Source organism: Eptesicus fuscus, chromosome 11 (genome assembly GCF_027574615.1).
Source record: "Eptesicus fuscus isolate TK198812 chromosome 11, DD_ASM_mEF_20220401, whole genome shotgun sequence".
Classification (NCBI taxonomy): Eukaryota; Metazoa; Chordata; class Mammalia; order Chiroptera; family Vespertilionidae; genus Eptesicus; species Eptesicus fuscus.
The window spans coordinates 69,734,857-69,879,035 of record NC_072483.1 but is presented as its reverse complement, the minus strand read 5'-3'; the positions used below and the strand labels follow the sequence as shown (position 1 = coordinate 69,879,035).

Here is a 144,179-nt window from a genome sequence, read left to right as displayed (position 1 = left end):
AGGTCTCAGCTGAAAGTTTACTTCTTGGAGAATCCTAACTCCCCAATCTAAATCAAGTCTCCTTATAATACTCTTTTGTGGCATTTCATTCTTTCCCTTCATAGCATTTAACATAACTTATAATTATGTACTCATTTGTAGAACTATTTGCTTTCCCACCAGCCTGGCATTCCTGAGAGCAGTCTAATATCTATTTGACAATAGTTGTTTACCCAGCTCCTAGCACAGTGCCTGGAACATAGCACACATGTGTTATTGCTAACTCCTGAAAGAATAAATGAAGGAAAGACTCATTTATCAATCAACCTCTCTAACAATTTCTACTCTCTCTCTCTCCCAACAGGTAGCAAAGAGACTAATTAATTGCTTAAATAATACTATTACAAATCATTTAGTAACCATAGTGGATTTTCAATACATTGAGAGGGTCGAAAGTGACCATGTTTATAAAATAACTTTATCATCAATTATTCTTTTCTGCTAATTTGGAGTTCCAATAAGAAGACAGGCTCATTTTTCCTTTTCTTGCTATTGCCTACCACAGATCCATACACATACTGGGTGCACAATCAAACTTTGTTGAGTGAATGGAAATCTAGTTTCTTAAAGCAATTACACTTTCTAAAGAATATTTTAATACATATGTCAACAAAATAGAAGTCATATAGAGAAGGTGAGGCAGGGAAAATATATCTAAACAAAACATAGTTTGCTAATTATTTTTCCTTAAGAATCACCAAAGAACACATATCTCCAGCTGTTAAATGCCACTATTAGGGGAAATAGAAAGGACATTGAGAAGATGACTGGTTTTAGAGACAGGAGACCTGGGGTTACAGATGGCTGGGTTAATTTCACACAGCTCCCCAAACTTTGTTGTCCTCACTATAAATTGAGGCCACTGAAGTTGATTCTTTGGGTCCATTATTTAACTGTTGGGAAGCTTTGTGAAATCAATGACTTAGTTCAGGGTTCTTAAAATATGAGATTAAAATATTCTGACCAAGAATTGGCTTTCCTTTTAAAAAAAGGTTAAAGATAAGCATCATTACATGTATGGATGGGAAATCTACCATTGTCCATAAGAAGTTTATGCTTTTGCTCTTCAATAGAAAAAAAGAACCCTACAGAGAAAGATTTGTCATTATTTTGCAGATCTGTATATATAGAACTTGTCATTGAGGGAAACTGATACAGCAGGTTAATTTATAATTCAGACATCAGTCCTATCACATACAACATAAAAGGACTCAACTATATGATAACAACAACATATAGAAGACACTGGACTGTTTGTGAAATTTGCTGTCTGACTGGCTCTGCTTATAGAACTAATTAAAGTAAGTGGTTCAAAAAAATTAAGTGAGGTCTTAAATTTTAATTTGTGCAAATGCAAATAGAAACCATGAAATTAATCCATTCTGTAATGGGCGGTGCCCAAATCTCTAAAATTTTAAGTAATATATGACCAATATTTCTTGAAATTATACAAACACAACAACAAATTAATGACAATGTTCTGTTTACTGACTAGTTTTGAAAATATTTCATGCCTTAAGCTTAAAGTAATAATTATAGACTTAAGATATAATCTCTCCTACAAAGAAAGGTGACATATTTGTTCTGGTTCTAAAAACACCCCATGTGCAGTCAAGCCAAACAGGAGAGTGCTGGTTTGGGATTTCAAAAATTCAGATGTGCTGTGATCAAATCATGTCCACTTGAGAGTACCATATATAATGATTGCCTCCAGCCATCACATGGCCATCAGCTTTGTCTCCCAACTCCAATATTTTATAGAGGATTCCAAAAGGGCACCGTTCTGTAAAGAAACAATGTGCCTACTGGCCAAGGATTGGGATCAGGCCCCTGGAAAGGCAGTTCCGGTTCCCCACCTGACATACTGCATCGCCATGGGAGTTTGCTTAATCTCACAGTATCTCAGTGTTCTAATGGCTAAAGTGACTACAATAATAACCATTTTCTTCTCTCTGGGACACGGTGAAGAGAGTTTTACACTTTCATGGGAAGATTTCTTATTAACCCAATTGAGGCATCTTCTGAGTTTGGTCATATCTTTTCTAAAATTATAAACATGTGGTCCACTTATCAGCTAATAATAATCAGAGCTTATTAATAATATCAAATCTCTAACATGTCAAGCAATAAACCAAGTGCTTTTAAAGACATTATCTGATTTAATCCTCACACCCCTGTAGTCTCGTTACTACTCACTCTTTACATGTGAAGAATCTAAGTGACTTTCCCAAGACCATACAACTAATCTCAGTATAAATTGAATTTGAACCCAGGTCTCTCTACAGTACTCAAATTATAGAGTTAGTTTTACTATATCAGAATCATTAAGAGTTTCCAATAAAATGAGAATGTAATTTACAAAGAACTTCCATAAAATTCTGAAAGATTAAAATTACTGGGTTATCTATCATGCTTAACTACATGAAATTAATGATTAATAAAGTCAGAAGTATATTTGGTATATGTGGTTAAATCCATATATTCAGTCTTTAAAAAGTACCCCCAAAAGAATGATTAAGATCATTAAATGTCAGTTCAATCAAGTAGATTAGATATTAAGAAAGTCAAACTGTTGATGCTTTTCAGTTTTAATTTTGCAAATCAAAACCACAACCAGCCCTAGCTGGTTTGGCTCAGTGGATAGAGCGTCAGCCTGAGGATTGAAGGGTCCCAGGTTCAATTTTGGTCAAGGGCACATGCCTAGGTTGTGGGCTTGATCCCCAGTAGGGGACATGCAGGAGGCAGCCAATCAATGATTCTCTCTCATCATTGATGTTTTTATCTCTCTTTCCCTCTCCCTTCCTCTCTAAAACCAATAAAGATATATTTTTAAAAAACACACACACAACCAGTTGAACTTTCTATTTTCTCCTGAGTTCTATGTGTGTAGAATACACTCACAATCAGGGGTCAGATCTTCCTATTTTCAAAGGTAGTAATGTGTTGGGGTGGCATGGGGTAGGGAGGAGGTCTGAAGACTATTTTCAGCATTTCAAAGAGTCTAACTAATACCCACTATGTCTTCCAAATAAAACAGAACAGGCTCACTAAATACTCACATTCCTAAGCTATTGGCCAGAATTACTTCAGCTCAATGCAGTAATACTAATGACCTCATCCTGATGAGGAAGACTGATTGGGAGTTGCATGTGTCTTTGGTTAATAAAACATTTTCAAAAAATATAAGAATTACCTAATGTCATCATATATAATAAAAGGCTAATATGCAAATCAACCAAATGGCTGAATGACCAGTCACTATGATGCACACTGACCACCAGGGAGCAGATGCTCAATGCAGGAGCTGCCCCCTAGAGGTCAGTGCGCTCCCACAGGGGGAGCATCGCTCAGCCAGAAGCCAGGCTCAGAGCTGGTGAGCGCAGCTGCGGTGGTGGGAGCCTCTTCCACCTCCGTGGCAGTGCTAATGATGTCTGACTGATGGCTTAGACCCACTCCATCAGTCAGACATCCCCCGAGGGCTCCTGGACTGCGAGAGGGTGCAGACTGGGCTGAGGGACCTACCTGAGTGCACAAATTTTGTGCATCGGGCCTCTAGTAAAGGTTTATGTACCAGCTTATTGCAGCATTGTGGTTATGGTACCAAGAGGTGGGAGAAGAAACTGGATGCTCAATAATAATGGAATAACTAAATAAATTATAGCTTATCCATGTAATAGAATTCTATGAAACTAGAAAAAGGGCAAGCACCATTTCAAGATATGTTATAAAATAAAGCATGAAAGTCACAGAAAAACATGTATTACATAGATACCATGCACCTTATACTCTTGTCTAGGTTCAGAAAATGTGGACAGAGACTATATATATATATATATATATTTATATTCTCAATGTACCTTCTAAGTACATTAATAGAAAAGGAAATGGGGAGAGGTTGTCTGAACTGGTAACAGCAGTTACTGCCAGGAAGAAAAAGAGGGCAGATGGGAACATATAGACACAGTTTTTCACATTCTAAACTTTTATATGGTTTGAATTTGGACAATGAGTATGAATTGCGTTGTGATTCTTTAATTCCTTAATAAATGCAGGGGTTTTTCTGTTTTTTTGTTTGGCAAACCTTTCAAGCATGCACTCCATGTGGAAATAAAAATGGGGTCCATGGAGGTGAAAACTGGGTGACCAGTCAGCACAGATGTCCCCTTCCAGAGCATACACTCACACATCCAGTCTACCTGGGAGTGATAGGATCTTGAAACATTTACAAAGACAAGTCTGTTTCTCATAGCCAGAAACCTATGCCACGCAATGGCTCTTCTCTGCAACCTTGAAAATACTGCAGGCTGGTAGCTGAGAGTGTAAACAAATTGAAGACCAACATGAAGACCCTTCAGGAATGCTGGCACCTTCCTGAGACTTGGAAGTAGCCCTGCTTCTAATTAGACACAGGTGTGCCTGAAAGAGAAGCTGCCGTGTAAGTCTACCCTGTGCGAAGCCAAATCAGCTATTCCCACTAAAGGAAACAAGAACCACAGCCTGATCCATCAGCTGTGGCACCAGTGGCTTGCTGTCTGCCCAGCTCAAGTCTCTGGCACAACAGCTCAGCCCATAATGTGTGACTTGGTATATGCCAGGAGTACCCAAAAGGCTCTGCTAGGTGTTGACAATATCTACCTAAACAGTAAGACATGGGCTTCACAAGGCCTTGTAAAAATGCATGTCTTAGGATGTTCCAGTGAGACTATTTCAGAGTGAGTTCAAAGTCAATGGCATGCTCAGTATTGGGAGAGAAGAGAGAGGCTTAGCGGGGGGCTCCTGCTCCCCTCTCTCTCACATTCAATCCAAGTCTTTTATTAGAAGTTTCTTAGTTTTCATTGGAATGGCCCAACTATTCATGCATTTTTGTGCTATTCCAGCCTAGATTTTGCCAGAAACTAGACAAGTATGAGTCTATGCCCATGTTAAGGAATTCAGTCGGAGGAGCACCCCTCAACAAACAAAAGACATGGAAGCTGTGCGGAGAGGACCATCTGAGTAAGGAGGAAAGAAGTATAAGCAGAAGAATTCACTGCACAAGGTTTACTGAGCCCCACCTCTCCCTGCTGTGGTGAGGATGCTAAAGAACAGGGTATGCGGGGCCTCTGCTCGCCCTCTGATAAAGCAGGGATATGGGGCCAGAAGAGGTGGGTGTTACAGGGAGCAGTGTGTATAGCAATTAAAGCAGCCAAACCTGCCGAGATCCGCACAGCATGTGTGGTCAGAGGAAAAGGAGACCCGGCATGCGGGGGGGAGGGGGGGGGGCGCTCTTCTGAGTGAAAGGAAGACAGCTGAGAAACAAACGCTGAGAGAAACAAATGATAAAGGAGTGCTGAGCATCTTAAAAGGCATAAACAAAAACACATGCCAGGTCCTTATTGGTTCTCAGATAGTGGAGTCTGATGAATATCTTTTGTGTGTTTTTTTGAAATTATGCATTTATTTTTTATATATTTTTTCTTTATTGATTAAGGTATTACATATGTGCCCGTATCCCCCCACAGGCCAAAACTGCAACCACAAGCCCCACAGAGCTGTATTGAGCACCTGAATGGTGGCTCCTCCAAACTGGGATGCACTGTAATCATTGAAAGGTGATTGCAAAGACTTCATAGAAAGAAAAGAATAAAATGCAGTTCGTGAATAATTTTTATGTTGATTGCTTGTTGAAGTGATAATATTTTCAATATATAAGGTTAAATAAAATATTATTTAAGTTAATTTTATTTGTTTCTCTATATTTTAATGTGGCTACTAGAAAACTTTAAATTACCTATGTGGCTTACACCTATTTCTATTGAGTACCGTTGGCCTAAACTTTTGCCTGGCCAATATGTATTAACTACATACAAATATATAGTCATTCTTTGGGCCCATCATTTATACTTGCTAAGTCTCTTTTTATTTTTACTCTTTGACATGGCAATAAACATATCTATCCCACAGGATTTTTTTTTAGAAGACTAAATGAGATAGTGCTGCATAAGGTCTAAAATATTACCTACAGACATGTCATTGTATTTAAAGTATCTTGAATGCTTGAAGAATGATAAGTGCAGTATAATTGGATAATCCCCTAATTAATGAGAATGACCTAAAATCAGAGCATGTTATCATTTAAAACAACTACTGTGAAAAAAGGAAAGGACTAATGCTCTGAACCTCCATTCATTATCAACTTTACACAGTCAAAAAGCAGTCTTCAGCTGAAAATCAAGGGTTTGTCAAAATGGTGATGATAATTAGATTTCTATGACAGCTCAGTGAAAACATGGATGCCTAATTCCTTTGCATTTTATACTTCAGCTTTGGTAGGGTGTTTCCTCTTTGGGTAACTAACCATTCGATTTGGTAAAGTACATTTTACAATGCCTTCAAACTGAAAAGTAAGGTAAGACAATGAATGAAAAAAAAATCAACTTAATTCAGGAAGAAGCAAATCAACTTAGGAAAATAACAGCCACTTTGATCTAGGTTTCCTTGAATGTCTGTCAGTAATAATCATATCCTCAACTCTCACTAATAAAATTGAAATGAACAACTTAGGGGGAAAAGCAGAACCAAAATATTCCAAGTTTTCTTTTTTATCACAGAACAAATGATTCAAATATAAGTGTTTAAGGGAAATAAAAATTTACCTAATTTGGCCCAGCTGGGTGTAGATCAATGGTTGAGCATCAACCCAACAACCAAGAAGTCACTGGGTCCATTCTCATGGATCAGGGCACATGCTCAGGTTGTGGGCTCAATTCCCAGTATGGGACATGGGTTTTGGGCTCAATCCCCAGTAGGAGGTGTGTAGGAGGCAGCCAATCAATGATTCTCTCTCATCATTGATGTTTCTGTCTCCCTCTCCATCTCCCTTCCTCTCTGAAATCAATAAAAATATATTTTTTTAATTTTTACATAATTTGCAACCCAATGAATATCATATAAAGTTAAGGATAAGGTGAACAGTGATCTAATTTCATGCTCCCAATTTAATCAAACAGAACTCATTCTTAACCATTGACATATCCAACTTCTTTAAAAGGTGCCTTTGAATAGAAAGTCTGGGTTTTGCTGTAGACAATTAAGTCTTTGTTCTTTATTCTCTCTTGGTTACTATGTCATACTTTAAAGCAGGGGTTCTCCACTGGGGGAGAAGGGTAATTTTGCTCCCCAGGGACATCTGGCAATGTATGGGGACATTTTGATCACCATGTAGACTGAGGGTGCTACTGGCATCTAGTGGGTAGAGGCCAGGTATATTTCTGAACAACAGAAATATACCTTCTACAAGCACAGGACAGCCCCCAATCACAAAGAATTATCCAGCCCAAAAGGTCAACTGGTGCCACTGTTGAGCAATCCCATATTAAAAGAATAGGTGCCTATAAAATGGTTCCTAAATGTTTTTGTTTTTTAATCCTCACCTGAGGATAGTTTTCCATTGATTTTAGAGAGAGTAGAAAAGAGGGAAAGACAGAGAGAAACATCAATGTGAGAAAAACACATCGATTGGTTGCCTCTTTGGCCGGGAGGAGCTTGCAACTGAGTTATGTGCCCTTAACTGGAATCAAATCTGGGACCCTTTGGTCCACAGGCCGACACTCTATCCACTGAGCCAAACTGTATAGGGGTCCTAAATGTTTTTAAATGTGCTTTTGCTGCATATAAGAAAAGATCAAATGAAGTTGGGCACATCTTTGATGGCCTCAGGCAATCAACAATGCATGATTACAGAGCTAAGGAAGCAACAAATAAGTTAACTCATTATAACTCACTAGAGGCTGGTTACACGACATTCGTGCACTGGGGGGGGGTGGGGGGGGAGGATCCCTCAGCCCAGCCTGCACCCTCTCTCAGTCCAGGACCCCTCAGGGGATGTCCACCTGCCGGCTTAGGCCCGCTCCCCGCAGGTGGCAGGCAGACATCCCTCCGGAGGATGGCTAGAGGCTCCCACTACCACAGCTGCACTAGCCAGCTGTGAGCCCAGCTTCTGGCTGAGCGGCGCTCCCCCATGGAAGCACACAGACCACCAGGGGGCAACTCCTGCATTGAGCATTTGCCCCCTGGTGTTCAGTGCGTGTCATAGTGACCAGTCATTCAGCTGCTGGGTCTATTTGAATATTACCCTTTTATTATATAGGATTATAGAAAAACTTAGGGATAACCATTAATCTAGAAGAATTGATCAAGGAAAAGAACAATACAGACAAAATGCTTAATGTAACTGAGGCAATGTTTACAAGGATGAAAGACTTTCCTTGACACACTTTATTCAATATTAACTCATTGAGTCTTTAGTATCCAAGAGGCTGTACCAGAGACGTTGGAGTTGTAAAAGTAAAAAATTCCATTGTTACCATCAGCAAATTCACTGTAGACTGAAGGTAAGGTAGACCTTGAAGAAATATCTCTGTAATTAAAGAAAACCTGGGAGGCATTGCACCATAGAAAATAAGTATCCTGGCTTTGGAATCATCAAAGAACAAACCAGGATTTGAATCAAGACTTGCCCTGGGGAGAGCCTCTTAATCCCTCAGATTTCTCATCTATAAAATGGGGACAATAGCACCCACTCGGTGGGGTGATTGTGAGGATTATGTGTGGTTATATATGCAAATTGCCTAGCATGGTGCCTTAGCCACGGTGGTTACTCAATACATGCCAGTGCCTTGCTTCTTAATCCCCCAATTAGTGTTTTCATCTTAACTATACCTAAGTAATCATGGCTAATTGAGATGAAAGGGGAGGTTTCTTCAGGTGTTATGGAAATGTTGACTTGTTTAGTTTAGTTTAGTTTTTAGTTTAGTTTAGAAAAAGCTAACTCAAAACAAAAACAAAGATCCTTATCTCCAAAAAAAAACTATTATAAAACAAAGAAGTAATAGAGCAATCTGGAAATTTGGTTATAGCCATACTGATGACAAATCTCAGAAGATTTAGAAGTCTGTTAATGATAGAGCATTCCCAGTTGAAAGGGACACTAGTCATGAACACAGTATAATTTATGTTATTTCAATAAAACAAGACATGACCTGGACTTTGAGAAAGAACTTGATACCTACATCTGAGTGGAAACCATGAACTGGTTGCAGATGTTCTCAGATAAAAATTTACTTGGAAAAATCTTTTAGGATCTCTATGACAGTTCCTGGATGTTCAAAGAGTTTGAATTATAGACTTAGCTAAAAACTAGTAAATATGTATTTTTTTTGTATTGGACACTTCTTAAAACTTTCCATAGAAACCCTTAATTTCTTTGGTTCTGTCATCAATAACATATTTCTGTGGCTCTCAGTATTTTTCAAGTATTTTTATATCCATATTTTAATCTTTTATTTGTCACCATGCTATAAGATAAATAAGGCATTAATATTAATTGATATTTCCCTTTTGGTGGTGCAGACATGGGGACTTTGAGGTTAAGTGATTTGGGCGGGCGGGAGGGGGTGCTTAACCACAAATTGGTGAGAAAATTGGCTCTAGCACCCTGACTCTCTCTTCAACCTTCTTTCCATATAATAACTCTTTCTTGTCACTTGCATAATTCAATTTAACAATATTCTTGAGAATCTGGTCAACAAAGATAAGTCATTCACATTTAGCCTGAAAGATCTATAATCCCAGCATGTACATAATTATAATGTGAGGTGACATAATAACATAAGAAAAGTGCAAAAAATATGTTCTGTGTATTGAAAGGAGGAAAAGATCATATCAGGTAGGCAGGAAAGTCAGGAGGTAGCATTACAAGTGGGCACTGATGTATAAGAGGATTTTTACAGAAGAGGCAGAAAAGGGGGACAGGAAAGGTAAAGAGCAGAACACTTGAAATATTTTCAGGGATCAGAGAAGGCAAATTTGGCTGGAGCACAGGGTACTACATATGACATACCCAGGAAAAGCGGAAGGTGAACTTGGAAAGTTAGGTTGATGCCCGTTTGAATTTCTGTGATACCCTTAGCTGTCCTGCCTCTACAGGCTAGTCTATAAACTCCTAAAGAATAAAAATGACCTCTTAATCATCTTTAAATCTCAGTGACAAGATACCTCTAAAAATCACACACTAAACACTCCATAAAGGTTTTCAGAATGAATGAGTAAATATGAGTGAACTAATTAATGAATCAATGAGCTAAAGAGGTGACGATGGAAAGAAAGGGCATAAATAGACAATAATGTGGAAGTATTTGGTTTGGATTGGCTCAATGGGAAGTAGTGGAGAATGAAGCACAGAGATGACTTGGAGTCTTTCCTTCAGGGTAACTGGGAGGACAGTATCAAAAACAGGAAGTTAGGACACAGCAATTATTTAAGTTAAGAGATGATGATGGTGGATAGAATATCAGCAGGGTGTTCCATAAAGTTAGTTGAGAAGCCCCACCTGCATTTCCACAATTTTGTCCAAATGGAATCTGGATTGGCAGAAATCCTGCAGGGCATATTGCAAGTTATCTCAATGAAGGAATAGTATGGTTGTCTAAAAATTATACTTTGATATAAGTGGAGGTTTTAAAAATCATGGTAATTAATTACCTGTGACATTAATGGAACCTTGGGAAGAACAGTGGATATCAGATTTCTGACTCAGGAAATCCATATAATTCATCTTTGTGCAATCCCAACACTTGAAGAGTTCAGAGATGAGCAGAGGTAACCACTGTACAAATAGCATGGCTTAACAAAGTAATTGTTATTTTTTTTAAAGCATAATTACACAGCAATGAGCACAACACCTCAGACATGCTCGAGATGTTTTCCCATGATGAATGAATGAATGAATGAATGAATGAGTATATGAGTGAATGAACACAGGTTGGCTCAGCAGAGAACTGCTTTCTATTTTGTGCATCTGCATTTGATATATTCCATACCAACCAGGGTTCTTAAAAGTATTTCTAGACAATTGAGATGGATATATGAGAAGTGTTGACTCATTTCCAGGTATTTTGAGGCATTTCACTTTACCATGACAGACCTGGGCAGCCTTCTTCTCCTGTCAAGGAACTGGGTACAGCACACAGAGCAAATAAGCCCCACAATACACACACATACACCAAGTGGTTCAAGCCCAAGGTTGCTTAGTGTAAAACAGAACCAAAAGCAGAAGCCATGGTAGCCCTCATGGGGGAGTGACCAAGCAGAGGGGAAAAGAGCAAGGCTGGAGGACCCATCACAATTGCTAATGGGCTTCCCAACCATGTGGGTAGTTCCAAGAGGTACACCAAAATGCACTAAAAAAAGACAGACAGAATAAGCCTTAATAGAGGAAATTTCTTATAGGCAGATATACAGAATTTCTTTCTGAAAAATAACACCTGCAACTTTATGCAAAAGTGTGTTTCTTTAATTTGTTTTCTTTTATATAAACACTAGAGGCCTGGTGCATGAAATTCATACACAGGGGTGGGGGGGTCCCCTCAGCCCAGCCTGCACCCTCTCCAATTCGGGACCCCTCGGGGAATGTCCGACTGCCAGCAGTCGGACATCCCTCTCACAATCCAGGACCACTGGCTCCTAATTGCTCACCTGCCTGCCTGCCTGATCACGCCTAACTGCCACCCCTGATGGCCTGGTCACCCCCAACTGCCCCTCCTGCCAGCCTGGTTGCCCCCAACTGCCCCCCACCGCCGGCATGGTTGCCCTTAACTCCCCCCCTGCCAGCCTGGTCGCCCCCAACTGCCCCCCTCTGCTGGCCTGGTTGCCCCTCATTGCCCCCCCTGCCAGCCTGGTTACCCCTAACTGTCCCCCTTTCCAGCCTGGTCGCCCCACACAGCCTGCTGTTCAGTCATTTGGTCATCCCTCACTAACCCCCCTGCTAACCTGGTTGCCCCATGCAGCCCCACTGCTCAATCGTTTAGTCAGTCCTCACTAACCCCCCTGCTGGCCTGGTCACCCCACACAGCCTATTCAATCATCCATTCGGTTGTTTCAGTTGTGACAGTCGCTTAGGCTTTTATATATAGAGATAGACTTAAAGATTTTTTTAACTTTTGAGAATATAATACATTCAAATATGCTTTGATAATAATCTAATAATCTATTAGTTTAAGAAGATTCCAGTAAGAGTAAATATGTATAGAATACTAGAGGCCCAGTGCATGATTGAATCATGCACGTGTAGGGTCCCCTACATGCTTTCGCTTTCGATCGCGGGGGAGCTGGGTGCCTGTCCGCTGGTGCACCAGGCCTTTCAGAAGCCTCCGGCGTGGTGCCGGAGCAGATAGGCACCCAGCTCCCCCGCTTTTGATGGTCCGTGGCGGGACGTGAGCTCGCTGCCCCAGAGGCCCCTTCTGTTCCGCAGCACAGCCATGGTGCAGATGCTGACCCAATCGGCTACCCCGGCCACCCCGAGTCCCACCCCCTGTGCCTCCCGCTGGCCCAATTGTGGGCGTAGCGGAGTGATGGTAATTTATTTATTACCATTTTATTAGGTAGGATAATTGAGCATTAACATTTCTGGTATTGTGAGAATTTCCATTTATTTCAATGAGATGCATATAAATGGTGCTTTTGTAATCAAGGATTCCAAATACCAGAAATATTTAGTTGTGATTTCACACATTGTAGGTATTATCAGTATTTCAGTTTAATTTTCCTTGAATTTTATACCATTAGACATAGGCATAGGTTCTGTAGCATTCTTGCCTGATGGGTAATCTTACCACAAATGAAAGGGTGGCACTCCAATTACCTAGCACAGTGGTCGGCAAATTGCAGCTCTCGAGCCACGGTTTGCTGCTCTGTTGACTAATGAGTTTGCCAACCACTGGGATAGGGGCTTAATCACAAGGAACAACAACAGCCTGCAATTATTGGAATTGAGAGTCTAGGTCAGTGGTTGGCAAACTCATTAGTCAACAGAGTGGCAAACCATGGCTTGCGAGCCGCAGTTTGCCGACCGCTGACCTAGCAGCTATCTAGCCTCATTAGAAACTATGAAGCAACAAAGCTAAGGAACGGATGAGTATTGTTCAATGATAAAATGGCATTTTCACACTATAAGGAATTTTTGGTATGTTATTTGGTTTTATGAAAACAGATATTGAAAAAATATAAAGACACAGGGAGAATAAATGAAAAGATAAATTATGAAGGAAAATAAAGAGAATGGGGGTTGGGGAAAACCAAAGCATTTAAAAGTAGTCTGAAATCTCAGAATTGGTTACTTGGAGCCATTGTTAGGGACTTTGGCCTTAAAAAGGCCAAGGTTTAATGTTGAAATGTCCCTCCTGGCAATAACATTTGGAGCAAGCTCTACTGCAACCAATAAGAAGGGGATGATCAAATTATTTGGTTAATTGGAATTTCATTACATCAGAATGCCTAGAAGTCAGTGGTTTCTAATCTGGAAACAAGGCAAGTCATCAAATACCCCTGGGACTTCTGTTATTCTTTTGTAATTGTAGAGGGGAAGGCAAGCTGATCTCTAGGATTCCTTCCGTGATTCCACAGTGCTGCCCCGTATCATCCATGGTGGAAAATGTCTGTCCGACTCCTAAGCGGTTGTCTCATCTAAAGAAAGGCCCTTTGTTCCATGAAAGAGGCAACTCATCCTCACCATTTTATTTCTTAACACTTAGAACTTTCATGAAAGATCTAATCAAGAAGACACCAGATGCCACAGCATCCTAATTGCTATAGATAATCACCAAGAGCTTAAAGGCGTTGTACATTTATGCGAAACATTTGCTGGGGGATGGATTCCCAGGCAAGAACATGGAAACAGCTGTCTCATTTGAGTTTAAGTTCTTATGATTAAGGGGATATGCAATTTCCAAATCACATGAATTAGCTTTTAAAATAAAAGTTGTCCTTCTGTAGTTACACAAAGCAAATGCTCAGTTTCAATCAAACCAAATGCTGCGGACAGAAAGACATCACTCAAACTTCTTATAAAAGGAGAGAGAGAGAGAGAGAGAGAGAGAGAGAGAGAGAGAGAGAGAGAGAGAGAGAGAGAGAGAGAGAGGAGAAACATAGGTGTACCTGTGTGGTCTGAGGTGAATGAACAGTAAAGCCTCAAATGCAATTGTTACTTTTAATATTTTCTCTTTATCACTGGCTTTAAGCAAGTTGATTATGATGTGTTTTGATGTAATTTTTTTCATGTTTCTTGTACTTGGGGTTTGTTGAGCTTTTTTATATTTGTAAATTAATAGGTTTCATCAAATTTGGAAAGTTTCCAACCATTATTTCTTCAAATACATTTTCTGCCCTCCCTCATCCCACGTCCTCTCCTAGGGGCACTGCAGTTACACATGTGCTTGTCCATTTGAGCTTTTCCCAGAGCTCACTGCTGTTCTGTCCTTTCTCTTTTTCCATCTTTTCCCCTCTGTGTGTCATTTTGAGCAATTTCTATTGCTACATCTTCAAATTCATTAATTTTTTCTTCTGTAATGTTCAGTCTATGGTTAATCCCATAGAGTGTATTTTCTTTTCTTTTTTTATTTCAGTTACTATGGATTTTTCCCTAGAAGACTGACTGGAGTCATTATATATCATCCATGTCTCTAATTAACAGGTTCAATAATACAGTAATAACTATTTTGATAATAGTTGCTAATTCTATCATCTGTGTCATTTCTGGCTCAGCTATGGTTAATTTTTCTCTTTATTATTGGTAGTATTTGCCTGCTTATTTGCATGCCTGGTAATTTTTTATTGGATGCCAGACATTTGGAACTTCACCTTGTTGGGTTCTAATTATTTTTATATTCCTATAAATATTCTTGTATTTTATTCTGTGACACAATTAAATTACTCAGAAATAATTTGAGCCTTTCAGATCTTGCTTGATTAGGTAGAACCAGAGCAGTGTTTAGTCTAGTTTTCCCTGATTCTGTGGAAAGGCCTTTCTTAGTACCTATAAGCAATACCCCCTGGATTCTCCACTATGGCCATTGAAACAAGCACTATTCCAGGCCCTGTGTGACTTTCAGGCACCATTCTCTCCAATCCTTTTGAGAGGTTCTTTCCCAGCCTGAAAGAGTTTCCTCATACACATGTACTGATCAGCACTCGAATGTTTAGGGGAGAGGAGACTTTCTGCAGACCTCTGTACAACTCTCTCCTGTTTGGTGTTCTGCCCAGCCCACTCTAGCTGCCTTGTCTTCCAGAGACTGTCTTCTCAACTCAGACAGACTATGTTCTGTTTTGTGTACTGCAGTCTGGAAGCTTCCTAAGCGAAATAAACTGGGGCAGTCCTAAGTGTCACCTTATTTGTTTCCTATCTATTGGGGACTGCTGGCCTTGGTTGCCCAATGTCCAATATTTTGAATGTTGTCATTTTATTGTCCAGTTTTTCAGTTATTTCAAGTGAGAAGGTAAATCCAGTTCTTATTACTCGGTCTTGATTGGAAGTAGGAGTCCTCAAATCCACTCATTATTGAACTACTTAAAAATTTATAAAGCAACAAATATCAAGGCATAATGCAGAATTTAGAGGTAGCGTCCTGAAGGAAAAAGAGAGAGAGAAATGAATAAAGTGTACTAAAAAACTTAAATCTTCTAAAAAATTTGTCAACAATTGACAAATCTTTGTGGTTAAAAATAACACAAACTTCCTAAAGGTGCATCATTCTGCAAATGTTGGGAAAGATTTGCTTAAATTCATAATAATCTGACATTCTGAGCCTTGGCATTTAACAGAAGAAATTACATTAACAAAAATTTGATCTTCTTCTCCTGGGAAGAATGCTACACTTAGAAATGCCTTCATGGAGAGAGAGAACCATGCCTGGCACGGTGTCTAACATACACACAATAAATGTTTGTGCATTGATAATGGTTACTGCAGGAGAATATAGAAAAGAATGGTCAATACAAGAACATAAGAGAGTTTGAGATAAGTATGAGACAGTGTAAAACTACTAGATATATTATTATGCAAAAGATAGACAGATGACATATCAGGGGTGGGGAACATCCAGCCTGCGGGCTGTATAAGGCCCGTGAAATCATTTGGTCTGGCCCTGCCAAGGCATTAGGGGTGAGTTAATTAAATGCTTGACCAAATATAGCTAGCTAATTTTTAAGTTGATAATTTTGTATGGCCCATGAATGATGTTATAAATATCCAAATGGCCCTTGACAGAAAAATGATTCCCTCCCCCTGACATACAGATAGATAGATAGATAGATAGATAGATAGATAGATGATTGATAGATAGATAGATAGAGAGATAGATAGATAGACAGACAGATGCAATGAAGATATAGGGCTTCTGGGGCACTTATAATATTATTTCTTGGCCTGGATTTCACAAATGTTCATTGTAAATAAACTTGTTAAGCTATCCTTTATATTTTATGCAAATTTTGTATGTTTATTATAGTACACAAGTATAAAAGTTTTTTAAGATCATATGAGAAACCACAAGAGAGCTCGGTTCAGTTGTTAGCTTTAACTGAAAAGCTGAGTGATTATATTCTTCATAAGACATAATGTACTGTCTATTTTTAAATTGAAATAAAAATTGAAGAGAGCTCTTTTGATAAAAGGCTTTCACATACATTATCTTCTGACCTTGAGGAATAGGCATAATTATTCACCTCCATGTTGCAGATGGGAAAACTGAGGTTTGAAAGGCCAAATGACATGTCCATGATCATATATAGTAGAGAATTGGTGGATTCATGTTACAACCACTGCACTACAATCCTATAAAGTAGTATGTCAAGGGTAATCTAGCAGACACAGTGGTTATGTTCAGGATACACAGTTAGTTATCTCCAAGCACCCATTTTTCCACTTTTTTCTTGTTAATAGAACCTGAATTTTACTCAGTGATAAGTTGGCCATCTCCTGGGAAGGAGCAGGAATGATCCTTCCAAGTCCAGAAAGTAGTACCTGATTTAAACCAATCATTGTAATCCTATCCCGTTTCCAATGATTGGCTTTTGAAATGTGCATGTGATACATTTTGACCAATGAGATACAAGAGGAGATTTGCTGTGAGGCTTATTATGTAAGCACCTGATGTTTGAAGCTGCCTGGACATCTTAACAAGCCTGAGAATAAAAGCAACGTGATGAGAAAGGCATAATTATTCACCTCCATTTTGCAGATGGAAAAACTGAGGTTTGAAAGGGTAGATGACTTGTCCAAGATCATATACTGCAAAGAACTGGTGGAGAAAGCAGAAAAATGAAAAAAACCTTGATCTCTGATGAAATGGTTGTATACTATAAGTCAAACCCTGAAATTCCCTACTTCCAAACCTCTTATTATATGGGATCATAGATTCCCCTATAGTTTGAGATATTTTGATTTGGATCTTTCTATTAACTGCAGCTGAAAGAATTCCTACTAATATACCAAATACTGAACTGATCATTTTCTTCAATTATTATATCTCATTTTCATTAGAAATTGTATGAGACATATATTACTATTGTCACTGTTCAGAAGAAGACTTAAAGCTTCAGAAAGCATTTAGTAACTTACACCAGTTCATGAAGTTATAACTAGAGTTCACATCTACCATGCCTGACTCCGGACATGTCACATGATAAACTTTGCAACAGAAGCTTTTTCAAAAGATGGTGCCTCAGTCACATGGGATCATTCAAAGTTATTTTGTTGTCATCATTTTAGTTGTGGTTACAGTGAGAATCAATGTCTTTTTCTCTTTTCTCCAACTCTCAGACAGGGCCCTTCAGGGCAAAATTCTTGCCTTCTGATACTCTGAAAAAACATAAAGATCGCATAAAAGCAAAGGGAAGACAAATACTCCTCATTCTGAGGAAGTGCTCCCTAACAGTAAGATAATTACTCCAAAAATGAATTAATTGTCTTAGGAAGTAGCCAGTCCCCATCACAGGGGCTTTAAAATAGATGCTGGGTGGCCATTAGAAAGCTGTGGCATTGATATGACTAGTCGCTGGGCAAAATAATCTGTTCTTAATCTTCAGTGATAAGGTTTCGTGAAACTCACAGCTCTTCTATGAATAACTTATCCGTGACCATTGCATTTTTTGTCTTTTTCTTTTTTTTACTTCTTCATTTCTCAAAAGAGTGAAAGGATGAATGGGGTAAAAAAAAAAAAAACAAAAAAAAAAACGTAAATAATGCCTAACACCTCTAGAAAAATATTTTTAAAAGGTGCACTGTGAATACTGGTATTTTATAGCCTGTCATTCCTTTCAATCTGCAAGTACTGTTTCTGCTCTGTGCATATCTCTTTGCTAGATATTTTATAAGTATAAAAATAAACAAACAAGTAAAAATATATCACTTCCCTTGAAGAATCTGCAACAATATCTTGCACATAAAGAGTTAACCAAAAATACAAAGCAAGGGGTGCTGTTTGACAGAATAATGGGTAGGACCAAAATAGGTTTACAGTTGTTCATATGGAAAATAATAGAATAATTAATCTATATCTATAAAAGCCCAGCAACCAAATGGTGGAATGACCAGAACGACCGGTCGACCAGTCGCTATGATGTGCATTGACCACCAGGGGGAAGACACTCAACGCAGGAGCTGCCCCCTAGTGATCAGTGCACTCCCACAGTGGGAGCACTGCTCGGTTGACTGGGATGAGCGGCTGCTCCAGGAGCAGCCACTAGCAGGCCCAGGGTGAGGCCGAGTCTGTGCACCTATCAAATACCTGAGACAATCCAGACTCTGGCCTGGTCCCACCAGCTGATGCAAGCCCTCTAAGGTGTGTTCTAGAAAGAGCGTGGGGAGCTGGCATAGGCAGATGGCAAGAGGGGATGTGACTGTGGACCCCCTGGGGAGGCTGTCCTGATGGCTGAAGATCCTGGAGCACGGCTGCCCTGAACATCCCTGATGGTGTCACCAACCTGACATCACACATCAAGGACACTCACTAAGTGGCTTTGGGGTGCAAAGCTCTCTGCCAGGTTCCTCCAGGACACAGAACACACCTTTACCCAAGACGTTACCCCGAAATATCAGCTCAAACTAATTTTCTCATTCAGCAGCTGCTCAGAGGGCGGGTCCACAGCTGCTCGGCTGACCGGGATGAGCGGAGCTCCCACAGCAGTTCGATCCCTGAAGGCCACGCCCCCCACTAGTGCACAAATACTTGCACTGGGGCTTCTAGTAAATAATAATACAAGAATAAACTCTGTGTTTCATGTATTCACAGCTGTAAACCTGCTTTTGCCCCCCCCCCCCCACCCCCTGTATAATTATAGGCAAAATGGGGTAAAAACTTCAGTGGTCTGGGTCTTTAAAGAAGAGATGGCTTTCTTCTTGTACTTTTAAAGAAATAACTTTGAGCCAAACTAATAAACCATTTGCCAGTTGTTGGCTTTCTGCTTTTTACATCCTTGGAGTAAATGCCCATGTGGTAAACACAACTCACTTACTAAGATAACCAAAATATTAAGCTACCTCTTGACCAAAATCAAGCCCCTTGAACAATATATTTGTGGCCATGGCTTATACTTTAAATTTAAAGCAAGGCTTCCAACCCTGGGGTCTGAGATCTTAAAAGGGTTCTTCAATAGATCACAGGGAAGTCTGTGAAGTTGAATGGAAAGAGACTATATCTTCAGAGTCACTAACCTCTAACTAAAATCTAGCATTTCCTTCAACAAACTACAGTATTATTAGCAGTTTCTATGACATTGTCACCAATAGAAATCACAGATATTTTCACATCACATTATAACTGCAAATATCTGAATGTGTCATTTATATCTACTTCAAAGTGACAGTTGTTATCAAACCTCTTGCTAACTCTTGGTATTTAATGCATTAATTCAATGTATTAATAGGTCACAAATTTGGTGGTTTTTTTAATATTTTTATCAATACTTTATCTCAATATAATTGGTTTTCTTTGCAATCCTATGTATTTTGTTTTATGGCATTCTGAGACAGGGTCCATTTACCTGGTTGCTAAAGGGTTCATGGAACAGAAAAAGCTTGAGAATGCCTGGATCAGGTATGTTCACCCTCTTCTTGAATTTTAAGGACTGTTTTGCTATTGGCTTAGCAGGTATTCATCAATGCTCTGTCCTTCTGGGTTTACCCGACATTTCAATTTTTGGTGTACAATGTTTGAAAGGTTGACTTTATAAAAGGAGATCATTAGTGTTAAAACAGAACAAAATTTTAATTACTTTAATTTTTAAAGTATGTCTCTCACATATACTTTGGGCATCCTATCCAGTAAATGAAACTGGTCCCAAATTTCCCTCCAGCAGAAATGGAGTGTCCAGACAGAATGCATGAACTTATCAGATCTTGGATCTGGAACGTATTTTATGAGTTTCAGGGGTTTCTACCCTGGAAATGAGCTTCTTCCTGCAATGTGGAGAAGTATAATCTCCTTTTTATTTCTTACCTTAAACTCTCTGAACACAATTTAACCTCAATGAACTCAGTTCTGGAGGATCAGATGCTAGCTCTTTGAAGAGTCTGTTTGTTCCGTATACAAAGCAAGTTAATTCATATCACATAAACACTTTCTAAAAGGTCCATGTTAAAACTTCCTCGTCAAGGCTTACAAATTTGCATTATTTCTTTAGACTATGTTTGCTCTTAAATTAAATTTTAGGTTATTTATTTCAAAGAAATAAACATCAAAAAAATGACTTTTGGCCATTTAAACTTAGAAGGCCAATTTATATTGCTCTACTGTAATGTTACCTCGTATTGTGGTAAATATTAATAAAAATTAAACATAACAGACTATTTAAAAGAGAGGGCTATTATGCTCTTTTATTTTATGTGAATTTGGGGAACAAATTTTAGGATGACACACTCAGGAAGAATTTTGTATGTGTAGGGTGTTTTAAATTTATGGATTTCTTTAAATCCTCCCATTATAAAGAGCCTCTGGGCATAAGTGCACATTGAAGAAATAAAAACAAGAAACTGACCATGAACAGCAGGCACATAGGAAGTCATGGTCCAAGCATGACCTTTTCAGCCAGAGCCTTGGTCTGCAGACTGCTAATTCCCATGGAATTCCAAATAGGAAGTTAACAATTTCTATGTATGTTGGTTTGCCCGGCTAGCCATCTGAAACATGTTTTTTAAGGAATGACTAGGGAAATGGGGGTTGCCCAACAAAACTCATCTCTGTCCTTTTTGTTTTTCATGTGACAAGTCACATGCATCTTAACACAGGAAAGCAGTGCTATTTCAAGTACTTAACTATTTAAAATAAATGAGAATGGTTATAGCCTCAAGCAAATTTTACAGAAGACATGTTCTTAGAACAATTGCTCCAGCGAGACTCATTTCTATCACTCACACAGTTGCATATCTATAATTATATAACAATTGCTTTTTCAAAGAACCATACTTGCTTCAACTTAGATGTTTTTTGATCTCACATACCTTCCTAAGAGATCCAGTCTGAACATTTGGGACAAGTCAGATGATATTAGCTTTGATATCTTCTTCATGTTTTCAAACACATGTACACAATAAAAACTAGTTAATTTCCATTTTAAAACCCTACAGAACCTACTGGGAGAGATTATAAGCTTGTTTGCAATGGCTTAGAGTTTCATCTAAACACACAAAAAAAATAGGGTTTGCCTTGAAATCGCCTAGGCCTGGGTGGAGGTGTGTCTCACGGGATTAAGGAAGATTGTGACATCTGATATGCTGATGACACACAGCAGTGAGGGGAGGGCAGAATGAGTGGAGCATCGGGGTTGCAGTAATTCATGCACACCTAATTGATCTGGAATGTGGCTGCGGTTATTACCATGGAATGTTCCAAGGGTGAGTAATTTCCACAACAACGATCTTACAGCTTATGGATGAGTTCACATTTTGAGGAGGTGTAGGACCGAGAGAAGATATAGATTCTTTTTTTCAAAATTAGAAGTTAATTATATGGAAAGAAACTGGGATGAATGGCAGACTTTTGAAAGAGAAAAAGACAAATTGTTTCCATGAGACTCTTGTAGCACTAAAAATAATCTTATTAATAAAAGCTCATGCTCAGAAGCTGAAAGATTCTTCGCACGAGGGTTTGGAATATCCAGCTACACGTGTTCTGACATAGAGAACCCGAGATAAGACACCACTTAATGTCCCTCTGAAAGCTATCATCCAGCTTTGTGATCACTTCCTTCCAGGTCTATGGAGTCACCATTTAATTCACATATTAAATCAAGGATGAAGTTTTCGTTTTCCCATACCATGACGATCCTAACTATATAACCAAGGCTAATTTTGAAATATTTCCTAAGAAAAATTAAATGAGTTGTTTTGACAGAAGTATAAATTTTCAAGTGATGATATCAGACCAGATATAATGTAGGTAGCCTACATAAGATGTGGCATTGCAACTTAGTCCAAATGCAGAGAAAAATCAAAAAGGACATTTCAAAACAATAAATCCAAGAAGACATTGCTGTTAGGAAAAAAATGTATTGGCAAAACAATAAAAAGAGCTTTACTATTTTATCCTTCCCCGAAACTTTTAAGTAATCTCATGGTAAGTCCGTTGCAAACACTCTAAAAGCACAAGCTATGAAAAGAGGTCGATCGGAATTAAAATGCCAACACTGCAACTTTTTCAGTGTGACCAAGCAAGTTACTTAACTTTTCCAAGCCTCATTTTTGCTATAAAATAGAACTAGTCATACCTACCTCGTGGGGTTGTGTGAAAATTAAATAAGCAAGTGTCTATGAAGAACTTAGCAAAACACTTAGCACTCAATAACACTGAGAGAGACCTGTCATTATAATACTATAAATCATTTTACTACCATTTAATTTAAAGCAGCTTACAAATATACATGAAATACAAGATGACAGAAATATACAAGTAAATCAATGCAAAGGGAAAGCAAGGGTAAGAAAATAATAAGAGGCTAGGAAAGAGGTAAGTAATCACCTGCTTATTTTTTTATTCATTCAATCAACAAATATTTACTAAATGCCTACCGTGTGCTCATCTCTGTGTAGTGGAACAGCGCAGTGAATAAGACACATGATCCTGTGTTCAGAGAACATACAGTCCTGTATATTTGGGAAAGATGAGGGATCTATAAACTATCATCACTAATAAGATGTTACCAGTCACCTTCAAATTTTTGTTATTTATCTTCAAATCACAAATAGCTCAATATACATTCTTAGAAGGAATTTTCTAACTTGGATAATTTATAATAATCTGCAACATTGTGAGAAATGTAGATTGTGGTGCATCCTCTACCAGCATCTTCCACCTCTTAGGACGATGGAAGCACACATGAGCACGTGTACGCACACACACACACACATACACGCACGCACGCACACACAGCTCATTGGAGTGAGTGTAGAGTGCTCTGTGCTGTCTGTCTCAGCATACATGCAGCCTCAGGGATGGAGCTAGAGGGTCAGGGCTGGACATCTGCATACTTCCGTCCTGCATCTGTGAACAGCATCCCAGTGATCCTCTACAGCTGTCCTCTCTAAAGAGTGGTAGAACACAGCACAGGGATGCTCAAAGTGATTACTGGGGTGGAAGAAGACAATTTCAGACATTCTACTCATCCTATATAATAAAGAGCTAATATGCCAATTAGACCGGACAGTGGAACAACCTTCCAGAACAATCTGCTGGAACGACCAGTGGGCGGGGGGAGGGGTCAGCGAGCCTGCACTGCCACGCCAGCCATGGTGGTCCCAGCGCCCCCCACCCTTCTGCAGAGGCAGCGGGAGAGGCGGCAGCGCGGGGCCCAGTCCCAGTCCCAACGACACAGGGGAGTGGGCCTAAGCTGCAGTCGGACATCCCCTGAGGGGTCCCAGACTGTGAGAGGGTGCAAGCCAGGCTAAGGGACCCCCTGAGTGTACAAATTTTCGTGCACTGGGCCTCTAATATTTTATAATAGTAAAAAAGATAAATTATGCATTCTTAATATTTAATGTATGGGTTGGCACCAGTGCCCTGACTTGGCCTATATGCCACCTATTCCTTGGTACCTGGGCTAACCTGACCGAGGAGCAGAAACTTCCTAACACCATGGGGGCTTGACAGTGACACCTGTTCTCTTACATTCATGGGCAGCATACTGGAAAATTCTAGTTTACAAGTGCCAGACTGAATGGTTTTAGAAATGGTGTTATCTGATTTTAACTGAGCTAAGTAATAAAATGGACAAATGAATTACAAAGTTTGGCAAAAATAATACATATTGAAGATAATGCAAATAATGGGAGTATAAGTGAACAATTTAAAAGAGGGGACAGAGTTGAAACTTCTCCATACCCCAAATACAAGCTCTTTGGAGGTAGTGGTAAAGAACAATGGCAATCTAATCAAATCTGACAGAAGAATGACCAGCCAAATTAGACATTATCAGATTGTATCCACTATACCAAACAATGACCTTGCCCTAAGTGTGAAGAAGGAACCTGGAGATATTATTTTAAAAATGGTTTCAGTCATCATGACCAGCAAGGAAGGCATTTAAACATCAGCATCAAGGACATTAAATTCAAACTGTGATGTTTTTCAGTAATTTTTAAAGTCATGTAATAGTCAGGGCTGGAAAAAATTTCTCTGAAACTTAATGGGAGATGTTTTGAAGTAATTTTTGAGGTTTCTTGCATAATAATGAGAGACTAAAAATGTTTGTCTGGCACAAACAAAAATTCCAGGCTAAGATTACAAAGATATTATCGCACTTGAAACTCATACACTGCTCCACTCAGAGCTATGGCAACAGGGAAGTGAAAGCCAGAGAGCTCAGTGGCCACTGACATGCTTACTTCTCTAACAAATAGCACTTTTCTATAGCAGAATGTTGCTCAAGCTTTGTCATGAGAAAGAGTAATCGTGAAAATCTTTGGTACCAGAGGTTCCCTGTTATCCCTTAGTCAAGGAATTGTAAACATTTTCCAACTTAAAAAAAAAAGTTACACATTTTTCTTTTACTGAACACAAGTGTTCCAAATCTGCCAACATTTTCTGTGATGACTAGTAGTTCTCAATTGCAGGCAAATCAATGTCAGATCTATATATTTAAATTTCATCTACCCCTTCAAAATAAAGGTGGCAGTTTAATAATAACTGAAAAATGATATTGCTTTTAGAGGGTAATTTAGGCTATGAATTCTAAGCATTTGAAAACAGAAGTTTAGAAACATCTGACTTGTGGAAGGAAAAAATGTATGTCATTATAAAAATTTAGAGCTATGCACTCAAACCTGAAAAAAGAACTTTCTAACCTGTTTTGAAATTTTCCAAATAAGGAATTTTAGAGTTTCTTTTTTTAATTTTTAATATAAAAATTTGGTATATTCTGATTAACTTGAAAAATAAAAAAACTAAATGACATCAGAGAATACAAAAATGTATCAGCCAAATTTCAATAAATATGTCACATGATTGATGAACAGAATTTAAAAATGAGTATCATAGTTTTAAAAGCCCAGCCATGGGTATATGTCTTTCATTTGAATCTTTGCATATTGAAAGGTTGGGAGATTTTTTTAGCTATAAATCTGTTATAACCAAAGATCAAGATAAACTGAACTTTGAGAGAGATCTTTAAATAACTAGTACATAATACATTTAACCCATATTTTCAAAATAATGCAGCATGGTTGATCACACTGCTCTTATTAAAATTTATATATATAAAAGCCAAGCAAACAGAATGCCAGAACGACTGGAATGACTGGAACGACTGGTCGCTATAACACATACTGCGGCGGGCCAACTGGCCTGATTAGGGGGGCAGGGCTGGCCAACCTCCCATGGCCCCTCTCCCTGGCTGGCCTGGCCCCAAATCAACCCCCCTCCCCAATCATGGGCGGGGACAGCCGGCCCCTCCCCCCCCTCTGGCCTGGCCCGAGCGACACCCATTGGGGTGGGCCAGCCAGACACCACCCATGCACGAATTCATGTACAGGGCCTCTAGTATAATAAATAATAGCAAAGAGTTAAATATATTAATATTCTAGTGAGAACAAAAGAATATATACAATAATGAATAAAACATAGTTCTATTTACAAAATATCATTTGTTTCTTCTTGAGAGCATCCTAAAATGTTTAGCTTTCATTCTTAATATGTTTTACAATGCACAGAATGTGTGTATATAGAAATATAGACTAGTATGCAATTTATAAGTAAATAAATAAGTGTTAAGAGCTAGGTGTGCAAGCATTTACTACTAAGGACTACAGGTTTAAAAAATATATAAAAGGTGGATAATTCCACTCCAGATGAGTATTTTTTTAAATGTGGTCCATGGCCCCAGCTGGTGTGGCTCAGTGGAAAGGCCTGCGAACTGAAGGGTCCCAGGTTCGATTCCGGTCATGGGCATGTACCTTGGTTGCAGGCACATCCCCAGTAGAGGGTGTGCAGGAGGCAGCTGATCGATGTTTCTAACTCTATCCCTCTCCCTTCCTCTCTGTAAAAAGTCAATAAAATGTTTTTTGGTTTTTTTTAAATGTGGTCCATGGTCCAGCCGGTGTGGCTCAGTGGTTGAGCATTGACCCATGAACCAAGAGTTTGCTTGTTTGATTCTCAGTCAGGGCACATGCTCGGGTTGCAGGCTCAGTCCCCAGTAGAGGATGTGAAGGAGGCAGCCGTTTGATGTTTCTCTCTCATCAATGTTTCTATCTCTCTAACCCTCTTCCTTCCTCTCTCTCTAAAATCAATAAAAATATATTTTAAAAATGAAAAAATAAAATGTGGTCCATGAACTACCTGCCTCTGCATCACCTAAGGTGCTTGTTAAAATGAAAATTTACCCAGAACTACAGATTCAGAATCTCTGAGGGTGCAGTCCAGGGTTTTGCATTTTTAGCAAGCTCTTCAGGTGAATCCTCTGCACGCTACAGTTTGCAAACCAGGGCCTCTAGCCAGGAAAATCATGGCTGACTCTGAGCCGTCATATGCACTCCTTGCTCCCAGAGACCTTGGACTGAGCATAAAGATCTATCCCCCTTGGCTGACAATGATAGGGCCATTAGCCTATTCTCAGACTTACTAGGAATAATTGTGGGGGCAAGTAGCACATCACATAGTCCTTCCTGTTAAAGGGAAAAATTAGATTAATCAAGAATTTTTAAAAATTGTTAGGACTTTTTATCCCTAGAGCTCATGATAATTTATAAATGTTAACTTCTTTAACCATGCAAACCCCTATGAGATAGTCAGGAGGCCAGACTATGAAATTCTGAATATGAAACAAAATATCTAAAGGATAATACAATAAAAAATATCCAAACTTAAATAGGCATTTAAAATAAATACTAATTTCTCTCCAAGTAAAATTACACAGGGGGGAGGAAAGTATTTTTATATTAAAATTTCTGAGAACTTGTAACTACACGTCCGCCCTCCTGCATTTTAAAGATAAATAGAACTTGGCTCCAGTAATTCGGAACCAAGCTTAGCAATTCCAGTACTTCCTGAGGCCCTCCCTGGCCTTATAACCACAAAGTCATATGCTTTTGGGGATCTTACCTTCCAATTTAAAGGGACATCTCAGCTTTCCTCGTCAAGTAAAACCTTTCTGCATTTTCTTAGTCCTGTTCTGTGTCATCTGCCTGTCAAGAGAGCAGTTGCTTGTTTGATTGTTAATTGCCCTTGTTTTTTATTATAGAACGCATTCGAATTTTGGTAAGTAACATGTTCTTCTTTGTAATTAGATATAGTAGTTAAAATGTCTTTCAATTCACCATGGCGTTCTCCTTTAATCAGCACATCAGGCTTTCTGATGATGGAACCATATCTGTATTTTTACCACAGCAGACCTGCTCAAAGAAAATTGTGCTGCCAATACACTTCGTAATTGGAATGAAATTCAAAGGTAGGAGTGCTTTTATTTTGCAGGCCTGAAATGTGTAAGCCAAATGAAAGTAAATGTGGATACTTCGATCGTTTGTATCAAGATTCAAAGGTTTTCTACGGGCCTCAGGACATCTATAGCTGTAGTTACCTAGTGACCCTGTATGAAGTGCCTATTAGAAGACATAGGGGTTGGAGAGCAGATGGGCAGGCTGGAAACTCAGACAGGATTTCTATGGTGCAATCTTGAGGTGCAATTTCTTCTTTGGGGAACCTCAATTTTGTTCTCAAGGCTTTCAGCTGGTTGGAAGAAGTCCACCCAAAGTATCAAGGGTGAACTTTACTTAAAATCAACTGATTGCAGATGTTAGCTACATCTAGGAAATAGCTTCACATCTCATGCCAACATTTCGATTGATTAACTCACAGGACTGTAGCCTATCCCATCTGACCCAGAAAACAGAGCATCACGAAGAACAAGAATGTTTTAAACACTTCCGCGTTAAATTTCCTTCCAGGAAAGTTTATTAGCTCTGTTTTACAGATAAGAAATGTGAGGATTACAGGGGTTGTGATTTATCCAATATCAGTGAGGAAATAAGCTGGTCAACCAAGCCTCCCTGGTTCAAGCTCATGATCCACGGTGCACACCCATCCTGTGTGACTCCCTCTCCTCTGTCTATTGAGAAATGATGCAGACATGGGGCGCTGTCATCCTAGCTTCCTGCGTTTATCAACCAGTGATCAAGCCCCACTTCCCTTCCTTACCCTCAAACCAACGCATTCATGAATGAGGGATCAATCCCAGTGGGGGGGAAAATGGGACCACTGAGTACAGGCAATAAACGAAAAAGGTTCTGGAGTCACACTCCTGAAGTTCAAATCTCAGTTTTGCCATTTACCACCTGCATGCTCTTGGGCAAGTAACAAGCTTTCAAAGATTAAAAATGCATAATGTTAAGTGCCCAGGTGCTGAAGGACAGGCTGCCTGGGTTTGAATCCCATCTCTGCCTCGTACCAGACAGCTCTTTACCTCTTCATGCCTCAGTTTGCACATCTGGAAAATGACAATGGTGCCAACTGCATTAGAGTTGAGGTTAAATGAGACAATCCAGGTAAAGCACTTAGAGCCAAGTCTTGCACAGAGCAAGTACCTAGTTATCATTAGCTATTACTCTAAATTTTACTTCCCATCTGTAAATGAAGAGAAAAACAGGACATCAGGGGGTATTGTGGGAACTACAAACAATAAGCATGGGATGCTTTAGCCTAGTCATGGCTCCTGGTAGATGTCCAGCAAATATTACCTGTCCAACTGTCCACTCAGATGCCAGCTCCTAAGGGTAAGACCTGTCAATCCTCCTCACCACTGTATTTCCACCACCTGATCTGTGGTAGACAATTTAAAATTTTAAGAAATGTGCAATAGTATATAGCCAAAGGCCGTGCCTAGCAGAACGGCATCCTGGGATTGATTCACTTGTTGGAAAAGAAGGGAGCTAGAATCTATCACTATGAGCATACACAGAGAGGATCATACTTCTTAAATTTCAATTTTAAAAACAAATCATGGACATAAACCACAACTTATGCTTCATAAATATGCATTCTTAAATATATTTCTCTACTGCTGTTAATCCTCCTCAAGCAACAGAAATAAACCCAGACTCAACACAGAGAGAATGGAGCTTAGCATGGGATCTCTTGGCATATGGCCGGTGGGTCAAATCCAGACTACCCCTGTCTGTATATGGGCCACCAGCTAAGCATGGCTTTTACAGGTAAACATTTACACTTGATTTGAAATTAAGTGAAATATTACCCCCCCAAAAAAATTATTTTTTTCTCTTTAGTAGGCCTGCATTACAAAAATTGTATGAATTATTGTTTTTATTTTATTTTAATCTCATCAATAAAATTTGTGGAAAATGTTTTCTCTCTAGTTATATAAGTAATTACATATCTTCAATTTTGCCTCTTAGAGTACAAAACTTAAAATGTTTATTCTCTGGCCCTAGCTGGTGTGGCTCAGTTGGTTGGAGCATCATCCATACACTAAAAGGTGGTGGGTATCATTCCCAGCCAGAGCACATACCCAGATTTTGGGTTTGAGCCCCATGGGGCAAGCAACCAATTGATGTATCTCCTCTGTCTCTCAAATCAGTTATCTATAGTAATAAAAGCATAATATGTTAATTAGACCAAGGATCCAGGCAGCCATGGCTGTGAAGGCCTACTCTTGAACGAATTTTGTGCATCAGGCCTCTAGTATGTATATAATAGTTATTCTCTGGCCTTTCACAGAGAAAAGTTTGCCATTTCCTATCTTAGAGAATCTAACTTGTGACTTTCCTTCCCAGGCTACTGTGAACGACAAGCCCTTCGCTGATGAGCACATTCACTTTGAGAAGGAGTGTATGCATGTCTGCTGAGAACACTTCTTAAACCACAGGAGAAAACAAGTTCTATGCCTTGGCAGCTTTAAAGTACAATTCCAGTCCCACACGCTTAGCTGTAAAATATATTTATAAAGCCATGTGACCAGCAACATTGTGTAGTGTTTTCTGGTCGTGGGAAAAAGGGTCATTTCCTTGCCTCAATGGACCCATTCTTTGGGAAGACATTATCTCATATCACATGATTAAAAGCTAACTTCTATGTTCTGGAAGCTACCATCTTCTCATTCATTTCACTTGTTTGTTTAAAATGTCACCTTTTTCCAAGAGCCCTCGGTTTCATGCTGGATTAAGACAGTTTGGGCTGTTGACATTTCTTAAGTGATGACAGTTTATAATTTCAAATAGCTTCAAGCTCTAAAAGTCTATTAAACATGAGCTGATCCTTCATTGGGGAAACAGCTCTTACCCAATAGCCAGAAAGTTCGAACTCTGGGGCTTTAAAGCCTGAAGGGAAAGGAAATTATAGAGACAATGCCCTTTATGGAGATTCCAACAATGGTCTCTCAACCAATTCAAAAGTCAGGATCTGTGTCAAATGGCAGAAAGTAAAACACAAACGCCAAAATGAGCTAGAAGTTTTCAGCAATCTTCAGTGAAGAGGTGGGTGTGTATATTATATATATTAACAAAATATCCTAAAATGTGAGAATGTGCCATAAACAGGAATGCAGAAGTATAGAAAAAGAACGTCAGTTCAGTTACCGGGTGGACCTTGCTGTGTTAGGTCTTTAGAACTCAGACAAGAGAATGAGGCTGGAGGCCAATTGTGACACCTCATGCTGTCAGATCTGCAGATGATCAGGCATCATCACAAACACTGCTTTCCCAAAATAGACACTCTACACTTATAGAAACCAGAGGTCAGTGACCTCCTGGATTTGGCCTCTTTATGTATCGCCCATTTCTAAAATTACCATCACTTCTGCCTGCAGGGTCCACACTGGGGAAGGGAACAAAGAGGTTTTGACAATTCTGAAAAAGTAGAAAACCAAAGAAGTGATGCCTTTGCCTGTTTTTCTCTTTTAACCCTTTTGGATAGGGAACATGGGATTCCATACATAGCAGGTTACAGATAATCAATTAATACATCCAAATATTAAAACAATTTGGGGGGGCTTTGGATGTCACAAACAGCCATACCACATCCCTTTAAAGGGGCAAATAACCATAATTTCTCACCACAGAAATTTTAAATACACATTTGAACTAAGTAATGTAAACCGTCAAAAGACCTTAGATGGTACTTTTATTAACTTGAAGGTCTCATAAAAAGGTCCATATAGCTCCAACACTTCTATAACAAGTTTTACTACAGAAAGAAAAAAAAATCAAAGAGAAACCACAGAACCACAAATCTTAAAAATTAAATTGACCTTGAGACATTAATTACTCCATCACTCAGCTGCTCCTGTTGCCTCCACATTTACCCCACACCACAACCCAAGGAATAGCTCTCATTTTAAGCCTCAAAATATGAGATACCACAAATTTCCAAAATAAGCAATTGCCTCTTAGAGAACATTTGCATTAGAAGTGACCCATACATATGAATGGCTACTTCCTGCCCCTTTTGATTCCCCAGTCACAGGTGCCATGGCTATACCTTCTTAGGGAACCAGCAGCCCCTTCAGCCTTCCTGGAAAGACCCTCAACACACCATCCATCCCAGTCATAAATGTACCAGTTCTCATAGAAGGATCTTCCTAGTAGAAGTCACAGGAGCCCTCAGACCCCCAGACCCATCTCCAGTAGCTAAGTCTCTGCCATGCTCCTTTTTCATGCTGACTACCTACCTATACCACAACTTTGTCTAAATAGACCAAAGTAGAATGGAAAAAGCTCAAAAAAATAAAAGGCATCTATACTAATAAAAGGGTAATATGCAAATTGGTCACAATGCCCTAACAGTAACAACTGAACAGCAGGCTGCATGGGGTGACAAGGCCAGCAGGGGGGTTAGCGAGGGACAGATAACAACTGACCAGCAGGCTGCATGGGGAAACCAGGCCAGCAGGGAGGACAGTGAGGGGTGACCAGGCCGGCAGAGGGGGGCAGTGAGGGGCAACCAGGCCAGCAGGGGGGGCAGTTGGGGGCAACCAGTCTGGCAGGGGGGGCAGTTAGGGGTGACAAGGCTGGCAGGGGGGGGCAGTTAGGGGTGACCAAGCCAGTGGGGGGGGGCAGTTTGAGGCAACCAGGCTGGCTGGGGGGGCAATGGGGGGTGACCAGGCTGGCAGGGGGTAGTTGGGGGCAACCAGGCTGGCAGGGGGGCAGTTGGGGGCAACCAGGCTGGCAGGGGGGGCAGTTAGGGGTGACCAGGCTGGCAGGGGGGGCAGTTGGGGGTGACCAGGCCAGCAGAGGGGGGCAGTGAGGGGTGACCAGGCCAGTGGGGGGGGCAGTTTGAGGCAACCAGGCCAGCAGGGGGGCAGTTGGGGGTGACCAGGCTGGCAGGGGGGTAGTTGGGGGCGACCAGGCTGGGAGGGGGGCAGTTGGGGGCAACCAGGCCAGCAGGGGGGGGGCAGTTGGGGGCAACCAGGCTGGCGGGGGGTCACTAAGGGGTGACCAGGCCAGCGGGGGAGCAGTTAGGGGTGATCAGGCAGGCAGGCAGGTGAGCAGTTAGGAGCCAGTGGTCCCAGATTGTGAGGGGGATGTCCAGCTGCCGGTTTCAGCCCAATCTCTGGGATCTGGCTGAAACCAGCAGTTGGACATCCCCCGAGGGGTCCCGGATTGGAGAGGGTCCAGGCTGGGCTGAGGGGACCCCCCTCCCCATGCACAAATTTCATGCACCAGGCCACTAGTGTAGTTATAATCATACAAATACACAAATGCATAACACATACACATTGTAAATATACATATGTACATAGATGCATAGATGCACCTATATACCTGTATGTGTGTTGTGTGCACATGAAATTTATAGATACAGGTAAATGTATGTGTAGGGAAGGAAAACACTTAACACAGGAAGCCAGACTTGAGTGCAGGAAACACAGTTGGTACCCACCCAAACCCCTGCTACTGAACTGTTGCTCCCAATGCTAATAGTTCACAGCTGTACCCTTCACTGAGAGTTATCCTGGGCTAGAAGAGATGTCCTGCCAAAGGTGCCAGGTTGTCAGAGCCCTACACAAGAGGCCTTCCCCCTTTCCTCAAGGTGTCATTCATGCTCCAGAGTTCCCTGTGGGATCAGACTGAGGCTGGGCTTCAGCTAAAGCCACATCTTGCCTGGTTTCTGTCTCTCTGCCACTCTTCCTCCCTGACAGTGTTCACTGGACAGCACCGCCTCAGGAATCAGTGGATCAAGAATCCCTGTCCCAGGCTCTCAGCATCTCAGGAACCCAACCCAAGCCAGGGAGCATCAGAGTAAAACACCAAATACAAAATCAGGAGAAAGGGTAGTTGTTCATACAAGCAAACTCATCTGCTACATATATATGTTTCAACTGCAGAAGAATCTCACACTGAAAGGTATTCCTCCTTTTGTTCCCAAGAAGGGAGTAGACCTAGGGTGGTATTGTATAGGAAACACAAGTAGTAGATTGGGGGTGGGATGGTGTCTAAGCTTTGCATTTTGTTTTGTGTTCTTTTTTGTACTGTATCTTATTTTAAAACTTAAAGCTTAAGAAAAGAAAAAATCCCAGGATAGAACTATGATTAGTCCAGCTAGGACAACTGTCCTTGTTGAAGTTTGGGAGATTTTTTTTCTGTAATAACAATGATTTAATAAATTTATTGGGAACACTCCTCCTAAATTAGTACTTGGCTATTAATCCATCATTCCCTATCTCAATTTTATCCATCTAATGTATTTCCTTTTCCCCTAAATGAGTTCATCACATTTGAAAAATGAATACTTGTATCATGATATGCCAAAGATCCAACCCATTATAGCTATTGCACTAAAAGGATGAATAACAATTTCATAATCTAAAATGATGCTTCTCATTAATATGGATGATTTCACATCTTAATTATGTATGGCTCAAATTCACACTAGGATTAAACAAAATTAAATTTTGGATCATGAACAGAACTGATTCACAGAAGAATGATGGAGCAGAACTGTGTTTGGCAATTTTAGCCTGTGCACAACCTGCACAGTTATACAAGCAGACATAGGTCCAAGACACAACGTGTCTTACCTGGACCATTTTAGTAGCTTCCTCCATTCCTGCCTCCCTAGGGTCTATTTTTCACACAACAGCCAAAGCAATCCTTTAAAATTAAAAATCAAAACCCTCAGCAGTGCCCTCGGCGGTCCCGGATCTGTCTCTTGCTTCAACTGTGTTTGGATGGAACAGACCCACAGACGCCCCTTCTTCCAGCCTCCAGCCACTCTCCTGCGTCTTATCCAGTCACCACCTTCAGAACCACCTCTGGGCCCAGCCAACACACCAGGGATTTTTTTTCTACCTTAACTCCTTATTGCCGAAAACCACGAGTCCCAAATTCATCAGAATTATTCCCCCGAGGTGGAGGCTGCCGTCAACCGCCTGGCCAGCCTGCCTCTGCGGGCTTCCCACACCTACCTCTCCTGGGCTTCTATTTCCACCATGAGGATGGGCTCTCCAGGGCCTGGGCCGCTTCTTCTGTGAGTTGGCAGAGAAGAAGCACGAGGGCTGAGAATGTCTCTTTAAAGATGTAAAACCAGCGCGGTGGCCGCATTCTCTTCCAGGATGTACTGAAGCCTTCCCAAGGTGAGTGGGCAAAACTCAGGATGCCAGGGAAGCCGCCCTGGTCTTGGAGAGGAGCCTGACCCAGGCCCTTTTGGAGCTACAGGCCCTGGGTTCTGCCTGCACAGACCCTCAGCTCCGTGACTTCCTGGAGAACCACTTCCGGGGGAGCAGGTGAAACTCATCAAGAAGATGAGTGACACCTGACTCACCTCTGTAGGCAGACAGCCCCGAGGTTGGGCTGGGTGAGTATCTCTTTGAAAGGCTCACCCTCAAGCACGACTAGGAGCCTTTGGAGCCCAGAGGCCTTTGAGGGCCCTCTCTGCATTCCCCTGGTGTCTGGCTTTCACCTGAGTCTCTCCCTGAAACTACTAGCCATTCTTTTAACCACCCTGAAGCCCTCTCCCATGCATTGGACCAAATGAAACAATAAAGCTTTTTGCAGCAAAAAAAAAACAAAAAAACAATCAAAACCCTCCAGTGCCTTCTTTTTATGCTTAGAATAAAACCTAGTGATCTGACTGTGACCAACAAGGCCTTGCATGATCTGGACCTGGCCCACTCTTCCAGACTCATGTCCCCCAATTTCTCCCCTCAGCCTCCCCAGCTGAATTTATCCTCCCACATCTCATGCTCTTTCCTTGGCATTGACCTTACACTTCCTGATCCCTCTGCCTAGAATCTTCTTGGCCCAGATTGTCTCATTCTAACTCTTTCTCATCATTCAAGCCTGCTTGAATATCACTTGCCCAGACACACTGGGTCTAAAACGACACCCAACCCTATCCTCTTCTCCTGCTTTACTTTTCTTCTTAGCATTTACAGCTTGACCTGGACCTTATTATTGTCTGTCTCTTCCACTAGAATGAGATCTCCATGAAGGTAAACACTTTGGTTTTCACACCTTTATATTCCTGGCTCCTAGAGTTGTATCTGTCACATAGTAGACACTCAGTTAATGAATGTATATAGTGGCAAAAGTTGGCCACAACACAATAATTGTGATGCTTTCACAGGCATTGTGAGCCATCCTTATTTATTAATAACTAGAGGCCTGGTGCACGAAATTTGTGCATGGGGGGGGGTGTGTCCCTCAGCCCAGCCTGCACCCTCTCCAATCTGGGACCCCCTTGAGGGATGTCTGACTGCCCGTTTGGACCTGATCCCAGTAGGATCGGGCCTAAACGGGCAGTCAGACATCCCTCTTACAATCCAGACTGCTGGCTCCCAACTGCTCACCTGCCTGCCTTCCTGATTGCCCCTAACTGCTTCTGCCTGCCAGCCTGATCACCCCCTAACCACTCCCCTGCCAGCCTGATTGCCCCTAACTGCCCTCCCCTGCAGGCCTGGTCACCCCTAACTGCCCTCCCCTGCAGGCCTGGTCACCCCCAACTGCCCTTCCCTGCAGGCCCGGTCACCCCCAACTTCCCTCCTCTGCTGGCCTGGTCACCCCTAACTGCCCTCCCCTGCAGGCCTGGTCTCTCCCAACTGCCCTCCCCTTCTGGCCTGATCACCCACAACTGCCCTACTTTGCAGGCCTGGTCCCTCCCAACTCCCCTCCCCTGCTGACCGTCTTTTGGCGGCCATCTTGTGTCCACATGGGGGCAACCATCTTTGATCACATGGGGCAGCCATCTTGTGTGTTGGAGTGGCAGTCAATTTGCATATGACTCTTTTATTAGGTAGAATGTTTGCAATTGTGATATCAGAACAAATACAAAGGATCTCTAAAATAGTCTATAATGTCAAAGAAATCACTGACAAAAAGAGTCAGACAATCTGGTAATTGTAAATAAATATACATTAAACATACTGTGCCTTTGTCTTAATTAATATTAAAATATATACATTTTTATATTCATGGAAATAACCTGTGGGAATAAATGACTATTAATGGCCACCAATGAAAATCAGAGAAACACTAGTGTTATAAGATTTATGAATGTTTTCAAGTCATGTAAAGGAAAAATGTCAGCTTTCAACTCCTGGCTTTCCAGTAAAAGGATATAAAACAGCATTGTAATTATGTCCTGCAGATGTTGTGCTAATAATTTTCCCATTGCATATGAACTCAATCAGGTGAGGGGTGGGGGGGGTGATATACTTCCATATTCAGTGGGATTAGCTCATAAGCAAGAAGAAAGCATATTCTGCTGCGCCACATACACTCCCGGAGTTAAGTCCCAATGAAAGCAAAAGCCCATGGTCCTTCCAGCCAGATAACATCATAAGTGACAAATTCCTTGGAACTAGTTGCCATTTGATTCTAATGTTTTTTCTTCTTTTTCTGCCCATAATTTAAAAGAACACAATCCAAAAAAAATTCCATTACTCATGCTCCATGATAAATTAGTGGCATGTGAATAACCAACTTGTAAAGGGACAAAAAGTCATCATAAATTATGTTGCTTCTTGAAAGTCCTTTTGTAAGTAAATCAGCATTTTAGGAAGTGGCTTTTTTTTTTTCTTTTGCTATAGGCATTATCTGAATTTAGGCAATAATTTTGGCTTATCGGGCTGTAATTAACTGAATGAGGTATCTACAACCCCTGTGAGATAAGAGTCTCTACAACTATTTAACACAGTGGACTTGTTTCTAAGAATTAGTTCTCCGCCATGGACAGGTCACATTCTTATTTCACGCTTACTCTCACTGAAATGGTAAAGATCTTTCTTTGAAATGGCTTTCTTGGAGCAACTATAACCCGAAAAGACAGTTAATGCCAGGAAAGAGCAAAACAACATGACAAAAATAACGAAGAAATAGGCATTGTCATATGGTTTAGATTTGGGATTTTTTCTCTTCTGCAGCATTTTTACTCTGCTTCCCAGTTCTCTCTCCAGTAGTTGAAGAACACTGAAAGATTCAAGAAGCCAGTTCTCTTCATTCATACTGCAGCCTTCCTCAAGAATAACACAAAAGGGTAACTTCAACTTCAAATCAAACTGGCATCCTGTTCACTTCCTCCTGCACCCCCTCCTTCGTAAGGCAGCCACTTCCCTTCTCGCTGGATTCCAACTACTTGACGTGATTTGCCCTAAAACTCCAAGTATCTTGAGAAGAAAACTCATTTCTAAAACTGAAACTAAAATGCACTTGCAGACTGAATACAAATGTAAGTGTTCTTTGCAACTTTAGTCAAAACACGTTTTACTATTAGAGTAACATGCAAGCTTGACTTCTCTTTTTTTATAGGAAAAATTAATTGAAGTTAAAAAGGACACAGATTTGGTGTCTATTATTTTTAAATAATAATCTGAATCATTCCTCTCATTTCATGTATTTGATTTTGAAAAAGTAAGAGAAAGAAAACGCCTAATTTCAAATCTTCAGAATCGACTCCAAACTTAATATTATCATTGTAGTTCCCAAACAAAACCATGTTCTAACTTCACTCTCCCAAAAAAGGACATGCTTTCATGAGTTTCTCAGAAAATGAAATCCTGAACCGTCCTGGGCAGGTCAATGGCATGGGGAAACTGCAGTGTAGTTTGTCCTGGATCAGGTCCCCTTGGTTGATATTAGTGGCCCAGGCTTCTGGGGACTCAGGGTGCCTATTGTGTTTTACCAGCACAGACATCGAAAGTAAATTGTTGTTTTACAAAGTCGTGAAATCCTATCTCAGCTACAAACATGCTCAAACACACACAAACCTTCCATCTCTGGCCAAACGACAATCCCAGCTGTTTCAGCCTCGGATCCCAGTTCTCATGGCCAAGCACGCCCCCTTTGAAGTGGAGAGCACCTCTGCCGACCTGCCTTTTGCAAACTTTGCACTGTTTCTCTAAGCCTGACCCCTGAACTGATTGTCTGATGGCTAATTCACATGCTAAGCTCGCGGTATATCAGTATCACTGGCTTGCCTGCGTTTGTCATTAAGGGTTTGTAGTAAAAAGAAAGATGAAAGAGAAAGGTGTAATATTAGACCAGCAGCCAAACAGCTTATGAGTGTGTTTTGAAAATGTGACTTATAAGAGAAATAGGCAATTCATTTTAAATAAGTCTTTCAAGTTATATAGAAGGACTACACGTTTTTGGTTTTTAACTTCCCTGACTTTTATTCCTTTCTTTCCAAACTATTGGCTACTGTTGAAAGTGTGTCTTACTCATGAACAATGGCATTGCATAAGAAAATAAAGCTTAATTCTTCAACAGTGCCTGAAACTTAGCTGTCCTTCTACCACCATCACTGTCACCAAAGTAGTCTAACAGAAATTAAAGAAAAGGGTGTATGTGGAGGCTTCTATTTGAAAAAGCTAAGAGGCTTGTTAAATAAATTACCAGTTTTTCTGAGCTGTTAAGATAACCTGTTGTCCTATACATATATACAGAAGATGACAAATCTAATTTTTAAAAATTTTCATCACAAGAAATAACTTCATTAAGCATTATTTTGTCCACAAGAGTTATGTTCTATTAATACTGTGAAAGATAGTCTATTGGGATATCTTGGCAAATGCTGCACCAAAATTCTTTTAAAAAATAGTGGGGCCTCTAAATGTGGATAATGGCTCTTTGAACAGACTCTAAAGACCCATTTCCATAGACTGGACCAGTTCTTTTAAAGAAATACATAAGGAGAAGTCAAATAAAAGGGGTGGGGCAAAATGAGAAGATTAAAAAGAGAGTAAAAGATTAAAAGAGGGAAAGAAATAAGGAAAATTCAAAAGGAAAAAAAGATCAAAAAGAGGATTAACCATGTTACTTGTTGTTTTTCAGAAATTAAAAAAGTATGGAGGATAAGGAATTTGTTTCCTTTTGGCCCAAGAAAAATGCCAATTATGGTAGCTAAACTGCCCGGATCACATATCAGCATGCTTTGGAAATGTGAGAAATGGATGGGAAATATAAACACGGAGCAATAGCTTACAGTTATGTTATGAATTAAGCCAGAAAAATATCAAGATTTAGTCACTGAATAAGCTGCCAAGGTTAATTTTCCCTGATGAACTTGAGCAAGATCAGAATAGAAGCGATAGCACTGTAGCTGCATGTTTTCTGCAGTACCCCCTTTTCCCCCCAGCTTTCTAGAGTCAAATTCTTCATTTTCTCATGGAAAACAACTCCAGGCTAAGAACATAGTCAACAATAATGAAGTCATGAAATTCCCTTTCATTTCTTGATTTTTATTTGATCAGTGCCCTAGGTTCTGAGTTTAGCTCTCTGATATAGTAAAACCAGGTAGCCAACACTGTCCTGCAGAGTCATCTAATAATGGTCTTTGTATGTTACTATCTTTTGGCTTTTTTGTTGTTGTTATTATATCATTTTGATATTGGGAATTGATCATTTAAATTCACTTTAAAATATAGAAAGTGTTTCAGTTTGCATATATTTGATAAAATTGATCTTACACATCTTAAAAAGGAATAGACACTTTGTGTGTGTGTGTGTGTGTGTGTGTGTGTGTGTGCGCGCACACGCATACACATGCCAGATGTTATTACTGGTGAATTTATAGCAATTTTTTCCCATTTTTTTCTTGTCCACATATTTCCTTTTGAGTTTGGCATTTTTTGCTGTGTGGATGCCTGTACTCCAGCTAACCTAAAACTAAACATGTTTGAGTTTTTTTTTTTTTAACTACAGATCTTTTTAATTGCTAAATATTAATTGCTTAAAATCAGAAAATTAAATAACTTAGAAGTTCTAAAACATAAAGCAGGGCAAGAGTAAATCATGAAAGAGAAGCTAGAATGAAGGGAAATAATTTAAAATTTATAATATAACATGAGTACCAGATGAATTCTAATAAAGATTTAAATCAAAAAGTAAGTGATAAAATTATATAAAAATGTATTTATGGCATTTTGTTACTCTAATGATATATTCAATATATTCTCTCTCAAACACTGAGGATAGATCGGTAGATGATAGATAGATAGATAGATAGATAGATAGATAGATAGATAGATAGATAGATAGATAGATAGATAATAGATAGATAGATAGGTAAACAATGGCAATTTAATGGAACTTTGAATAGCATTTAGTAGCATCTCATTTTCCTCCTCCTCTTTTATAAACTATGTAAAACTTTTCCTAAATCCTAGGTGCTTTTAGTTTTATTCGGATTCATCTTAAAGGCAGGTAGTACAGAATACAATCCAGAAAAGTGCATGAATTTTATATTAATTGACCCTTTGTCAGTTGTCAAAAGGAGTGGACTGTCACTTCTGAGGCAGGTCATGAGAAACAAACAACTTAGGTCAGGAGCCACACTAGCTACTTTACCTCCTGCCACCACTCTCTTGCATTCACTTTGAGGTGAGTGTCATGCTGAAGCTAAGGCAAGAAGGATGACGGGTAATGGAAGCCAGTACAAAGTTGGTTGAAATTAGAGTTGCTGACCATGGCAATCCCACTTCTGAAAATCCATCCTATGGAAACAAAAGTGCCAAGATGGGAATATATGTAAAGTTTACCCCAGTATATTTACTAGCAGAAAATAATCTGACTACCCATCCATCCACCATAACAGGGTAGTTAATTTTGTCCATATTTTTAGTCAGGACATTGGAAGTAAAAACAAATCAATAGAGAAAACCCCCAGATCACATGACCTAATGCTAGACCTGACCCTCTTCTGCCTTGTTCTCTTTCTTTATAGCAGTTTATCACTCATACTAGTAGCCCATTGCACAATATTGTGTGCAGTAGGCCACGTGGGAGCCGGCGGGAACCGCAGTGCACTGCCGGGAGCTGCGCTGCTTCCACAGGAGGTGGGAGGGACCCGCGCTGCTTCTGCAGGAGGTAGGCCCACTGTCTCCTCTCCGGGCCTGTGCTCGGCCACCACAGAGGCTGTGGGCCGGCCCCCCAGTCCCCCAGAGGCCCTCCACAGTAACAAAGCAAGCGTCCCACCCCAGCCACTCCGCACCCACTGCCCAGAGGCCCTCCATCGCCGTGGCAACGAAGCAAGCATTCCACCAGGCCTCTCACGCTGCCTGCTCTCAGTGGCAGCCCCCCAGGACTGCGGACTCTGGCAAGGCTGAGGGGACTGGGCGCTGCCATCTTGTGGCTATCAGTGTTGCCATCTTTGTGATGGAGTGACGGTTAATTTGCATATTACCCTTTTATTATATAGGATGGGATACAAAAAAATTAATAGGACAGAAAGGCCCAGTCATGACCACTCCTTTCAAGGTTATTTTTGCATGTGCTCAAGGACCTGGATGATAATGTCATTTTATGCATTTATATCCAATCTTCTACTTATACATGAAAATACAAAAAAGAACAAGAGAATCGCCATGGTGTCCATACATTTGAATGCTTACTAACTGCTACCTACTATTGTAATAAGCATCCATGTGAACAAGCCCTTAAATTCAAGTTCTTGAAATACTCACCCAACAAATATTTATTGAATAGTCATTAGGTTGAAGGGAAATTATCTTGTTTATTTCTCATGACAACCCTGTGAGGGACGAGCTAATATCTCTATGTGATAGCTAAGAAAACCACAACTCATGAGGTTGAATGAGTTGCCCATTCAGCTAATCAGTGGGATTTGGAATTGTAAACCAGATCTTTCTGAAGCCAAGCCACTCTGGATCTTGTTACACTACATCACAGCAGCTTCATCTAAAAACACAGTTAGCATTGTTGTCAATGAAGAGATTGGAAACACCCACTTCTCTGCCCAAAGGAGAGTGGTTAAGTAAATTATGGTACATCTGACAGTGGCCACTAATGCAGGAGAACTAGATGATATATATAGAAAGGTTTTCGATATACATTATATAGACATAAAACAATTCAACAGCTAAGAAAAGACAGAATAGTGTTTATTGAATATTCTTATTTGAATACCAAAGAAGGGATACACACATATATCTATCTCTATATATGTACATATATGGATATACCCACCACATGTGTCTACGTATTTTGAGCACAATATACTAGAGTCCTTTTAATAGTAGCTGTCCCTACAGAGGACTGGGGGGTCTATGGTAAGAAATTAAATTACCATGAAAGGTTTACCAAGTGTGCTATTAAACAATGTGGTCATAGTGAGTGCTATATAGACATAGAGTCGTTCCAGATCCCTTCCTTGGCACAGAATGGGAATGCATTTCTCCCAACCTTTTTGAGATTAGGTCATGTGGCTTGCTTTGGTCAATAAAATGTGAACACATATAAAATGAATCATGTCTGAGTGTTAAAAGCTACTGCCCAACTTACCCTTCTATCTCAACTGAAAGCATGTGCAGAGATAAAACATCCATTAATCAGAGTCCCCAAGTGACCGTGGTGAGCAGAGTTCTCCTGCCAAACCTACACTGCACATGTAGAGAGAGCAAGAAATACACCTTCATTGTCTTAAGCCACTAAGAGTTGAGATTGCTTATTATGGCAGCATTGCCCAGCCTATCCTGACTGATACAGCACAGAAAAGAAATCCCAAAGTACAAAGAAACATAAACCTAACAATTACATTCAAACTTGTTAGTATTTTAAAATGTTAAGGGGGTGCCAAAACCGGTTTGGCTCAGTGGATAGAGCGTCGGCCTGTGGACTCAAGGGTCCCAGGTTCGATTCCGGTCAAGGGCATGTACCTTGGTTGCGGGCACATCCCCAATAGGGGGTGTGCAAGAGGCAGCTGATCGATGCTTCTCTCTCATCGATGTTTCTAACTCTCTATCCCTCTCTCTTCCTCTCTGTAAAAAATCAATAAAATATATTTTAATAAATAAATAAATAAATAAAATGTTAAGGGGGAAAATGTGATTTAAAATAATAAGTTGATTCATTCACTTCTTGAGTAAATATTTATTGAGGAACAAATATGTCCCTGGCAATTATAGGCACAAGGGAAATACCATTAAATAAGACAGACAAGGTCCCCACTCTTGCAATTAACACAAATAAATGAGCAAGAAGAGATCAGGTAATGATGTGTGCTCTGGTGAAAATAAAAGTCTCATGATGTCATGGGAGGGACTGGGTGGCAAGTTTGGGAGGTCAGAGAGGCCTCTGGGAAGAAATCACTTCAACTGATGGTTGCAATTACAATGATAGTTCTAAAACCACAGAGAAGTTTCTTTAAACTTCTTCACAGTCTCCAAATATTCTTGAGTATGCCTATGTTTCATTTTTACATCAGAATAACACCATAAAATAAATAGATCACAGTGGGTAAAGTGTGGAGTACTAGAGTAGGAAACCCAGGAGGTCCTGCTTTCACTGAGTGAGGGACCATATTCAGTTACACCTGCAGATGGAACCGATAGAATCCTAAGTGGAGACAGAAGCAAATGTTGGCACCTCTCTAAGTGGGGAGGCCACCAGTTGAAAATGTATCCCACAAAACATCAATCAAGATAGCAGTAAAAGGGGTGAAATGCGTACACACATAAAAACAATTGAAAACATATTTGCCTAATTATACAGACAAAGATATCAAGACCCATGCTGAAAGGAGATGAAAACCTAGGCGGTGCGGAATCTGCTCTGATGGAACCCAACTCCAGGGCTGGTAACATGGCCTCAGGGACAAATGCCACCAATTACAACAACATTAAAGAGTTAATAAGGCTTGTGAAGTGTTTCCAAAAAAAGGAGGATCTGAAAGAAGGAAGCCACAATTCCGCTTTTATCAGCAGTTACTCTTTTATATTTTTGTATCAAACTAACTTTATTAAATTATTCTGCAAAGGTCAAGTGGGATGTGTCTTTCCTGATCTATTTTCATATTTCACGCCACAGACTGAGCGACTGGATAATATACACTGTATTTCCAAAGACTGGAAGACATTTACACTCAAGTGCTGATTTCCTGTGTGTGATATTAGTCACTTAGACAATGGGGTTTTATACAATGTTGTGTATGTGTAGGAACTCGGCCAATTCTTTTTTTTTTTTTTTTTTTTTTTTTTTTTGGTGCTTAAAAATCTTCCCGTTACCAGCTGTCAGAAACACAGTTTATCTGCTTGTCATTAGAAGAAGCAACTAGTTCCAATTCATCGTTGCAGCCATAAGGCGTAATATCCTCAGGTTGCCAAAACAATACTTTTCCTTAAATGAATATTCAAAAGGTGTAAAATCCATTTAGCTGCTAGATAATAATTTACAAGCTACCAAAGTTCTTGTAGTTAAGATGTCTTCTCCCAAATATTGAGACAATGCTTGAGACATAGAAAGGCTGACCAGTGCAAAAGGGGACCCCAAAATCTAAACTTGTATTGCATCACTGTGATGAGCATTTTAAAGGTGACATTGAAAAAAACAGATATTTATGTATTTTTATTCAACATTTTAAAATTTTTTCACCAATTCAAAAATATTATCTCACTTTTCTTTCAGCATTCCTAACAAGTAGGTCTGAAAACAAGTGTATCTATTATATTTAAGGTATAAAGAATTATCTGTGTGGTGCATAATAACCAAGGGTAAATGGTAAGCAACCATTTGAGTCCATTCAATAAACATGTCAAGCAAGTTGACAATGAATAAAATAAAGTTGGAAACATAGAAATGCCCAAGAGACTGTCCTCATCTTCCAGAAATTTAAACTATGGAGGAGATACACAAGTTGAAAATAGTTATGAGACTGTTCATATGGGCAAATCTGATGTTCCAGATCTCCTGGAACTATTTAAAAAACATCCTATAACTATAAAAGAACATTCTCACTTTCTTAAAGTACAAATACCCACACTTCTTAACCCCAAGAAGTCCAACCTTTGACCAGATTCCTCTCATCCAAACAGCTGTGGGAATGCTGGGTAAATGACTACAGTCAACCATCTGACTTTGGATGGCTGCTGTACATGACACCTCTTAGCCTCCCCACGTCGGTCTTCCTTGGGCAGCACCTGCTGGTATTCCACCACTGCTCCCCAACTTGGGCCTAGATCCTTCCTTCATTGCTTAGGACAGTAGCTGAGGCCTAACTTTTTCTGAAGTCAGGAATAACAGAAAGAAACTGTGAAACAGAAAAGTTAAACCTTGGTATAATCTGTGAGCCCTCTGAGACCCTCTCCACCATTCTCCATTATGCTCTCTCTATAAGGGACTGCTGTACAGACCCACATGTTTGGCTCCTGTGTCCTCTGGCTTCTAACTGGGTTCAGCCATGGGGAGTCCCATCAGGAGCTGGGAGAGCTTTCCCTCCCTCACTCCCCTTGCAGCTGCCTCTGAACATCTTCATCACAGGCCAACTGCTCTACAGGACTCTCTCGCCAGGTTTCAGGAAGCTCTCCCACCCAGCTCATAGCAGCCCTCCTTCTCTCTCCCTTGCATAATCCCTTGCAATTCCCCTACATCCCTCCAACTTTATAAATAGTCTCTTTATTAAAAACCCTTCTCTACATTTCCAAATTCAAGAGTGTCATCTGTTTCCTGTTGACCCTGACTGATACAACCCATGATTGCCTGAGGCCCACACCCAGATGTTCCCGCCGGGTTCTCCTCCTGTGCTTCTGGGAACAGTTTACTTCCTTAGTCAGTCTCTACTCTTCCAAGCCCAGAAAGAAGGAATTGGTTTCCTACAAGTAAATATAATATGTAAGCTTAAAACCCCACCTACAAAGATGGCCTTTGACATCCATCCGTCTGCAAAGTTGCTCAATTTCTCAACATCTGAACATATGTTCTTTACTCTCCATTCCAGGGTAGGATATTTGTGTTCCCTTTACATAACCTAAGAGACAACTAGAGTATTTGGGGAAGGGGTACAGTTTGCCGCCAAAAATAATTTAAACTTGGAGCTTAGAAAAAGAAGAAAGGCAGTTCTTCCCATTTTTGCCTATCAAGGCTAAGCAAAGAGATCCTGGGGCCCATCTCCAAAAAGCATCCAGTCACAAACTTTTGGATAATGAGTAAGAATGGATCATCCCAGTCAACCTGTAACAAAGGGAACTGCACGTCTAGAGCTCTCCACTGATGAAAATGCAACTGGGCTACTGAGAGTTAACTTACACCCCCACCAAGCTTTTGGGGGCACAGCTTAGAAAGGGGACAATCATGGCAGACACATGTTCCTTCTTCCATGAGTTTCTTATTGGGCCCCTGAGGTTGAAAGTCTCTCAATCCATTTTTAAGGAATAAAGAATTGTCCCATTTTTCCAAATCTCAGATCCTCTGAACCCTATAAACTGGAGAGCCCCACAAGGCTCTGGCTGTGGGCTTGTCTTACTGGAGAATCTGGGAGGTCCAGCTCCTGTCTGATCCCCTGGCTTCTTTTGACTGGCAACGCCACAGCTGGTATCATATAAAAATGGAGCCGATATGCCCTTTGCCACTGCATCTGCCCAGGAACTTCCTTCTTATCCCTAGAGATTCAGCTCCAGGGTCACTTTCTCTGAAAAGTGTCCTCTCTCCTTGGGATCCCACACTAAATATTCCTTACATGTTACTTTGTGTTCCAACCTTTCATTCACTGATCTAGCTCCCTCAGGGCTGTAGTCTTTTGACATCAAGAACTGTCTTACTCATCAGGATAGCCCCACTGCCCAGCACACAATAGGAGTTAGAAAGGTATTGAATACATTAATTAGGAAATAAAACCACTGCCTAACTCCATCACTCTGCAAGCAGTGGATGTGTGGGGCTTATTTTCAAGGCTCAGGAGCTGTATAAATGCTTGGCTTCATGGAGGGGGGTGAGCCAGATGAGCAGGATCAAAGGGCAGTTATTATTTTTTTTTTTTTTTGCAGTTACGTGATTAAAACTCTCCTGAATGCCACAGGATTACAAGAGCCTGAGGAACAAGATGTCAACACACTTCTTGGGGAAAGACCCCAGCCCTGCTGATGTTTGTGTGGTGGGGCTTTGTAGACCTCCTACTGCGAATACAACACTATCCTGGCACACGCCAACCAAACAGAAATTCCTCAACTCACCCTGTCACAGCATCACTGCTCCTTTTTACCTCTCTTGCTCTGGGTTAAGAGCTGGTGGTGAAGTTTGGGGGGAAATGAGGCTAAAGTGTCTCCATATTACAAAGTGACTTCCGTTTCTCAGCTCTGCTTGGTAAGTGACCCTAAACACTCCTTCAGGTCCCAGAAAACTCATCAGTCAGTTTTCTGGTCAAGTGCAGTCAAGGCTTCAATGCAGCCAAAGACTTCTCGCTGCCCTAGCTGTTTTGGCTAAGTGGACAGAGCATCGGCCTGCGGACCAAAAGGTCCAGGGTTCAATTCCAGTCAAAGGCACATGCTCAGGTTGCGGGCTCAATCCCCAGCAGGGGCTGTGCAGGAAGCAGTCGATCAATGATTCTCTCTCATCATTGATGTTTCTATCTAACTTTCCCTCTCCCTTCCTCTCTAAAGTCAATAAAAATATTTTAAAAAATAAAGAAATAAACTGTATTTCTATACACTACAGAAAAAATTTTTTTAAAAAAAGACTTCTGAGTTCTCTGTCAACCCTCCCTGCATCCATCTCTATGGATTCTGAGTCCAGCAGTCTGAGTGCACCAAAAAATTAGTCTGTTTGTTATTGTTGTTGTTATCAATAACTCCTCAGATTGCTAGACAGCCAGAGTTGAAAACCATACTAATTAGCTATTTCCCTTTTTTATTCTGATCCTCCCAGTGGTGAATCCAAAAATCAAGATCTTGTGCCAGCTGCATCCATCAGAAATACAGAAATATGGCTTTTAAATGACTTGTTAGACCCCCTGTCTCCCTCTTCTTTCCTAAGGCTTTGCACCAATTCAATATCAAGACCATCTGTTAACCTCTGGTTCATGAGCCAATGGATAGTCCCCTCTACCCCAGAGATTATTGCAATATCTCCCTTGTTCACCCCAATTCACATACACTTGAGGTTGAGCTTCTTCTTCAGAAGATCATGCAGGGACAGAGGGTATAAGAGAGTCACTCTTCATTCACTTCTTTATTCTTTTATTGAACAGGCAGTACTGAGTACCCATCATGGGTCAGCAATACCCAAGAGTAGATCTATTAAAAAGACAGAACTGGCTTATGTCACCAGCATTTGGCAAGAAGCCTGAGTGTAGCTCTATTTCTTCCTTTTCTCTCATAGATCATCTAAAACTAATTCCAGATCCATGAGTGCATGTCTAGGACCAAGACTGTCTTTGTGAATCTCTTTGCACAAATACTGCCACTTGTCACTTATTCCATTCTTCAACGTGTGATACAAGCTCTCCTTATTCATAAATGATTAAGCACCAAACATCATTTACTCAGAATGGTTGAGGCCCAAGTCTTCATCCCCCAAATAGATTTTGTTCCTATAGAGATGTTGGTTCTGATTCCAGTTTGAGGAGTGTTTCTTCCATGGCATGTCCATACAAAGAGTATTAATTAATCCATTTCCTCCCTCATTTAAGACTCTTTCTAAACTCACAACCATGAGTCAGTGACTTTGTCCATTACATTGGTTCTATATGCCAGCACTAATGAAAATCACTTCTAACACAGGATGTTCCCCAGATATCCAAATGTATGTGAAAATACATTTCCAAATTGGGTTGATTAAAAGCCCAAAACAATATGTTTGTTTCCATCACAGATGTGAAGTCTGATATCTATTCCTAGGAAAACTGCTGCCAAGGAATGACTCAGCAGCTGACATTAATGCAGCCATTTGATTTTCAGTTTTTACGTTTAACTTTACAAATTAAATTGCATAACTAAATGGATAAAGGGGATCCTCTCCAGACACATTCAGATTGAAGCCCAATTGACTGCCAAGGGTCAAAGTCCTTAAGGAGGATGAAAGTAAGGACCCTGGCCAGGGTTAGGATGGGGAAGTCAAAGCCGCATTCCTTTGGAAATGGATTCAATACCAAAAAAATATATTAGGGAACAAATAATCTACAAAGACTGTTCAACAGGAGAAATATGAGCAAAGCAACAGATCTCAGAGGCATGCAGACATAAAAGGGCATAAAGAAGTATATCAAAAAGAGATATGAGCCACACATGGCACGTTCTGAGAAAGTGATATGTAACATCCAGTTGCTGTTGTGTAATCCCACATCCTGGTAGGTTTCCCTCCTGTATTGGGAGTGAGTTTTTTTAATGCCTGGTTTCAGCTTGAGTTGGGCATGAGGATAGGTTGATATAACGAGGTGATATTGCAGGCAGCATTTGGAAAGGCAAAAAGAAAACCACGTTCTGCCACTAGCCCAAGTAGAAGGCAAAGCCTGCTTCTGCTTTGTCGCTATGTGTGACCCTGGCCAGACTGATGAACAATTGTAGACCTCAGTGCACTCATCTGTAAATTGGGGCTAAATATGCCTGCCTTACAGGATTTTGTGAGGATTAAACAAGGTAACAAAAGTAAGTTGGATTACCTTCCTTTCCTCTTTTTATAATAGTTTTAGAAGAAATAATTGTCAGGAAAAGGGCAATGTAGTTGGCTGAAAGAATGAGTGTGTGAGCTGAAAAGACCTAAGGCATTTAAGGAATTTGGAATTTTTACCTACTACACTTCAGGTCCTTGGGGTTTTTAAAAGATGAACTCACGTGCTTTAGGTCAGTGCTGACCTTTCTGTGATGATGGGAATGTTTTATCTCTCTCCTCCCCAATGTGGTAGCTTTTGGCTATTGCACGCTTAGGATGTGGCTAGTGCAACTAAGGAATCACCTTTCGTTTCATTTACTTTTAATAACTTTAAATTTAAATAGTCATACATAGCTAGTTGCTATCAAATTGAAGAGTGCTCCTTGAGATCTTTCTGACTCTAAGCTTCTCCCACACAGTCTGGACTTGGGGAAGCAGAAGAGAGTGAGTTTAAGCAGAGGGGCTCTGGAATCACACTGCCTGCACTCAAATCCCAGCTCTGCCCCTGGATGATCTCACATAAGCTCCATGTGCCTCAGGTTCCTCATCTATATAAGAGGAATGCTAATGTCAACACCTGTTACATATAAGAGGATGGGGGAAATAAGTAAGTTACTACAAGCAAGAACCTCATGACTATTCATCTGATGAAAACAGTCCTCCTAATTCATTACAACTATGTATTTACTCCTCTGCCTTAACCACTAGGTTATGAGCACAGCTATAACACCAGTGCCAAGAATCATGATGGCACATTTAGACTCTCATAAAGTAAATAAGTGTTGGAGGGCCCAGCCACCAGTGTGACTCTGTGGTTGAGCGTTGACCTATGAACCAGGAGGTCATGGTTTAATTCCCAGTAGGGCATACGCCCGGGTTGTGGGCTAGATCCCCAGTGTGGGGCGTGCAAGAGGCAGCCAATCAATGAGTCTCTCATCATTGATGTTTCTATCTCTCCCTTTCCCTTCCTCTCTGAAATCAATGAAAATATTTTTAAATAAGTGTTGGAGGGAGGGAAAGAGAGAGGGAGGCAGGAAAGGGGAGAAGAAGAAAGGGAAAATGAATGAAATAGGCAGTAATGTTTTTCATGAAGAAGAAAGCTTCTAAAACAAAATAAAATATGACAGCTTTCGATCAAAATTTCAGTGGAGATGACCATGGGAGATGAAGATGAAGTGAGGTGCTCTGGGGGGAAGCATGCTTCCCAGTAATGGGCTGGGAGAGCTCTGAGAGAGTGGAGGAGAGAGGAAGCTGGACTTGGTTCCACATCTATGAAAATACAAACTTCAATCCGCAAAAGTGTGTCCAACCAAGCTTCTTCAAGAAAATACTATTGTGGGCTGTGTGACTTTATCTAATCTAAAAGGCGCTGTTAGGAGTGAAGTATATGTTTTGTTGGCTCCCCATTTCCAAGTTTTTATTAATATTACATTCACCAGTTCCCACCAAAAAAAAAAAAAAAGGCAGTTTTGGGCAAGTTTTCATAACTGTTTATTCATTATAAATAGTAAATATTTACTGCACTTTTTACATGAAAGACATTTTTACAACACATTGTTGTTGGTTGAGGCTGCAACACAAAGATAGACCTTCTCTTCATCCATCACCCACTAAGACCAATGTATGAACTAAACTCGGGACTATGTCTAGTCTCACTAACTCACTATGTCATAGTTCTTAACGCTAAAGGGAATGTATTTGTGCCTACCTCATTCGTGATTCCAAGCATAGAAAGAAATAAATAACACTGCCTTCCCCCTGCCTGTTTGTCTTAACATGTCCAAAAACAAATTTATTGACATTCTACAATGTCACCACAATAACATATGTAAACCTCAGTTTCTAGAATCTTTTCATATTGGATATTGTTGTATAATTTTAAAGTACAGGAGAGCCACGTGGACATTTCTGCTCTTGCCCTGCCTTTCCTAGAAAAGAGAAGAATGTAAACGTCGTCATTTTAAAAGCATTATTCTCCAGTACGGTCTCTAGTCAAAAGGAGCGAGCCGGTGTCGGTTGTCCAGCAAGCGGCGAACATCTTTGCATTTGACCACAGGGAATCACGGGCTGCGAAAATAAAGCACCTGCAAAAATATAGTTCTGATTCTGTATCTATGACCCTGGCATTGCCAAGGCGTCCGTGAGGTACACAGTATTGCACACTGATAAGCAGCTGTGGGAATGCACTCGCTTCTCCTCCCCCTCCCCGCCCAGGTAGGCTTCCACGTGAAACTGAATTGCGAAAACCACACACACCTCTCCCACGCTGGGAAAGAAAACCGGCTTTTCCTCCTCTTATCCCAGGTCCTATTAGCAAGACGTGTCCTTCTGGGACATTTAGTAACAACTGAAGTACAAGTGAGGATAAGAGAACAAATAATTTATTTGGGAGGTCCTTTATAGCTAGTCTATCTTCCTAAAAACGGTGGCATTTATTTGTATATCAATTTCCAGTGTGTAAAAGTCAAGGATTCCTCCGTGCCTGCTTCATTAAGTGAGCAGCTTAAAAGTTGTAGAAGTGTCAGCATTGGACATCAAGGTTATACTTTAGAGAATTCTCTGACTATATTTTAGAACATTCTGCTTGCCTGAACCAATCCAGATAGATCTCTCTCTCTCTCTCTCTCTCTCTCTCATACACACACACACACACACACACACACGTGCACACATGCACACACACACATACATGTGCACACACACACAAATGGAATGTTTTAGCTCCTTGATGATCAGCACTAAATGTTGGGATATTTGATATGTAGCCATGTTAAATCATTGCCTTAAAATGTTGCATTTGTCTTTACTGATCTGGGTCTTCCTTTTCTCCACGGCTTTTGTTCAGCATGTTCAAAAGAATTTGAAACCAACTACTGGAGAAAGAAAATCAATCATTCTCCTCTGTCTCCTGTCAAGACTGCCCCCCGAGAGGGTGATATTTTTTTTTCTGAGATTCTTCATGTCTCGGCTGTGGAGACTGGAAACAGGGCCAGTTTTACTCCAAGTGGACAGTCCACTTATGCGATATCTGGCTTGAGATAATGAAAGGCACCTGTAAGGAAACACACACAACTCTTTAGGTCATGCTGGGACAATTCACGGCAAGGGGCAAAATCAGCTACAGGCTGACACTGTCATATTTAATACCGTGGTATCAAAGGATGGAGACTAATATTTTTATTCCTGAGACAAGTTTGACACAACTCTGTGTCTTTGGGATTATACTCCACATGATCCTTGAGCTGACCTCATTAAGAACATGTGTTTCTAATGCCAAGGGTTAGTTCATTTTGGCCAACCCTTGTGTTTTACCTAGTGGCAATCAGGTTTCACATCGCAGCAATTAATAACCGCAAGATGTTGTTGACATCTGTTAAGAAAATAATTATACAAGCGAGTCCTTGCTGGAACCTCAGCCGGCTTAGCCCCAGTTGATCCTGGGATGCAAGGCTGAGTCAGGCGGCCACCTCCCCTTCCTTGAGGAAGAGTTGGAATTTTTTACCCTTCCAGGCGTAAATACCCCCTAGAAAGTCCAAGGCTTACTTTGTCCATACTGCCCATATTGGTAGCCTGTGACAGGGTCCATACTGTAGCCCGTGGTGCTGTAGGTGGGTGGACAATAGGACTGAGATGTTGGCAGACTGTCCAAGCTCTTCATATGGTCTAGTCTCTGACTGCAGCTGGCCGACACCGTGGTGGTAGGTTCCAGGCCCCCAGTGAGAGGAGAGAGAGCATAATCGGTCTGGGGCTGATGGGGTACCCCACCGTGGTTGGTCAGGAGTCCCATTACCTAAAATAAACAGGTGGATTAGGAAGGCGTGAGACTGAGAGGAGGACCATAGCCTACAGCTGACAGAATAACTGGAAAAGTCCCATTTGGGTTTCTTTGGAAATCTCCTGTTAAAGAGCTATCCTGAAGATGGTGACCTGAATTCAAAGTAGCAGAGGTATTACATCATGCCCAAGGATAACATCTGACTGCCCTTTCAGAAAAAGGAAACGGGAGGGTATAGGGGGAGGAAGGGAAAAGAAAAAGAAGGAAAGGGAAGAAGGGGGAAAAGAGAGAGATTACACCATGCCCCTAGTGATAAAATCAGACCTGGATTTCAAAGAAGGAGAAAGGAAGGAGGGACACAGGGACAGAGCTAGGGGGAGATTACATCTGTTCACATAGAATAATGTCTAACCATATATTACATCTGTTTCACCTGTGATTTTAAATATAAGCCATTTGCTTATATATATTTTTAAAAAGTTAAATGAATTCAAATCAAATTCTTATCCTGTGTTTCGAGATCTCTGTGGCTTTTTTCAAAGTGTTCCCTCTCAAGAAAGTTGCTCCCACACTAGCTGGTTTGGCTCCGTGGATAGAGCCTTGGCCTGTGGACTGAAGGGTCCCAGGTTCGATTCTAGTCAAGGGCATATGCCTGGGTTGCTGGCTCAGTCCCCAGTGGGGGGTGTTCAGGAGGCAGCCAATCAATGATTCTCTCTCATCATTGATGTTTCCATCTCTCTTTCCCTCTGAAATAAATAAAAAATATATTTTTTTAAAAAGAAAGCTGCTCCCTACCTTGGGCGTCCTTCAGTAATTAGAAGTAATTGCTCCATCCCTGAGGCTTCCTTGTACTTTTCTCACCCCGCCCACCCTGTAATCCTCACTTCACCTACATTGAACTGTGAGGGATTTGAGGGAAGTAGCCTCACCTAACAGAGTGCTTAGCACCTAGTAGGGAGGGATTAAAGGAAGAGAAGGAGGAAGGGAGGGAGGGAGGGAGGGAGGAAGGGAGGGTAAATGATTCTCTAAGTAACTGCTTCCCTTTGCTTAGTCTTCCACTTCTTCTCTAGACTAACATTTCCCTATAAATAAGTGTTCAATGAAAAGCCTGAAATGCAAGCATGTTATAAAAAGTCCACTCAGTTTTGTAAATAACCCTAAAGAGCAAGAGAACTTTAAAAAAAACAAACTGTGATAACAGAACAACTTTCAGATTAGCACGGTGACAAGTTTCACAAACGCAAGCTCCTTGACCCTTACAACACCTTGTTTCAGAAGTAAGTGGATAATTAATTTTGCAGCTGGAAACCTGTCACACGAGAGAGGAAGTGATTTTTCTCAAGTTCATACAAGTCAGTGGCAGGGCTCAAAAAGCAATTGTGGAAAAAAAATCAACTGCTGGGTGTAGAGCCTCCTGTGCTTACAAAATATCACCTGCTTACATCGTATGTAAATGCAGGGGCCCACAATGGCCCGGTATTGCCATAACAGTTCTGGTGTGTTTTACGAGGTTTGAAGGACATGAAGCTTAAAGTGTACCCAGAAGAGCAGGAGGAGGGGCAGTGATGAAACCCGATGCCTGACTCCAGGCCTTGTGCAGGCCTCCAAGGAAATTCAGGCCACAGGAGCTGGGATCTAGGGGTTCCAGCAAGGCAGGCGGGAGAGACTAGTCTAGCATCCCAGAAATTACATTCCAAAAAACAATGAGGCCACAATACCCTTTGGGAAGGGCGTGCATAATCCTCACAGCTAAACAAAATCTTCTTGAAATAAAGCTTTAAAATGATCCGCCTTCCATTAGCCCCAAGAGATGAGGGAGGGAGGGAGGAAGAGAGAGAAAGAGGGGGAGAGAAAAAGAGAGAGAAACCATCTTCTGTGGATTACCCATCTCCACTTCTTTGTCATAATATCCAACTTTTTAAAGCCATCCCTAGATTTTCTTGAGCTACGTAGTGAAATATCTTTTTAACAAGCTCTAAAAATTATGTATATTCTAAAAAACCATCATATGCAACAGAGCATAGTTTTGTTTTATTGGTGATTTGGGGGGAAGTGAAAATCACAGAATAAAGTAAGAATCCATAGGATTCACAGCTCCCGGAGAATGGAAAGCCACTAGAGCCTGGGCTCCCTTAGGGACCTACCCTACAGTTTATAGTGAGTTTACTTCATTTCTAAAAGTTGAACGTAACCTAGAATGCATTGAAGTTATTTCCCGAGTGTTCTTCGAACTACATGGTATGGGTTTTTTTCCCCCCTTTTTTGCCTTTCTTTGAACATATATAGACGATTTTACAGTGCATACCTGGAAATTCATAGACTTCAATTGATAATACTAATTTATTTAACATCTTAGTTCAAGCCAAAATTTATGTATGTCTATTAGAATAAAAGAGTCTTTAAAATAGAGATTGTTTGATGCCAAATGAATTCTTTTTAAATCAGAGGTACCTCTTTGTGTACTGGCCTAATGGGCAAGAATAGATCGGAAGGATTAAAAATACAAAATAATGTGATTTTTTTTTCATGAAAGGGGCATAATGACACAGAGTACAAATATCTTACTGTAAATAAGCTGTGCTAAGTAAAAAAAAAAAAAAAACCCTAGGAGAAAAACACAATTTTTTAACTATCAATCCATAAAGAAAATTATCCAGTAGTACTAGATAAAAAGGGAGCATGTTTTAAATTAATGCATCCTTCATGAAGATATATACTTGAAACTCAGTTTATGGTATGTCACTTTAAGGAAGAAATGGAATACCCTATGTACAGTTATAGTTGGAGAGTAAGAGCAGACTTTTATTCAAAACATGCACACTCTCCCATGAGCTATATGTACATTTTTGTGAAAAACTATTTTTAATCCTCTGCTATACATTTCTTGTTTGCATAACTTCGAAAGCAGCAATAACTTTGACCATTGGGGGCGGGGAGGGGGGCGGTGGACATGAAGATTCTAAGAGAAGAAATGAGTCCTTCCTGTAAGCAAAAACCAGCTTATGATGTTCATGGAGCAACTTTTTGCACTTGCTAAATTTAAAAAGAAAATGGTGTATAGGATTTACATCTAAGACCTTGAAACATACCTATTGAAGGAGGGAGATATCTTTCAGGGTCATATTCTAGGGCAATAAAAAGATAGTTCCTCAAAGATTCTAGGTCACTGTGTCTTTAAGACATCCGGGAGCATGACCCAATCGGAAAGGATGGCTGCCTGGTGAAGGAAAGAGAAGAGCAGCTTGTTGGCTCTTCCTAGCAGTACTGCCACTTGTCACACTTGGGGAGCTAGTGACAGCCCTGCTTTAGCAATAGCTCTGAGCTCAGCAGCCCAATCCTTGCAGTGGCTAATGTGCAGAAATTAAGAGGACCAGAGATCAACTGTCTTTGGTCCCTTTGACTTCCCTGATAGAACCAGAGAGATAGACATTCCCCACCAACTCTTATCTCACTGTAAATATCACATATTGTAATTGTGATTTGTTTCTCACAAACTGTATGAGAATGGGGAAAGATACACTAATATTTTCCTACAGTTGGTCTGAAATTAAAAGTCATAAATAATTATAACTAATGCAATTCACTTCAATATTTCACATTGATAAGACTTGAGAAATATACATCTTTTAATAGCTTGCCATTTAAAAACTAAAAATGAAATCTCTGTTGGAAAAAAATAGTGAATACATAAACACAAAATATATTGCTTTCCCCTAACATAATTTAAAACCTCAAATCTCTGTGGAAGGGTCCCATTTCACTTTTATGTACATTGCTTTAAAAGCTATTTTGTATTTCATGTGGTTCAAGGGAAGCTATGAAAATTTCTATTTGCTGCACAAAGAAGTTGGTAAATGAACTTCTTGGAATTCCCCCAATATGATTTTGGAATGTCTTCCAGTCATAATTTTTTTTTCTCTTTTAGAATATTGTCAGGATTTCTTTTATATATCATTTTCCTATGGCAATTGTAATTCAAAAACATAAAATAAAATCTTAATTTGTTGCAAAGTGTGTTCTTTTCCCCATAAACCATTAATAAGTTATTTCTACTATAAGGGATGGCATTTTTTGCCTGATTTTTTTTTTTTTTTTTTTATCTTGGGTGCAGGAAACAAAATTGCCTGGTTTTTACATACTATTTCAAAGGAAAAGAAACTCAGGGCTACTCAATTCTGTCTACAGAACACTGACCACATTATTAAATGCCAGGTAAATCCAGGAAGTACAAGGACCAGGAAAAGCATTGTCCTTTAATGAAAAATCTCAGTTCTGTCCTTTGGGAAAGGAATGTGGAGAGAAAAAAATTAGTTTTTCTTAGTCTTTATTTTTAAACATATTTTTATTGATTTCAGAGAGAAAGGGAGAAGGGGAGCGGAAAAGAAACATCAATGATGAGAGAGAATCATTGATCGGCTGCCTCCTGCACACCCCCTACTGGAGATCCAGCCTACAATCCAGGCATGTGCCCTGACTGGGAATTGAACTTTGACCTCCTGGTTCATATGTGGACACTAAACCACTGAGCAACACCAGCCGGGTGAGGAGAACTTAGTTTTTACTTTCAGTTGACTACAACTCTTAGGGGAGGCATCTAAAAAAAAACTATTAAAGATATTTTTAAATTGTTACCTACAAAAACATTTCCTAGATACCGTTTCTAAATTGTTTTATGGATAACCTTTACAAACAAATCCAAAGCCTTCGAATCATAAGCCATTTAAAAATTAAAAATGAAATCATTCACATTATTAGAGACAGTTTCTGAAGATCTCCTTAAACTCATTCTCAAATTTCAGAATTCCAAATAGGTTGTTTATATCTTGATTGGAAGATTGTACGGTTCAGGAAAAGCTAACTCTTTAGAATTGCTTCATGCCATATATCTCTTGAATGAATTTTCCTATTGTTAAGATTAAATATAAAAGATAAAAACTATGGGCCAAATTAAGGTCTACATTTAAACAATGTGTCTTTGAAAAATATTTGTCTTGGCATAAGCATTATGGTTTTACCTTCTGTTGAAAATGCTCAGGGCTTATCAGAAATCTAAAATGCTTTAGCAAACTATGGTGTACATCCAGACACTTCTATTTTTGTTAGTAAAAATCCTGGTTCGTGTCTTTATTTATTTTTGTTCTTCAGTCACCAGATGTTCTTCTGAGTTAATATTTAATAGCATACATTTATTTGCGTTTTAGAAGACAGTTGTGAATTACAGCTTTGTATGTTAGAAAAGGGTGGGTTTTTTTAACCTTCTACTCATCCCTCCAAATTTACTGGCTATATATATTTTTAATTTGGATGTGATTTATTTATAGAACCAAAAAAGATATATAGTCAAATGTTTATCCAAATGATTTTTGTCAACACGGGTGCTACCGAAGTCATCTAATGGTTAAATCTCAGCGACTGCATCTTCGAGGCTGAAAAGCTTACATTTGAACAGCAGAGTTTTTCCAGAAAACGTTGTCTTCAGATTCAAATGCCTTAGGAATTATCCTGCATTTGATTAGCATCTAAATAATTAGATTTTGGACCCTGTCGGTTTGAAAGCTAGGAGAGGGAAGTTGCCTGAAGGCAGAAGTTTCTCTGAAGGTAGGTATGGTGACCTTCTCACCCAGACCAGAGTGATGGGAAGGGCATGGCTGACCTTTACCTAACCAGAGAGAAACCTAGGGCCTGTCAAATGTCCAGCTAAATACACCCTTATTTTAAAATTTTAATCATTAGCTCACATTTTACAAGTAGCTATGTTTAATGCATGATGAAAAAGTGTGTGTACCAGACAAGTGTGGTTCAGATGTTGCATATATTTGCAAGTTTTGTTTGTGAAGAGCTCAGTAAGTACTGTCTCAATTAAACTCTAAGTAACACATATGCTTTAATCTCCAGTCCTGTGGCCAATTAGTGAATCACTTCTACTTTATCAGTTCTTTAGAATACCTATTTCTCACTAGAGCTAAGCTGTCAAATTGGTAGCAATATTCTTTAGGGACTGATGCCTGAAATATAAATATAGGCAAAGAATTAGCATAGAAAAGATTTGCAACATATATATATATATGAATACAGTTTACCTCTAGCTAATAATGAACAATCATATTATGTCCACCTATTATCAATAAGACAAAGCCCATTAAAAAAAAAGCTTATTCTACCTAAATGAGAAAGTATGCCAGTTAATACATTTGGTATTTGACTATGTTAGACCCACCATGGGCCGTAATAAAATTCTCACATGTTTTAATTCATTTACGCATGCCTGCATTTAATATGCTTTGTGACCATGTCTACAATTAATATGATTTATGAGAAAAGAACATGTGCAATATTAGGGGGAGGGGACAGCATACGTATTTTTTTTTCTTCTATGAGTGAAAAATATAACAAAACGGCTCAAGGAAAATTGTTGGCTGTTAGCATAGTGGAATGGACTGACAGAGCCCTGAGTAAACTTGAGGGAGTTAATGATATCCTCTTATCTGACCCTGACACATTTGCAGCATGTAATTTACAGAAGCTCTGTCCAGGGAATCTTGACAAATGCTCCTAACTATGTCAGGGCAATGTTCCATTCTAATGTAAAACAGATGTGGGTCAGATACCCTCATTCATCACTTAGCACCGAGAGTCTCAAACTCTTTCTGGGAGGAATGACATTACCTGCTGTTAACTCTTCTCCGCTCAGAAAATGTCTCACAACCACAGTAGCGCCCTTAAAGGGTAAGCACTAAAACCTTTCATCGTTTCAAAAACCTGTCTGAAAACATGACTGTGGAAAATTGAACATATATCTTGGTTTAATTTCATGACGACTTCAGGACACGTTTGCTAAATATTAATTGATCCTTTGGGACCTAAAATTACAAATTCAGAAAGGGAAAAGCTCTGGGTTTGGGCATCCCATAATGCTCCAATGAGATGGTATTTAAAACTTTATGTCTAATTGCTCATAAAGTAAACCTGCATTCAAGAAAATACAAGGCTTATTCCCACTAATAACCATTCATAAATACAAACCTTGCTGAACTTTAACTGCCCAGCTGTCTGAGATTCACCACAAACAAACAAACAAACAAACAAAAAAAAAAACACCTTATAATGAATTAGAAATCCACATTGCCTTTCAGAAAGAAGGGACTCAACTCTGCCCCCTCCAAACCAGAGGGATATTAGGCTCCACTGTATTCCCTTACCACTAAAATTTCCCTTCCACCCCAAATCCCTAACAACATAAAGGGCAGACATTCCAACCTGCTAAGGAGGAAAAGAGTTACTCAACTCAACAAGGGTATTTTTTTCTTTCTTCCAGACCATGTGGGAAGGAGGCAAATATGTCTGTGGCTTCCCAGAGTCAAAGTCATGATTCCACCTACTAAATTCCTAATATAAGAGAGAAGCATCCCTTTCCTTCTCTTCATGTGAAGGAAGATATGTCCTTAGGATAGAGAAATGAGCAACTGAACAGACCAAGTAATATTAATTTAATGAGTAGATGTCAAGAATGAACATATCCTTTAGGGAATGTTTTCTGGTCGGTTTCACGGGCTTTGTGGTAAAGAAGAGTAAGTATTCATTTCAGATCCATGGAAACGTGCAGCAACTTGACAGATTTGGGTCAACATCTGACCATACAGTCTTCCAAGAACCAGAAGCTACAACCCACTAATCTAAAATCCTATCTATTTTAATTCCCTCCCTTACCCAATTCCAGGGCCACTGGACCAATAAAGATGTTATGTTGCTTTTCCACTTGAAAATGTACTTGTGTTGCCCTGGCTGGTGTGGCTCAGTTGGTTGAGTGTCATTCCAAGCACTGAAAAGTCACGGTTCTATTCCCGGTCAGGGCACATATCCAGGTTTCGGGTTCAATCCCTAGCCCGGATGCATGCAGGAGGCAACTGATTGATATTTCTCTCTCTTCTCTCTCTCTCTCTCTCTCTCTCTCCCTCTCTCTCTCCCTCTCCCTCTCCCTCTCCATCAGCCTTTCTTTTAAAAAATAAAATGTACATGTGTCCTTCATCATAAATTGGGTGGTGGCTATGCCTCCTATTGCCCAGGCAACTCTCTGTAGGCTGTCAACAGACAGGGAAGCCACTTACATAGGTCTCTGATCTACAGAAATTGTCTGCTCCTACAGATCAGACAAAATAGAGTCTTTGTGATTTAGTGATTAAAAAGATGTTTCCAGAGACATAGAAGCATCAAACAGTCCGTCAATCTTCAGAGGGAAGGCAGGGGAGGGTGGGGGTGGGCGGTAAGAGATCAACCAAAGGACTTGTATGCATGCATATAAGCATAACCAATATACACAGACAGTAGTGGGGTGAGGGCATGTGCTGGGGGGTGGCCAATGGGGAAAAAAGGAGACATAAGTAATACTATATGTAATACTTTAAACAATAAAGAATTTAAATAATAAATAAATAAATAAAAATAAGCTTTAGAAAAAGGATATTTCCCAATCGATTAACTCAAAATTACTAAGATTGCCCTTTACTTTCTAAAACCTTTCTATTGTATCTATTGTTTTAGCTACTTTTATCCTTTGCTGATTAGAAAATCAGAATCCTCTGCCTTTGAGGTATCATGCTTCCAATGTATCCTGTATCTAGTATCATAGAAGCTGGACTGTATGTGGTGTTTTTTTTAATATATTTTTATTGATTTCAGAGAGGGAGGGAGAGGAAGAGGGAGAGAGAAACATCAGGTAATGAGAGAAATCATTGATTGGCTGCCTCCTGCACACCCCACACTGGGGGGTCGAGCCTGCAACCCAGGCAAGTACCATGACTGGGAATCAAATCCTGACCTGCTGGTTCATATGTTGATGCTCAACCACTGAGCCATACCAGCCAGGCCTGGACTGTATTTTTTTTAAGTATGCTCATGTGGTATTATCTTCTATATATATAAAAAGCCAGCGACCAGAATGCCAGAACGACTGGTCGCTATGATGCCCACTGCAGCCGGCCTGCCAACCTCCTGAGCCCCTCCCCGCTGCTGGCCCAGGCAGATCCCACCAGTGCACGGATTCGTGCACCAGGCCTCTAGTATTTCAATAAATCAAAACAAGAAAAGGAAAAGGAAACAATAAATATGATCACCCTCTCTCCTCCCCACACTTAGACCTCTGGGATAAAGGATTGTTGGCTCTTATTTTCATTGCAGAGGATTCTCATGTTAATGGGATCTAAATTACTCAGACAAAAACAATTTTTGTACATTGTATTTCTGGGGACTATCATATCCCAGGCATATTATAATCACTGCATTCTGAATGCATACAATTTGAGTCCGTAGTTCTTTTAAATGCCTAAGTGGAATAGTACCTGAAAATATTTCAGTCACCAAGAAACTGCCTTTCTTTGATACTATTCAGTTTCCACATTTGCTCTTTATCAGGGACAAACAAAAGTATATGTTTTTGTCTGAGGTTCAGTTCACATGAAATAAAAATAAATAGTATTATTACTTGATCAAACAGCATTTAAACTTCCTGTTTCTCAACATAGCTCTATAGAACAATTCTTTTTAATATCTTCCAAGTTTCACAAGAAGATGAAACAGAAGCTGAGATAGTTTAAGCAAGTTGTCTGAAGACACACAGCTAGTGAAGGGCTGCTAAGTATTGCAATCTAGTGCCTTTGACCTTGGAGCTCCTTGTTTGGATGGATGAGTTACACTCACACGGCAATCAATTAACTAAACAGGAATTTTCTTTCTTTCCTTTACTCCCTTATCTGTCTTATCTAAATAAACATTATTAAGCAGTTTGTAGCATCTGCTTTAAAATTACTCTTTCCTGCCAAGTTTTTATACAGAGGTATGACAATATGTTGAAGCGGACAATGACATCAGATGTTTAATAGAAAGAAACATTCACTTGTGAAAAAAATCAAGGAAACTTTTAGAAATAGGCAAATCATGAGTTGGGTCTCTACCTGTATTTTCTTTCATTCAGCATTTCCTAGGAAATGTTCCTCAAAACTTGGTAGCTTGATACTCAACAAATGGGCTCCATAGTTAAATTAGAAAACACCAAGTTAGACTAACATGTTTCCACACTGCAAGTCTTGTCAGAGCCCTTAGTAGGCTAATGTATACTGAGACTCTGAAAGATAAAGGAATATAATTTGTAACATCTACCAAATTGTTGATTCAGAATCCTTTTTCCCCAAAACTACTATTCCAGGGAGCCCGCTTTGGGAAACAAGACTTTATTATGAGACACTGTTTGGTTTCTGGATGTTCAAAGATGATTATGACCTAGTACCATTCCTCTAAACTCAGAGTCAAAGGAGAAATGGATACTTTATAATAAAGTGTGGAATGTGTTTTAACAAGGTATAAGCACAGTAATGTGACATCAACAGAGGCTAAAACAAGAAATTCTGCCTGGACGAGTTATTTAACTAGAAATTTTCCCATGGAATCATATAAGTGGAGGATAAGCTCTATGAAGGGCTTTTAAATCTCAGAACAGATGCAATAGTTTAATTCAATTTTCTAATGCAAGCTGCACAAAACTGAGAAAAAAAATGATAATGATTTATTTAAATAATGTTTGCCTCCCTCATTAGTGCAGTGTTTAGGACTAGCTACACTGTCATCTCGCAGCTAAGAAATATCCCCTGAAGGTAGAAAGGCTACTCTGTGGTTCTACAAAGTGTACCAAGGTTCTCCCAATTTGCCATCTTTGGCATTGATCAGTAAGGACAATAGGATCACTAATCTCCAAAATTCTAGTTTTCTGAACTCTATCGAAATGTCAAGAGTAATTTTTAAATATTATACTGTACACTGAAAAATACACACCTCTGATGAAACCCAGACTGTTCTGCAGAGACAGATTCTTTAGAAAACAAACAAAAAAATAGTACACAAGTAAGGACTGAATCCAGTCTTCTGGGTCTGTAGTACAAAGCACACATTCATCCCCTAATTGAATAAATATGCAAGTATTCAGATTTCTGTAGATATTGCCATTTGCAAATGCAGTAATAAATTAAAAAGCTTTACATTGCATTCCAACTCTGTAATAAAGGATTGATTCAGGCCGCTGGCCTCACACTAGAATCCAGCACAGCTTTACTGTGTATTACTGAGGACAAAGAAAAACTTTTATTCTAGGAGCTTAGTTATAGACCAAGCAATCACACTTAATTTTTTTTCTCCTCAGTGGCTAAAGGAATTCAAATAGACCTAAAAGTGATGGGGTTGTTGCATTTGATTTGTCCAGTGTACAGGAGAAAGTAGCTGATGGAATTTCTATTTAAATCAATTCAGCAGACACCAAGAAATTTTCATTCAGCAAGAAAGGTTTTCTTGCGGCTCATTTCAGCGACATGATGTAAGATTCAATCACTGGCTGCTGCTCCCTCCTTTTCTCTAAAAAGGAGATTTTAGCCAAGTAGTTGTTTCGCTCACAATTCTCCAAATCTGTAACTAACTCAAGAGGCTGTGGCTAGAGCTGACATAAACCAGGGCTCTCCTCATATTCTTTAAGGGGAGCAACCACTGCCTTCGGGGAAAAACCAATGGCACCAAGTCAATTACAGTCTGCATCGATTCAACAAGTGGATTAGCAGCACTGTTTTCACCACAGAGCGAACCTCTCGAAACCTAATATGGCAGAATGGAAACACGCAAGTGGCCCACGGTTATTCCGGTAAAGCTGAAATGGGCTCATTTATGGTCATAAACATCCTTGAGCCTTCATAAACACGGCAGGCCCCTGTGGCCCTGGCTTTGAGCTCATGAGCTGCTTTAGAAATGAAACAGAAAGAGACTCAAGCTTTGGAGAGGCTGCCACTGTGCACGAAAATGTCTCGCTGGTCAAGCTTTGATGCACACCACACCCATCTCTTTCATCAAAACCCTTTTCCTTCCACAGATGAATTTCTGGAAAGTGTGAAGGGAAGGAAGTGGCTCTGTTGGGAAATGATTGGTAGCAGGCCACCTGCTTGTCTGCTTCTGCATGAGGATAAAAGTAGGCGGAGGGCCCAGCCAGGGTGGCTCAGTGGTTGAGCATCAACCTATGAACCCAGAGGTCATGGTTCAATTCCTAGATAAGACACATGGCCAGGTTGTGGGCTTCATCCCCAGTAGGCAGCAGATCAATGATTCTCTCTGCGCAGTAGGCAGCAGTAGGCAGCAGATCAATGATTCTCTCTCATCGTTGAGTTTCTACCTCTTTCTCCCTCTCCCTGCCTCTCTGAAATCAATATAAATAAATAAATAAATAAATAAATAAATAAATAAATAAGTGTAGGCTAGGCACAGGACCTGCAACCTGTATGTAAAGTGGACAAAACAACTGGCCTGGCATCAGGTAGCGTCTAGATGCATGCTCAAAAAATGCCCAGGAGCTGGCCCTGCCACAAGGGAAAATCTTACTGCTTTGACATGTTTCAGCCCCACAAGAGAAGGTCAAGGAATGACTATGCCACAGTGAAAATGTTTGTCTCCTGATATGAAACTGAAAAGTACTCATCGCAACCATTCTTAACGACTATACCCCATCCACACAGCAAGCTGATTCATAGTAAGCCCTTACCCCTTCCATGGACAAAGAACCACCATCTTGCCTGGCAGCTAAGGAATCTGAGATCCTTGTGAACACTGTGGTCCAATAGATGACAAGCACAATCAAAAAGGAGTCTTGCGTTTTGTGTACACATATTCACACTTAAAGGCTTCTCCCTAATAAGTTTCAGGATGAACAAATGTTTGTCCAAAGAAACTGTGCTGAGCAATTGAAATCTAATTTGAAATGGAACCACAACAGTCTAATACATATATGCATGAAATGGAGAAACCGCCTAATAAGCGTAGCTGACACCAAATATGCAATTTACATACATTACACACTAATAATCTTGTTTTAATATTATTCTTTAAAAGCAACTGGAGGGGTGGCTGAGTTAAAGGTTTTCTTGTGTGAATAAGAACAAAAGATGATCCTAGCGTCTTCCACCATTAACCACCATCTCGTTATATAAAGATCTCTCCGCTCTTTCTTGAGTTCATTTCTGAGACCGTGTCTCATCCCCACAAAGCTGTGATGATTCAACCAGACTCAGCAGATGAATGGCCGGTAAACTTGATGAGATCTGCAGACCTCCTCTTTGTTCTTGAGTTGCTGAGTAGTGAGCAAACATTCGGGCATTTTCAAGCCTGGTCCACAAATCTTTATGAGATTGTTTTCTCTTTCCTCAGTAGATTATCCATGAAATAGGACAGGTGTACTGGTTATTCAATTACATCTTACCCAAGACCTGGACTAACTTTGAAATGAGGCTTCTGAGTATAGCTCTTACCAGGGGGATGTATTAATAACAGTTAAACATTCTCTAAACAAAACCTTTTTTTGTGTGTAATTTAAGCCTATTTTCTTATTTTGTCATTTGTTTCACTCATAAACCAGAAACAAAAATCTGCCCATCTGCTCTAAACATAAAATGTGTTCATAATAATCCAGATTTATACCAAATGTATTCTTAAGTTTTGCTGAATTGAGAGTACTCGGAATTTATGACCTCTGAGGCTGCAAAGAGGACTTCCTCTTTTTAAGAAGGGAAATGCTTAAAATGAACATAAGAACGGCTCAGAAAGCTTCTTGGATATCAAATGGCTCCATAAGGGGGGGAAAAAAAGTCAATGATATGAGTAAATGAATCAAAACCATATGGGTCAAATTTTCCCTAAAATACGCAGTTTGAAAAATTAAGGAGGAAAAGTACTTGGCAAAATGTGTTTTAGGTTTTACCAAACCCAAAACATTCGCAATGGTTGGTGAACTCTAAGTGCAGCCTAGTGGCCCATTTTTGTATGCTACAAAACAATTTTTAAAAAGCTTCCCTGTAACCCACTGATACTGTATGTCACTCAAGGAATCATTAGAAGCCAAAACCGGTTTGGCTCAGTGGATAGAGCGTCGGACTGCAGACTGAGGAGTCCCAGGTTCATTTCCGGTCAAGGGCATGTACCTTGGTTGCGGGCACATCCCCGGTGGGGGGTGTGCAGGAGGCAGCTGGTCGATGTTTCTCTCTCATTGATGTTTCTAGCTTTCTATCCCTCTCCCTTCCTCTCTGTAAAAAAAATCAATAAAATATATATATATTTTTTAAAAATCATTAGAAGCTGTCACCAAACACTGTGGAGTTTGTAGAAGTGGGGTGGGGGTCGGGCGGGAAACGATAAAAGGTTGTTAATGTAATAGGTTTTGTTTCCTGGGTTTGGCTGTGTGTGTTTTGGAGGTGGGGGAGCGGTGAGGGTAGTGTTTCTCACAAAGAAAGTTAATTAGAAGAGCATGTTAATTAGTCTCGTGTCTTGAGCATGTGGTAGCATTTCCTTGGCCCTCCATATTCCAAGTCAACATTCCTTTTTCTCTCCTGCACGTGCAGGAAGGTGCTGGTAACATTCCATGTGGGTGTAGAGGGGAAATACTTTGTCTCTGTTTCTGTGTGTTCTTTCTCTATTGTCTCGCACCAAGAGAACACAACCTTTCAAAAGAATGCAGGTACCGTGGGGAAATACCTCTCTAGAGTGAGGTGAATGGTTTTCTTCTCAGAGGGTATTTTGTCCTTCATTATATAAGCTCCCATCTCCTAAAAGGGTTATGTAGTTCAAACAAAATACAATTCAGAGACAGCAGAAAGTGTTGAGGTCATTAGCCTATCCCCGTGGTCGGCAAACTGCGGCTCACGAGCCACATGCGGCTCTTTGGCCCCTTGAGTGTGGCTCTTCCACAAAATACCACGGCCTGGGTGAGTCTATTTTGAAGAAGTGGCGTTAGAAGAAGTTTAAGTTTAAAAAATTTGGCTCTCAAAAAGAAATTTCAATCGTTGTACTGTTGATATTTGGCTCTGTTGACTAATGAGTTTGCCGACCACTGGCCTATCCTCTCCCTCACCCATCACTGAGAACCTTGCCTCAAGTTCCCTGACAGATCCAGTCTTTGAGGGAATGGGAGACCAAACACTCCCATTCATAGCCTTTCAGCCAGGCCTACGGGAAAATCAGGGTGAGCATCAGTGCCAGAGCCCATGGAAAACTTTCTGGGATGTTGTGCTTCCTCAGCAAGTGAAGTGTGCAGTTTCCGTTTATATAAGAATGAGTAACACCGGGAAGAGAGGTGGGTTTGGCTCTTAACTCTGGTGATAACTCCCCTGTCATTTCTGTGATTTTGTGCATTGGCCTCAGTTTTTCCATAAGATAAGTGGGACTGTTCCCAGATATAGTTACTGATTCCCTCAGAACAAGATAAACTTGCCAGCAATTCAGTGATGCACAGACCCTTTCAGAACTTGAGGAAAGATGTGAACAATGTTTCTAAGAATTTTGGTCAATATTCTGAGGTTTATAATGTCATAAGTGCATGTCCGTCCATTGCTGCTCCAACATCAGCATCCGGGCAGGTGTGACCTTCTGAGTCTCTGCTTCACAAACCTGCCCCTCTCGAAGCTGAGACCTTCCCTGAGTGAAGGACTGAGGGCATCCAACAAATACTTGGATAATGTATTTTGATTCCAAGTTTTAGAAGAATCTTTGCTTGAGGGGGCAGATAGATTAGAAACAGCCCCTCCCCCGAAAAAAAGCAACTACAGTCAACACATACAGAGAAACAAGGTATCTATTAATCCCTTGACAGGAAACAAAAAAGCCCATCAAACAAAAGTTTCACACCTTCTAACTCATGATTTTCAAGTTTGAATGGCAAATGACCCATCAATTTCAATGACACTAGGAAAAAAAAGTCAAATAAAAGGCACATATAATTTAACAGATCAAATATCCTACAATGAATTGATCATAATGACTCAAATAACTTTAGCTCTGATTCCATTTAAATGCATAAGTAGGGAAAGGTCTATAAAGAAATGCAAAGCTAGAGAAAAGACAAGATGCGAAGTTATATACACCACTATCTCAGGCATATTTTTTTAACAGCATAAGACCAAAAAGGAAGCGCTAGAAGACAATCGTCAAAAATATTAGCAGTAGTTGCCCAGGGTAAATTTTTTCTACTATAAAGAAACTTAAAAAAAAAATCTATTTTCTACAATAAGCATACTGAATTATTAGTGGAAGTTCGAAGATTAACAGAAAAAAAATGTGTAAAGCAAAAATAAAAAAGGGGTATATTAGCACAAAGAGTGTAAGTTAACCTGAACCCCAAAAAGTTTAGAAAACTAGTTTCTACTAAATGATTTTCAAATATTACTGAAGACCCCTGCCTCTATTTTTCATTAAACCTGTTTCCTCTCCATTCAATCGTGAATGAACTAAAATGAACAAGATCTAGACCAGAAGCCAAGAATCCCAGGTTCTAGTCCCAGTTCTCTCACTATCAGCCCTGTGGCCTTCCGTGGATATGTCTGAACCTCCAGTGGATATGTCTGCATCTTATATGTCCAGATAGAGGAGGAGGAAGTGGAAGAGTGAAAGGAAAAGAAGAAAGCTAATCATGAGATTAGTTTTATTTTAATAGTATATGGTCTAATATATTAATAAGCTCTTCTATAAAATAAGCAATAAGACTCAAGGGTCACCACCCTTTCTCTACTTTAGTTTACAGGTAAACCAGGCTGTTTGACGTGGGCTTTTGTCTTCAAATTTTCTTCACAATATTTTTAATAAAGCCAGATAACCACAAACAAGGATACCCCCTCCCTTGCCTGAATAGAGGCATCCCAAAAGCTGTAGAAATATGAGTTCTAATGCCCAAGTTTTCTATTCCCTCATTTTTGCGAAGATGTTTGATGAGATGCTGATTCACTCACTGTCTTTCATTTTTCAGTCTTGTGTGAGGAAATAAGAAGCTTCATATTTCTTTCCTCATTCTTTGGGGTTGCTATCAGAACTAAGACAACATGCATTCGTATTGGTGGTTTGAGACAGACGTGTATGGCAGAAATGCAAAATATCCTGAGTATTTGCAATGTTTTAAGGAAGGGATTAACATAATATGTAGGAGCATAGTAAAGAAATACAGGAAAATTTGCCTGTGGAATTTTCCACTGCTTGATATTGGAACGATTCCCACACTGCTGCCAAGTCAGGAATCATAGCCAGGCTTCTTGAAAATCAAGGATTAACAGTTTCAAGGTCAAGTGCTAATAATTCCACTTTTGTAATGCTTATATAATGCAATAAAATACTCATATTAGAATATGCAAGGTGACACACTTATTAAAAGCTAGCAGTTTCACGGATAGAATAGAGATTTGTGTCCTTGTATTTACTATGGTTGAAACTAAAAAATACTGAGGCAATCCTGGGTCTCACCTTCCGGAAGTAGTTAGGCTTAAAGTTTATTTTTATTAAAACTTTCAATCAAATCACATTCATAAAAAGCTTTTCCATGGCCCAAAACCACTTATGTTAAAAACTGGAGAGATAACTCTTTCTGACGTTACTTCTAAACTATGGAAGACACTTACATGCTATAAATTTGGGCATTTAATGATGCATCTATCAGTCCTCGATGTTCATGCAGAATCACATTTATAAATGCCAGCACTTGGAAATTAAATGCACTAAAGTTCAGTAGGAAGCACATTCATTGTTTTCATGTTGTTATTTTCAGCTGAGGTTTAAATCCACCTCTTTTTTTTTTTTTATCCCAGAATGTGCTATAGGAATCTATGAAACTTAATTACATTTACTGTTACAAAAAAGGATTTATGAACTTTTGCCTTTAGGCAGAAATGTTTATTTCATTGCCTTTACTATTCATTCTTTTCAACTCCAACGGCTTTGAACTTTTTAGCTGCTCAGAGTTATCACTGTTGTGCAGAGCCCAGGAACTCCACTCCCAAGACGCAAACCACAAGTTGAAGAGAACGAAGAAGGCAAAGATATATGAGTCGTTATTTTGGCCACCCTTTGTGCCATTAAAATCTCATTTTCTGCCTATTAGAATGCCCTCTTGGTGCTTAGGCAGCGGTGATAGTCACTGATTAGTGTGTAATTGACTATAATTGTCTTTTCACTTTTCATTTGTGTCATTCTGAGCTTCTCTCTGTTTTTCTAACCACCAAGAGGAAAAAGGCGGTTAAGGAAAGATAAAGCTGTTAAAACTCTCACTCTCAGCCCCGAAGAGATTCTCGATCGCAATTATAGATTGCCACCCCTTTGTGACATTTCTCCAAGTTTAGTGGGCAGCTCTCCTCACCACCTGGGCCAAGAGCTCTCTAATAAAATCAAACGATCTGTATTTAAACAACTGCTAATAATGTCAACCCCAGACAGATGCCACATGTAGGAAATTTAACCAACCCTCTGACATGCAATTATCAAGGCAATTTATTAATATGATCTCTCAAGAAAAGCTCATAGTCCAATGCAAATTAGAAAAACAATTACACCATTCAAATATCTCTATATTCCCAAAGAGCAGTAATTCTCCTAATTCATGCATTTATGACTCCTTTATACCAAGAGTTCCGTAGTCATCAGCTCGGTCTCTCCTCACACAACTTGTTTGCTTCCTCCTGATTGTTTTTATAAAATCTGGTGCTTTCTTAGTTGCTTTTGTTCACAACTCTCTCAGCTGGCCAAATACCATGTTTTTAAATGTGTGTGTTTCTTACCCAAAGACCAGAACTAGGGGTAGAAACGACATACACCTTGACAACCACGTCTAAACGGAAATCTCCCTGACTCCATTATGAATCACTTGAATTTTAAGTCTAAGCTACAACTTTTGATACAGCCCATAGGAAGGCTGGAGAGAAAGGAAGCTAGGAAACTGAAATCATGTGGCTCGTATAAGGAATACATTATGGTTTAAATTTGGCAATTCATTATACCACTGCCTCGGGGAATTGACTGTTTGGTTCTGGTATACAGCAAATCATCTGTCTGGAAACACGGGACTGACCTGAGGTGAAAGGCCATTGCCAATGGCGGGGTTCATGGGGTTGGAGGGTCCGGACGGAGGCACAAAGCTGTCTGTGTAGCTGGAAAATCCATGCCTGGTGCTGGGGAGACAGTAGGCAGAGCTGCTGTCCGGGTTCGAAGGGAGAGTGCTTTGGTGTACGGTGCTCGGGGGGAGCGGCTGAGGTCTGTGCACGGTGCTGCTGGGGTCTGACACGGCTGCAATGAAGAAGATGGTCAGCCACCAAGTTCCCTCGGAGGAAGGGCAGTGCCAAAGCTCACAGGCACCACGCCATCAGGCCACATGTTCACTTCCAACTGCATTTCTATTTTTTTTTTTATTCTTTAAATGTATCTTTGTTGTTGGAAGTTTTACAGATGTCCCCTTTTTTTCCCATTGACCCCCTCCACCCCACACCCGCCCGTCCCATTTCTTAACATGGGAATACCTCCGCACATGTGTGCAAGTACATAACTGATTTGTGCACTTTCATGGCAAACTCACCCAGAATAGGAATTCAGAAACCACATTAACAAGGCTAGCAAACCGATGTGGGTAGCGAATGTTATTAATCAGCATAAGAATTAACCGATGTAAGAGTTGCAAGTCTCAAATTTCTTTAGCAAATATACTTTCAAAGCACCTCAGTATTAGTGCAATAGTATAGTTTCAACCGCCTAGAATGCTATCTTTCATAATCCAAAATAACTTCCTCTTATTTATCCCTTTCACCTCTAGGTGCCAACAAACAGTGCCTTTATCAAAGCTTACCTTCCCTCAATGACCCCTGTACTTGGTACCCATTGTGAAATGAATTTCACACTGGAGTACAATTGTCGAGGCAAAATTTTTAACAAAAGAAAAACAAATCGCTTTTTCTTTAAAAAGAAAAGTTGTTTGGTTTCATTGTTTTGTTTTGTTTTCAAATACTGAAATGGGATAATATTACAACACAATTTATCTAGAGAGATTCAGATAGATCCCAAAACAAACTGTGTTTCTGAAATGTGACTGGGACATTCAAGACAACCTGATGTAATGTCATTAACATGCAAACAGCAACAGTGTCACCACGGCTTCCTCAGAATCAGCAGCAGGGAGAGCTATGGGGAGGTACATCCTACCGTCCTGACTCCTCCATACCTTGTGGAATAGCAGTGGGCTGGTACGAGGTCTCCGACAGCTGGTATGTTGGCAAGGTGGGCATGGCGGTGGGAGGGAATCCCCCCGGAATGAGATGGTTGAAAGCCATCAGTTGATTGGCCCCAGCTTGCTTCCTCCATCTTGCACGGCGGTTGCTAAACCAGACCTATGGATTTAATTTAAAATTTGAGGGCTTCGCTGATGAAATAAGACTACATTCTTAATGAATTTTTCATGCTAAAACAGATTAAAGGCCCCTTACTGACAGGGCAAAAAGAAGTAAGAGCTCTCCACTCTCTGGGTTGTGATGTCAGGGGAGAACAGAGAGTTAAATGTCAGGGGTCACAGAGGGGCTTCGAGGGCATTCCGTGGTCTTGCAGAGCCCCCCAAATCCAGTGATGAGCCTGGGTAGAAATGGCTGAGCTGGAGTCAGAACAACAGAAACCCCCCACTGTCACCCCCAACACCCTCCCACCCTCATGGATTCTAGGGAGGATCCATGAGCCTCTGACCCCCACACAACACATGTCCTAATTTGGACCTGCCTATTACACTAACACTTGTATTTTATATTCTTATCAGTCCGTCTCTGTATTTCTATGGTCATTATGGGCATAGCTCCTGGACAGTCATATAAATTGACCAAAGGAGTAAATGGAGCCATCTTACCATCCCTTTCAACGTGTGAGACACTGTCCTGATCTTAGTGGAAATAAATGCCAAAGAGGTAAGTATTTCAAGAAATGAGAGCATGTTATCTAAGGAGATCCATTAAATACTTACTTTATTATTTCTTTCAACAACAGCTTTAAGCACCTATAATACTCTATGCCAGGCACTATGCTAACCAGGTACATTCAGAAAAACTTGATGTAATAAAATAAAATGCCTTTGAGAAATTTAACAGCCAAGTACTTTGTATGAGCAACTAGAGAGAAATGGCAATAACAGGAGGAAGAAATGTAACTGAACATCTAAAATATTGAGAAATTATTAATGGGCCCCCGGATCTTGCCCAACTCTTACACCTGCAGAGTTCAAATGTAGAACTTTAATCTTTCCAAGTGTACATGTGATGCTGCCCCCAAAATGAGAGATTTCTAGCAATCAAATATTTGCTAATTCCTATATTAAATAGTCATTGAAAACTTAATATGGAGAAAGCAATGTGCCTGGGGTCGGACGGATAGAGGGGTGAATGCGATGATAGGAAGAGGTAGGATCCCTGCACTCTAGTAGCTTATAGTGTTGTGCTTATGGAATCCGGAGTCATCAAGGAAACCAAAATAATTGCTCACTAGAGTTAGAAGCTCTAAATACAGAGAATCTTGAAAATTAGAGTGGAGACAGAGTTTCAATTCAGTTTAAAGCTTGGGTGTGATTTCAACAAGAGGTGACTCCAAATGGAGGTGATAATACAGGAGACAGCACGTCTAAGAAAAAATAAGACCTGATTTCCTTATAGAACAAAGTTAATTATACAACTTATTTGTCATTTTTTTAAGTTGTAACTTTTTAAAAAGAGTGGCGGGTGGAATTTCTCCTTTCTAGAGCAAGAAAGCCCAATTTGACAACTATTTTGCCAAGGCATCTGCTTAAACTTTTGCTCCTCACCCAAGCTCTGAAAAAAAGAGTTTGGTCTCCTCTGGGCATGTTGCAAGATATTGTCAGGGAGAACTGTGTGACCATCCTCAAAGCACTAATATTTAATATTCCTTAAGTTTCCAACCAAAAAAGAAGGTAAGTCAATATTTTCCCATGTTGATACATAATTGAATTAGACCTGGGATAATAGAACCATGAATGGCACTCAATTTGAGGTCTGCGTCAATTGTGTTTTCTCACAGAAAATCTGTTGCTGTGACCTCCAGAGGCATTGGGGTAAAAAAACTGTTTTCAGAGAAGTGTTTGGGACAAGCTGTGTTAGCCTGAGGAGGCTGAGGGTAAGAAATGAGTGGCATATTCATGCCTGAGTGCACTGTACTATACCATGCACCATGGTTTTATTTTATATGTAAAACTTTGAGATTAACAAGTCCACCTGACTCAGGTGATGTGGTGCCCCCCCACCCCCACCCCCCCCCCCCCACCAACACACACACACACCTATCTAGACAAACCTACATACGGTGGATCTCCAGCCTTATGTACTAGGCTGGGAGGAGAGTTGAATTTCCAAAAGTTCTGATGTGACTTCATTCATTCAGACACACTAGTCTCCATTGTGCTGATGAAATATTTTATAAAGAACTCAGAAACCTGCACTTCCGTCATTATTGGAGCAATGTTGCCAATTTCTCTATGCCAACTTCTTTCTGTGACCTTTACATGAGTAAACCAAGTGTGATTTATGCAGTGGATGGTTATACCTGATCACTCCATCAATTTACCCTACTTTTAATTTATGCTTATTCTAACTCCTCCTTAACCCAATTTTTAATAAAAAATGTCTTTCCTCAAATAATAAATTAGAAGAAACACCATAATTTCCACAAATACATTCAAATGATCACATCCAAAAGAATAGGGATTTAAGGTCTCTGGGGTCTTGTTTTCATTTTTTCAAAATGATACAAAAAAATATTGAAGACATTGAATAAACCCACCAGGAGTTGGATTTTAAAATTCTTATATTTACAGTACAATCAAAGATTAAGAGAAATCGTTGGGAAGAAAATCTTTACTGAAAAATGAACCTTCAACGGGAGGTTCAAGAATTTCCTAAAGGGAAGAATTTAAATGTACCTAAATTTAAATAAATCCAGAGGGCTAGTCCTGAATGAAGCAGGGCTTACTGAGGACTGGCCTAACTCTGGCCACTCAACCAAATTTGTCATCATCTTGCCATTCCTAGCCTTCTGCCTCTCCTAGAACCAGCTGTCTGCCAAAAGAATCATCAAAGGAAAAAATGTACTGAAGTTGCAAATTGGGAAGTGGTCTTTGCCTTCTTTATACTTTGAAACTCATAAAAGACATATCTTTAATAGACATATTTTTAACAGAAAGAAAAAGTTGCCCTTGAAATAACCCTCATTTTAAATACCCAAACCAGCCAACACAATTGTCCTGGGGGACTGTTATCACCCCATCTTTAACTGAAAGACATCCCCTTGAAGTTCTTACTTCATTTGATGACCTGAAGCTTGGTTCATTTTCATCTGGCGCCTGGATCTCTCCCTACTTGTCTGTCTCTCTACAGCGCCCTTCCACAAAGCTCTATGCATGCCTTTTGGAAATCATCTTTATAGCCATGTCTGAAGTAATACAAGGTCCAATGATTTTTTGAAGCAAAATTTAAATTGACCGGAAGGTCTCCATAACATCATGGTAACTGTGGCGGGCGCAGGGGGCGGAGGGAGGGAGATAATGAATTACAAAAGAAGAAAAAGATTTTCATAAATTTTTCTCTTGATGAGTAATATAAATAACCAATTTGTTCAGACCCTCAACCATGTAAGTTGGGGAGAACTTAGTACTTTAAAAGCTATAGTAATACTTTTTATTCACATGGGTGCAACACAAACCATGCAAAAGTTGACTTGCAGCTCCCTGACTTACTACCTCTGTGACCTTGAACAATTTGTTTAATGTCTGTGAGACTCTTCTCTAATCTGCTAAATGGGAGAAATAAAAAACTATTTTATAAGACTACTGTGATACGTAGATGAAACATTGCCATCAAAGACCTTAAAAGAATTCCTAAGAGATAGTAAGTGTTCAATAAATGTTAGCTAATAAGTAAAAATGTCTCATTGCCACCTCTAAGAAACCCAAGAATTAAAGCCTTGCTTTGTTTCCTTAACTCCGTGGTCTACAGCCAAAGCTTTTTATGCTCATGAGCAAACAGAAAAGTGTCCAAATAACACCTCAAATCTTTGAAAGCCAGTTGGGCTTGAATGGAGATGTAGGTCAAATTTGTTTCCAAGTTTCATGGATTAGTGCTAATTGTCCCAGGGTGTAAGCCTAATTTTGCCCATCCATAAATTACTCCTTCACGTTTTTGGTGTGGACCTCAAAAGGCAATCTAACTTACATTATTCCAGATGGATTATTTCACATGCAATTTAGAAAAATGTGGAAGGAAAAGAATGTAATATGTAATCCTTAGAAAAAGAATTTATAACAAGATTATAAAAAACTTGATTAAACATTGGATTTGGTGATGTCTAATGCTACAATGCCAAATATAGGACTTCCCAAGTAAGTGAATTCAGGACAAACTGCTCATTCCCTGGACCTTCTCATTCACTCCACCCCTCTCCCTTTCGAGACCACACCCTCCCAGCCCCTATCATTTCAGCCATCTAGCTTTGACCACTGTATGGCCCGCAGGTCAGGGAGAGGGTGAGCAGGGGCTGAGGGAGAAACCCCATGCTCCATGAGCGTCCAGAGGACCACAGACACGCAGGAAAGCGTACTAAACTGCATCTTTATACATTCCAAGAGTGAGCTCCTACAGCAAATTGCAGGATGACCATATTTTTGCTTTATTATGGAGTTTAGAGTCAACTATTCCATACGTATCTTAACTTCTAAACTATTCGGATCTGTTAGATGGTGTTAAATCACCATTGGGCTTCCTTGAGAATCCCAAATTACTGATGCTAGCAGGGTCCTAAGAGATCATGCATCCGAATAGTTCTTAATTGGGGAATGGAACAGTAGGAGGTGGTATTTGAGAATATGATAAAAGCCAGAATCCCTCTCCCTAGTTAATGCCCTCTACACACACACACACACACACACACACACACACACACACACACACACACGGCAGGTGGGGCGGGAGGGGAAGGGGACAAGGAGAAGCAAAGGCACAACATTTTGTGTACAAATCTCAAGTCTCCAAAAATCATCCAAGATTTTCCTGGTCGTCCACAGACCCAGACTAACCTACTCCAAATTTCAAAACATAAATACATACATACATACATACATACATACATACATACATACATAAAAACAGCTGAGGCACACCTGGATTATAGCAGAATTAAGTGACTTGTTCAACAAAATGCATTTGACAAGCTGAGACCAAAACCCACATCTTCTGACTCCTTGTTAAGTGCTATTTCTACAAGCAGCTTCCTTTCCTGTCTGCTATTATCTTGGTGGTAAAGGATGATGCCTGCCTGCTTCATGGAGTTCTCAGATGAAATATTTACTAAAACTTTTGCACATCATAAATATTTGCACAACATACTTCCCCACAAAACGTTAATGCTTTCTATTATTTCCAAACTAACAGCTACCCAGGAAGTAAATTAGGCAAATTAATCTTTGGTGTACAATTCTTAGATTGTGTACTCAGACTTGACTATGATAAATACAATGTAGCTACTGCCCAAACAAATTTTTTATGAAATTCTGACAAAGGCTTAAGTTAGAAATATTTTTCCTCAGGAAAATAAATGGAATAGGAAGTGTTCGGGTTTTAGGTTTTTTATTGTGTGTGTTTTTGTTTTTTTCTTTTTTTTTTTTTCTTTTTGGTTTGGTGTTTGGTTTTCCCAGGTGCCCCAAATTAAACTAACTCACTTTCTGGCTATCACTCAAACTGAGTTGACTTTGCTACTGCTTTCCCAGATCCTTCTAAAAACTACAGGATTTTGTTCTGGCATTTTAATCAGTGATTAACTACTCCCTTCTTTTTCCTGCTGGGTTAAGTAAGATCCATATGCCGGGTGTTGTAGGGAATTTGTTAGGCCGTAGATCATAGCTGTGGTGCAGGACGGGATGTGTCTCAAGGGAACTAATGAAGCCATAAGGAATGTAAAGAGTCACCGGGTTAAAGCCACATTAGGACAGCTGTTAAGTTAATGAGGGCCCTGCTTCGGAGAAGAGGTCACTGTATAGAAAAATATGAACCACTGTTTATTGGTTTGATCCCATGTCCTCTGGAAGTTAATGGGCCATTCTTATTCTCTGACATTCACTGAGCCAGATGCAAACACCAGGCTCTGTCCAAGCCGCATGGGCTTGAGATTGATTCTGTCCCCCATCCTCGTCTTTGGCAAAGGCAAGAATGCAATAGAGCAACGCTGAATGCGCTTTTCAGTTTTCCATCACTCTCTTTGTTTGATTTCTTTAAAAATCAATATTTATTGTTTGAGTCTGAGTTATCTTAAGGACAGACCCAGCATGTGGGCTTGGCCAGCCATGGAGTATGGAGACCAAATCCTGGAATACAGTGGGCACTCAATAAAGGTTGCTGAAAGAACAGAGACTGAATGAACTGACCTTCACATTTAAACTGGGTAATTCTAGTATTAACTATTTAATCCTAGAACTAAAAGCAAAACCTATTTGATATATATAGTAATTGTGGCATTAGTACATGTAATATTAGGTATATCATATATTATTAAATAATGATATAATACTTAGGTATAGATATTACCATGATGTGTGGTCAATTCTGGGAAGCAATTCTGTATCCCAGTGTAACAGGTAGAGGGATTGAATAGTACCAACTGGAATCTACACTATACATCTGGTGTATCTGTGACTCTTACCTTCATTCCCCCCACCTCCACTATCACAATCAGTTCCCTACATTTCAGTTCTAAGTACCTTTCATCACCATCCTTCCCTTTCCATTCACACTGCCACTGATGGTTTCATACCCACAGACTCCCCACCTATCACATTAAGTGTGAGTGTCCTAGCCTGAAACCCAGGCCTTCCACAAGATGTCCTCAGAATAGATTTCCAGCCATATTCCTTCCTGCCACTGACCACTCCGTACCCTCCAATCAAAATGAACTATTCTCTGTTCCCCCAACATGAGTGAAAATGAAAGATCGCCTGTATATAACTCAGGGGCTTCCAACTCTCTGTGCTTTTTGCTCATATTACTCCCTCTTACTAGTATGCTATCCCCACCTGCCCTGTCCAATGAATAACTATCGCCTCAAAAGTCCATCTTAAATCTCCCTTCTCCATGAGCCTCTCTTGTTTGCTCCAACAATATCTCATCTTTTCCTCTTCTCAGCTCCCATTGCATTTTGTCTCTTATGATACTAATTGCATCTGCTTTACTTTTAAAATTATTTGTATGTTTACTTTATTATCCATATTAGGTTGTAGCTCCTTAAAAGACTTGTCTTAATTCACCTCAGCATTCCTCGACTTTTTTAGCACAATGATGATCATATGAAAAGTCAAACTGAATAAGACAATCCCTCTGACTAGGCTCTGAGCCTAGAAGAGGTTACTGCTGTAAAATTCTGTAACAGCAGAGGGAATTAGGTACATATGAGGAAGTACTGATCACTCGAGACCATATCAGCTGACTAGTTCACTGCTGAGTTCCCAGACTCACTTTGACTATGAAAGTTAAGTATCTGGGAATACACAACATTTCCAAATAAGATAACTTAACTTCTGGGATAGTAAAGAGTTCCAGGATACCCTAAGACATTTGTAATCTTTCAAATGGTGCTTTACTACCATGAGGGGAAAGTTCATCACTAATGAGTGGTGAAAACATTATTCTATCACTCAGTAGAAACATATTACATCAAAGAAGCCTTTTCCAGAGGGTTAAGGGTATAGCTGACTCTTGAACAACACAGGTTTGAACTGCATGGGTCCACTTAGAGGCAGATTTTTTTCAGTAAATGCCTGTAGTGTTTTTGATCCGCAGTTGGGAGTCCTCAGATGTGTTGGACTTGAGTATCCTTGGATTTGGGTATCTGTGGAGTGTTTTGGAACCAATGCTCCATGGATATTGAGGGACAACTAATTTTTTCAGGAGTCAAGAGTTATATACAGATTTTCGACTACTCATGGGTCAGCGTCACTAACTCCCATGTTGTTCAAGGGTCAACTGTACATCTAAGAGTTCAAAACATAATTCAAACTGTTCTTGGGATAATATAGATACTTGAGATGACAATAAAACCCTTAAAGGAAGGGATTTTACCTTATATACCTTTGCATGTCATCATAATTGAAAGGACGTGGAGATGAAGCATATGGAATCCAAATGCCTACCACTACAAATGTATAACTTAGGGATAATAAGAGTACCAATCTAGGGTTGTAATGATGAGTAAATGGGTTGATTCATATAAAACACTTAGAACAGTACTTGGCACAGGAAAAAAAAACAACACTCAAATTGTTCTGCTATTATCTGTGTACCACCCCCAAAGTCCAGATAATGACTGGTACATAATTAAGATTCCTGAAATGATGTGTGAAACATGAACTGACATACTTCTGTGTGTTTTCGCTGATACAATCATACTCTCCTATTAATAATAATCAAATTCTAAAAGAAAAATGCACATTTTCATAAATACAAAAAAAAACACTAAGAATTCAAAGGAAGCAAATTCAATAGATCAGATTTTAAAATGCGATCTGTAAAATAATTGTATCAAAACAATACAACAGAAAAGAAGTCAAGTGTATCCATCACAAATTTAGTTGGACTCACCTACCTATTAAGAATTTTTTTTTCTAAAATCCTGCTAAATAGACATACCTAAAACAAAAGAGATGGGGAGGGGAGGAAGGGTGAATCAGGCAAATTCAAATAAAAAGAAAAAAGAGGTCATGATGCTGTTATCATAAGGCAAACTATGAAGAAAAGTCATTAGAGAGAAAGGAGGGAACTTGATAGTGCTCTAGGCTACAATTCACAAACTGCTATTGCTAATATATCTATTTCCCTGATTTAAAATCTGCTTTAAAAGGAGAAAAGACCCTTTTTTGTTTCCTGCCTGGATTGAAGCAGGACGAGGGCATGGCGATGGCAGTACCTGCACTCGGGCCTCGGTGAGCTTTGCCCTCTGTGCCAGCTCCTCCCTGGTGTAAATATCAGGGTAGTGGGTTCTCTCAAAGGCACGCTCCAATTCTTCCAGCTGTTCTGCTGTGAAGGTGGTTCGGCTCCTGCGCTGTTTCCTCTTTAGTGGCAAATCGGGTTCAGAGTCAATGTCTGAGCCTTCATCCGACTGGGGTGCCGAGGCTAAGAAAGAGCACAGGAGGGGAAAAAAATGATAAAATGTGAATCATAATTCAAGTCTGCACAAGCCATAATGATTCAGTTCCTAAGATACATTCCCAATGTCGTTCATGGACACCAAGCCCCTCCTTGAGGTATTATATTATTAAATGGCATTTAATCTCTTCCACTACCCTCTCTTCAAGCCCCCCAGGTAGAAAGAATGGCAATCTGCTTCTGTCATTCAAGGTCCATTATGAGCTCTTAGAAAACAGGGACAGGACTTATTCCATTTTTTATGACCTTCATCCTTAGCATTTAATGGGTCACTTAATTTATGTCTAATGAATGAGTCACATTTAATTTAGTTCCTGATAAACTTCAGCAATGTTTGCAACAGGAACTCTGTTATTTTAAATAAATAATCAACTTAGTATCTAAAAAGGCAAGAATAGTAAACTATTGCAGGATTCCTATAAATGTACAGGCTCCGCCTCTCCTCTAAGAAAAATCACGTTTAAATATCTCATTGCCACTGGGAACTGCTTTAAGGAGGATTTAGAAACTGTGACTACAAATCTGAAGAATAAATTCAGGAAGAAGCAGGCATCATCTAGTAAACTGTCCCTTAACTGAAGCTCAGAGTCTGGGCCTCTGAATGGTGGGTGGCTGCCCAGGACTGCTGCCTCATTTGAGGAACTCAGTGCAGAATGAAAATGCGGGACCCAGCATTCAAGATAGCAACAACAGAGCATGAAACCAAACACAGGGCCCTTCTGAAGGCGGGGCCTAGGGCAGCTGCACAGGTCAGGTCCTAAAGCCAGCCCTGCTATGGCCTCCTCCCCACCCCACCAAAGCTTGAATTTGCCTGGGAAGGAGACCTTCCAAATTTGTGTGTGGGTTCTAGGAAAGGGGAGAAGGTGCTAGGAAAGGGGAGAAGGTGCTGGGAAATTAGATAGGAATTCCATTAATGATACAATGTGGTGTCTGTGAGCTGTGACAGAGCACCTGTTGGCCTATGAAGCTTCTGAGGTTTGAGGTTGCACCAGACACAGGGCTCTGGGCAGGAGAGCAGCCCTGACCCAGAGGCCCTGGACTTTGGGCAATGGCAGAGGGCTGTCAGAGGCTGTCAGGCAATAGACACTTAGTATAGTACGGGAACCGGAGCACCCTTGCTCCAGAGCACATCCAAATGTGCTCTGAAAACTCCCCGAATAACTGGGGGGTTCCTCCGGGGAAGGGATTGATGTGTGCTCTTGGCAAATGAGGAAGGAAAGCCAGAAAATTGCAGATAATTAATGTCAATGGCAGGGTAAGGCATTTGCACCCTCAGTCAGGTAGGACCTGGGGAAATGCAGGTGGTGTGAGAAGCAATGTGAAATATAATGTCTCCTATGTCCTTCTCTTTTGTCTTCAGCTCAGACTTAGCTCTGCCCTACGGAAATCTAAACTTTCATTCTACTTTAGGATAAATTGTATCCTGCTCAAAAAGGTGCATATCCAAAATAACCCATAAATATAATTTTAAGTTTTCTAATAATTATTACTTTTTCATTTTATTCTTATTCAAACACTGAAATTAAGAGAGTGAATTAATACACATGACAAATTTTAAAGAGTAAATGCTTGTGCATAAAAGCAAAATAGAACTATAGCATATACAGCATCTACTGTTAGACATTGCGCTTGGTTTTTCAATTGTTATCTAATTTAATAGAAAATGGTCTAACTTCATATAAACTCATTATTTTAGGATTAACTTTAAAAAAGAAAACAGATTTTCCTAAAATATGGGGATATTTTAAGAGTATTAACATCCAAAGAAATATGCCATGCATTGCATTGTACACTTCCAAAGCTCCCAATACAACTTGCATGTGTATATGTTTGATAAATATGAGCCAAGTTAAAAGAGCGATAACTGGTGCCTAATTGTAGAGAAGTGTTTCTCAGACTTTCAGAGCATCACAGTCATCTGAAGGACTGGTTAGCACAGATTGCTGTCCCTTTCCACAGTTTCTGATCTGTAGGTCTGGGGTGGGCTCTGAGAATTTGCATTTCTAACATACTTCCAGGGGATTTATGCTAATTTGACTGATCTTAGATGACATTTTGAGAACCACCTTTATAGAATATTCTAGATTAATCATTCTCTTCCCTCTCAAAATTCCCAAATACAGAAAATATTGCCTGCCACAATTTACAAAAACAAAAATTGCTTCCACATACATATTTTTAAATTATAAATAATATGCGCCCTCAAGAAACAAACTACTTATGTCCCCCAGAGGACAATAAATTTCCATAAAATGTTTTCCTTTTATGCTCTGGGTGAGAATGTCCTGACTTTCCTTTTCCATGTGAAAGCAGGTGAAAACTCAACAGCATTTAGTGACGGACCAAAAGCTTCCTCCACCTGTGAGAACCTTATGTCTTTGCTTGTACTTGCTCTTACTGTGACCCCATTAGGATAATAGTATGTGGAAATTTTCGTGTTTCCTTTGGGAGTCTCGGGGGCTATTAAATCCTCCCAAGTAAATATGATGTGCCATGCACTGTCAGGTCAATTAATCAAAATCGACTCTGGTTCCTGAAGAAAACGGAGCTGCTTAGTGCCAGCAAGAGCTCATTCTGAGGGTCAAGACCACTCTTCCACCTTCACAATCAACATCCTCCAGAATACAAACTCTGGGAGCTCAAGGCTCATCTCTACCTTGTTCACTGCAGGAAGCCTGGGAACACAGTAGGTGCTCAATAAGTACAGATTGAATAAATAAATGTGCCAGGTAAGGGTTAAGTTTTGAGCTAACACTGATTTCTCTGCCACCCTTATATTCTTAGATGGATATTCCACTTATATGAGTCTCCCAACATCTTTTTATATGAGCTTTGAGGAGTCTGTGAATCCTCTAAAATTATTTGGAAATCCTCATAAGTATTTGCATAGCTACATTTTTCTGGAGGAATTAGTATCTTTAAAAAAAAAAAAAGGATTGTGATTTAAAAAGATGAAGAACCACCAACAGCGGGTGATTAAAATGATTCAGACTATCTAAGAGTTTAATAGGACAGCCTACACCACCAAAAATAAAATTTTCTTTAATGAGCTAACTAATTACTCCTTTTCTTTCTAGGCTGCTTACTCAAAAGCAATCCAAAAGTTGCATTTAACTAGGAAAGCCCCCACACCGCATCATTTCAAAAGATACAGTGGAAATAATTTTCCTGATTTTTCTGGTGGAAATTATCTGAACCAACTGGTTGTTTTTGGCAATACAAAGCCACAATTTTGCAAGTTAATTCTAACTTTTCCCTATCTGTAAACCCCAAAAGGATGTGGGCTTTAAAATATGTTAAGTCAGCAAACCAAGATTAATCTACCAGCTAAGAAATACTAGCTATTTCTAAAGATTAAAATAATACAATTCCTTACATCACTCAATAAAAGTAAAATTCCTTATTTACACATACTCCCAGGGACAAGATCCATAATACCCTGAATTTGAATCATCCAGTTTTGACCAAAAACAAACTTAAAACTTAAATCCCATTTAATAGCACAAAAGAAATCATTCCATTGAAGTTCATCTATTTCACATATTCAATTTTACTCGATATTAGAAAAATTAGAAACTATATAAAAAGTAACCTATCTTGCTAAATATTGACCAAAGATAGCTCAACAGAAATAAATTATATATTTTTTATTTAATTTTTTTTTCTGTACAGAATATCTAATGCTATTACATGGAAATTGCAAGAAGCATTATCAAGACAATTATCTGGTCCTAGCTGGTTTGGCTCAGTGGATAGAGCATCAGCCTGCAGACTGAAGGGTCCTAGGTTTGATTCTGGTCAAGGGCACATGCCCGGGTTGTGGGCTCAATCCCCAGAAGGGGACGTGCAGGAGGCAGCCAATCAATGATTCTCTCTCATCATCGATGTTTCTATTTCTCTCTCCCTTCCTCTCTGAAATCAATAAAGAAATATTTTTTAAAGACAGTTATCTGAGTAAGTAATAAAGTGATAGGATCTGGCAACTAAATTAAATATAATATCTTCAGTAATATAATCTCTTGAGACTATTTCTACTGTCCACCCTTAATATTAAGGGGAGATTTTTCATTACATTTATGTTGCTTAATCATATTCTACACATGTCCTCACATAGTTTGCTTTATTATCCATTAAATAGAAATATTAGTCCCCTAATTTCAAATTCCAGAGAAGTTCTCATTAGAAAATCCATATCAATATATAATATAAGGCCTTTTGAGTGGAAATTTTATTGCTTTAAATTGCAAACTGCAATCCATATTGTTATCAGACTTTGAACATTTTGACTGTTACCAAAATCCCCTCGTAATCCATTCTCTGATTTATACATTAATTCAACTCTGCCACCAGTGAACCTGAAGCAAACCATACCTAGGGGATGACAATTTCTCTCTCTTCCCCAGGTTAACTAAACAAAAACCCTGTGAAGTAAATGCTTACCCTATTGTACAGGAAAAGGAAACTGAGACTCCAAGAAGTTATTCAGGTCACATAGTAAGGGAAGTTAAGATTTAATCCAGGTCTAGGGGATTTCATAGAACATATCCTCTTTCTCCTTTCAACCTGTTGTGTCCTAAACAGGTGTGGATTTTCTTTAACACACACACACACACACACACACACACACACAGTCCTTTTGAAGAGAAATACCAGAAACAAACCAAAACAGGAATTCCAATGTAAATCATTTAGCTAGGTGCCATCATTATTCTAAAAACTTCCTAGAATCAAATGACATATATAGATATACAAGTTTGATCAGTATTATATACTAAATCAAGCAGTTCTTCTAATTGAATTCAACAAACACTTATGGAACTCCATATATCCAAGAAATACTTACTAAACAACAATAAAGTGCTAAGAGATGAATTCATTTGCCAAGATAATTAATGAATTTAAGAAATCAAAGTAGTCCATCTGACCATTAGCAGTCTCTAATAAAAATCAATAAGGTCTTAAGATCTAGGGGCAATCACATACTATTGTTCACAAACAGTTGAATTGATCACTCATTTTGTACTTTATTAAAGTCTTCTCTCTCTCTCTCTCTCTCTCTCTCTCTCTCTCTCTCTCTCTCTCTCTCTCTCTCTCTCTCTCTCTCTCTCTGTATTAGAGACATCTTAGTGAAAGGATATCAAGAGTTGTAAAGAACCTCATACGTGTTTTGAATAATATAACATTTTTACAGTAGTTTCAGGTTTTAAAAAAATGAGCAAAAAGTACAAAGTTTGAATATTCCTCCTTTCTTCTCTCCCTCTCCCATTCTTTCCCTTATTATCACCTTCTTGCATTAATGTGGTACTTTTATTACCCTTGATACACCAATATTTATACATTATCAACTAAAGTCCATAGTTTACACCCGGATTCCCTCTTTTTGTTGGACAGTTGTGTGGATTTTAACTAATTTATAATGGTATTTACAGTTGGGTACAAAGCAATTTCACTGCCTTAAAAATACCCTGGCTCCATCTATTCACTCCTCTCTCCCTTGTCGCCATAATGTAATTTCAAAACTTTAAAGTGTACAGTCAGTGTTTAGGGTATTTACATCCATCTTTCAAATTCGTTTTAGATAAAAGTGAAGGAATACATCACTTGAGATCTGTTGAATATTCACAACTTATTCAGCAGGAACCCCGGAGTGATGACAGGGAAATGGCAACTCCCACCAGGTGCCTGAGTGTTTCTCTGCTCTGTAAGCAATTTCATTTCTTCTAGCGCAGGCTAATTTTAGATCTTAGGAGCCACATCTTTAGTTTTCCCAATGACTTCACATTAACTCCCAGGGATAACCTTGGGAAAATAAACATTGTCAGTTTAAAAGGTGGGAGGGGGGGCGGAAAACAAGCATAGGCAACCACGATACCCCCACAGAATTACAAATTCTCCCTTCGGAAACAAATCAAACTGGGAGGAGAAGGCAGAGTATTACCACCAGCGGAACCAACCATGAAGTTTAATTAAAGAAGGAATTACAGAATTAGAGAGTATGTCTATGTCCCTTAACCCTTGGTGACCTCTTCCGTAGCCTCCGGAAGTGTTCATCCTAGTTAACGCTGTTATACATGAGATCTTACCTCCGTTTTATAGGGATTTAGTCACGTGGAATTCTGTAATTATTGGTTTCCAGACCAATATCATTCAGAGATGGGAGACAGGCCAAAAATGGAGAAACAAAATAATTCACAAGCATGAATCTGGCACATTGTCTTTCTTCCCAGCAAGACCTTTCATTTGAATAATTAAAGAATCAAAACATGACAACCATTTAAACTCTGTGCTTGCCCCAGATATAATACAATGCGATTTACAGACACGGAGGAGGTGGGGGGGTCTCTCTGCGGGGCGTCCAGGCTGAACTTCCTTAGTCATCCGTCATTTACTCCTCTAAGACGGCCTCGGAGCAGATCAGTGGTCTTTTTCCTCTGTCCTCCTCTTTCCAAGCTAAACCTGTCAGCATTTGTACTCAAAGCTGTGTTCCACTGATTTAAAAATAAAAATAAACAATAAAAATCGTTCCTGAGAGGTCCCTGAGGTCGTTTCACCCTGAGTCTGAGTTTAAAGGTAAATCACAGGCATAGGTCATCTCGAAGTTTGAGGCACCTACGTGGCTAATTGCAGGAGGTCTCCTGTGTTTGTGAGTTGCACAGATCCACACACAGGGGACAATGGGACAGCTAACTGTGTTCTGCTCTGAAGTGGCCCATTTACACGGAGAGAGACGTGAATGACCTCTCCCGTGTTTACTCGGGTGCAAGCCAGGAGGAGTGAGGCAAGGCTGATATTCCCTCACAGGCCCCGAGTAAATGACAAATGACATTTTCCCTTTGTGATCTTTGGGATTTTTGTTGACTTATTTGGAGGCTTTTGTTGGATCCCAAGAAATGGCCTGTGGCTGAAGCCTATTCTCCCGATTTCCACGCTCCATCTGTGGAATCCATCAACGGGGCATTTACCCTCATTCAGAGCTCTGACACCTGCCTGGCAGGGAGCAGCAGACACAAAGAAAGCCGGGGCGGATGAGAAAAGGGAGGTTGGTTGGTTTTTTTTGTGGGGGTTTTTTTCCAGAGGAGGGGGGTGGGTTGAAATGGATGCACAGTAGGGGTTAATCCAATCCAGTTGAGAGACTTCAGCACCTGGAAGCTTCTCTTCCACACTAATTTACAGGCTGAGAAGTGACCGGTGACACTGTTTCTCTGTGGCTTAGAGTTGTATATATGTCGAGAACAGAAAAAGAGATACACGCTGACAGGAACAAGCCCAAGGGCTACAACCAAATCCTCAGGTAGATGAGGGAGACTGTGCAGCGGAACAATCTATCAAGTAATCAACTGAACGTCCCAGAATTCCTAGCCCAGAACTCGGATTTCAGTGATCGTTATTCTGTTAGTTGATAAAGTAGGAAAGATGAATTATAACCGCATCAGTGGTCCTTCTGGGGTTGGAGGGTCTGGTTTTGTTTTTATTGCCCCTGCATTTGCTTATGAAAATGTGATTGCACAACCATCTTTAGCAAATGCCATAAAGGGGGGAGGGGGAAGAGAATGTGTGGCAAGGAAATTCTGGGCTTTCTCCCGAAAGGTGCTTTTAAGAACACTAAGCCGAACGAAGGCCCTCCAGCCAGTGACGGACTCCGGTCCCTGCCCAGCAGTCCCCATTGGGGGCTGGAGACATGTAACGCTATTCCCCTCCCCTCGACCCAAGCCCTTCCCTCGGAAACCGCCTTCTCGCAGCACGGGGTCATTAGAAGGAAAATAAGCTCCTGCCAGGTTGGTGCTAATCAAAATAGCACAAATAAACCCTGACACTCAACAACTCCCCGAGTGCCTGCTGCCCTGGGAGGGAGTACAGATTGGTTATGAATATGCCGGGCCGCAGGGCCAGCCCGCCGAGGCCCGCCCGCCCGGCGCTCCGGGCCCGGGAGCGATTGAAACGCACCACGTGGACCGCTGGTGTTTATTTCAGATCAGCGCGGCCAAGCGGAGGCGGGCAGGACCCCAGGCCGCCTCCCAGGCCCCCAACACCCCCGAATCCTGAGGTTCCAATAACAGACCTGGAGGTGGGAGCGGGATTTCTATCCACGTTGTATTGGAAGCCTTTCTCTAACAGCCATCGCCTTACTATCTGTCACTTAACAGGCCTCCTCTTGTAACAACAAAGCTAAAAGTAAAAATAAATAAACAAAACAACAACAACAACAACAAAAACACGTATTTCTCCTTCGTCCTCCACGGCAGCTCTGCGAGTGATTATTTTTTGTAGCAGCATTCACTGGTCTGTTTACCGAAAAACCATCGGTGCCCCTTCACTTTCCCCTGACACAGCAAGGTTTTAAGGAGCCACAGAATCCCAAGCAAACCCTGTGCCAGCACCTCCTTCCGAAGCTTTCACAGCGAAGGGGGAATGGTACTGGCTCTGGGACCCTGACACTGACCCACATTAACCCAGCGGCCTCCCAAACCCTTTATGTGGAGGCTTCCTTTGCAACAAGGATCCCTTTTACCCTGTGACTCTCTCTCTCCTGGAGTAACGCTGAAGTCCCTCTTCCTTACCCCAGCCCTGCAAATAATTTCTACGTGCAGGTTTTTCGAAAGAGCTTCTTTAAACTCCATGGTAACCGCCACCAGAGCATTTCAAAGAGAAAAAGAGAGGAAAACCCCAAGAAAATGTGTTGCTATTCAATTAGGGAAACTGATTAGCTCACTAATTAATCAGCTAACGGCTTTCTAAGAATAGTCTCCCATGATAAGAACTTTCTCCCCTCAAGAGCTTAAAAGTCAGTCATAATTAAAGTGAGGAAGGGAGGTCCCCATGTCGCTGAGAGCTGTAAGCCGGGTTCTGGTTTCTCCGGGTGGGATTGGCCTGCACGGGGCAGAGAAAGGTAATTTGCACACTGAAGGGGAACAGGAAAACAGTAGTTCTCCTGAAAGGAAAAGGGCCAAGTGACTTTTATTTACAATTGCCAAGAGAGAGGCTATTATTGACCATATGCGCCACAATTGCCCCTCTTATCTCGGGCTGGCCATCATGTCCTCTGGGAGCTGTTAATGAACTGGGTAATTGAGCTGCTGACATGTGTTACCAAAACAAAACAATAGGAAGAAGAGACAAATGAACATTTTATTTGCCAATCAGAGTAGGTTCGGCTTTTCACGGAGCCGCGGCTAAGTAACTGACTGAATACATAAAGCAGTGCATTGAAGGCAAGCAGATGCAGACACAATAATAGTTAACTGACAGCTTATGGCCCATCTGTGCTTAACATTTTGTTAAAGAAATTACTTGACTTGCTAAGGAGACAAATCATACAGCTGCCCCAAGCGCTGCGTTATAAGACATAAATCGTTCGCCAAACTGTTTCATTCTGAAAATGACAATGCTTATTAACAGTTATGTCGGGACATTTTGTGAGCACAGCTTGACACAGTTATTACTAAAAACATGACAACTCATAGATATTCGATGGAATTGAGTTGGGGGGGGGGCGGGAATCAACACAGTGCAAACAGTTTGAAAGAGCCATAGGCATTTTTAATTGCTCATGATTCAATATGTGTTTCTAAGATGTTATGAATGGGGGGGGGGACGATGAAATAAAACAGAAGATCCTGTTCCATGTAGTAATTATGGACCTTCTTCCATTTTTACCATATTTCTTCAGAACTGCAGATTATTAGAAATGCTCTCATCTGGGCTGGTCTCATTCATTTCCTCAAGCCTATCAGAAGAAAAACTAAGTAGTTTAAGAAATAATCCTATCTGGCCACTTCGCTTTCCCAAACATACTCACCTTCCTCTTTTGGAAAAATATTTATTTAATAAGGAAAGAAAACCCAGGTTGCCAAAGACTACCTTTATGAGGAGATTTAGCTTATGTTTTTGTTGCTGCCTCTGAATTAAAACCACACTTTTTTTGATGTAAGTGTGCTGCATCCACTGCGAACAACTTATCTCTGAAAATTTTTCTATGGAAACTGGTTAACCAGAGGCAGAACACAGCTCTCAAAGCCCTTCTTGTGACGGTCGCTTTTACATGCTGGGCAAAATTAAGTCAATAACAGCAACGGCGATATAAGAAAAGCTGCTGTTCGCTGGCTCCCTGACAGCTTATGATACCCAACCCTGCCTTCTGTGTCCCTTAAGTACCTTTTCTTTCATCTTTACCAAATCCCTATTTGGAGGGGTATTGTTGCCCCCATCTTACAGATGAGAAAAAAAAAAAAATGAGGCCCAGAGAGTAATGTAAGGTACCTGCTCCATGAGAACTCAGAGAGGATACCCAGATACAAGATCGAACTTATCGAACATGCAATCTTATAGACATTCATATGAGGAACAGGACTGACCTGGGTTGGAAGAAAAACTGTGACCAATACTGTCACATCTTTTTCTTCCTGGTCTACGGTGCCAGGACTCAGATGTCACAGCCAACCCTGTAAATCAGGTGTGAAAACACGACCGTAAAGGTGGTTGGTGAATGTGAAAATTATGTTACCTACAGTTACTAAGAACGAATTCTGGCTATGAAACCTAAGCCTTCGCTGTGTTTGTCGAGCTTTAAGTGCGACACAATTAGACTCGTGACACAATTGCCACAGACAAAGAACCACCCTGCCTTCGACTTTACTTTCCACTATCGAATGTTGCGCTATTGTGTGCATCAGTCATTTTTAAAGCCAACAAGTAAACCAAGGCTCAATACATAAAAGAAGTAACAAGTTACACAGAGAGCCTCTCAGGGGTGGAAAACAAAAGAATGCCTTCGCCACCCTTGCTAAGACAAGACTACCCAAAACACACAAAACCTAAAGCTCTATCCACAATTACACTTTGCCAGGATTAGCATGACTGGAGATGTTTGGAAAATAAAAGGCAGATTTAAGAAGTTAAATACTACCCTTTTTGTGCCAGAAACCTACATAAGGAGGTAAAAAGATACATGATTAAGAGACCTGAACTACCAGAGCGAAGTATTTACAATATGGCAGATCATCGGGGGAAAAAAACAGCCGTAACCCAGAGAGAGCAGGTGGGGTTGTCCCAGATATCCCATCTTTCAGTAAACAAATTTTCAATCCCAAAGATGTGGCTGATATTGCCCTTGGTGCCATGGATGCAACTATGAATACGATACGGAGCTTAAACTTGGGAAGTAAAACTCAAATCACCTAACTCCCACTCCAGTGCTCTTTCCACCGAAGCAAAGGACCGTATCCATCTACGGAAGATAATCCGGCCATGCCCTGCAGCAACAGAGAGATTAAATAGCCTCTCAAGGCTGAGAAACCTAGATACATTATTTACTAACAGAGCCACAGATCCTGTGAGCCTGTGATCTCTAATATAGAGATCAAATTAATACAGGATTGCTTTAACTGACACCTCCCCCATGGCATTTCAAGACTGTTCTTTGCTTTCCGTGTTCTGTTGGGTTCCATAAGGAAGAAAAGGGGCAGAGCAAGGAGTTTGTTTTGAAAACCCAAATCTTATCTGGCTCAATTATTGCTTGTTGGGAGATAGAGAAAGAGGTAATCACTGAACATACATGAAAGAGAAAACTCTCCCTGGAGGCAACAGAGAAGGCTGAGCTTAACTCTCACTGGCAAAGGAATTAGTAGCAACATCAAGGTCAAGGTCGTCATCAGAAGTCATTCACGGGATACCTACTGTTCGAGAAGTGCTTCTCTAGAGGCTGGGAGGAAAAGGGTAATAAAGAAGAGAGTGTGGTTTCTCCCCTTCGTCATGCAAAGGTATGAGGCTCTGGTCCAGGAGGCTGGCTTTCTGATTACTGTCATATCCCACCAGAGGATTCTGGGAGTAATTGGCAAACTGGTTGAGATGACTAATCAGATGATATGAATGATTTATCACCATCCTTGGATAGGGACAGCTGCTTTTTGAAATTTTGTAGGGTTTTTTTTTTTTTTTTCTCTTTGTGTCTAAGCAACAGTCACCATTGAACTGAGGAGAGGTGATACCAGAGGTTTGGGCAAATGAAGTTGTATGTCATGGTGGAGACCGCTAGCTCGGAAACAGGTGGATCTACTCCAAATATCCCCCTGTCCACTTCCTCTCTGATTGGGGGCAAGATGCCTAACCCTCTCAACCAGTTTGTCATTAGTAAAATTTTCTTTAAAACATCTGCTTCAAAGGCTGGTTTTACAGAAGGAGATAATTTGGAAAGCACAGAATGTATCCCAACCAAGAATGTATCCTCAGCAAAGGTAGTCCCCTCTATTTACATATCATCCAACCCTATTAGGCATAAAGGAATAGCATGAAAATATGTTCCCTATAGTCTAAATCTAAAAGAAGAAAATGATCACCAAAGCTTTAAAGATGTTTGTAGAAGTTCCCAAATTTGTAAAACAAGGGCATCGTCCAATTTCCCAGCTGCATCTTCTTCTGACAATCCTGCCCATAACCAGCCAGTAGAAACATATTCACTTACAAAGGATATTCAGCTCTTGCTACTTATCAATTCCCTTAAAAATCAATAATATAGGCCAGGGTCCTCTACTCCTCCTGGCCCCAGACACATGTCAGTGCTGTGGGATCGATGATTAAGTAAATAAATTCTGTGCTCCTAAATACCTCAGAGCCTGCATAAGAAGGCTGAGTTTAACAAAATCAGGCAACAAGCCTAAAAGAAATTCAGAATACTTGGCCTCTCCTTTATGCCAGCATTCACTTTGGTTTCCTTGGGGAAGAACTTTGAATATGTTTGCTTAGAGGCAAATTCTTATCTTCTTTTATGTCTACTGATATGTATCAATATAGACAAAATGAAGTACGGTTTTGAGCAATTCCCTATCTGATCACTTTGTATAGTGTCAACAGCCAATAAGGATATACTGGGGACCCAACTCAAGAAAAAAATATCAAGAATTTCTTCAGTAGCAGGTTTCTGCATGAATTATGCAGCCTTGCTTCTTCCAATTTGCTAACATATACTTGTGGAAACATTTCAGTGTGCAAATATAAGCATTTGCCCATCTCTATATATGAGGACCAAGATAAGTGACATATATTCTCATTGCAGTCCCATAACACAGAAATATAATTCATTCAAACGAGCATCAAAGCTATTCTCATACAGCTTTCTCTGTACTCTCACAATAAATAAGCCACTGTTTTAAGAAAGTTTGTCAAAGGCCTGAAACATCAGAGGTAGTTGCTCTTACTGATTATTCCTCCCAAATCCTCATCCATTTCTAACCAGGCTGCCACTAAGAAAGAGGGGCACTTCAAATGCTTTCTTCTTCTTGATAGAAGAAGCCAGAGCAGGATCAATGTGTGAATGTCTGAGCATAAGACAGTGTGTAGAGAGGTTACTGGAGAAGAAAGCCAACAGAAGAAAACCAAGTGAAATGCATGTAATTGCAGGAGGAAAAATTAGAAATATATCGCTGCTTAAAATATTTTTCCACTACTTGCTATTGATGTTCATGTTTTGTGTTAAATGTGCTGCTTAGCATAGAATTTTAAAAGCTGGAAATCATTTAAAAAATCATCAAACCACACTTGACCTTACAGATTAAAAATAATAATAATAACAGAGTTTCAAATGGATAAAATGATATCTCTATCATCACCTGGCTTGCTGGGGACAGAGCTAAATTTCAAGCCTAGATCTTCAAATTCTGAATTTTGGTTCTTTGCTCTTTATCACACTATCTATTTGCTTGAATTTTGAATTTTCTGTGGATCTGTGGGTGAACTGACTTCTATTTTCCAGTCAGCTATGGTAGCTAGAGTTCTCCTTCCACTGATAGACCCACCGAATCACAAAATTAATTAAGCAACTTGGACTCAAGATTGAGCCCAGAGGAAAAACACAAATAAATGTTTAGCATCTCAACCACTCTATGTACATCTAACTATGGTATGAGGCTGTTTTAGTTTTTGACTTTTAAAATTACTTACCTCATTATATATTTAAAACAACTCTGTGAGACATTGTTGTTCTTGTTTTTAAAATGAAGTTGACACTCGAGTATTTAAAAGGACTTGCCCACAGTCTCTGCAAGCCAATTAGGTGTCAGAGTTAAGTAGTTAACCACCAGTCTTCACGCTAAAAATTCATAAAAATTATTTCTAGATCTATTTCTGAATATCATTCACAAGTTTCTTCACTCAAGAAGCATAGATATTCAAATATTGATTACTAGTAAGCAATATTTACAAGAAATAATAATTAACATATCTCTGAGTAAATCGGCTTTAAGATGTAGAAACAACTAATGTGCAGTTGACCATGTAAACAAAAACCTGCTAAGAGTTCACCATGTGGAATTTTTTTAATATATATATTTTTATTGATTTCAGAGGGGAAGGGAGAGAGAGATAGAAACATCAATGATGAGAGAGAATCACCGATCGGCTGCCTCCTGCACGCCCCCCACTGAGGATCCAGCCCACAACCCAGGCATATGCCCTTGACCAGAATCGAACCCAGGACCCCTCAATCCGCAGGCCAACACTCTACCCACTGAGCCAAACCAGGTAGGGCTACCATGTGGAATTTTAAGGTTTCATTGGGCTGGAGCAAATCTCCTCCCAGAATCCCACGTGCTTGCCAAAATGGACAAAGGATTGGTCATATCTTAAATCTGGCATCCTAACTCACTGTCTGTTCTACTTCACATGCCCTGTGTGCCCATCCTTATACAATGCCATGCCTAGGTCTCAAACCCAGTTGCACAAAACCTTCCCTGAATCTCCCAGGCATAAATAGTCCCCTTTCTCTGTACTGTAGGAGCGCTTCATATTTTTCATACATTCAGCATTTTTCCTCTTAATTGAACTATTGACTAAACCTTCAGGTCAACTCTTTTGCTACAATGCTTATTTCTCTGATTGAGCGCTTCCTTGAATTTATATAAGTATAGTTGTGTGTCCCAGTGTTACTTTTTCATTTAAAGGGTCAAACAGTCAGAGGTCAGCAAAGCCACTAGTAAGTTCATACGGACAAATCTAACAAATGCTAACACTGCCTACTGAGAGCAGGTTTTGAGGGGACTTGGTTCTCTGCTTGCCAGTTGAGTAGTTTTGCAAGCAAAAAATTAGAGGCCATTCTAAGAGAAATGGCTTTGTGTCAAAGTTTAACATTACTCCTGTGATGTTGAAGAATTCAGAAAAGAAGAGAAATTGACTGATGGTGTCATGACTTTATCACAAAATAAGGGAAGAATAATTGAGAGGAGCATGGAGACCATTCTACCTCAATTTTACAGAGGATTCCAGTTTGGGAGGCATCCATAGGCAATAGATAAAAAGACCCTTTCTTGGCTTCAGTAGTTACTAATGAGAGAAAATATGTGAAAGTGTTTAGTAAAGTATAACATTCACATAACATACATGTTTTTCTCATCATCATCATCACCACCATCATATTGTAGTTATTTTTATAGCAGATAAGTAAACACTAATTGAATAAACTTTATTGAACAATATTAAATTAAAGAGGAATTCTATTAAGCCTTTCACTTTCTACAGAAAATAAAACTATAAGTGTTTGAGGTTCTTCTCTGATAAACTTCTCTAAAGACACTTGCCCCTCTTTTTCTCAAACTTCCTGATTTTCTTTGCATACAGAAAGACACCGACAGAACCATTCCACTCTCTGCTTCACACCCTTTCCCTGAGAAAATCTGTCCTCTTCACAATTTCTTCTTCAGTCTTAGGCCTTCAGGAAGATTTACTCTCAGCTTCCAGAATTGCACACATCTATCAACAAAGATGTGTTTCTTCTCCACTTCCAAAAAGGTCTGAGTAAGTCCCAGCCTGAAAATACAGAGCCAGAAGCAAATCCATGTTCTGTGGGACCTGAAGCTTTTACAGTCTAGAGGGAGGAAGTGCTTAAAAGAAAAACAATAATAAAATTTTAAAAAACCCACAAAACTAGCTTACTTTTGCATTTTACATGACGATGTGACACACTGTTGGGGTCCTTAGTGGGGATTTGGAAGGAGTCCTTTCTGGTGAGCACTCTGAGGTTAGCTTCACTGTGAATCCTCTTTCTGCTCATGAACCTCTGGTAGAACCAGGGTCCCTAAGTGCAATGCACAAGAAGAGGACACTCTCTATATTCACCTTTCCTGCCATGAAGACAATGTAAACATCCCTGAACAGCAGCAATGACATCCCATTCTACCCCCCAAATAGCAGGGACAGACAAGTCAACCAATACTCCCTAGAGTCTTTCATGGGGCCATGGGGTTTCTTTCCCAATTCCACTGAACTCAACCCTCGGAGGCAGCCACTTCCTCAGTCTGTGAGTAAAATCCATCCTATAAATTATAATAATGGAGACATACAGGTCATGGATAGTTCAGAGAACTTCATGATAAATATGGAAAGCCATTTTTCTTTGTTTTTCTAACCTTCAAGGAATACCTTGGGAACCTGGGACATGTGTGGTGATACTCTCATGAAATTACCACCACGAGTATGATTTCCTCCACAAGCATATTCCTTACATTCATTGGGCCTCAAAAAAGAATGTAATTGAAACAACTTGTGAAATCCTGTTTTAAATATGATTTTTTTCTACAATGATTATGTATTATATTTATAAAAATTGAGAAGTACCCCCAAACAAGCTTGGGTACTTTTATTGGAATTTGCAAACAACCTTCAGTCAAGTCAACATTTTAGCCAGCATGTGAAATCTTTTTGTACCTAAAAGATGCACCCTTCGTAAGGTGAAAAAAAATCAGAGTAATAATCATGAACACCACTAAATGTTCATGCATGTTAATTAACTTTGTAACATCTTACATAGAAAATATTTGCACCACAGAAACTTGGGGGGGGGAAAGTATTATAAAAAGGGGGACTTGCACCACACTTAGACCAGATAAAATTGAAGTGGAAGAAATGGGGCAATTACAAAGTTACAAGAAAAAAATAATGCTTTTGTTTAAATTCATGCAAAAGGCATTACAGTTTTATTTGCCAAAATATTTCCTTGCATTTATTCTTTACTTGTATCTGAAAAGTGGCTTTATTCTCATCTGATATCTTTTAAATATGACATAGGGTCTTACACAGTTTTACCCCAAATGACTCATTTGGGACTAAATTTATTTATATTTCTTCACACGTTTCAATTATCTCAGCAGTTCTAACACATAATCATTTAAGAAATATTTATTAAATATGAAATTTTGAACTGACTTTACCAAGACTCCACAAAATTGAAAATACACATTTGCTTTTAAAGGACCGCCTACCCCATCACTGTCTTCTAGAAGTGTTCCAATGTGTGGGTCTAGCTCACCTCGGGTGAATGCGAAAGGTGAGCAACACACCTTCACATATTTGGCTGCATAACCAGCAGTTGCCAACAGAATTCTAATAACAGAATCACCACAAACATAGCGTAATGCTAAGAAATACAGTAATACTTCCAAATTAAAGATATGAAGGTCTGTACCAGAGTCAGCTAAATACTACCCACTGTCTGTCTTTGCATGTCCTGTGACCTAAGAATCGTTTCTACATTTTTAAATAGTTGAAAAAACATTTTTAAAAAGAATAACATCAACACATGAAAACTAAAATAAAATTTATTGGAGCATAGTCATGCCCATTCATTTATATATTTTATGGCTACGTGCTACAAAGGCAAGTTGAGTAAAACCAAAAATTTTCACTGCATAGCCCTTTACAGAAAAAATCTTTTCCTGGTCTATAGAACAGCCACCATTTTATGGCTACTTATTATGCACCACGTACTTCATCAAGCATCTCTACCTGCTCTCATTCATCTAATTTTCAAATTAACACTATATTACCCCCATTTTACAGATGAAAAACTGAGGCACAGAGAGAGTTACATAGCTAGTGTGGAATGGAGGTGGATTTTGCATATCTTTCTCTTGTTAAAATTCGTGTTTACGAATTCCAGATTTCATAAACTCCACATTTCCAAAGCCCATCACAACTATCCTCATCCGAGGGCAGGTAAAACTCTCATTTTTCCATAGCATGATGCAAGTCCCACCGCCTGTGCAGTGTGATGGAGGGATGCCTCGTCCAGTCTCTGCTGCAGTCACTGCCCCATGTCAAGGTGTGAAGAAAGCCAGAGTTATGGGGGATTTTTCCAATGAGGGCCCACATCTCTGTGATACTACTCAACTTCATACAATCGGTGCCAAATGTAACTCATGGATTAATTACACTCCAGTACCAAGCTACTGCTCAGTCCACAAGGAGATAGAGAACCAGGACACTCTTTTAATTGGACAAGTTTTCCAGGTGGCCTGAAGACTTCCTGCTGTGGTTGTGTTAGCTTATTATTGACCCTTGCTTTGATTTCAGATTCTTGAATTGTCTTGGATCTCAGTGCCATGAACTCAGCGACCTCTGACATGCACCTTTGGCTGCCCCGCAGAAATGCTAGAACCATAGCATCATCTAGCCCCCAATCCTAGGCCCTGATGCCCCAAACACCATTCCAATCTTCTTCATCTAAATGGCCACCATCATGGCAGCAAATTTACCTATTTGGAAAACAAGGAAGCTAGAAACAGGACAAAATAAAAAACTGGTATTCCATTCCCAGGATTCTCTTCTCAACCCAGACATTCAGTTAGGCAAGTTACCTAAACTGTATGGCTCTCAGATTCCGCATCAGTAAAGAAGTAATAATAATCCACAGGTGATTGTGAGGAACGAATTCACTGGACATGAACAGACTTTAGAGAATGTGGACTAGAAATATAAAATAAAAATAAATATAGTGGTGAATTATAAAATGTATATCCTGGTTTGACATTAGTATGATAACTTTCTCAAATGCTAAAGGCATTTTGGGGTGTGAATCAGGATCCAAAACTTCATGCTAAGCAAGACCCTGTCTATATGAATAAACCCTACATGGCACACCACCAGAAACAGCAGTAAAACAGTTTTCAGGTTACAGAGTATATAACCTACACCATACATATGTTTAGGTATATGTTTTCTTTCCTGGAGGGAAAAAAGATCGAAGCTTGTAATAACCTCATCACAAAATGTGTCTTTAATTCTGCATTCATTTATTCACCAAATGCTTATTTAGTGCCCACACTATGTCCAGTTCTGTGCAAAGAAGAATACCCAAACAGGTGAACAGAACAGAGTTCAGTCTAGCAAATATCTAATTTTAAAAAAGAAAAAAATCTGACATCCAATCTCCAAGAAACGCCAATTGCAAATGTTTTTTTTTAATGGAGCGTTTCACTTTAAGTTTTCAGTCAGACATGGTAGATGGTCAACCAGATAACAGTTGGATTTCTAATCCCATTTTGTGTTCAGTGGCTATGTTATTTGCCTGCGGGTGAGGGGGAGTAGCTGTAACAGTCTTTTTTTTTTTTTTTTTCACCTCACATTCTGTCAGTCTTTTCTTGCATATACTTAGGTTGGTTTTGTTGTACTGAAATACACATGTCTGTTCTCACATGATTCTTCCTGCAGTACTGTCCAATGCTTCAGACATACCAGGTTAGCCTGAAGGACTGAGATTCAGGGTCTCTTAGATGTCCAGAAAGGCCTTTGGAAAACTGGGTTTCCCAGAGTCTCTGAGTATTATTTTATCACAAAGGCATCTCTGAGATCCATCTCTGGGTCTACCCCTAAACTGATGTTTCCATCAAATGCCATGGATGCAAGAGAGTTCTGTGGCTGGCTAAGACCACTCAAAGATCTCTTAGAGATCTTATTTTCTTACCACTCCACAGAAATAAGTATGTCAAATCTCAGTTAATATAATATGTTTAAGGTTTATTTTATCATAGAATCTCCTATACTTAAGGTTTACTATGAAACTTTCTAATCTCAATTCAGTCAGTTGGGCAAGTTGCAGCATTAATAGAAATAGGGAATTTACAGACGTCAGTGGGAAAAGAGAGAATGAATAGTCTTCAAAAACATGAGTCATGGGATCTAAGACTGAAAATGACTGTGTAATCCCACACTAGGGGTATGTGGTAGAAAATGGCCTCCCTCCTACATATGGTCAAGGTGTCAAGGACATGGGAAGAGGGTATCAGGACTTCCTAAGTGGAGAGTCCCCATTAGGCGATAAAGTTTTAGCATTACTACTTCATAGGGATACCCTCTAGAAACAGCTACATCATGATCACCTGAAGTGTTTGTTTAAAATGACGATTTCTGAGCTCTACCCCCACATCAGCAAAATCAAAAGCACTTGATGTTGATCCCAGAGATATTCTTTTATGCAAGGAACCCAGAAATGACCTGTAACAATACTAATACCTACCTAGCATTTACCATGTCAGTCAATTTTACATGTACAAGCGTGGGTTCTCTTAAGTGTGACTCCTTGGTTCTGTGAAGTTGGTGAATCACTGGGCTAGATTTTGGAATAAGATGCACAGAGTCCAATCCTGGACCTGTCATTTTCCTAGCAGTGTGGCCAATGACAGAGAACTTAACCTCCCCAAGCCCAGGGAATTCCTGTGCAAAACAGGGGTGGTAATTCTCACTTTGCATGGTGTTGCGATGATGGAATTTCTGATACATATAAACCTAGTAGATGGGCACTAGGACTCCTTGGTGAACTGACAGGGTGCATGCCATCTCACAGTTGTCTCGGAAGTGCATTCGAGGAAATGTCCGCACTTGAGCAGTCATGACACGCCCACTCAATCTCTTTACTTGCAGGTGGGAAGCCTACCTTGAGAAAGAGCAATGTACTCCGTATGGATTGTGCCAGACCCTGACCTTGTAAAGCCTCAGAGCCCATGGATTCTTTTCTTCCTTCTCGGGTTGGGAGTGGGCCAGGATCACGCACATTCCAAGGGGCAAATTGGCTGGCAGGCACATCCTCTCAGGCATTTTCAGAGTTTCCATGAAGCACTGTCTCTGCTCATAGAAAGCCATTCTTCCCTCCAACCAGCCCCAGGACAGTGCTCACCGTCGCCTGCCATTCCCTTGATCCCAGCTGGACCTCCTCCCGGTAGGATAATGCCATCCCTGCCTCTCCAAGCCCCCTGCAGCCCTTCCTTGATCCCTCCCTGATCTTTCCCTCTCTGGCTTCACTCCCACTGAGACAATCCCCCAGGCACAAAGACCCCCAAACCTCCTCCGGGCCCTCAGCCCTGGAGACAGGGAAACTGCTCTTTGATTTCCCTACTGCAAGGAATTCACTTGCCTTTACTTGTAGCCTGGAAGCTCATTTTCTCATGAATGCAAAGTTAAATACTGTGCGTAACAGCAACATTTAAACTAAAAATCTTTAAACTTCCTTTTCCTGAAATCAGACAGTGATTAGGACGATGGTGTTTTTAAAGTTACGCTTCCACTACACAACCTGTTTTAGGGAGGGTAACCTGACTCCATCAAATTCAGGCATTGGATTTGATGAGCTGGCTCCCCATTTTGAAATGGTACACGGTCCCTGACAGAAGCTTCTTCTAATGGACAGATGTGGCCACCCACACTAAGCTCTGGCTCAACATGCATCATTCACGTGGATTCTGCAGTTGTGAGATCCTTTTGTTTATTATTAGGCAAACTGAAGATAGTAAATACAACTAGTAATATTTATATGCTGTATAATATGCTGGTAAAATCTAGAAAAATAGTCCCAAAATGGGCACATGCAGGCAGGCACACCATGCCACAGGTGTGTGGGTGTGTGTGTATGTGTGTAAAAACTTCCACATAGATATACATTTTAAACTGTCTACACTTCACTTACATTTCTTCAGGTGCCTTTTCTTAATAGGGACATGATACATATTTGTTGAAGAAATGGCTCCGCATTTTCTAGCTTTCAGATCTGATCTAATTCCTCACACTCTTTGCCTGACTATTAAAATTTTCACGTCATAGTAATTCAGGAAGTATTTTGTTTCCCTTTTAACTCATACAGCCAAACATAATTACATGTTTAACAATACACTTACGTGTTTTAATAATCATACTGTTATGTTTTCATAATCACACTATGTTCTAATAATACGTTTTTATGTTTAAAACTATGCTAAAACATTTTTTGCCTCCATGGCTACCAGATAAATTAAAACCTCCACAGCTTGTAAATTTTCAAAAAATCATTATTTGGTGGTTTTTTCGGGCTGATTATGGAGACTCCTGTTCTCAATGACTTCCACTGAGACACTGACCATTTTCTGGACCTTGTTTCAAAAACATCCTTTGTTTTACATAGAGAAAGTAATCGAATTAACTACCTGTCTCAGTTCATCTGATTGAAATGTCCTCCTGCAATATTATGCTAAAAAAACAATGAAGACTTGTGAAGACTTGAGGGCTCTTTGCAGAGATCAGCGACCAGTCAGGGCTGCCTGAGGCTCAAGGCTTCTCAAGGCTTGTGGCTGGGCAGGAAATGGCCCCTTTTATGCCCGGCAGCAATCCCTGGCCACCACTGAGTCCCCTGCCTGGCTAGGAGCATTCCGTCTGGCTCTGCTTGGGGACATCCAGACCGGACAGAAGGAGCTTTGTAACAGGAAGGACAGCAAACCCTCCTGGGGGAAAGGGAAGAAGAAAAGAGCCTCTTCAAGGAAGAGAAATATTCGAGAGACACCCTTCCATCCTAAAATGGACTCACATTTCATTTGCTGTTAAATCAAATTAGGACTAATTATATCACACTATCCAACTTTGGGGAGGGAACTATACCACTAAGAATAATAGTGTATTTGTCTGACCCTTCCTATGACCTTTGAAGAGGTGTTCGTGTGTCTAAACTCGTTTAGCTCATTTGCAAAGTGGGAATAATATTTGCCTCATAGCACTGTTTTGAAGATTACATTTAAATGTATGTGAAGTTTTATTATTGTTATTTCTCTATATTAATTATGTGAGAACACTTTCCTGATTCTATCCTTAAATAATATTTAATAAACCTCATTGGGTAGTTTTTCTACAAAATGAATAAATACCTTGCCCCAGATTTATTTAAATACAAAGCTTATATTCAGAACCTAAATGACAACCCTCCCCGCCCCCCTTTTTCACTGACCTAGAGATAAACTTTGACCTCTTGTTTGATAATCACACTTTTTCTGAAGGTGCCTTGTTCCTTTGAGGAATGACAGCTTGACCCCGGAATCTGGAAATTGACATGGATCAATACACCTCTTTCCTCCCTCCTTGGCTCACGAGCAAGAACCTTTAACCTTTGGACTTGATTCCTAAACTTTGTATATTGTTTGCAATTAGAGAATATTTGGGACAGATGGAGGATTTTTTTTTTTATCTGAGTTATATTGGGTGTTGACTAAAATTTGGTTCTTAAAAAAAGAAAGTTCTCTTATTGGTAACACTGACTTGTTGGGGTTTTTCCTCCCTGATTTTTAGACTCTTGCGGCAAATCTGGAATTGACTGCATGGAGCTGATTTAACACACACTATAGAAACCTCAAACCCTGCGGGGCGCTGGGAAGCAAGCCACTACCCTGGCCTCAGCAGGAGAACTGGAATAAGAAAACTTAATCCTGCACATTTGTACCTCTATGGCTTCCTTTTTCAAATAAGTAATCTTAAAATTTTAATTCTCTAAATTAAATTTATTCTATATTTTACCTCACCTACAGCAGCTAAACTCTACTTTCCAGGAGTCGTTTATTGGGAAAGAAAAAACCTACTCTTACTGCTTCTAAATGAACACACACACATACATTTGGAAGCAAACAAACACAACTTATCCAACAGAACATCATTATTGAACAGCCCATTCTCCACTTCCTGATACATTCTGAGATGCAAATTCCTAATTCCGGGAATCATGTTACATTAAAGGCAGGAATCACATTGCTTCTGCCTGTTTTATATCTAGATCAAAAGGTAAGACGAAAAGGTTGTACAAAGCAAATAAGCATTTTGCAGGTAGTATATGATGTATCAAACACAAAGACTAGGCATAGCATTATGCCCATCGACATTTATTAAGAATGTCAACATGAAAAGGGTTTGTAACTTCTAGTCCAAACAGAGAAATTACACTGGGAAATTACATGGTCTGCATTTAAAATGCAAGGGCCCGGGATTTTTGCAAGTTTTCAAAGCCAGAGCTGGTGCTACAGAATTCAGCATTGTTGTCTGTTTTCTTTTTGTTTTAATGGGAAATATTTTAAAAATCTAACAAGTTTTGCCTTAGAATCCAAAGTTCAGTACTTTGGAGTCATCCTTCCCCTTTCCTCATAGATATAGGGTAGGGATTTGTTTCATCTCAAAGTAAAATGCCATTTCAGATTGGCCTCAAGAGAATGAGCTCTCTTCCTGGTTCTGCCACTTACTACCAGCTCAGTGGCCTTGGATCAGTCATTGAACTTCTCTGAGCCTTGCTGTCTTCATCTCTGAGATGCGCAATGGCCTCTGCAGCTCAACACAACATTAAAGTGGCAGATAAAGACTACATGTAAAAGAACCTAGAAAAACAAAATACTCTAATTATCTTTGCTGGGCTCTGGACAGGTAGCTCAGTTGGTTAGAGTGTCGTGCCAATACACCAAGGTTTCAGGTTGGATCCCCAGTCAGGGCACATACAAGAAGCAAACAATGAATGCATAAGTGGGACAATAAATCTCTCTCTCTCTCTCTCTCTCTCTCTCTCTCTCTCTCTCTCTCTCTCTCTCTCTCTGTGTGTCTCTCTCTCTCTCTGTCTCTCTCTCTCTGTAGAAATCAATAAATAAAAAATTTTAAAAATATATCATTGCTGGATTGTGATAGTTCTACTAAACTATATTTCTATTTATTACTTAACTAAGAAATAAAATAACTACCTTTCTTTACATATGGCTATATTTCAACACCATAAGGTCTTGGATAAGGAATGAAAAAAAGTATTTCTGGCAACACAACATTTAAAAATAATGCTTTCCTTAGAACCTTGGAACCTCTGGAGAATTACCTAGAGCTACCTAGACTATGTATAAATAATTAAAATGAACTCAAATAGCCACAAACATTCAGCATCACATCCTTCAATGCAGTGTAATCTCAATGCAAAAATCCCAACATTATTTAACTGATAAACTTTAACCTTGAGTAGTCACTTCAGTAGGCAGTGCTTAAGGAGTAACCTGCAATAAACAGACTTTATCTAACTCAAAGTTTCCAAAATTAGATCGACAAACTGCAGTCTTCTGGCAGGCCCAGTATGCACACGACAAGCAGCCAAGAAGTCCATGATGGCCGGCTTGAACAGCCTCCCTAAAAAAGCAGGAGTTTCACAGGCAGTCACTGCCAAATTTAGATTCACTGGTTGAATCCGTGATTATACTTTAAGCTCATTTTCACAGTGCTCACACGGACTGTGTAAGTGTTAAGTGTTAATTCTATTCTAAATGTTTGAAAATGGGTAGAGAAAAGCATGCTAAATACCTGGCATGCATGTCAATTTGTATAAAACATTAGGACTCCACATTCAAAGTTCACTGGAACTTGGCAATGAAATTCTAGACCAGGAGGAAAAGATACCGAGAAGATTGTTAATAACTTTCTAATCACCCCCTTCTGAGGCAGAGCAGGGGGTGGATTTCTTCCTTCACTCAAAGCAGAAAAGGAAAACTAAACTTCCTGCCTTCGAATTCCCTCCCTGAGTTCCCAATAGTCTAGTTTTTAAATCAGGGGCCAGAACATTGGCCTGGAAACCCTGTAATATTGCACATTGGCAAATGTTTTTGAAAGGACCCAAAGGCTTAAAACTATATAAATTCAATAAGTGATACAAAAGCCAAGGGTGGGTTATCCTGTTCTTCATGAACATACATCAAGTATTTCCTGTATGCCTTCCTTGTTCTCTGAGACTGATTTTGAGGGTTGCATGACAAATGTGGAAAGCAGGTTAAACATGTGTGGCAAGTCAAAGTTTATCTCTATGTTGACATGACTTGGCCCAACCTCTCTGACAACAGCCATCCACTTCACTAATACTGAGCATTAATACAGAGGAAGTACTTGTAACAGAGTGGCATCCCCAATTGGGTAGATGATTTTATTAATTTTACATGTAATAAAAGTAGATTCATTTTCTTGCTCTCTGATTTCCAAAAATCTTTAAACCAAAACAAAACACCTTTCAAAAAATAAACAGCTCCCAGCAGGAATTTTTGTAGTTATAGACAGACAGACTCTAAAATGTATGTGAAAAAGCATTAGAATAGCTATAAACAATTTTGAAAAAGGTTGGAGGAATGACATTACTGGATTTCAAGAATTACTACAAAACTAAAGAGACTCACAAATATGGCCAGTTGATTTTGACAAAGGTGCAAATGCAATTCAATGGAGCAAGGGTAGTCTTTTCAACAGATGGTGTTGGAACAACTGGACATCCATATGCAAAAAATAAATTAACCAACACTGCCTTCAACATAAAACCACATGCAGAAATTAACTGAGAATGGATCGATCATAGACCTAAATATAAAATTAAAGTCTATGTTCTATAGGAGAAAATCTTCATGACCAGGGCTAGACAAAAAGTTCTTAAACATGATACTAATATAAGCATAAAATAAAAATTAACAAATTGGACTTCATTGATATCAAAATCTTTTGTTCTGCAAAAGTCACTGTTAGAGGAATAAAAAGACAAGCTAAAGACTGGGAGAAAATATTTGCAAATCATATATCTGACAAAGGGCTGTATTTAGAACATAAAAACAATTCTCAAACTTCAACAATAAGAAAACAAAATAACTAAAAATTAGCAAAAGAATTGAACAGATACTTTATCCAAAAGGATATTTGGGCCCGAGCCAGTTGCTCAATGGTTAGAGCATTGGCTCACAGACTGAAGGGTCTCAGTTCGATTCCAGTCAAGGACACATACCTTGGTTGCAGGCTTGGTCCCAGGCCGCAGCCAGGGCACATGCGGGAGGCAACAAATCGATGTGTCTCTCACATCGATGTTTCTCTCTGTGTGTCTCTCCCCATCCCTTTCACTCTCTCTAAAAAAAACAATGGGGAGGAAAAAAACATCCTTGGATGAGGATGAACAAAAAAAGTATATTTGATAGTAAATAAGCACATACACTTAACATATGACCCAGCCTTCCATCCCCAGACATTTACTCTAGAGAAATAAAAATTTGTGTTTGCACAAAAACCTTTACATAGATATCTGTACCAATTTTATTCATAATGAACAAAATAGTTCTTCAATGGTGAATGTATAAACTAATTGTGGTACATCCATTCAATAGAATATTCTTCTGCAACAAAAGAGAATAAAATATTGACGCATTCAATGACTTGGATGAATTCAAGATAAAAGATATGAGTGAAAGAAGCCAGTCTCAAAAAGCTATATAGTATATGATTCAGCTTATAGAAAGAAGCCAGTCTCAAAAAGCTATATAGTATATGATTCAGTTTCATAGAATGAAACTATATTGATGGAGAACAGATCAGTGGCTGCCAGGATCTAAGGGTGGGAGGAGGGTGTGATTTCCAAGGAATAACACAAGAGATTTTTGGGAGGGATGATGGAATTACAAAGTACTCTGATTGTAGTGGTTACATAAATTTATACATGTGTTGTTCCAAAAAACAACAAATACATATACATGCATATTCATAGCAACACTATTCATAATAGCAAAAAGGTGGAAACAGCCCAAATGTTCAACAATGAATGAATGAATGAACACTTTACCATATATGCATATAATGAAATATTATCCTATATAATAAAAGGCTAATATGTAAATCAACTGAACAGCTGAACGACCGGTCGCTATGATGCCCACTGACCACCAGGGGGCAGATGCTCGATGCAGGAGCTTCCCACTGGTGGTCAGTGTGCTCCCACAGGGGGAGCGCCGCTCAGCCAGAAGCCCTGAGCCGGGCTCACGGCTGGTGAGTGCAGCGGTGGTGGTGGGAGCCTCTCCCACCTTCACAGCAGCGCTAAGGATGTCCGACTGCCAGCTTAGGCCCGCTCCCCAGGGGGAGCGGGCCTAAGCCATCAGTCAGACATCCCCCAAGGGCTCCCCGGACTGCGAAAGGGTGCAGGCTGGGCTGAGGGACCCCTCCCCCCACCCCCCAGTGCATGAATTTCATGCACTGGGCCTCTGGTTCAGCCATAAAAAGAAATGAAGTCCTGACACTACAACGTGAATGAACCTCTAAAACATCATTCTAAGTGAAAGAAGCTAGTCATAAAAGGTCATGTATTGTATAATTCCATTTATATGAAATAACCAAAATAAACCATAGAAACAGCACAGGTTGGTTCTGAGATGGAGGAATGGGGAGCAGTTGTTTAATGGGCTCAGGGTTTCCTTTTGGGGGTTGACTAAAATGGTTTAGAACTAGATAGAGCTAGTGATTGCACTACATCATGAATATGCTAAATGCTACTGAATTTTTCACTTTAAAATTGTTAATTTTATTTTATGATCATTTCAAATGGTTAATTTTACTGTATGATAATTTCAAAAATAAATGTATAGTCACAAACACAAGGAAACTAGAAAAAAGTAATAAGAGTTTGTAACCCCATGCTCAGATTACCTCCTTGAACAAGGCATAAAGGAAGAGGTAGAGCTAGGTTCTTACATTCCAGAGGACTTCCCATTTCTGTGCATCAGGCTCTGCTCTTCCCAAAAACTGCTCCTGCAAAACAGTCTCTCAGGGGGCAGGAACTTTTTATCTCGCTATAAAAAAGAACCCAATGATATAAAATTCATTTTCTTTTCAAACAACACTTACTTAATAACAAATATTAAAGTGACCTACCTATTGTAACATGGATGGGGCTTGAGGGCATTATGCTAAGATATGTCAGACACAGAAAGAAAAATACTGTGTGATCTCACTTACATATGGACTCTGAAAAAGCCAAACTCCTAGAAATGGAGGCCAGAATGGTGTTACCCAGTACTGGGGATTGGGTGGTGGGAGGTGGGGGGGTAAAGGGGGGTATTGGTCAAGAGTACAAATAAGATGAGTAAGTTCTGGGGATCTAACATACAGCATAGTGACTGTAATTAATAATACTCTAGTATATGCTTGCAAGTTGCTAAGACAGATCTTCAATAGTCATGCCACAAAAAAGAGATATTATGTGACATGATATAGGTGTTAGCTAACATTATGATGGTAATCATTTTGCAATATATAAATGCACCAAATCAACAGTTTACAATATATAAGCATATCAAATGAATACATTTTAAACTAACACAATGTTATACATGAATTATATCTCAGTAGAGTTGGGCCAGGAAAGTGTCCTACCTAGCCTTTGAAAATGTGGTTGTGTTTTAGAGTAGATTGCTTATTCATTTTTAACAGAACGTAAGAGAGACAGGGGAAGGCTTATTTTGTCTTTAAAGACTGAGCCATTCTGGCAAAACATATGGCAAGACACCCTGTTGTCTTCAGCTGTTTTCCAATGTCCACAAACACTGTGTGCTCTACTGCTCCATGCCTTGGCCCATGCTGTTCCCTCTGCCTACATTGCCTTTCCTCATTAGTCCTCCTGGTGTTGGCCAACTCCTAGTCACCCTCTCCTCTCAGCTCTGAGACCTTCTCCTCTAGGAAGAATCCATGACCAGATGACCTTCCCCTACATGCCCACAGTGCCCTGGACTTTTAAAAACACTTCCACATATTAGAGCCACATATCTGCTCATGTGACCACCTCCCCCGCAGACTATAGGCTCCTGGAGAGGAGAGGGCATATCTTATTCATCATGATTCTCTCCAGTAGCTGGCACAGAGTAGCCATTCGATTCAAGTGTAGTTGGCTTGTGCGGACTGGTGTGTTTCTCATAATAGTCTGAATTGATTTCTGAGCAAATTCTAGTCTCTCCTTATTCATATAAGTTCTGTTACCCTTGTTTTACAAAGAATTCCTGTTCCCAAGTTCTGTGCTTTCCCAGTCATTCTAAGTGTTGGCAGCTGCCAATAGCTGACATAGGTTTGGGAGGACCCTCTCTTTTAAAAAGAATATAAATTGACAAATGCAAAATCCAGGTACAAAGTGAATATTTGTTTAGAATGGGATGGAAGTGACAGTAAGTAACTGGTACTCCCTTTTATGTGCATCTCTCGAGGCGACTTATTAGGAATACTCACATAGAAACACCCTGATTTCGTCCTGGTTTCCTCATCTAGAACATTCTACAGCACTCAGCAAATTCCCAGCATTCTCAGGGGTTTGTGCATATAAAAGCCCTAAATTTAAGCTTTATTAGCTTCCTGGGAAACACACTTTAGGACCACACCCCACAAATAAGTTTAACAAGGAGAATACCTGGTGCTTATTGAGGGGCACTTGTGCCCCGGTGGATTCTCTCATATAATTTTTATCCCCGTTTTATAAGGTAAATACTATTATTGGTCTCATTTTCATAGGCCTACCAGCTGCACAGGGACTAGGCACACTTTTACTATATGATAATCTAGGAGGAAGACAGGTTCCCTCCTAAATACTTTCTTAATGCCACTTGTCTTCCCAGAAGCTATGAGACAGTTACACCATGTGACAGTCAAGAGTTCAAGTTGTGGAGTCAGGCAAACCTGGATTCCCAGCCCTGCTCTGCCTTTCACAAGCTGTGTTACTCAGCCTCTCCAAACTTCTGTCCTTAACTATAAAATAGGAAGTACATTTAGATTGTTGCTTTGTCGTCATCTATCTGGCCCTTGAATGGGCTGATTATAGACCCTGATTTTCGGGAACCACTAAAACCATGAGGTCCTAAAGATCAGACAGATTCCAGGGATTCTTCAGGTACCTCTAGGAGCAGCTTAGAAGTGGGTTCACTGCATTGTAAACCTATGAAAACATGTGGCATTGAACCTGTATGTACAAGTCTAATAACTACCACGGCTCTGTAATCTAGATCCAGACACTTCAATCCAAATTGACCAAGGTCCAGGCAGAGCAAATGGTAAAACTGGTCTTGTCTTCAGAGCCACAGCCTCACCTAGAGATGGTGCGGGATTCTGATAGTTCAGGAAGGTGGGCAAAGTTGAAATGGAAAACACACAGTTCTTCATCTGCACTGTTCCCCAGCCTTCACTTCTCGCAAAGAACAAGTGAGGTTTATGCGGGAAAGAGAGTAAGAAAAAAGGTGCTAGAAAAGGTCAAAGTTGGTGGAACTTTGCACATCACCCCGAAGGAGAGGGAAGAGCACAGTGAAAAGCAAGAGCCACCAGTTCTTCCCCCTTCGGTTGCTTTTGATCTGGGAGTCACAGCCATGTGTCAGCATTCGGAGGTCATGGGCATTCCCTAAGATCTGCAGACACTGACTGCTGGTCATCCTAAAAAAGGGACGCCAACATGAGCTTTGTGCTTTTTAAAACTAAAGTGAAACAATTTTTCAAAATCACCAAGAAAAAAGAAATGTCCTCTTTCTAAAGTTGCATGGTTACCATTGGTGAAAATGTCCTAGCTTGTTCTATTTCTATTGCCTATTTCCCCTTTGTTAACAATCATTATTAAATTATATATTTCTTATTATTTGGGGTATTTTGTGGCACTTTTCTCCCAAGACGCCTAAGGAAGTTTACAAGTTCACATAGTGGATTCCTGTTGGTTAAGCAGCTACTGCTCCATTGACTGTTTCCGTGGCAGAAATGCTCGTGGCTCCTCAAACATTTTCCTGTCATAGCCATCAGCAGGACGGGAGAGAGAATTTATGGATTGACTATACTAACTAGCTGAAGTTCTCAATGTGTTTAAAAATTAACTATATAATTTGTTTTTCTAGTTTTGTATACAATTCACCCTAGTGACACCTCCCCAACACACTCCTCCCCCTCCAAAAAAAAAAAAAAGGATTTTTTTTTTTTTTTAAGAAAAGAAAGTTTTCAAGTGCCAGGGTATGTTGGTGTGTTAAAAGGCAGAGCAATTGAAGACTTGGTTCAATATGGACTTTTTACAAAGGCAGAGACTTTTATATTAATAGCTACATTCTGGAACAGTTTGTCAAAAAGCTGCATAACAGATCCTTCAGATTTATCACTGTTCCTCCAAACAAAACCCATTATGCACAAAAGCGACATCAAAGAAAAAATCTACAACAGCCCATGTTGTGAATAATCTGAACAGAGTCCTCAAGGGCTTCTTTAAATCCACAGGGTTCTGCTCTGTCGACCTATCTGCAGACATTCACATGGGTGAATGGGGTTTTCCCCTCTCTTACCTAATTCCCCTGGGACAGTTGGGAAATCTCTTTTAAATCTGCTCACACTTTCAAAAGAAGTGCTTGGTTGATCTTGTCCTTTTGTTGTTTTTTATAATGACCAATAAAAGTGGAATCCAAAACTCTCCAGCCTCCAACCAGCCCCCGAGTCCCACCTCCTCCCCTCACCCTTCCTAGGTCTATAACTCCCAGTCACCTCCCCCGCCAGGCTGTGTCAACAGCCAGGCACAATGGGGACGCAAGGAGCCCAGTGGCCGACTTCATTCTGAATCTCCTCCTCTCCAGGGTGCGGAGGGGACTGCTGGCCAAATCCTCCATATTATTCCAGCACAGCTTTTGCAGGCTAATTTTTCCCCCTAAAAAAAGAACTTTCCTAGATGGGTAAACGTGTTTGTCTTTAAGGGTTGTTAAGAAAAATCATGCATATTTCAGCCAGCTCCAGATGAATCGAGTTAAGTGATCCTCCAGCATGCTAATGTTTGAAAATGCCATATTTGTGCCATATTTGGCCCTTTTACTAGAAACTCAACTTCAATGCAAGCCCCCGCCCACCCCCCTCGACCCTCCTCCTCCTCCTTTATGTATATATGTTGCATAATTAAGGAGCAGTGAGTATTTATCACCTTTTCTGGGCAGTAAGCAGAAAGAAATACAATACCATTACTTCCAGTTACTGCCTTTCCCAAGATAATTAGGTAACACAGTGGAGGGAGCCTCCGCAGGCCTTACGCTGTTCAAGTTAAGTGATTGACATGGCTCTGTCTGGCTGCTCTATTAACTGTTTCATTTTGTTGCTATTTGCAGTTTGCTTGGCTAATACTCCGAACAAATACAGACTGTTTCTTTAGCCCCTTTTTTCTCTTTGACCTTCTCCTGCCCATTTTCTTTGACTCACTTCAAACTGCCTTGAAAAGGCCTGTTGAATACACACAGTCCATCAGAGGCCCAGGTTCATCCTTACCCTTGCCCTGAATGCCTCACTTCAAAGATGGGCCGCATTCTTTAATTGCCCTTTGAATTAATATCAAAGGGTCACAATGCGAGTGCCAAAAGAGAAAGGGGCTTTAATGAAGCAAAGAGCTGCCATTCATTTGCAGATAAGCACGTTTTTATGCCTGAATGGTCACCCAGGCTGAAGGCTTCGGAAGGGGAGCCAGTCCTGAGAGGACTTTTCCCTAAGTAGTGATTAGTTCAAACAAACAAGAGTAAACAAAATTTTTTTTTTAAAAAAAAGGCTACAAACAGAGACAGCATAAAATAAATAATAGGGCGAGATCTGTGAGCACATCCCCCTCTTACACTTCCCTTGAAGAAAAAAAAAAAAAAAAGCTGCACTCTGTTAGCAAATTCATTCACCATTTCTAATCGCATATTTTAACATTAAAAATCTGAGGACCGAGTTCAACAATGCGCCTGAGATCAAGTATTTTCAGTCTGAAATTTTATGCCATGGGTAACACAGAGGAAAAATGGGATGATTTTAAGATGCAGGGGCAAAATGTAACTGTCACCAAAAAAATGTCCCAGTGCTCAAGACATGATCCCTTTTGATGTGAATATTTCTGCTTAAATTACTGATGTGTCACTAACTCTTTGCAGTGCTGAGAATTTAGGTTGAGCCTAAAACTATAAACACATCTCTCTCTCTATCTCTCTATCTACACATGTAGGCCATATTTTCCATTTCTCCCAGAAAAAATCCCTGCTTAGTGGCACTGTCATCATTTGCCCCCTTGTAATACTGTAGCTGAAGCCACAGAATGAGTACACCCACAGCACCAGAGGTCAGCGTAAGGTAAAAATAGAGCTCAAATCGTAAGTGATTACAGAGTGAAATAGTAAGCCATGTTTCCCCCGTTCCTCATCCTGCTTTGGGAGAGGTTGGTGATTAAGAAAGGCTTTCAGTCCTGATGAATTATCATCTTAGCCAGAGCTCAGATAGCATCCCTGCTGCCCAGCTACAAAGTGGATGGTTGGCCTCTGGTAGACATAACATTGGGACCATCGCCTGGACCTTGCTTTGGTGGATGCCTTGGTAAACAGAGCTTATGTTACTCTCAGTGATGTCACAAGGAAGGTCCTTGTTCAAGGGTTTCCATCAGCCTCCAAAAGTGAGTTGCCAGTTTTGAATTCGTGCACATAAAATTGCCACCACTGTTTCAAAAGAGAGAAGAAGTTCTGCCTTATCTTTGAAGAAATCAAAAGCATGTTCTCTTCACTGGCCCTATTTTCCATGAGCTTGTCCATCTGGTTCATAGTTGCCAAAACAGAGTGAAAAAAGGGCAGCGAATAAATGTCAGAGAGTCAGCCAGTCTGCATAAATCTCCAAGCCCTTCCCGAGCAAGTCCTTCCTGGCCCTCTGGGCCTTCCAATCTGTGACATGAGCCAACAGGCATCAGAACAATGTGGAAATCAAAAGACTTATTTTGCCTGAATCCAAACCCTTAAAAGCAGTTTCTCTCATACCACTCTTCTACTAGATATGCCCAGTGTGCTGCTTTGCAATAAAGCAATGTTATCCTAGCAACTAGGTCCCATATGTCCTGGATACAGAATCATTTCAGTGTATTTTGCTCTAACCACAGGAAGATCCACTTAATTCTTCTTAATCTGAGAACGTATTAAGACAAATCGATCAGCTATCCCAGTCTTGTTTCAGTGACTACAAAAGCAATGAGCAGATCAAAAGTAAATAATACTTTATATTTGTTGAGAACCTTGCATGTGTTCAGAGCCAGTAAGACATCAGAATTCTCTGAGGGACTGGAGCAAGCATTATCCCCCGACGCAGGGGAATCCAGATCAGCATGGCTACTGAACTTCCTTTGGTCACACAGCTAATTCGAGAATGGCCTGGGACAAAAAGCAAAGTATTTCGGCTGCCACACCTTTCAAAAACCACACTTGTATCTGGTGCAGAGCTAGATTTGGGCAGTCCAATGTGCTGTGGTTTCTTTACCAAAATCCACAAGTGGAATAAACTTCAAGGCACTGCAATTCCAGCTTAATGAGCCACAAGGAAAGCGTCTGGGCCAAATGCTCCAATGCCTTCCCGGAAGCGGCCGTCATATGAATACAGCCATTGAGAAACGCCATTCAAACACAGCAATAATCTGATGCTGACCACAGTGATTATATCTTGCATTTGTCTAGGGCCTTACACTTCCAAAAGTGCTTTCCACACCCACTGTCTGATGGAATAATATGATGCTTTGAGGTGAGAAAATTTGTTTTCACTTTAATTTCAAGTGCCAAGGAATAAGGTAATGTAAATCCCTAATGTACCTTGATGTCAGGTGAAGCAATGTCAAGTGTTAAAATCTAAACAGCCTGGCCTTGGCCTAGTAGCTCAGTTGGTTGGAGTGTCATCCGATACACCAAGGTTGTGGGTTCAATTCCCAGTCAGGGCACATGAATGCATAAATAAGTGAACAACAAATTCATCTCTCTCTCTCTCTCTCTCTCTCTCTCTCTCTCTCTCTCTTATAAGTGAACAACAAATTCATCTCTCTCTCTCTCTCTCTCCCTCAAAAAAATAAAATTAATAAAAAAAGACCTGAAGAAGTGATTTTTTTAAAAACATAATAAAATAAAATAAATTCTAAACAGCCTAGCCACTGAAGCTACCCAAGCAATAGGTTTCTTATTTCCTATGTAACGCTCAATAGAACTAAGGGGCATTTGATATGCAAATAAAATTTATATTCCCGAGGGACAAATCCTTCGTGAGAGCATTCTTTTCTCTAGCCACCGTCCAATTTGCAACATGAAAAGAAGGTGCTCTGAAACTCGGGCCCATGGGAAAGACCCCTCTGGGAAGCTCAGTCTGCAAGCTGCAAAAAAACGCGGCAAGAAAAGGTGTTGCCGCCTCACAAACAGCTGTTTAGGCTGAAGTGGAAGCCTTGTCCAGATGCCAGAGGATCTCGCTGCAACGTGCAGGCTTTCACTTTCTCTGTGTCACCACGTCATAACCACCAAGCTGCTGGCGTCGCATGCAACCTCCTACCAGACAACAGGGACCTGGGGTCTCGGATTCAGCTCAGGAAACACTGCATAGCTGCCTCCACTGGTACCCCAGTGAGGAGTCAGAAGCACACGTGGAAGAAGCTCTCGCCTCCAATGGAGAAAAGGCAGAGCAGGCTGTCCTGAAATCTGTAGACTCACAAAACTTGTATTAGCTTGACTTTGTAGAATAAGCATAAGGCAGCCTCTTCGGAGCTTGCCGCCACTTCTCGGAAGAACCAGCCCGGCGTAAGTGTATGTCAACTGAAGAGGCTTACAGGGGAAGAAAATGTGATCTAAACAAACCTCTAGGAGCAGACATCCTGCTGCAGGCTCCAACGGGAAACATTTGTTATGAAGTAATAAGAATTTGCATAATTTGGGGGAAGACTTTGTTTTCAAAGTAATTCTCTTTTTCACCTGCTTAGGTCTTTGCCCGTGTATGGCTTTGGTTAAGTTTTGTTGATGGAGGCTCATGTTTAACCAACTGTTTTTAATTTACAAATTAAACTTGTCAGAAGTAGAAATCCTTCCCTTGGAACTCTTCCAATATGTCAAGAATTAATTCTAATGAAAACGGCATTGCCTAAATGCAGGCTGGCCAGTCACTTATTTTATTTACACAAAGTCCTTCTCAGTTTCTTTGATAAAAGCAGCTAAATCTTTTTCCTCTTTCATGTTTTGTCAGCACTTGATTCCTTTTGTCCCTTGGCTATTTGCCTAGCTGTGGACAATAAGGCAGGAAGAATAGAAGCAGATTGTTGGAATGGCCCTCAATAAACCTAATTATGACATGTTGACTGCCCTCACCATGACACAGTCAAGGGACCCAGGCTTATTCAATTACCCTTGCCAGGTTTCTCTTTCAGACCTAAAGTTATCCTTTGACTGTTTGTATTTCTGAACAGTATTCATGTTCATTGTGAAAGAAAATCCCCTGGACTTTGAGGGGTTTTTAAGTTGATGCTGTTATTGTAGCTAATTTTTATTAACTGAATGATAACATGATAAAGAAATAGACTTTTGTTATGTAATAAGAACAAATCAGTGTGTGCTTAAAGTTACACCTCTCCTTCCTTTCTCTCCCAGCCAGTCTGGCAGGACATGTAACCTGAATTAATAAACAAAATAATTTCTTCAACCTTACATGTCCCTTACAACACCATACTGAGTCTAGCTCCACTGACAGGAATGCCACTTCACTGTGATTCTCCTTAACTTTAAAAAGAATCATCATCACAGGATTGGGGTCTCACGTGTGTGTGTGTGTGTGTGTGTGTGTGTGTGTGTGTGTGTGTGTGTGTGTGTGTTAGCCACCAAGAAGGTTCTTTGCCGCATTAACACCAGCGAACATAAGTTCATTGGTACCTTTCCGCCAACAGCTATTTCTTCAGCTGCTTGAGAGCGACAGGATGAACCGAATGTAATTAAAACTCTGGCTGCTGGTTGGAGGAGCCCTTTCCTCCTCAAACAGATTGTTCAGAGATCACGCCCGTGGTTGCCGCAAAGCCAGTGTATAAAAGCTGTGTGTCAAGTGAACAAAAGAGTAGAAAAATGAAGGAATGCCAAAAATCAGCTCCTGATCCATCCCAGCTTTTAAGTCAACTAGGTCCGACAGAATTAATATTCAGTTGTGATTTAAGCTGCACAGAGCTTAGCGGGGACAATTGTTTTGTAAGTTTCAGCATCTCTGGGTATTTTTCTTTTCCTTTTTTTTTTTTTTCCTGTTGAGAAACTCACTGTTTCCTTTGGGTAATTTGACAGTTCTTGGGACTATAATAGAATAAAGTTCCAACTACAGTGTAACAAAGTGGGTGCTGTAATTTTTTAAATTGGTTTCTCAATGCATTTCCTTCTTTAGAAAATTCCCATCACTCGAATAAAAGCAAGTCTAAATTATAATCTGCCCCACAAGTGAGTATGGGGTTTGGGATTTACTTGGTTTCTAGGAAAATTACCTTTTTCATCCTAATGTGAAAAATCAACTTCACAAAGGACTTGTGAAATAAAATGTACAAAATCCTTAGTGGCTGAAGAATGGTTGGAATAAGGACTCCCCAGAATGTGATCTGCCCTGCCGGTCCCTCCTCCTTTCAAATAACAACAGTTTCATTTTCTCCAAATTCGTAAGGGGTATTTTTAATCTCAAATATCCAAAAGGAATTGTGTAACAAAGCCTTTAAACATTATTAATATTCATAATTTCAATGGAGTGTATTATATCATACTATATTGTATTATATTACCTTATAGAATGTCATTCTGGAGTTCAGTTTTAGCATTTGTTCATTTCATTTTCTTTTATGCATACAAACTAGTAGTCTACCTATAAATTTTTAAACTAACAACTCCTTTAAAAGCAGCGTGGAAAACAGTAGATGTCTCACCACCAGAGAGTTGAAGTGTCCTTCCAAAGTGTTCAAATTACTTTAACCAGCAAACGTAATCTCCTGTGGAACGGCAGTTAAAAACTAAGTCTGCTTTCGCTACTTTAGAGTGGAAATGTTATTCAAATATCCAAGATGCCTCAATCTTATAACCTGAAACATATGTATTTTTGCATTCTCTAAAATGTTTTAATGTTTTTATATAGTTAAACAGAATAACAACTCTTCTTCGAATCTCAACTAGCACTTCCCTAAAATAACGTGAAAACAAAATAAGTAGAGGAAATCAAATACTCAAATCCAGCACTGCTCGCCACCCCAAACTTGGCAGAACATTATAAATGCCTGCCGTTTTAAGTCACAAAGTAATCTAGCTATTCAAACTTTATTAAATAAATTATGCCATAACACTCACAAATTCAACTTCTTCCAACCTGTTGGAACCCAACTCATGTGGTAGTATAACTCAAAGATTTGCTTATGGATACGGGGAGGGGAGTCGATAATTTGATTTGTTTTGATTTGTATGCAGTCGCTCAACAAAAATTCTAATGTTTACTAATAGTAGCTAAGATCAGATTTCTTCTTTAATCTACAGGTCAAGTAGTGACTTTCTTATCAAATAAAAATTTTTATTTGCCATTTGAGCTTCAAAGTTGCAATACATTTGATCTGAGTGCAGGATAATAACTAAGAAAAACAGAAACTCTTTCATATGATAAACAGCAAAACTTATTATTCCGACTGTATAAAGGGGTATAGTTCCTCTTCCTGATGTTTTCATTTTATAATGCTCAGCTTCTATTTTAAAAGAGTGGTAGATATTTTGTAGCAGTATTTGCTTACATTTCCACAAACCTATTTGTTTAAGATAAACTGCAACAAAATTTGAGCCACAGATATTAGATTCATAAAAAATTTATATGCTCTAAAATTTCCTCAAACAAAAAACAAATCCTCACAAGGCATTTAACATTGTTAATTTTATTATTTGATCTTTGCAATTAAGGATTGCAGCATTTGAATGAATCATTGTCTGTTTTCAGAATATATACCTAAAAACTCAATATGAAGTCTATGTTGATTTTTAAAAGAATTTCCCTCCACAAAAATAAAAGAGTACAAAGTGCAGGGGAAAATATTTAAATATTCTCTTGCTAGGCTGTGACAGCTTGCCTTGAATTATTAATGTAACAAGAAATATTTTTTTCATTCTTTCCAAGTTTCTAAAATGCTCAGCAAAGTCATGGTGAAAACAAAAGTTTTCAGATTTGATATTATTTCCTGTTTACTCTTTACAAGTTTGCTCACAACTTCTGCTTTGCATGGGAAAATTTAACTGATTCAAATACTGTTTTCTTATTCATGAATATATATGTGTGTATTTTAACTCAGGGGATATATATATATATATATATCTTGTTTGTCCAATTCAGTTTCTTACACCTACTAGTGAGGGAGCTGACTTACATTTAAGATTTGTCAGCAGAATCACATGAAGTGAAGGCACCATTGTCTGATTCTCTCCTCCAGCCCAGTTTCTAGCTTTGACTTGGTCAGCTACCAGAAATCTCATGTGCTCCTCTCTGGGCACAGGGGAAAATGTCTAGGCACGGATGTTTTGTAAGAGAGAATGTTACAGTCTTGCTTAAGCAACTCTAACTTAAGGGAAAGGTCTCTAAACAAGACCCCCAGGCCTTTCCATTCTCATCTGGAAGCCACAGCGAGGACAGGAGGTACAAAAAAGCCTGCATTTCCCACCTGGATGCATTTCCCCACCTGGATAGGGAAGAGCCAGTAAGTTCCCCTGTTCAATGGCTCAGCAAGCTCCTGTCCCCACCCTCCCTATTCCAGAACCAGGGCATACTTCCTCCCGGAAGTAAGACTGGAGTTGCTCACCTTCTAGACATCAAGGGGCTAAGGGCCTCTCCACTGTTGCCCTGATTCCCCGGCTGCCTGGAGGCCCCACTGTTTCCTTAACCAGAATGTGGCCTGGCTCACAGCCTGCCCAAGCTGGGGGAGACTGTAGCCTTCACCTCACCAATGCTTCCCTTTTCTCAGAGGAAGGGAGAATGATGTCCAGAGAGTGAATGCAACCTGGTCACAGTAATAGTTTCAGAGACCTACAAGAAACATCTCAAAATTGCCTGATGCAACCTTGACAGCTGAGGAGCCAAAGTCCAATGAATGTAAAGGTCTTGCCCACCTTCCCATGTCTAGTGCATGGATGGATGTTCCTCATCCTCTGTGAGGAGTCGATCCAGGATCCCTCTGTGGAGCTCCCTGCAAAGACTGAGGCTGCTGCGCCACAACCAGACTTTGGCTCCAAAGTAAACAAGACAAGACATAAGAAATGAGGAAGCATCCTGGAAATTCTAAGTCCAAGGCCCAAGTGAAGGGTAACTGAGCATTATTATTATTATTATTATTATTATTATTATTATTATTTTGCTCTCACACATGGCTGTGCCAGGCCCACACTCCTTTTATAAGGAGCTCACCTCTCCCCACTTCTACCTGTTTTACCCTAAATGAAAAAAAAAAATAGAGGATTTTATAATTTAGGGAGCCCCTCTTGAGAAATAAACACCAACATATCTTAATTTTGCAACATTTGCAAAAACCCAATGACATGAAGACATTGTCAGGGTCCCTCCCAGAGCCTGCAAGGGCTCACAGGTGAGAGGCCCTGGAGCCTAAGGTTCATTTGCTCTCTGGTAAACCCACCTCTGACAATGACTCCTCCACTTGAGTGGGTCTGGGAAGGAAGTGGGCTGTTTCTAGAGGTGTCCACCACCATTACCTAATACTTAGAAAACACTGATCAAGTCTAAGTGCCAACGCTGGGGGTGGAGCAGGAATCTAAGATCATTCAATTGTCCACAGACACCACGAGCTGTTTCCGAGTCCCATAGGTCACAGGTGGAATAAATCCCAGCTGTTCCACTGGGACCCTCGTGGCTTACGTCCTCCATGGCAGTGTGTTTCTGAGGCTCTCCCGGACCCAGCCCTGAGAGTCCAGGAGTCTGGCCTTCCAGAAGCCCTCCCAATGGATCCACTACAGATGCCGATTGTCCCTGGTCCTCTTGAGGAGGGCAGCCTCACTTCTTCTGACCTCTGACAACTGTCCAGGAGCCACTAGAGGTTAAGAATTCAGGTCAGACATCTGTTCCTAGGGGAGGGTTTTGAGCTCTGAGGCAAAATGGGCCCCACACAGCCCTCCCCGTGTGCTGGTTCTAGGCCACACCAGACCCTTCATGTCTTTCCTCTGGGCCTGCTCTTTGCCAAGAAGCCCAAAGGACACAAGCCCAGGCCTTTGCCTGGCTCCCAGGAAGTGTGGGAAACCCACCTGTGGTCGAGGATGCCCTAGCCCACTCCTTCCAGGTAGCTCAATGGGGTACCATGCCCTAGCAGATCATGCTCGCCAGCAAGGAGCTCCCTCATCACAGAACCAGTCAGCCTGTTCACAGTGAGGATAGGATCCTCTGGGCATCATCTGGGAGGGAGGGGCAGGAGAAACTATCCATTGCCCCCACCAGAAACCTTGGCTACACAGCTACTGGAATTCTGCATTAGGGATTCATTTTTCTTACTAAGCTGTCAGCTCCCAGGGTCCTTTCGGGAGGGTAACTGTTTGAGTCCCAATGTGAATGAGAGAGAGCTCGATGTTATATCTGTGTGTGGAGTTGGGGTGCACAAGAGGAAGGTGAGCCAGATGGAAACTGGATCGGGGGTGGGGGGGAGGGCAGGCACAGAAAAGGATAGGGGGACAACATTCAGGATTGACCTCCCTCTTTTTACATAAGGTCACCCTATAGAGGCCTTTGTGAAAGGAAAGGGGGAGCATTTTCAAACAGTTTGGGGAAGGAGGACTGGAGGTAGAAAGATTTTCAAACATCCCTATAAAAAGCCCAAACTTGTTCTGGTAACATCATTTCCTATAAACTACAGTATGAGTGACAGTTCTTTCTATTTTTCCTAAAGTTTTGCCAAAAGGGTTTTCCAAGAACCATAAATTTGAATGTAAAAGATAGTCATTGTCTCTCCTAATGAATTTAATTTGGGTTTTGCATTTTAAAAAATAATAACAAAAAGGATTCATTTCAGGGGAAATCGTTAGCTTAAGCTAGAAACATTAAATTATAGTAATTCAATAAAATGACGAAAGTCAGCCAGCAAACAAAGATTCAGACCAAATCCGGTTCTCTAATCCCGCTGCTATTTTGTAATAAGGACATTGTTCCTCTCCTTACCTTCCCAAGGTATATGCTAGGGCCCCGATAGGAACAGAAGCCTCTGCTGTGGCTTAGTTTCAACTTTCCTCCCAAGGACAGCATGACACAAGGGTGCGGCCAGTAATGAGGACTTTGCTTTCACCTGCAGAAGATCTACATGTCCCCACACTCTACTGCCCCCTTAGTGAGGCCCTGATGAAAACAAGACGAGGTGGCCTTTCCAGCTACCGAGTGGTTTTATGCTCAGGAATGCCCTGAGAAGCCCAGCTGACACTTTCCTCCGGCAAGGAGTAGACAGAGAGGCGTCAAGCCCCAGAAGGTCACTGAGAAAAGCCCAGAAGGTGAACCCAACAGAGGCCAGGCTTTGGGTGTCCACCCTGGCCTTCTACCTGGAGCTGATCCCCGTACAATGGGGGCTTTGCATGCCCCACCCCACCTCCACCCCTCCACCCCCGCCTCTGCACTCTTAGCCTGGCTCTGCCGTTCTAACCTGATGCCAAGTCCCCGGTCCTCCGTTTGCCTTCTTCTTTCAGACAGAAATTCAGCAAGCATTCAGAGCTTGGCAGGGCCAGTGACCGCAAGCAGACATTGGCTTCTGGTAAGAAACTGTAGAAGTCGACTTCCTACTGCCCTCTGATAAATGTGTGTCGCGCCCACACAAGCCCCGGATGTGCCCTGTCTGCACAGAAGACAAGCGAATCTACCACCTGGAAAGCTTCCACACTGGAGAGCTGCCCGAAGCATGTCCCGCTCTGGCAGGTTCCCCGAGGCACTGTGAGGAGACCCCCATTGATGTGCTCGACTTTCTGAAGTGGATGGGCCCCCAGCCCCCTTTACAAATGGTCTGAAAGGCTGTGAGAAGCTCCAAAAATTTTCCAAAATATAACCAACAAATCCAGACACTGAGATCCCGTTCGCTCGGGGATCTTGCAATGGAACGCGAAACATTTCTGCCTGATGCGTTCATGGATCCCTTTTTATTTTGAAAAGTTGCAAATCTAGGAGAGAAAGGGCAGCTTTCCCACCAAATTCCCTGCTCTCCGACATAGAGTCAGGAGAAGGCCTCTGCTTGCCGCTTCCCTTTACCTGTGTGGATGACAGCAAGGTGACAACGTGCCACAGAATCTAGTTTGCTTATACTTTCGGGCCTGAAAACCACTGAGTTTCCATGCTCTACATTTCTGTGGAGAACATCACAGACACCTGACAAACAAATCAACATTTTTCTCGTTGGGATTGACTCTCCCTGCACCCTCCTTCCTATGTGGACAGCCGCATACTTCTGCAGGTAGTAATCAGATGGTGCAAATTATGGGCCTGATTCAATCCAAATTATGCACAGAGCTGGGGGTGGGCGGGGGGGGGGGGGGCTGCCTTTAATTCCTCTCAGCTCTTTGCAGCTGGTCTTAATGCCAGGTCTGTTTACATTCCTGAAAGGACTCCTTCAGATTTCCACAAGCAAGTCGGAGCGAGGGAGAGGAAGAGAACTCAGAGCACCCAGCCCACTGTCTTCCGTCTGAGCACAAAGTTCTAGCGTTAGAACTGCCTCCTGCCTCCTGCCTCCCGCCTGTGACCCGCTCTGGGGCCCGCCCGGCAGCCAGAACCGTCCAGAAAAAAAGACCCGTTTTCATTTTTCTGTTTGTTCTTAAAACTGAATCAAGATTTTTATTTTCAAAGATAAATCTGTAGCCCCTGACTCATTCTCCTATTTCTGAAAGGCTCGTTCCTAAGAAGGAATGACTTGAAACCTTTTGCTATCAGCGCTCACATCTCTAACTTTCTCAGGAGGGTTTGGAGTGGGTTGTTTTTCTCTGTGGTTGGAGCACAGTTCTTCTCGGCTCGTTTCACAGACTCGAACTTCCAGCTTAAAAAGCCAGGTAGTCGGCAGCATCGACGACCGAATTCCCGGGCATCGGATTTAAGAAAAAATAGGCTGAAATGATTTGAGGGAGGCAAGTTATGTGCAAGGACATAAATAGTCTTTTGTGCGCAGAAGGGAATGCCTACATACCCCTTAAAAGTTCATAAAATTCAAAATCAGCCTTCACCAAACTCAAGAAACCTCTAGAGCAGTGGTCGGCAAACTCATTAATCAACAGAACCAAATATCAACAGTACAACGATTGAAATTTCTTTTGAGAGCCAAATTTTTTAAACTTAAACTTCTTCTAATGCCACTTCTTCAAAATAGACTCACCCAGGCCGTGGTATTTTGTGGAAGAGCCACACTCAAGGGGCCAAAGAGCTGCATGTGGCTCGTGAGCCGCAGTTTGACGACCACGGCTCTGGAGCATCGGGCCAGCACTTTTCAAAAATTAGAAATGCAAGACCACGTTTTAGTATTCATAACCTGCCCTCTCACTAGATCAAACCTGGTGACCCCGAAAGACAATTTCTCTTTTGTAACTAAATAATCAGAACACGTTGCCTCTACGTTGTTATACTAAAACTATCCATAATTTTCCCAGCACAGAAAAAAAAATAAGAATGTTTAACATACATATACAATTTTTGATGGGGGTGAAGTGAACAGTACACAAGAAAAAAGTAGAAAGAGGAACAAATAAATAAAAAGTTTTTGGATGTAGAGAATGTTGCATTTGGAGAAATAGGTGAATATTAGAGGATTTTGCAGAAGGTAGTCCCTGTTGGTAGAACATCTTCCGAAGCAAACATTTCAAACCCTATGCTTCTATACACAGCAGGAGCAGAGAAAAGTGTCTCTTTTTCTCCTGCGCAAGTGGCCACAGGCAAACACACTCCCGCTCCAAGCTCACCAAGCATGCCTCCACCATTTGTTCTCAACACAGAACCCGAATTCCACCAGAGCTATCAAAATTACAAATGCCATTCCCTTTGTCCCTCCCAAGGAGGAATTATTTTACAAATAAACGCACACATGTGCCAAATGGTGCTGTTAGGTTGGAAACAACCTGATGTTGTTAAAGAAATCATTGCTTGCCATTACGATGGAATACTATGCAGCTATACAAATAGGCTGAGGAGACCATCCGACTCCGGTATGGAGTAACTGCTGAGATTTATTCTCAAGTGGAAGGGGGAAAAAAAGGCGCAGAACAGTTTCCACAATAGACTACCATTTGTGCAAAAGGGGAGGAGAGAATATTTTTAAAAGGGAGAGAGAGAAACGGACTTGATTATGTATGGCCACTCTAGAAAGGGAGCTGAGACGGAGGGACACCAGTGGAAGAAAACTTGTCACTGTACATCGTCTTATATCTTTTGAATTATGTACAAAGTGAATGTCTTATGCAGTCAAAAATAAATATGGTTTAAAATAAAATCTGACAAAGCATGTATTTCACTTGAATGTTCGGGTAGACAAGAGAGCGATCCTGGCATAAAGAACGCTTCCCTTTTAAGGCTGAGAGTTGGCCCCCGGTAATCCAGGAGTCCCCTTGCATCTAAAAGCCTTCAGGGGGCCAGCACAGTCCAGAAGGAAGGCCCCAGGGCTCGCCAGCGAATTTTTATCCGTTCACTGGGGGCCGGCTGGCCAAGGAGCCCGGGCTGCCTGCTGTGACGCCTAAGCCACAACAGCTGCATAAACTGGCTGTGCCCCAGCCTGACCTATTTCGGAGGCAGGTCAGACCAGTGCATGTGGGGATAAGAAAACAACCTTCCTTTTCTCCAGTGGCTGCAGGGCCAAACTGCTCCAGCGGGAAAAACAGGGGTGGGCACGGGACAGGGGCTCGCCAACCCTCCACAGCCAAGCTACTTTCTTTCACCCTCTCATTGTGCCCCAATAACACAGACATCCCATTGAAATTGGATAGAGGGAATCCGAATGGAAAGGTCATTGAAATGTATCCTCCAGCTTCACAAATTGGAAAGTTTCCTTCATATTTCTGAACTCAAGTTTTAAAGGAGAGGGATTAAGAAGAATCATGCACACACAAAAAAACACACACAATGTCATGTGGGGAACTATGAGGACATTAAAGAACAATGAAGGAGGCTGAAGAAGGGACGTAATGAGAAATTACACCAAAAAATTCCACAAAGCCAAGGATTGTGGCAGGATTTCAGGAGTAAGAATGTCCATATGAAACTTTTTTCTCAAAAGGCAACTTGTTTGTCAATCTCTGATTGCGGCGGGGGGACTTGTGTAAAAGAAAAAGGTTGATTTGGGGGAGTTTTTAAAAGCCAGGTCAATCTCAGGGAGAAAAGTATTCTTCATAGAACTAGGATAAAAAGTACTTCAAAAATATCTTTTGACATCTCAGTGAGTGGTTTTAGAATTGTATTATTTTTCATATCTATTAAATCAATACGATCTATTACCTTAAATGGTTGTATATAAACTCATTTTTTTGACTCAGTGAAAGTGGATGGATTTTGCAGGGGGCATGTGTGTTGGTCTTCATTGTTGCTCCTAAGCCCTGAATTCAGCTTGTATCTGCCCTTGGGCAGAGCCCATCTGCCAGTAATCAGGTCGCTTTCTGCATGTTCAGAGGTTATTTTTCCACAAGATTTTGAGTTTTCCCATGACAGGTGTAATTTGCACATCACTTGCACCTTCTCGATTTATCCTCATACCACCCTGGGAAGTTGTTATGATGTGCCCACCTTACAGATGTCCAAACTGAAGTTCAAGGGGTCACATCTGAAGTGTACTTGGTACTAATTTTATAGCAAAATTGTTGGTGCAAGAACATACCACTTGCCTGTACTCTCATAGGCAAGCAAAGTCATGTTTAAGTCTGAGCACACAAGAAACATTCACTTGCTTTAGTGAACTTCTATCAGGAAATTGGTCAAGTAGGGATTCAGAAAGAATAAGCCTGTTGCTTTTCTTATAATAAAATGAATTGGACCAATTAATTTTCTTTAGTTCAGGTTAATCTCAGTCATGGTAATTGAGAGATACACACATGCACACACCCTTTGGGCAAGATTTTCTTAACCATAATAATATATTTAAATATTAGGAGAAATTCTGGCTGGGTAGCTCAGTTGATTAGAGCATTGTTCTGATACACCAAGGTTTTGGGTTTGATCCCCAGTCAGGGCACATACAAAAATCAACCAATGAATACATAAGTAAGTGGAACAACAAATCCATAGTTCTCTCTCTCCCCTCTTCCTTTCTCTCTCTAAAATTAATAAATAACAATTTTAAATAAAATATATATTGAAAATAAGAATTTTAAAATACATGTCTGGAGATAGACTCTATAGTCTTTAATTATTTAAAAATAAAGTGTGGGTTTTTTAAAAAAAGAATATTAATACCCTCATACAATGCCCAAGTAAGTGCCTGTTGACTGGGTAAATAATGCCTTACACTAGGGTTTGCAAATAATAATAATAGGGCTAGGTGGTTATATTTTTAACATATTTGAGTGCCTATAAAAATCATAAGCCTACAAATCAGGCTTTTATTAAAAATGCAAATTTGTATGTGACCATGTAAGCATTTACTATGAAAGTCCACAAAAACTAACGCAACTCCATGTTATAATATGAAATGCACAGCAATTAACTGTCCTTTCATATAAGTCTACCCTACCTTACTTACTGTTTCCATCTAATGACATAAGGCCAAGTACATTAAATTCAGCAGTTGTTTCCAGAAACATAACTACCATCCGCTTATAACATTTTTAAAAATTTACATTTAAGCCTCCATAAAACTAAGTTATTTGAAGTTTCAATGTGATCCTGGAAATTTTTAAATGCTGAAAATCAGTGCTATTTCCTCTCCCTTAATCCTATATTGGTCAGCCAACAAGTGCCTTTCATTCTTGTCACAAAGCATTTTGTTCAGCTATTTTTAAATGGAGCCCACTGGAATTAGATCCAGGATGAGTGAGAAATTGGCTGCTCAAATTGAGAATTCATAATAATAAACTATTGTAGATGCACTAAATATGGCCAAAGAAAAGTACATAAGAATCAGTAAATCAATGAATTGGTTTAAGGAGACAAATATACACTAGTTTGTCGCTGCCTGTCATGAGTTCTGATTTGTTATACGGGGGAAGATTCATTTTCCAATCACTGCACTAACAAGAGCATGAAAACTCAAACTACTTTGATCAAGTCGCTTCAGCCCAAAAAGAAGGGGTTCCTTGTGGTTGATGTTATTTGCTTAAAATCCTGCAGCAAAAAGTTAAATGCTACGAAGTTTGCTATAGGTGATGTATAAGGTAAGACTCTTTCTCAAGACTTTTCTTTCTAGGACAAATGTGCCTCCAATCAAACCCTAAATTTTATTCCATTGCCCTTTATTAAGATACAATTTTGTTTTTAAAGAGAAGTGGCCACTTCCATAGCAGAAATGATCTGTTAGTTTTTATCAGGAAGGAAGGAAAATAGACATTAAAGGTAAGAATTCATAAAACTTAGTATTCCGCAAGTGTCTTCAACAAATACTTTCCATGGTTTTCATATCTCCCATTGGCAATGGCAAAGTTTCTAACTCATCTCTACTAAACAGGTGTTTTATAATGTTAACGGACACGTTGATAACTGAGCACATTCCAGTTACAAACTGCAAATGAAATAATTTCTGTTCATTTGGGAGCATAATCCTAACTCAGATAATTTGTGGGGAGAGGTATCCATATCCAGATTCCAGCAAAAGCACCACGCTGTTGGAGCTCAGTGCTGGGCCCAACACTGCAATGTAGAGCCGAAAGCTGAGCTGAGCCATGTTCTACCAGAGACTGGCACGAACAGGATGAGAAAATCTTTGGTGTGCATCTTCCAAGAGACTGGCAACTTCTGAAATTCCCTTTCACTTTCCCTGATCACAGTTCCCCCAGCTAAAGGCAGCCAATTCTTTTTTTTTTTTTTTTTTGAGCCATGATATCAAAGTTTTATTTTTTCCCCATCTTAATTGAGATATAATTGACATAAACCGGTTCTCAAGCCAGTAATTCTGTCTTGGTACTGAGATCAGGCCAAACTTGGAGCTCAATTCTGCTGTCCCCTGGCAGTACAGGAACACATAGCCTGACATCCAAGGGTGTCAAGGGAAAAGTCACTTTAACTGTGTATGTATATGAAATATACATGTACGTGTGGAATATGCAACAAAGAACTCCCTAATACTGTCTCTGGACCCAGGAGAAGGTAATCATAACAGATTACTCGCACTTCCAGCTTAACCTATTTCAGGCAGTTGCTCTTTGCTCTACATTGCCATGCTGGGGACTGTATCAAAGAACATCTGAGCATTGGTAGATGATCCATTAATTGGAAGATAATAATAGAAAATATTTTAAAATATCCACTAATGATTCTGACTCTGTATGTCAAGATACAACTTATTCAAGAGTGAACAGAAAGAGTAGAAAACAAAATGAAATACAAATAAAACCTTAGGCACAATTACTTAGTACTGAAATGAGCATAATCAGAGAAGAAGATCCTGGAACTCCCACACGCAGGCAGATCCATGATGCACAGCTGAATACCCAAAGCCTAAATCTGGCATAAATTTAATAAACTCACTTAGAGTGATTCATTGGAATTTGCAAATTAAGTAAGCACAGAGATGGTGTTTCCAAAAAAGCCCTTGCAGGAATTTTAGCTCCCATATTAATAGAAAAATCTTTCCAAGTACATTGCATTTCTTAACCCAAAAATTCTTTAATTGTTCATCTAATAATCAACAACAAAAATCGTAAAATCATTCAGGGTAATAGTTTTCCTAGCATTCTACAGAAGTGCTGAGTGTCGATGTGCTGTTACCTCGAATCCTGATGACTCTAGAAAGTATAATCCATAGGAAAATAAACCTTTAATTTGTGCAACTGGATATAGTTTACTGCCAGCATAATTCCTAGTGACCAACTTATAAATAAACTCTAACAATGCACAAACTATACACACAAACACATCTACTTCATTATAGAGAGTTTTAAAATATGCATGAGACACATCTAACCATCTATAAACACAAAAACTATGGAAACACAAGTAGAGAAATGTAGTCAACATAACTCAGTGTCCTGTGTATTTAATTATTCCCTACCTAGATTTATGCAAAACTCTGACATTTTTCCTTTACATCAACTCAGCGGGGAAGGCAACTTCAGTGAAACTCCCATGTTTAGAAATGTATGCACATGCAGACAGTAGCTTCCATGCCTCCCACCACCTCCCCAAAATAAAAATTTATTTGATGATACATTCCCCCATCTTAACCAAAGTTCTAAACAAGAAATCACCATAGGATAATTAGAAACACCCCATGAATTTCTTCTCTATAAAACCACGACATGTACTGGTTTCGGTTCCTATTTCTTAAAGAGAATTTGGTCAATCCTCCTTAGAGGTTTCAGAGGAAAAAGAGGATTTTCCAAGACAGATAAGTTGAAGTGATCCCGCTTTGATCTCGGTGGTTAAGAATCCCTCACAATAGAAGATGGCCAGTGAGGGGCCGCAATCCCGGCCTTTTAATGCGCAACAATGGCATCAACAAACAGCTACTTAATCAATATTTGGCCAGAGCTGCTGAAAACTTCCTTTTCAGATTTTAATTCCTAGTTGTAAAACAACCCCAGAGCAACCAGTGAGATAAGGCATTAAACTGACTGCTTGATTGCCTTTTAGTGTCTTGTTAGCTCTATATCTACATTCTTAATGGTTCTTTAATCTTTATTTACCCACATAAAGAAGTTACCTGCGGTGGAACCCCACCGAACAGAACCTTCCCAGCGCCAGCCCTGGCCAATCTCGCGCTCTCACATCCTTTGTGTGTTTGTTGGTGTTGCGAAGCCTTTTCTTTTCACTGGTTATTTACCTATGGACAACCGAAACATTTAACCTCCTAGCTAGGGAGGATTTTTGTTGTTGTTGTTCCTCAAAATACATGTATTCGTGGATGTTGGGACTGGGTTCGGTGGCAACGCTCCCATCCACCTGACTGATCCTGCACATTGCACTCTCCTCAACCAGGCGCACTTGCCGGTTCCGCCTCACCGCCCCGGCGGTTTTATTGCGCAGCCCTGGGGACTCTTAAATAACCCTCCAGTAATTATTACGCACTTGAAGGCCCCACGTCCCCCGCTCCGGTGCTATCAACAATCCAATCGAGCCACCAAATAAACATACGATTTCAAGCATTAATGAGAAAATCTGCATGTTTTCAATAAGGCCAGAAAGTAAACAGACAGCAGTCACCCCGACAAAACAAACCAGCGAATGAGAAAAACCGACATCCGAACTCGACTGCTTCCCTTTCAATCTTTCCAACGGGCAAATCCTCTCTAGGCTTTTAAGGGGTGGGAGGGGGGGGGGGGGGATCAGTGTGGTGTTTCATTTAATTCGAGTTCTGACATTTTTAATGCATTTTTTAAAATGTAGCGTTGAGTGTTGCAAGGACTTCGGAAAATATGAAATTGTCTCTCAAGACAATTTCGGTGACGCTGGGGTCAGATTCGTGATTCTGACAAATGGACTAGGAGAGTGGGCTGTCCACTTCAAGAATGGTTCCGATGCCACAAACCTACGATCTGATACCTAATGATTTTAATCTTTGGGAAAGTTCGTCCTCCATCCCCGAGCCCCGCGCCAAATTGTCCTTCCCTGCTTACTGGGGGGGGGGGGGGGGAGCGCGGAGAAGAAACGCTTTCCCTCGATTTTAGTGGCGCTGCCGTCAAACATAAAGTGGCCTTTTCATGATTCCACTGGAAATGAAATGCTTCAAGGACCTTTAAACCTTTGCGTGTTAATTGCTTCATCTTACGCCCCACTGGAAAGCTGGCGTCGATCTCGTTCATTTTACAAGAGCTCAAGTGCGCAAACTGGACGGGCGAGGATTCGAGCAAAACTTTTGTCACTTTGACTTTCTCAAATTAATAATAAAAAAAAAAGCAGCACTGTGTTTCAAAAATGTCAAAAAAGTAAGGGGGAGATGTGAAAGGAGTAGAAGCCCCAACCGACCTATCTTGGCTCAATCTTTGAAATTGTTGCAAACCTCCCACGCTCACTGGCGATGTGAAAGCGGGGACAGCCCTGTGGAAGTGTATCTGCAGCCCCAATCAAAACATCAGTTTGGCGATCTGGCCTCTCTCCCCCTGAACCCCCGAGCGCCACTTCAAAGCCGCTGCAACAAGTCGGTAATTGTAACGTTGCATCTAAATATTTAAGGGACAATCTTGCAGTCGCGTGTCCATTTACAGTCCTCATCTGTCCTCTAATTCCATTACGATACAGAGCAAAAATGTTTCCCAAAACTCCCAAACAGGAAAAGCGTCACCCTTCTGGAGGAGGAGTAAGAGGAGGGGCGGGGGGGGGGCGAGGAGGAGGAGGAGGAGGAGGAGGAGGAGGAGGAGGAGGAGGAGGAGGAGGAGGAGGAGATGATGAAGGAGCAGTTTCTATTGATTAGTCACTGCTTTTGTGTTAAGGGCTTTCTTTAAAATAAGAAAAAAAAATGGGGGGAGGTTGCAGAAATTTCACTAATGTGAGCCTCAGGCAAGGGAGAGAAAAAAAAAGAGAGAAGGGCGGGGGGCGGGCTGCGTCTAGATGAAAGTGAGAAGGACATAAAGGAGGCAATTGAGTCGGCTGCAGCCCGGAGAGCTAAGCTGCTAGCCGGCCGGGGCGCAGGGGAGGGGGCGGCGCGGAGCTTTGGCGCAGGGCGCAGGAGTGGGGGCCGGCCCATTGTGGCAGCGCCCGCGGGCCCGCTCGGCCGCGCCGGGGGAGGAACAGAGGCGCCCATTGAGTGGCCGCAGCGCGGGCCGTACCCACAGCCCCTGATGCTGCGACCAGGGCTTGGCAACCCGGGCTGCACCAGCTCGGATCTCTGTGCCAGCCAGGGGCCGGGCGGTGGGGCTGGGTGTGCCCTGACCGCCCACTCCTCCCCTTCCACCCGCAAAGATGTTGGAAGGATGGGCCCAGCAAGGGCACCGGGGCCGGAGGCACCGGGTGGGCACCGCTGCGCTGCCCCTGGATGAGGCGAGGGGCCAGGGAAAGTTGGGGAGGTGAAAGGAGCAAGAGAAAGAGCCAGACCCTGGAAGGAGGAACGAGGGTGGCTCTGACCTCTTTCAGGGTGCCTCTCCCCTGTGTCCTAGTGTCGGACAAGCGGAAAGATGTCCCAAAGGCTCCTTGTTGGCCAGCCTCCTGCTCCTCCGCCAGGGCGCTCAGAGCTCTTCAGCAACACGCCTTCTGTTTTACAAGCGGGGCAACCTGTGACGTTTGCTACCCAAACAGCAGAGAGAATGTTTTGAGGTTTCTAAACTTTCCTTCAAACTACACTTCGCTCTCCTTTCTCTGGGCCCCTCTTGCCCTCCAGGGTTCATCTGGAAAAGGAGCTGGAGGCGCTGGCGAGACTGACGCTGCTTCATCCTTGACAACCCCAAATTAAATTAGGCTTCAGCCTCGGAGGTGTGTGTGCGTGTGTGTTTTCAACGGTGCGACCCCCGCTGGGGAGAATTCTCTGATTTTTAAAATGGTAGCAATTGCCCTTGAATGGCAGCCCGATCCAGCTAGACGGCCCAAAAGACTAGAAACATTTTGTAGGTGAAATGGCCACTTTTTCACGCTGGAGAGTCCATAAAACTTCCTGGCGCAGCAGCTATTGGGGCTCATTGAATAATTCATCCCTCATTGCAAGCCCATAATGTCTATTCGCCGCCCTTTGTGGGGCTGTTTTCTCTTCTTTTCTCCTTGAATTATAAAAAGGTTGCCTTCCTTTGTTCACATCAAGCTGCTGCGAGCCAGAGCTTTGTCTGGGCCGAGCTAAAGTGTGAGTTTCAATGGACTCTCCCGGCTTTGTCTCCCAAGTTCATCTCCAAGTGTAGCTTGTGTAGAGAAGGCCTTCTTTGTAAAAGCTGGAAAAGTTGTACAAATGTTTGACCAGCTCATTTGGGGCGTTTTGTCTCCTGGGCCTTGGTTGCCTGTGCTGTGAGGGAGCCTCGGATCTGCCGCGCTCTGCGCCTCCGGCAACAAGTAGCAAAGCTGTGCCTCCCCCCAGTCCTTCTGGAGCCTCTGGGATGCTCTGGGCTCCTGGCCCCACTGCCCTGCCCCAAGGGGCCCGTAGGGTTTGGGGGGGGGGGGGGTCTGGTTTGTCACTGTCTTCCCTCCCCAGCACCTCCACGCTGTATCTAGGCTGGAATAAAAGCTGAGATGTCTTCTCAGAGGCTGAAAACGGAAGCACCCCTCTCAAAGGAGACGCTCAGACCGAGCCCCTGTGAGAGCCCTGCTTTCAAGGGAGGGAAGCAACCTGCCATTGCTTCCGGTGGTTTTTCTTGATTGCCTGATGGTACCAGAAGCATCTAAAAGCAGCCATTTGGACTTGGAGTGTCTAAATCTACGTGTCCTTCTGAGGTTGAGTACAGAGTTTACCTTGGTTTATAAAGCCCACCGGTCTGTCCAGGGGATGAGCAAGAAAGGTCAAAGAAAGGACCGTCCACAGTCCAGGGCTGAGGGCCATGGACCCAGCTGGTCAGCGTGTGATCGCTCCAAGCCCACCTGAAGAGTCGCCTGACCTCTAGGGCAACTCAACACTCAGCCTTACACAACCCAGGCCCCAGATCAGAGAACGCCAGGGGAGGGGGCGGGGACTCAGCGCCTTTTCCAATTTGAAGACGTACAACCATCCCCAAGGCCAAAACTACTGAGGTGCAAGTCTGCTGAGACTTCTCTGTGCCGTCACCCCTTCCTGGCTCAGCTCCCAGGGGTAGACTTCCCTTTGGGAAGGGGCAGGTGGGTACCTTTTAAGTCTGAAGAGGACCCGCAGCAAGTGAAAGGGAGGCAGTTCTGAGGGAGAGATTTTCTCTAGATGCTGCCAGTTCGCAGCCAACGAGGAACGGGTGGCGCCGGCATTAAGGGTCCAAAGCCCAGGGCCCCTCTGTTTTACTTCCCAGACACACAAATCAAACCCCATCGCATTTGAAAACCAGTTTAAAACCAAGAGAAAACAGACAGCTTACACATATACATTTATAGGGTAGCCCATGAGGCGCAACTTTCAGGGCGCACTGCCAATCAAAGTGTTGAGAGTCTCTCTCTCTCTCTCTCTCTCTCTCTCTCTCTCTCTCTCCCCCCCCTTCTTCTTCCTCCTCCTTCCCTCCCTCCTCTGATGTTAGAAACTCTGGAGATCAGGGCCTTTCCTGAGGGCACAAAAGTTCCTTCAGCCTCCCTCGGTATCACAGACTGTCTCCCCCATCCCCAGCCACTCCTAGGCGCCCAGTCCCGCGCCCAAAGGCAGGAGGGTGGCCCCGCACCTAAAACGCAATTCGTAGTTTGAGACTAGCCGGGGCTGGAGGGGATGCGGAAGAAAGATTTGTAAAACAGAGATAGCAAAAGAGAACACGTTCGTTTTGATTGCAAGTGCGTCCCTCACTTGAGGGCTCTTACCCGGGTGGCGTGGGTAGGAGCCAGGAGACCTGGACACCCGCGGAAGCTGGGCCGCCCTCCGCCCCAGCGCCAGAGCGCGACTGTCCGCCCCGGCGCGGGCCCTGGGCGCGCGCTTACCTCGCTCGCTCAGGATGCCGTCGATGCTGTGTTTCGCCTTCTTCTCGCTCTCCTCTGCCTCCTTCCGCTCCAGGTCGACCTCCTCCTCCTCCCCTTTTCCGAATTTACTCCTCAAGATGCGGCTGATGGAACTCACTGGGGGCGGGAGGAGGGGGGAGCGCAGACCACTGAGTTTGTGCGGGGCTGGGCAGCACGGAGCCCCCACCCCCAGTCCGCGCCCTGGATCCGCTGCCCGGCACAACCAACTTCTGTCTCCTCCTGGTTCCTGGGGCCTCCACCGTCTTCTACCACCTCTCAGCCTCCCATTCGACCCCCCCTCCCCCCCGTATCTCCCCCGCGCTCCCCCCACCCCATCTAGGAAAAGGGATATTGGAGCCTGGGAAGCTTGCACCTCCAAGCAAGGGCCTCGAGCCGCCGGTTTCTGCCCCTCGCTCCCAGCAGGAAACGTTTCCCTTCTGGACTCCATAGACGGGTCTAGGCCTCCGATCTGAGAGAAGTCTCCTGCAGCCCACCCTGCACCCCCCACCACCACCACCTGCGGGCACTGGGCGGGCCCCGCGGTTCCCGGCCAGGGAGGCGGAACAGCAGCGGCCCCTTCCCCTGCAATTCCACTGTTTTTAGACTATAAAGGGTTTCAATTTCCACTGCAGAACCGTTTCCTATTGTAAAAATCAAAAGAAAATGCGCTCTCCCCCCATTTATTTTTTCCAGATTCCAGTGTGGTAAACAAATCCGTGCTCTGAAACGTCTCGTTCTCGCAGGGGGAGTGGGCGGTGGGAGTTGCCTTTTAATTAAAAACAAACTTTCCCGCGCGCCCTGGGCTCGGGCTGCGCTGGCCTCTCTGCGCCCTCCGCCGGGGACCCCGGGGGACACTGCAGCCCCGTGGCGGAGGCTCCCCGCCTCTGCGCACACCGCGAAGCCTCCGCGGGGCCCGGCCCTATCTCCCTTCCACTGGGCTTACCAAAACATTTGTTTCTCTTTAAAAGAGAACATCCATATTAATAAATGCTTGTTGGCCTCCGCCTCGCGTTTCCTGCCCTGTTTTCCCGACCAAAAAAAAAAAATCCTCTTTGGGGAGCCCCCTGGGTTGGTCTCAACCTCGGGACCAGCGGCTCGCCGCTCCCTCCAGGAACCGGTGGTTCGTAAATATTTCAGGGGCCCAGGGAGGAGCCGCGTCCCCGTGGCCCAGATGGATCATTGAGGTGATTACAGCTGAAAGGACTCGCTTGGAAAAGAGCGACTGAGGACGGCGCCGCAGGGGACGCGAGCGGGCCTGGTACCTGAGGGCACGGTGTTGCGGTCGCAGACCGCGTCCTTGAGTAATTTGTCTCGGATTTCCCAGCTGAACATGCCCGGGTTCTCGCGTTTGTATTCCTCGATTTTCTTCTCCACGTCAGGCGTCGTCACCTGCTTTAAGAGAACAGGCAGGCAGGTGTTGCTACCCAGTCCTCTGGGCCCCGCCGGGGGCGCCTTCCTGCGCCCCCTGGGGAGGTCCCCCTTGTTAGCCGAGGGGGCCCAGCTCTCTAAGGCAGTTTACTCTGAGGCAGGGCCTGCCAGAAAGTCACCCCACCCCAAAGCAACCTGGGTACCCTTCTCTTCCCCAGCTAAGCTCGGACAATCAGGATAAATGAAAAAGAGGTGTGCAGTTTCTGATCCCTGGAAATACAGAAGGGCAAGTCCTTATACAAAATCAACACGAAAATGAAACTAAACAAAAAGAAATGCTTGAAAGGGGAACAGAGAAATCAAATTAGATCCGCAACTGTCGCCTCTCCAAAGGAGCGCCAGATTTTAGCTAAAGGGACGAGCAGGGTGAAATGCAAAAGGTGAGAATCTAGGTTTTCAAGAATGGGAGTGGATAACAAATAGGCATAATTGGAGCAACTGGCTCTTAATTGTTTTCCAGTTAAAAGAGTTTCCAGGGCTTCTTAGGAAGGGTGCAGAGGGCACTGAGGAGGCGGGAGAAGAGGAGGGTGTTCAGAAGTCTTACGTTTACCAGAACTCTCCCTTGGAGGTTGCCCTGTGGCAACTAGAAAACTCTATTGCATTTTCCCCACACCCAAAAGAAAAGGCAGCCCTGAACCGACCCCCTCCCACCCAACCCTCACCAGGAAGACTCTCTCTCTCTCTCTTCTTTTTTTAAAAGGGAACCAGAATCACATGAGGAGAGCACCAAACTGCTTTTTAAAAGCCAAATCATGGGCTCATTACAATGAAAACACATCACTCAGCTTTTGACTCCTTGAAGACAATTTGCACTGGAAGAGATTGGGGACGGGAGTGGGGAAAGCAACCGTTAAAAAGGCAGGGGCTCCTTAGATTAGTTTTGGGAAGGGCAGTGCAGTGGGTGGGAGCTGGGGAGACGCTTGAGGAAGAAACCAGCAACAAGTGGACGGGGACAGTTTGGCGGCTGCCTGTCAAAATAATGTGTTGAGGAATTACTCGATTCAGGGCATTTAAAAATGCTACATTTTCTTTACAAAAAGGCTGGAGTTTTTTTTTAGTGTTTATCAAGGAATCTTGGCTTAGGCAGCAACTAAGTCCCCCCACACCTGATACAACACACACACACACACACACACACACACACACACACCTCCCCAGACTTGAAAAATAACTTCTTCTTGGAAAGTCCCAGACGCATCCTTTGCCCTCTTCCCGAACCGGGAGATCGCAGGCCCAGAGGCCTCCAGAGCCGGCGCTTGCTCACCTTGGGCTTGCTGCCGCCAATGGCACCCGGACGGATGGAGCCCGTCTCCTGGTACCTGCACAGGATCTTAGAGACGCAGCCGTGGGACACACGCAATTGGCGGGAGATGACGCAGGGCCGGATCCCGTGGTGGGCCATCTCCACGATCTTGTGGCGGATATGGTTGGGCAGCGGCCTGCCGTTGATAAATACACCGCCCAGCTGGTTGACTCGGCCCTGGCCGAGCGGGGTGGACACTGGGGACAGAAGGTGAAAAGAGAGGCAAAGGGAACGTCATTTCAGGGGAATTGGGAGCAGCCACTGGGAGGCTGAGCCTCTAACTTTGAGCTCTTTGGGCCAATCCGAATGCTACAGCCTCAGCAATGAACCGGCTCCCATCCAGCTTCCAGCCCCAGGCCCCTTTTCAATCACGTTTGTTCAAACTATTAAGCAATTCAGGGCCACATAATCTTGTGTGGAAGGAACAACCAGGGCAAATAACTTGGACCAGCGAACCCGTCTTCCCTTTCGGCCCAGGTAAAGTGGCAACTCCGGGGAACCCGGCGACCCTGTGGCTGGCACAAAGTGTATCTTGCTCAAGAAACAGCCTCCTGGCAGACAGAAGTTCTCCCAGGCTTCAGCCTTCTGGAACTCTGCTCACACCAAACCCTGCCCAAGCAGGCCTGCTCCCTTCCTAAGGGACTTGAAGGAGCTGACAGCCTTTGGGATTTCCAGCTAAGAATGCAGCAGCCAAGGATCAAAGAGGGTCCCAAAAGGAGGCTGCAGGTGGCAGGCGTGTCACCTGTTACATCTGGGGACAGGGACAAACCCGATCTGCCCGCAGGCCCCCCTTGCCTCCAGCCATGCCCTGGGTATTACATTCTACTCCGGACCCGGACCCGAGGTCCGAAGGTAGGAGCCACCGGACCCGCATCCCCACTGGGGCGCCCCAACCTCTCAAACTGTCAGAAGGACTAGGGCTTGCATAACTTCCTGTGTCCCTGGAATGACCAGAACCTTCAAACTGACTTTGTCAGTTTCCCAAACGGGTTATGGAAACTTGAAGATGCCGCTAAAGAAGAGTGAGACTCAATCAATAATTAATACTAAAAATCCCAAGCACGAGATCGCAGGGCCTGGCCACCATAACTGTGCGTAGGCAAGAAAATTTTTCCAGAACTTAACAAGAAAGAGCGTAGCAAATACGGGCAGAGCCAGGACAAACTTTGAGACGCCTTTGAGTGGACAAAATACGGAGAAGTTGCTTTCTGGTGCTCAGAAGCCCGTTCGCCCCTTCCCCACCAAGGCTTTTCCAAAACAACAGGGCAAAGTGGACCCGCCTGGTGCAGGCCTGGCCGCCAAGCTGTGCAAGGGCTTTCGGAGAGAACCGCGCTGCGTTTACCGAGAGGAAATCGGGTGCGGATCTCGCTCCAACTGTTCCTTCCCGGGGTGGGGTGCCCAGGGAATGGGGTCCCTGGATCGCTCAAGGAGCCTGCGGAGACCCCGGTAGCGGGAGCAGCCCGGGGCCCAGCCCCGGATCCGCGCGCTGCGGAGGCCCTCGCTTACCTTCCAGCGGGAACCCGCTGCGCGGGTAGTTCTGCCCCGGGCCCGGCCGCATCATCCTGGGCACAGCTCCGGCCAGCGTGGTCATCCTGGGGGCAGCTTCGTTTGGGAATTATATCCAGGTAAAGGCGAGATAGGAAGGCGAGCGAGGCGCTGGGAACCCTCGGGAACTCCCCCGGAGCGCGGAGAGCCCCTCCCCAAAGAGGCTGGAGACGGAGGGAGGGCCGTGGGGAGGGGGACTGCTCGCTTCTAGTCCAGGGAGAGAGAGGCTCGAGAAGGAACCAGGCTGGGAAGCCCGAGTCCAGGATTTCGAGCCCAGGGTGGGAAAGTTTACTGGGAATCTGGGCGAGTGGCCCCGCGCCTGGGACGCTGGGGAGGGGTCTCAGAGCGCCGCGACGAGCCAGGGAAGGGGGTGGGGCCGGGAGCACGGCCGGCCGGAGTCTCTTCCTGTCGTGACACCGAGTGCGGGGATCCTGGCTCTTGAGCATTTATTAGTTCTTTCACCCAAAGCTTGGTCAAGAGCCCTGAGCTGCGATTGGCCGACGGGGAGACCGTCCCGGGTGGCGGAGACACGCGCTGATTGGGCGACAGCGGCCACTTTCTCTTCCCATCCCCGGTGGTGCCGAGACCTCGGCCGGCCCCGGAGGGACCCACGCTGCGCCCCTGCCCCAGGAGAGAAGGATAGACTCGTAGAAACTGGGAGAGAGAGCCTGAGGGGAGGTGACAGCTGCTGAGAGCAGGGAGGGG

At 41.3% G+C, this 144,179-nt stretch overlaps 1 protein-coding gene and 1 long non-coding RNA gene across 3 annotated transcripts; both read right to left on the bottom strand.

Moving 5' to 3' along the window:
* Nucleotides 1-15,251: 15,251 nt before the first annotated feature.
* On the bottom strand, nt 15,252-17,679 carry LOC129150776 (uncharacterized). Its single transcript, XR_008557532.1, has 3 exons — nt 17,471-17,679; nt 17,078-17,150; nt 15,252-15,476 (listed from the first exon to the last, which is right to left on the bottom strand). It is a non-coding gene; the product is annotated as an uncharacterized LOC129150776 (long non-coding RNA).
* Nucleotides 17,680-52,913: 35,234 nt separating this feature from the next.
* PAX3 (paired box 3) lies at nt 52,914-143,520 on the bottom strand. Of its 2 annotated transcripts, XM_008145109.3 has the most exons (10): nt 143,436-143,520; nt 141,891-142,126; nt 140,461-140,590; nt 139,181-139,315; nt 82,731-82,936; nt 73,963-74,128; nt 72,823-73,037; nt 53,699-53,945; nt 53,177-53,207; nt 52,914-53,025 (listed from the first exon to the last, which is right to left on the bottom strand). In XM_008145109.3, the coding sequence occupies exons 1-10, from the start codon at nt 143,518-143,520 to the stop codon at nt 52,959-52,961; spliced, it is 1,518 nt and encodes a 505-aa protein (XP_008143331.1). In that variant the 3' UTR covers nt 52,914-52,958. The 2 variants fall into 2 exon arrangements, with proteins under 2 accessions (XP_008143331.1, XP_008143333.1); XM_008145111.3 differs by lacking the exon at nt 52,914-53,025 and having other exon boundaries at nt 53,173-53,207; nt 140,461-140,587.
* Between the last annotated feature and the right edge of the window lie 659 nt (nt 143,521-144,179).

What these genes read in the sequence shown, in the direction of transcription:
- PAX3 (XM_008145109.3), bottom strand. Translation starts at nt 143,520, where the DNA reads ATGACCACGCTGGCCGGAGCTGTGCCCAGGATGATGCGGCCGGGCCCG. An exon ending in CAGCGGGTTCCCGCTGGAAG is followed by an intron (nt 142,127 to 143,435) that starts GTAAGCGAGGGC and finishes TTCTGTCCCCAG; the next exon opens with TGTCCACCCCGCTCGGCCAG. An exon ending in GCCCACTGCTATTCCACAAG is followed by an intron (nt 73,038 to 73,962) that starts GTATGGAGGAGT and finishes TCTTCATTGCAG; the next exon opens with CCGTGTCAGACCCCAGCAGC.